Source organism: Lissotriton vulgaris, chromosome 4_1, assembly GCF_964263255.1.
Source record: "Lissotriton vulgaris chromosome 4_1, aLisVul1.2, whole genome shotgun sequence".
Classification (NCBI taxonomy): domain Eukaryota; kingdom Metazoa; phylum Chordata; class Amphibia; order Caudata; family Salamandridae; genus Lissotriton; species Lissotriton vulgaris.
In genome coordinates, this window is record NC_141691.1 from 1,984,254,353 (window position 1) to 1,984,398,531 (window position 144,179).

Here is a 144,179-nt window from a genome sequence, read left to right on the forward strand (position 1 = left end):
GGACGACAGATTGGGGGAGATAGGTGTTGAGGGCAGTGCTCTGAATCTCCTTTCTTCCTTCCTGCTTCAGAGTCAACAAAGAGTAAAACTGGGCAATTTCTTGTCTCCCTCTCAGGCGGTACAATGTGGGGTCCCACAGGGCTCAGCTTTGAGCCCTGTATTGTTCAATATATATGTGACCCCTCTCGCTAAAATTGTAAGATCTTTTGGATATCAAGTGCTTTCTTATGCCGATGATACCCAGATCATCGTCTCCACCTCCCAGCCTATACAAGACTCCGCCCCCAGATTTAGAGCATGTATGGAAGCTGTAGCAATATGGATGATACGTAACCATCTCAAATTGAACGGAGAGAAGACCGAAGTCTTGGTCTTTGGAGGGAGTCATAAGTTGTGGAACAAAGATTGGTGGCCTGACTCCCTTAGGGACTGCCCCCAGCCGGCACAATCTGCCAGGAACCTGTGCGTATTAATGGATCCAGCCCTCTCATTTGACCTACAGGTCAACAAAACAGTGGCCACATGCTGTACCATCATTCGGACACTAAAAAAGATCACCCCTTATCTGTCCTTGGAGGCAGGTAAACAGTCAACTGTAGCCCTGATATCTTCCAGGCTTGACTATTGTAATGCGCTCTATGGGGGCATTAATAAAAAATCGATTCAACGCCTTCAGGTGGCCCAGAATGCCGCTGCTAGGCTGGTTCTCAACCTGCCTAGGCGATCATCTGTCACTAGGGCCAGAAAAGAACTCCACTGGCTACCTATCCAAGCCAGGATTTCTTTTAAACTTCTATGTATGGCTCATATGGCAATATTTGGGTCAGGTTAGGAAGGGATTAAATCTTTAGTTAGCCCCTATATCCCCAGCAGATCCCTTCGCTCCTCCTCCAAAAACCTGCTTACTGTCCCTAGATTTAACAGGGCAAGATGGGGAGGAAGAGCCTTCTCCCTCTTAGCTCCCAGACTCTGGAATTCGCTTCCGCCTGAACTGTCTGATCAATCCTCTTTGCCGGTCTTTCGTAAACTCTTAAAGACATGGCTCTTCTCCCATGCCTATTAACCCGATCTTAAATTTTTTTATTTATTTTTTTCTGCTTTTTTGTTTTTTGTTTGTTATATGCGTCTTGATGCCCCTTGGGGTTAAGTTCTTGCGCATTATAAATAACCATTCATTCATTCATTCAGTAATCTGCTCTGCACTAAATTACCCTCTATTAACTTGTTTCTCTTTCTTTCTTTCTTTCTTTCTTTCTTTCTTTCTTTCTTTCTTTCTTTCTTTCTTTCTTTCTTTCTTTCTTTCTTTATTTCTTTGTTTCTTTCTTTCTTTCTTTCTTTCTTTCCATCCTTCTTTCTTCTCTTCCTTCTTACTTTTCTCTTTCATTCCTTTTTTCTTCCTCTCTCCTTCTATCTTTATCTCTTTTTCCTTCTTTTATTCTTGCCTTCTTTCATTCATATGTTCTTTCTTTTTCTCTTTCCTTCTTCTCTTTTCTTTCTTTCTCTTTTCTCTCTTTCTTTCCTTCTTAATTTATTTCTTTTTCTTTCACTTTCCCTTTCCTTCAATATGTATTTGCTTCTCTTTCATTGTTTCTTTGACTTTCGCATATTTCTCTTTTTTCACGCTCTTTTCTTTTTACTTTCTTTCTTCATCCGTGTTACTTATGATCTTTTTGCCTGTCTTTTTCTTTCTTTCTTCCTTTCTTTCTTTCTTTCTTTCTTTCTTTCTTTCTTTCTTTCTTTCTTTCTTTCTTTCTTTACCTGGACCTCATCCAGCACGGTCGCTCCCCCCATGCTCCCTGATCCCAGCTCCTGTTGACGATCTGGCCGGCTGGTGGTACTGCTTCGAGACTACAGAGCTGTAACTACTTATTTATGTAATTTTGCCTCGCGTTGTGTTTATTTATTTAAATCTGCCTTGCGCTGCATTTATTTATTTATTTCAGCCTCGCGCTGTGTCTGTGTAATTAATTCAGCCTCGCGCTGTGTCTGTGTAATTAATTCAGCCTTTAGCCCCCGGTGCCCTGTGACCCTCCATCTTGTTGTGTGACCCCCTGGCCCGCCCCTCCTCCCTGCTACCGCCTCCCAGCTGCTGACCCTCCCACCCACGAACAGAGTGCTCCCTACCTGCATTAAATTAAATAATTCTGCCTCGCGCTGCATTAATTTAATTATTTCAGCCTCGCGCTGTGTTTGCTTATTGAATTCTGCCTTTAGCCCCCGGTGCCCTGTGACCCTCCATCTTGTTGTGTGACCCCCTGGCCCGCCCCTCCTCCCTGCTACCGCCTCCCAGCTGCTGACCCTCCCACCCACGAACAGAGTGCTCCCTACCTGCATTAAATTAAATAATTCTGCCTCGCGCTGCATTAATTTAATTATTTCAGCCTCGCGCTGTGTTTGCTTATTGAATTCTGCCTTTAGCCCCCGGTGCCCTGTGACCCTCCATCTTGTTGTGTGACCCCCTGGCCCGCCCCTCCTCCCTGCTACCGCCTCCCAGCTGCTGACCCTCCCACCCACAAACAGAGTGCTCCCTACCTCCTCTGACGCGCTGTGATCACCTGGACCTCATCCAGCACGGTCGCTCCCCCCATGCTCCCTGATCCCAGCTCCTGTTGACGATCTGGCCGGCTGGTGGTACCGCTTCGAGACTACAGAGCTGTAACTACTTATTTATGTAATTTTGCCTCGCGTTGTGTTTATTTATTTAAATCTGCCTTGCGCTGCATTTATTTATTTATTTCAGCCTCGCGCTGTGTCTGTGTAATTAATTCAGCCTCGCGCTGTGTCTGTGTAATTAATTCAGCCTTTAGCCCCCGGTGCCCTGTGACCCTCCATCTTGTTGTGTGACCCCCTGGCCCGCCCCTCCTCCCTGCTACCGCCTCCCAGCTGCTGACCCTCCCACCCACGAACAGAGTGCTCCCTACCTGCATTAAATTAAATAATTCTGCCTCGCGCTGCATTAATTTAATTATTTCAGCCTCGCGCTGTGTTTGCTTATTGAATTCTGCCTTTAGCCCCCGGTGCCCTGTGACCCTCCATCTTGTTGTGTGACCCCCTGGCCCGCCCCTCCTCCCTGCTACCGCCTCCCAGCTGCTGACCCTCCCACCCACGAACAGAGTGCTCCCTACCTGCATTAAATTAAATAATTCTGCCTCGCGCTGCATTAATTTAATTATTTCAGCCTCGCGCTGTGTTTGCTTATTGAATTCTGCCTTTAGCCCCCGGTGCCCTGTGACCCTCCATCTTGTTGTGTGACCCCCTGGCCCGCCCCTCCTCCCTGCTACCGCCTCCCAGCTGCTGACCCTCCCACCCACGAACAGAGTGCTCCCTACCTGCATTAAATTAAATAATTCTGCCTCGCGCTGCATTAATTTAATTATTTCAGCCTCGCGCTGTGTTTGCTTATTGAATTCTGCCTTTAGCCCCCGGTGCCCTGTGACCCTCCATCTTGTTGTGTGACCCCCTGGCCCGCCCCTCCTCCCTGCTACCGCCTCCCAGCTGCTGACCCTCCCACCCACGAACAGAGTGCTCCCTACCTGCATTAAATTAAATAATTCTGCCTCGCGCTGCATTAATTTAATTATTTCAGCCTCGCGCTGTGTTTGCTTATTGAATTCTGCCTTTAGCCCCCGGTGCCCTGTGACCCTCCATCTTGTTGTGTGACCCCCTGGCCCGCCCCTCCTCCCTGCTACCGCCTCCCAGCTGCTGACCCTCCCACGCTCCTCCCCCTCCACCATCCATTTATGGCCAATGCCCCCACGTGCAGCGTCCACGCGCTTCGGCCACGCCGAAGGTGCGCCAAAGGTAAGCCCGTCTACGCCCGTCCGCGCCTGGACCGCGCCCAGCGCCACACCCCCTACCCCTCGCGCTGCCCAGCCATCCCGCATTTCCTACGATGCCGCCACCCTCCTAGCCCTTAACCCCGGCCGCGCCCCCACCTGCGTCCAAGCCGCTCCTGGACGCACCCATGGACCGTTCTCCTGCTTCTCCTGCAGATTCAGCGGCACCGACAACATCACCGCTTCGACCACAACACAGATCCCCGACCCCAACCACCTAAAATGCATCCTTCTCAACACCCGCTCGGTCCACAGGCACACCATTGACCTTTGGAACCTACTAGACACCACCTCTCCAGACGTCGCCTTCCTAACGGAAACATGGATGAACGCTTCCTCCGCCCCTGACATCGCCATCGCTATCCCTGATGACTATAAGATCACACGCAAGGACCGCACCGACCATACAGGAGGTGGAATCGCTATCGTCCATAAGAAATCAATCCGCATCTCAACCAGCTCTGACGCCAACCTCGCTAACTCCGAACACCTTCACTTCCAGATCCACATCGACCCCAAGACCACACTCAGAGGCACCCTCCTCTACAGACCACCAGGACCCCGCGCAAAATTCAGTGAAGACATCACGGACTTCATCACTCCACACGCGCTCCTCTCCAAAGAATACATCCTTCTGGGAGACCTCAACTTCCACCTTGAAAAGATCAACGACCGCAACACCGCCACCCTCTTGGACAACCTCGCCAACCTCGGACTTAAACAACTGGTCACCTCCCCTACCCACATCGCAGGTCACACTCTCGACCCTATCTTCACCTCCAGCAACCATGTCTCCTTCAGCCACACTACGGATCCCCTCTGGACTGACCACAGCTGCGTTCACTTCACCTACAACAAGCCGAAACCCATCACCCACCTCCAACCAACTCTACAAAGAAACTGGAACAAAATCACCACGGAGCAGATCTCCACTTCGCTCCTTCAAACCTCCCCAGCCCTCTCTTCTAACACCAACGAAGCCGCCTCCAACCTCACCCTTTGGTTATCCAAAACCGCCGACACCTTAGCACCACTGAAAAAACGTCAAAACAAACCTGGCAACAAGAAGGCCTCATGGTTCAACGACGACCTCAAGAAATCCAAGAAACTGTGCCGCTCCCTTGAAAAGGCCTGGAAAAAAGACCCATCCTCCAGCAACAAGGACGCCTTCAAAAACGCCACCCGCACTCACCACCAACTGATCCGAAAAGCCAAGAAAACAGCATTCAAGGATCGACTTGACAACAACGCCCACAACAGCAAGGAACTTTTCAACATCGTCAAGGAATTTTCCAATCCCTCGGCCAACTCCAACGACATCACACCCTCTCAAGCCCTCTGCGACTCCCTAGCCTCATTCTTCCACAACAAGATTGCAGACATCCACAACAGCTTTGACAACCAAGCCGGAAGCCAACCCACCCTACCATCAGCTGACCATCTTCCCCCCGTTAACACCCTTAACGCCTGGAACCTAATCTCCACTGAGGACACCATCCGCCTGATGAATTCCATCCACTCTGGATCCCCCACAGACCCATGCCCTCACCACATCTTCAACAAAGCAGACTCCGTCATAGCTCCGCACCTCCGAGACGTCATCAACTGCTCCTTCAACTCCGCTACCTTCCCAGAAGACTGGAAACACGCTGAACTCACCGCCCTTCTGAAAAAACCAACAGCAGACCTCACCGAACTCAAAAACTACCGCCCCATCTCGCTTCTTCCATTCCCGGCCAAAGTCATCGAGAAAGCTGTCAACAACCAGCTCGCCGCCTTCCTCGAAGCCAACAAATCCCTCGACCCCTCACAATCTGGCTTCCGAGCCAAACACAGCACTGAGACCGCCCTCATCGCAGCAACAGACGACATTCGAACTCTACTGGACAATGGAGACACAGTCGCCCTCATCCTCCTCGACCTCTCTGCAGCCTTCGACACTGTCTGCCACAAAACCCTTTTACAACGCCTCAGAAACATCGGAATCCAAGAAAAGGCACTGGAATGGATCACGTCGTTCCTCACCGGAAGAACACAGAGGGTCCGCCTCCCACCATTCAAATCCGAGGCCTCTGAAATCATCTGCGGCGTACCACAAGGATCCTCACTCAGTCCCACCCTCTTCAACGTATACATGAGCCCCCTCGCGGCCATCGCCCGCCAACACAACCTCAACATCATCTCTTACGCGGATGACACTCAACTGATCCTATCTCTCACCAAGGACCCCAGCACCGCCAAAACTAACCTACACGAAGGAATGAAAGAAGTCGCCGAATGGATGAAACAAAGCCGTCTGAAACTGAACTCAGACAAGACAGAAGTCCTCATCTTAGGTAAATCCCCCTCTGCATGGGACGACTCCTGGTGGCCGGAAGCCCTCGGAAATGCACCCATCCCGACAGACCACGCACGGAACCTTGGCGTCATCCTGGATTCTTCACTCTCAATGAACAGACAAGTCAGCGCCGTATCCTCCTCCTGTTTTAACATTCTTCGCATGCTCAGAAAAACATTTCGCTGGATCCCCGCCGAAACAAGGAAAACAGTCACCCACGCTCTAGTCACGAGCCGACTGGACTACGGAAACACCCTCTACGCAGGTACCACCGCTAAACTCCAGAAGAAACTACAACGAATCCAAAACGCCTCAGCCAGGCTCATATTAGACATCCCACGCAACGAACACATCTCTGGTCACCTTAAAGACCTCCACTGGCTACCCGTCAATAAGAGAATCACTTTCCGACTGCTAACCCACGCACACAAATCACTCTACGACATCGGACCAGAATGCCTCAACTCTCGACTGTCCTTCTACACCCCCTCCCGCCAACTTCGCTCTTCCAGCCAAGCCTACGCCACTGTACCTCGCATCAACAAGACCACCATGGGAGGCAGATCCTTCTCATACCTGGCTGCCAAAACATGGAACTCACTCCCCGCTTACCTTCGCCTCACCCAGAATCACCTAGCGTTCAGAAAGCAGCTTAAAACGTGGATATTTGACAAATAATCCTCCTCCCCTTCCTAAGCGCCTTGAAACCCTCTGGGTATGTAGTGCGCTATATAAATGTTTTGACTTGACTTGACTTGACTTTCTTTTTTCTTTCTTTCTTTCTTTCTTTCTTTCTCTCTTTCTTTCTCTTTCAAAGGCAGAAGGCTTGCAGACAATGTCAGATGGATTAGCTTTTTAAGTAGTTCCTTTCAATGCGTGGAAGTAATATGGTAATGGGTTTGTTTTTTGACACCAAAAAACGTTTTCGCTTTTCTTACCCTCTTTCTCACAGGCAAGGGACTGCTGTAACAATTATCTTTTTTAGGTCTGTTATTGAAGACCTTTTGATTTTACTAAAAGTATGCTTAACACAGTTCCTTACAGGGGTTTTCAGTCAGGCTTCATCCATTACTCTGTCACTTTTTTTTCCACCCACGCAAGAAAGCAATATATCATCCCACTTAAGCCATTGTTCGACTTCCCTATGAGTTATGGCATGCTGCCCTTTCACAAGGAGCACATCCACACACAAAGTAGTTTACCTTCAGTGCCAAGGAACGCTGAGGAAATGTGTGTTTTTTGAGACCCAAAACATGTTTTGTTCTTAGCCAATGTCTTTTTTTGCCTGGCACATTTCCAAACAATAAAGTTTTGTAAAAAGCAAAACAAAAATTGCCAAAAGACTGATAGCCAATGCCAGACCTATTGCCTTTGCTAATGCTTGTTTAAAATAGCATGAAGAAAGCTGGATAAGTAAAATAAATTACATAATCATTCAAATAGATGTTAAAGATCTTCCTCATCATTGTGCAGGTTTTGCATATTACTGGAGAAAAATCTTCACGTTTTATTACCAAGGAGCCGATTATTAAGCAAATAGAATGGAGGTTTGACGGTCAGGGCAAAGGATTAACTTACTCTGTTACCTTGACTGCACCTTTGCCTGCCAAATTATGACATACCTTCCAAGCCTGCGTTCATTTCTTAAAGCATCGCCAGTAAGTGCTGTCACGGCGGTTCCTGTCAATGCATTTTACAGTTTGACGCACAACTCCATGAAGCATGATGGAGCCCTCCAGCAAACTGTTTCTTTTTTTATTTCCCCCAAAAAAATCCTGAAGTGGTATTTCCTTTTTGAAAATAAAAAAAGACACTGCTCCTCTCGCCATAGGAGTGTTCTCCATGGCGAGGAGAGCATTTTAAAGTTTTTACCGCTCCTTACTGCTAAGGTTTTCATGGTGGTGGAGGGCCGTGAAAAGTGACCTTTAATTCTCTGCCTCAAAATTCGGTGGGTGTAATTAGAAGTCAATCTCTGACGCCCCTTACTCCGTCGGGGTAAGGGTGTTATTTACGCCAGAGATGGAGTGGTCTCTGTCCTGATTAAACCAAGAGTTCTCCAGAGTTTAGTATTGGGACAGAGTATCCTTACCACCAAGATATAAATCAGACCCTCAGTGTGGAAAAATCGAAATCTGATTTTACTTAGGCTTTGGTTAGAATGAGGGGAACTCCGTACAACTTTCTGCATTGTTCTTGCATTGAGCCTTGACCCTGGTTGAGTCCAGTCGCTCCCCACGCCGCGTAGCTCCACCTGAGTGCGCCCGTCCCGCTGCTGCTGTGAGCACCGTGTTTGAGGCTACCTGTCATCCCCGATATTGCTTAGTGTGCCGGGGTTTGCGCTGTAATTTCTGATATATTTCTCCGAATTTCTGCTGTTTTTCACTGTATCTGTTGTGTTCTTGCCCTTCTCTGTAGTATCCTTCGTTATTTTCCCCGCTCCCGCTGCCTTCGCCGCCCCTCTCCCGCTGCCGCCCCCTGCGGCACCGCCCCCATGCCTTTCTTTGCCCTCCTAGTTTCCCGCCGCTGCGTCCCCTGCGGCCCCGCCCCCCGAACCCATTGGCTGCCTCCCACCCGCCTCCCAGCTGCTCCTCCCTCCCTCCTCCCTACTGATGGCGGCCGGTATGTGGCCGTGCCGCTGGCACGCTGGAGGCGCGCCAGAGGATAGCCTGTGTGCACCCGTCCGTGCCTGGACCGCGCCCAGCACCAGAACTACTGGACCACGCATTATCCACACCGCCGGTGTGCGTTACAATTCCAACACCCTCTGCGCACTTAACACCGGCCGAGACCTCCGCTGCTTCCAGGCCGCCCCAAACGCACACACGGACCCTTCTCCTGCCACACCTGCAACTTCACCTGCGACAGAACCACCAAACCCCCAAGGACCAGACCCAACCACCTCCGCTGCATCCTCCTCAACACCCGCTCCGCACGCAAACACGCTGTCGAGCTCTGGGACCTGCTGGACAACACCGCCCCAGACGTTGCCGTCCTGACCGAGACCTGGTGGAATGACTCCACGGCACCTGACATCGCCATAGCCATCCCGGACGGCTACAAGATCACCCGCAGAGACCGCACCAACAGGATGGGAGGAGGAATAGCCATCATCCAGACCCTCCAGGTCCACACCTTCGCAGACGGCACCCTCAACACCGCCGACCACCTGCACTTCCGGATCCACACCGACCCCAACACCACCCTCAGAGGAACACTCGTCTACAGACCTCCCGGACTCAGGGCCCTTTTAAGCGACTCCATCGCCGACCTCGCCAGCACCCACGCACTCACCTCCACGGACTACATCCTCCTTGGGGGACCCGAACTTCCACCTCAAAAACAACAACAACGCCAACTCCACCGCCCTGATCGACAACCTCGCCAACCTCGGCCTCCGACAACTCGTCACCGAACTCACCCACGCCGCCGGCCACACGCTCGACCCCGTCTTCTCCACAGGCACCCACATCACCTTCAACCACACCACCGAACTCCACTGGACAGACCGCCGATGCATTCACTTCACCTTCACGAAACCAGCCAAGCACCACCGCACCCAACAGCTGCCCCGCTGCTGCTGGAGCAGTCACCGAGGACCAGCTGACCTCCACCCTCACCCAGAACCAACCCACCGATCCCACTGACACAGACGCCGCCGCCCATAATTTCAGACAGTGGATCGACGACTGCGCCAACATCTTCGCCCCGACCAAGAAACCTGCCGCCAACCACCCCAGCAAAAAAGCCACCTGGTTCACCGAAGAACTCCAGATCTCCAAACGAACATTCCGGAAGCTGGAGAAGAAATGGCTCCATGACCGCACACCAGACAGCCACACAGCCCACAAGGACGCCATTGTGGAGAAGCGTGGCTCAATGGTTAGAGCGGCAGACCCTGATGCAGAGGTCTGGCCTGGGGCCAGGGTTCAATTCCTGCCTCGGCGGCTCTTGGACTCAATTTCCTTGGACCTGATAGTGCTCGCCTCGGTGCCTAGTCTAATCATGGGTCCCACTCTGTGACTCTGGGCAATAGCTTGCTTAATCTCCACAATGGCCCCAGCAGTGCTATGGATGCCTGGCTTCACCTTGGGGGTGCCCAGGAGTGGACATTTCACAGGAAAGCCAGGATGGGTTCCACAGAGGTATGAATGCAGCGCTACGAGGCCTCCGGGTAGAAGTGCGCTATATAAATACTCTACATTTACATTTACATTTACATTTATTCGCAGACACCTCCACCTCATCAGAACAGCCAAGAGATCATCCTTCACAGCCCGACTGGACAACAACGCACACGACAGCAAAGAACTTTTCAACATAGTGAAGGAACTCTCCAACCCCAGCGCCAACACCAACGACATCCCACCCTCACAAGTTCTGTGCGACTCACTGGCCACCTTCTTCCATCACAAGATTGCAGAGATCCACAACAGCTTCAACTCCTTATCCGCCCGACCACAACAAACCACACCCCGAACACCACTTGCACCAACCAACTGACCTCCTGGTCCCACTTCAGCGACGAAGAGACACGCAAGGTCATGAACTCCATCCACTCAGGATCTCCGTCAAACCCTTGCCCACACCATGTTTTCAAAAAAACGGACGCAACCATCGCTCCCCAACTGCGGAAGATCATCAACATCTCCTTCGACACAGCAACATTTCCGGAAAGCTGGAAGCACGCAGAAATCAACGCCCTCCTCAAGAAGCCCAAAGCGGAACCCAAAGACCTCAAGAACTTCCAGCCCATCTCCCTGCTCCCCTTCCTGGCGAAAGTCATTGAGAAAATCACCAACCTACAGCTGACCCGCCACCTCGAGGACAACAACATCCTAGACCCTTCCCAGTCCGGATTCAGATGCAACCGCAGCACCGAGACTGCCCTCATCGCCGCCACAGACGACATCAGGTGCCAACTAGACAACGGTGAAATGTCAGCCCTCATCCTCCTGGACCTGTCAGCCGCCATCGACACGGTCTGCCACCGCACACTAAGAACACGCCACCAAGAAGCCGGTATCCAGAAGAAGGCCCTGGACCGGACCACGTCCTTCCTCTACGGCAGAACCCAGAGAGTCCACCTCCCGCACTCATCAGCGGCGTACCCCAGGGCTCATCCCTCAGCCCGACGCTGTTCAACTTCTACATGGCCCCCCTCGCACAAGGGGCCCGCCAGCATGACCTGAACATAATCTCCTACGCCGACGACACCCAGCTCATCCTCTCCCTCACCAAGGACCGGCACACCGCCAAAAACAACCTTGACGAGGGAACGAAGGCCGTCGCCAAATGGATGAGGAGCAGCCGCCTGAAACTGAACTCGGACAAGATGTAGGTCCTCATCCTAGGTCCCACCCCCTCTGCGTGGGACAACTCATGGTGTCCGACCACACAAGGAGCAGCTCCAACTCCCACAGACCACGCACCCAACCTAGTGTTCATCCTCGAATCCTCCCTCTCCATGTCGAAACAGGTCAACGCCATCTCCTCCTCTTGCTACAACACCCTCCACATGCTCCGCAGGATATACAAGTGGATCCCAATCGAAACAAGAAAAACAGTGACCCAAGCCCTCGTCAGCAACAGGCTGGACTACAGCAACTCACTCTACGCAGGAATTCCGGCCATACACCAGCGACGACTACAACGCATCCAGAACGCCTCAGCCCGACTGATCCTCAAAGTTCCCTGCCACAGCCACATCACCTCCCACCTCAGAGACCTGCACTGGCTCCCTGTCAACAAGAGGATCACATTCAAACTCCTCACCCACGCACACAAAGCTCTCCACAACACCGGACCAACCTACCTGAACAACAGACTCAACTTCTACACCCCGCCCACCTGCTCCGCTCCGCCAACCACGCCCTTGCCACCGTACCACGCATCTAACGAACAATCACCAGCAGCAGATCTTTTTCTTTCCTCGCTGCCAAGACCTGAAACACCCACCCATCTACGACAGACTGGCTCTTCGAGCAGTAGCAGCAACCTCCCCCCCCCCCCAACGCCTTGAGACCCTCACAGGTAAGTAGCGCGCTTTACAAGTTCATTGATTGATTGATTGATTGATTGATTGATTGATTGATTGATTGATTGATTGATTGATTGTGGCTTGTCTTAGCCTCAATGAGAGGCTTGCAGCCCAGCTACCTGTTGCAGGATGTATCTGGGTGGAAGACAAGATTGCACATGTGATTACTGGGTCTCTTGGTGTGTTGTACCTGTTCCTTGTGTGTGAGAGAAGCTTGCACTACAGCTGCCTGTGCTTAGTGTGGGTTAGGGGACACTGCACTGCACCTTAGCTGTGTGTAAGGAAAGCTCACACTGCAGCTACCTATGTTGTACCAGTTCTATGTAAGAGATTCTTGCTCTGCAGATGTCTGTGCAGACTCTGTACTTTGTGTGTAAAGGGTTCTTGCATTGCCAGTGCCTACGTTGTTGCTGTTCCCTGTGTGATGGGAAACGTGCACTGCAGCTGTCGGATTTGTACCTCTTGTCTGTGGGCAAGGGGTACTTGTGCCACAGCAGACTTTGTTATACCTGTCCACAGTGTGTAAGAGAAGCTTTCACTGCATGTTCCTTTGCTGTGCCTGTTATGTGTGTAATGGAAGTCTGCCCTGCAGCTGCCTATGCTGTGCCTGTTAGCTGTGTGTAATGGAAGCCTGCACACCAGTTGCCTATGCTGCGCCTGTTACCTGTGTAATGGAAGTCTGCCCTGCAGCTGCCTATGCTGTGCCTTTTACCTGTGTGTAATGGAAACCTGCACGCCAGCTTCCAATGCTGTGCCTGTTACCTGTGTGTAATAAAAGTCTGCCCTGTAGCTGCCTATGCTGTGCTTGTTACATGTGTGTAATGGAGATCTGCCCTGCATCTTCCTTTGCTGTGCCTGCTACCTATGTGTAATGGAAGTCTGCACTGCAGCTGCCTATGCTGCACCTGTTGCCTGTGTGTAATGAAAGTCTGCACTGCAGCTGCCTTGTAGTGTAGTTCCTATATTCCCAATAGGCTCTGCGCATTGGAATAATATATATTGTAGTTTAGACGTAGGACTAGGGTCTACTAGGTCTCTACCGAATATATTAAACTTAATAGTGAGTGCCAGCTAGCTCAGAGGTCACTAGAAACGTTCTCGAATAAACAAGAAGGGATTAGTTTCTGACAACCGCATATGTTATGTTATGTTATGTTAAGTGATTTTGTATAGCGCATGGCTACCCCAGAAACGGGGCGTCCCAGCGCTCGCGGACATGCATGATATGGCGGACACGTATAGAGAGAGTAGAGAGATGGAGGGTAAACGCTACTAGGGCTGATTAGATGGAAGAAAATAACCAGGTTTTGATTAATTTGCGGAAAAGCTGATGATTCGTAGTAGACCGTGCCTGTAATGGAATAGAATTCCAGAGTAATGGAGCCTTGTGCTTGAATGAGTGGCCTCCTGCTCTTCTCCTGCGAACCCTAGTGGTGCAGGAAAGATAGAGATCTGCAGACCAGAGAGCACGCATAGGGGTGTAGAAAGTGCAGAGTCCCTGCAGTATTTGGGGGCCATGTCCATAGAGAATTTTATGAGCTAAGCAGAGGGTTTTAAATTGGATTCTCTCTTTTACAGGCAGCCAATGCAACCGGGCTAGAGCCTGTGAGACAGAGCAGTATTTCGGCAGGGCAAGCAGAGTGCGAGCTGCCGCATTCTGAACCCTCTGCAGTCTTTTAATGACAGTCAGATTGGAGCCTAGCAGGAGGACGTTGCAATAGTCCAGATGTGAAAGGACAATGGATTGTACTATTATCTGCCGGGTGGAAGGCTCAAAGAATCCCAGGTTGGGCTTAAGGGAGCGTAAACGCCCATAGCAGGTACCTGCCACTCTTTTTGCATGGGAGTCCAGAGCTACAGCATTGTCCAACAAGACCCCTATATTTTTTACTTCCTGTTTCGGGGTCGGGGATAGGCCTAATGGAGGGGGCCACCAGTGCTCATCCCACTTCTGTGGATTCCGACCGATTATGAGCACCTCAGTTTTAGATGCATTGAGTTGAAGGCAATTCTCTGACAGCCAGCTGGCGATGGCCATTAGACCTTCACCAAACTTAGCTCAGTCTGACTCAGCTTTGTTGTTAAAGGTGAAAGTAAGCTGTGTGTCGTCAGCATATGATGTTAATTTAATTTTCCGTTCTCTGGCTAACATAGCCAAGGGACGGACATAGACATTAAACAGCGTAGGGCTGAGAGCTGACCCCTGAGGGACCCCACAGCTGAGGGGGAACCTGCTGGACGAGTACAGAGGGGCGTGCACCTGGAAGGAGCGGTCAGGTAGGAATGACGCAAACCAATCCAGGGCGACGCCCCCGATCTACCCAAGACGTTTGAGCAAAATCCTGTGGGAGACTGTGTCGAAGGTCGCACTCAGATCCAGAAGGATAAGGGCAGAAGTATTTCCCAGATCTTGTGCCACCCTCAGCTGTTCAGTGACTGCCAGGAGGGCCGACTCCGTGATGTGATTAGTTCTAAAGCCATTTTGGGATTCGGCCAGAATATCATTAGTCTCCAAGTACCTGGTCAGGGCAGCGTTCACGTGGGAGTCCGTCACCTTGGCCAGATACGGCAGTAGAGAGATAGGCCTGTAGCTGTCCGGCCGTGAGGGGTTCAAGGTGGGTTTTTTGAACAAGGGAACCACCTTGTCATGTTTCCCGGAGCTGGGAACCGTGGCTAATTTGAGAGATCGATTAATCAGCTCCCGTCCCTCCAGTAGAATGGAGTCATGATATAGTCTGAACGCCTCAGGTTTGACCGGGTCATCTGGTGACCCGGACTTCACTTCAGCGGCCAGAAGTTCTAGATCGACCTGAGAGAGTAGTGGAAAAGATAGGAGAGAGTGGGAGAGTACGGATGAATCTGTGGTTTCACAGGGGGGTGGGGCCGATACGTTAGAGTTTAAGGCGTTGTAGATGCCTTTGACTTTTTCTACAAAAAAGCAAGCTAGCTCTTCGCACTGTGCATTGGAGACTATTGCATTTTCAGTTGCCTCAGGAGTTTTGGACAACTCCTTTATCAGGGAAAAGATGGTTTTCGAGCGTTAGTGCTGGAATTAATCAGCTTAGTGTAATGAATGGCTTTAGCCTTTTTTATCTACTTATAATAGGCTTTGGTGGCAGATCTGTAGTTGGCTTTTGCTAGAGGGTCATATGAACGCCTCCACTTGCGTTCGAGGACTTTACAGTGTTTTTTTTCACTTGCGAGTGCCTCAGAGTACCATGAGTGGGCCTGTTCACGTTTGGGCCTTGACATTTTTTTGGGAATGAAGTGATCCAGTGAGTCAATAATCCATTCCCTATAGACTTCATCAGCCTCCTCCAGATTGCTAGGCCATTACGGACGTGAGGCTTTAAGTCTGGATTCAAATAGGGCACCGTCAAGTTTGTGCCAAGGACGTCTCCAAAGGGGGGGGGGGGGCTTAGAGGAAGGGGAGTGTAGACAGTAATGTCCTGGATGTTGGAAAAGACGGGATCCCGCAGGTGACCTGCTGAATGAGAGGGCCCCTTGACCAGCTGAGCTAGTTGGCAAGCCTCCAGGTCACCCAGGAAGTTCAGTATAGCCGGGGAGTCGAGACACTCAAGATGAAGGTTTAAGTCCCCCAGAACACTAATGTAGGCTGACTGAAGGATTAGGGTTGAGATAGTCAAGGCCAGGGATTCTTGAAAAGTGCTTGCTGGCCCAGGGGGGCGGTATATCAGAAGGCCTGTGAGAGTAAAAGTTTCAGAGATCCTGATCTTAAATAGAGCACTTTCGCAGTCAGCGATATTAGCAGGGGAAAGGGTACAGGAGAAACTTGATTTAGGGATTCCCGCCAGTCCCCCTCCCCTCCCATTAAGCCTATTCTGAACACGAATAGAATAGCCTGGGGGAAGGGCCAGTGCTGGAATAACCCCTGACTCATCAACTAACCAAGTCTCAGTTAGACATAAAACGTCAGGAGTTTGGTCCGCAAGAAGTTCAAAGACGTCTTCATAATGCTTGACCAAAGACCTGCAGTTTAGGCTGAAGATCTTCAGATTTTCAATTTTTTCTGATATGAGGGTTGGGACTGGGGGGGTTTTGGGGACCTCAGTGGCCTCAAAACCGCAATGCTTCCACCACAAACTTAGGGAGCCAGGGTGGCAAAGATGGGTTATGCAGACACCTTTGCCGCGGAAGGCGAGTAGCTCCTCTTGCATGTAAGGGGCCATTTACTATGCTTACCAACCAGTACTCTTGGCGTCTGGCGACGGCCCGGCGCGAACGGGCGCAGACGGGCTCGCCTTAGGCGACCCGCCACGTGCGTCCGCTGTGTGGGAGAATGTGGAGCTGACTAAATAGGCACCGTCCCCGCCTCTGGCGGCAGTGTGACACCCTCAAGGGACGTGCCAAAGTCGGAAACCGCCCTCCACAGCAAACGGTACTTGCCGCGGTGGAACGGGGCGCCGACCTGAAATTGAGCAGGTAAGAGCAAGAAGAATTTAAAATACAAACACGAGTCACAGTTTAAAATTACAGGCACATTTCTCAGGCAGCACCGCAAGCGCCTAGTGAATCAAGCGCGTCCGCATAAACATGACAACTTTGTTTCCCAAGAATAAGAAATCAAATCTCTAGAGTCGCGGAAACAATAGATAGCTATTTTACTCAGTCAATCGTGCATGCTTCGTTTCAACAGAGATGCAGAGAAATAGAGAGACGGGCGTTTTCAATAAAAGTATTTATTGAACAGTCTTCTTTCTGAAGCACCGCAAATGAACTTTTACAATCGTAATACTAGTTATAAAGTACAAGGCATATAATACACACAGTATTATAAAGTAGTACTGTAAAAGGATGATATGGTTTCTAAGCCATAAAAGTGCATAAAATGTATAAAATACATACAGTAATAAATAATGACTAAAAGTACTCAACTGGTGCTTCTAAAATATGCCTACCCCGGTGTACCTAACCTAAGTCTAGTACGAGGGAAGAAGTAAGTGAGGAGTAGTCTAAGTTTAGTAGTTCTCTGCCAGGAATCTATTCCAAGAATTCTCTAAGAGGTCTAATCAGCTCGGTACCTTGGTTTTAGAATGAAGGAGGTCTTGTATCTCTCAGAACTCGATTTCCCAGATACCCGCAAGGGTAAGCCGGAAACACTGGAGCTGGATTTCTAGGCAAGAGAAAAGACAGCATCTCAGTGCGTCAGCTGGAGGGTTGGCTTCCTTCGGCACTTGCTGCTGCAGGGCGTCGGGCAAGTAGATAGTCGATCTGCTCCAAAGCAATGTGTGTTTGACTGGTCAAATCTGGGCATATTTATACTTTGAAGATGCCAAGTTTGACGCATGTTTGGACTTAATATCGTCACTCAAAGGCTAAATTCTTGGAAAACGCCAGGAGTTCTTGGAGAACTTAATATTCAAGCAGGGGGAAGTTCCTAGCTGCTGAAGGCGTGTTTTTCCAAGAAATCGTTGTTAATTCTCAGAACCTAGTGGAAGTAGCCATGCCCTATTTGGGCTGTGTGGCTTAGACCAAATAGGGTAGTGATTTCTATGCCTATATCAGGATATGATAAAGTATACCTATATAAGGGCATGAATCGGGAAAATTACACTAGGGGCCTAGATTCGATTACAACAGCCTCTGCTGTGCCTGTTACCTGTGTGTAATGGAAGCCTGCCATGCAGCTGCCTATGCTGCGCCTGTTGCCTGTGTGTAATGCAAGTCTGCACTGCAGCTACCTATGCTGCGCCTGTTGCCTGTGTGTAATGGAAGGCTGCACTGCAGCTGCCTATGCTGCGGCAGTTGCGTGTGTTATGGAAGTCTGCCTTGTAGCTGCCTATGCTGTGCCTGTTACCTGTGTGTAATTAAAGCCTGCCATGTAGCTGCCTGTGCTGCGCCTGTTACCTGGTGCAATGGAAGTCAGCACTGCAGCTGCCTATGCTGCGCCTGTTACATGTGTAATGGAAGTCTGCCGTGTAGCTGCTTTTGCTGCCTGTTATATGTGTAATGGAAGTCTGCCCTGCCGCTTCCTGTGCTTTGCCTGTTGCCTGTGTGTAATGGAATTCTGCCCTGCAGCTGCCTATGCTCTGCCTGTTACATGTGTAATGGAGTCTGCACAGCATCTTCCTATGCTGTGTCTGTTACCTGTGTGTAATGAAGGTCTGCACTGCAGCTGCCTATGCACTGCCTATTACTAGCGTGTAATGGAAGTCTGCCCTGCAGCTGCTTATGCTGTGCTTTTTACCTGTGTGTAATGGAAGCCTGCCATGCAGCTGCCTGTTCTCTTTGTGTAGGAGACTCTGCAGCTGCATAGAAGGTGCCTGATCTTTTTGTGTTCAAGCTGCTTTCCTTGAAGTTGTATAGATTGTTGCTGCTCGTGGTGTGAACAAGAGAGGAACGCAAGGAATGTATTTTTAGCAGACTAGGAACCTGCCTTGCAAGTTGGGGTCATTGTGCCTGGAGCAAAAGCGTCTTGGTGCAATCTGTTTTCTACGTAATAAGTCACGTCCATTGCATCCAAAAGCAATCCCTGCGAGGGTATATAAGGCCCAGGCCCGGGCAGGCAGCACTTCTGGAAGCTAACAGGATCCTCTCAGCATGAAGGTGCTTCTCTTCTCCCTGCTGGCTGCAGCCCTCTGCGCGGGGATAGGTATGAGGTGTGTGTGAGAAGGGGTGAGAGGTCTGGTATGAGATGGTAGTGTGGGGTGTATGTGACTGGAAGGGGGAGAGGTGTGGTGTGGGGTGTATATGAGAAGAGGGGTTAATGGTGTGGTTGGAGATGTGAGACATGATAGGAGATGTGTTAGGAGATGTGAGAGAAGGGGTAAGTGAATCACGGTGGGACACGGGGTAGGAAGACAAGGGTAAGAGAGGGGTGGTGGCATATGGAGGTAGGATAAATATGTAAACAAGAATTGATCAATTCATTAGGTTTTGCCTATGTGATTAATAAGCTGTTTTTGTTGTAAGTTGTAGCTTGCCGAGTAGTTGTACAATATAAGTTACAGAAAGTCTGTTAAAGTGTTATGACTTGTTTTTGTACAAAAAGGCAATATATTGTGGTTTTACTAGTGGTAGAGTGTGGGTAAGTAATAATAAAATTATGAAAAATGAAAGAGGGAAATAATAGGATTAATTGATGTAATATCAATATTATGTGTTTAGAGGAGTTCTGACAACTTTTGGGCCCGGTGCCACTGCACCCGCTGCACCATTCAAATCATGACCCTAGAGCCTTCAGCGTAACTGCATTTGTGACTGCCTGTTTAGTAGTAAAATATAGCAATATTTGGTGTTTAGAGAAGTTATGACAACTTTTAGCCCAGGAGTAACTGCACCTGCTGCACCATTCAAATCGTGACCCTATTGGCTGTAAGGTAACTGCACTTGACACTGCCTGTTTATTAGTAAAATCTTGCAAAATGTGGGTTTTAGAGCTGTTCCTAGAGCGTTGGGCCCTGGTGTCGCTACACCTGCAGCACCATTGAAATCATGATTTTAGTGCCTGCTAGATAACTACATTTGTGACTGCCTGTTTAGTAGTGACATTTAGCAATACTCTGCATTTACTGGGGTCCCTAGAGCGTTAAGCCCCGGTGCCACTGCACCTGCTGCACCATTCAAATTTCATTTTAACTGAAAGATAACTGCACTTGTGTCTGCCAGCATAGTATTAAAATATAGGAATATTAGGTGCTTAGATAAGTTCTGACAATGTGTGCGCCCGGTAACACTGTACCTGCTGCACCATTCAAATCATGACCCTACTGCACGATAACTGCACTTGTGACTACCTGTTTAGTTGTACAGCTGGAGTGTTTGTTCCCGGTGCCACTACACCTGCTGCACTATTGAAATCATGACTGTAGCGCTTGCTAGATAACTGCACTTGTGAGTGACTTTTAATTGTAAAAAATAGTAATATTAGCTGTTTAGAGGAGGTATGACAACTTTTGGCTCCAGTGCCACTTCACCTACTGCATTATTTATTTAAATCAAGCTCCCTTGACCTGCAAGGTAACTGCATCGTGACTACCTATGTAGTAGTAAAATATAGCAAGTGTAGGTGTTTAGTTGGGTGACTAGAGCTTTTGGTCCTGGCGTCACTGCACCTGCTGCACCATTGAAACCATGACCCTGTTGTCTGCCCGGTAACTGCACTTGAGGCTGCCTGTTTAGTTTTCATTTTAGCAATAATCTGGGTTTAGTGGGGTTCCTATAGCTTTTGGCACTGGTGCCACTGCACCTGCTGCACCATTCAAGTCAAGTCTATTTTAACCGCAATGTGACTGCCTGTTTAATAGTCAAATATAGCAATGTTATGTGTTTAAAGGAATCCAAAAGGGGTGAGAGGTAACGTAGTAGGGAATGTTTATGGGAGGCGGGTGAGAGACGTATTGGGGTATGGGGGCAATGGTGAGAGGAAGGCTAAGGACGATTAGGTGGGAGAAGGGATGAGAGATTAGTTGTATGGTACTGAGGTATTGTGAGTGGAGGGGTAGAGAAAAACATGAGGGATGTGTGGAGGTATTGCGAGAGAGGAGATGAAAGAACCAAAGCTTGGTATGGAGGTATAGTGAGAGGAGGGCTGGGGGGTAGTGAGAGGCGGGCTGAGGAGGTATGGTGAGAGGAGGTATGAGGGATGTATAGTAAATGGAGGGCTGAGGGAGGTATAATGAGAGGCGGGCTAAGGGAGATACAGTGAGTTGATGGCTAAGGCAGGTACAGTGAAAGGAGGGCTGGGGAGGTATAGTGAACCGAGGGCTGAGAGAGGGATAGTGAATGGAGGGATGGGGCGTATGGTGAGAAGAGGGCTGAGGGAGGGATAGTGAATGGAGGGATGGAGGCGTATGGTGAGAAGAGGGCTGGAGGAGGGATAGTGACTGGAGGGATGGGAGCGTATGGTGAGAAGATGGTTGGTGGGGGGATGGGGTGAATAGTGAATAGTGAGAAGAGGACTGAGGGAGGGATAGTGACTGGAGGGATGGAGGCGTATGGTGAGAAGAGGGCTGAGAGAGGGATAGTGAATGGAGGGATGGGACGTATGGTGTGAAGAGGTCTGAGGGAGGGATAGTGACTGGAGGGCTGGGGGCGTATGGTGAGAAGAGGGCTGGAGGAGGGATAGTGACTGGAGGGATGGAGGCGTATGGTGAGAAGAGGGCTGGAGGAGGGATAGTGACTGGAGGGATGGAGGCGTATTGTGAGAAGAGGGCTGGAGGAGGGATAGTGACTGGAGGGATGGGGCGTATGGTGTGAAGAGGGCTGAGAGAGCGATAGTGAATGGAGGGATGGAGGCGTATGGTGAGAAAAGGGCTGAGGGAGGGACAGTGAATGGAGGTATGGGAGCGTATGGTGAGAAGATGGTTGATGGGGGGATGGGGTGAATAGTGAATAGTGAGAAGAGGACTGAGGGAGGGATAGTGACTGGAGGAATGGAGGCGTATGGTGTGAAGAGGTCTGAGGGAGGGATAGTGAATGGAGGGATGGAGGAGTATGGTGAGAAGAGGGCTGGAGGAGGGATAGTGACTGGAGGGATGGGGCGTATGGTGAGAAGAGGGCTGAGAGAGGGATAGTGAATGGAGGGATGGGGCGTATGGTGAGAAGAGGGCTGAGGGAGGGGTAGTGAATGGAAGGATGGGTGAGTATGGTGTGAAGAGGGCTGAGGGAGCGACAGTGAATGGAGGGAAGGGGCGTATGGTGAGAAGAGGGCTGAGGGAGGGATAGTGAATGGAGGGATGGAGGCGTATGGTGAGAAGAGGGCTGAGAGAGGGATAGTGAATGGAGGGATGGAGGCGTATGGTGAGAAGAGGGCTGAGAGAGGGATAGTGAATGGAGGGATGGGGCGTATGGTGAGAAGAGGGCTGAGAGAGGGATAGTGAATGGAGGGATGGGACGTATGGTTTGAAGAGGGCTGAGGGAGGGACAGTGAATGGAGGGATGGAGGCGTATGGTGAGAAGAGGGCTGAGGGAGGGATAGTGAATGGAGGGATGGAGGCGTATGGTGAGAAGAGGGCTGAGAGAGGGATAGTGAATGGAGGGATGGGGCGTATGGTGAGAAGAGGGCTGAGAGAGGGATAGTGAATGGAGGGATGGGACGTACGGTATGAAGAGGGCTGAGGGAGGGATAGTGAATGGAGGGATGGGACGTATGGTGAGAAGAGGGCTGAGAGAGGGATAGTGAATGGAGGGATGAAGGCGTATGGTATGAAGAGGGCTGAGGGAGGGACAGTGAATGGAGGGATGGGACGTATGGTATGAAGAGGGCTGATAGTGAATGGAGGGATGGAGGCGTATGGTGAGAAGAGGTCTGAGAGAGGGATAGTGAATGGAGGGATGGAGGCGTATGGTGAGAAGAGGGCTGGAGGAGGGATAGTGACTGGAGTGATGGGGCGTATGGTGTGAAGAGGGCTGAGAGAGCGATAGTGAATGGAGGGATGGGGCGTATGGTGAGAAGAGGGCTGAGGGAGGGATACTGAATGGAGGGATGGGACGTATGGTTTGAAGAGGGCTGAGGGAGGGACAGTGAATGGAGGGATGGGACGTATGGTATGAAGAGGGCTGAGGGAGGGATAGTGAATGGAGGGATGGGACGTATGGTATGAAGAGGGCTGAGGGAGGGATAGTGAATGGAGGGATAGAGGCGTATGGTGAGAAGAGGGCTGGAGGAGGGATAGTGAATGGAGGGATGGGACGTATGGTATGAAGAGGGCTGAGGGAGTATGGTGTGAAGAGGGCTGAGGTAGGGATAGTGAATGGAGGGATGGGATGAAGAGGGCTGAGGGAGGGATAGTGAATGGAGGGATGGGCCGTATGGTGAGAAGAGGGCTGAGAGAGAGATAGTGAATGGAGGGATGGGGCGTATGGTGAGAAGAGGGCTGAGAGAGGGATAGTGAATGGAGGGATGGAGGCGTATGGTGAGAAGAGGGCTGAGAGAGGGATAGTGAATGGAGGGATGGGGCGTATGGTGAGAAGAGGGCTGAGGGAGGGATAGTGAATGGAGGGATGGGACGTATGGTATGAAGAGGGCTGAGGGAGGGATAGTGAATGGAGGGATGGGACGTATGGTGAGAAGAGGGCTGAGAGAGGGATAGTGAATGGAGGGATGAAGGCGTATGGTATGAAGAGGGCTGAGGGAAGGACAGTGAATGGAGGGATGGGACGTATGGTCTGAAGAGGGCTGATAGTGAATGGAGGGATGGAGGCGTATGGTGAGAAGAGGTCTGAGAGAGGGATAGTGAATGGAGGGATGGAGGCGTATGGTGAGAAGAGGGCTGGAGGAGGGATAGTGACTGGAGGGATGGGGCGTATGGTGTGAAGAGGGCTAAGAGAGCGATAGTGAATGGAGGGATGGGGCATATGGTGAGAAGAGGGCTGAGGGAGGGATAGTGAATGGAGGGATGGGACGTATGGTTTGAAGAGGGCTGAGGGAGGGACAGTGAATGGAGGGATGGGACGTATGGTATGAAGAGGGCTGAGGGAGGGACAGTGAATGGAGGGATGGGACATATGGTTTGAAGAGGGCTGAGGGAGGGATAGCGAATGGAGGGATGGAGGCGTATGGTGAGAAGAGGGCTGGAGGAGGGATAGTGAATGGAGGGATGGGACGTATGGTATGAAGAGGGCTGAGGGAGTATGGTGTGAAGAGGGCTGAGGGAGAGATAGTGAATGGAGGGACGAGAAAAGAGCATGAAAGGATGCGAGAAGAGCTGGAGAGGGTAGGTGTAGTGTACTGAGGGATGCTGAGAGGAGGGATGAGAAGGTGGAGAGGTGAGAGTGGTGGTAGGAGAGTTTGGCGGGAGGAGGGCTGTGATATGTTTAAAGGCCCGGCGAGTGGAAGGAACATTGAACTATTTGCTTGGTTGCTCTAGTTTAGTGCCTTAGTTTCCATCACCACATTGAGTAACATTTAATAAAAGTGCAGGTTTCTGAACATAAACTTAGCGACATTCCAGACATTATCACAAGTGAACCCAGAGAAATCAATGTGCCATGCGCATTGTATGAGGGGCGGCAGAGCCACGTTATAGTCTATTAACCCGTGTACAAGAGGGTGCACGCCCCCCCCCCCTCGGTGATTCACCTCATGGCCTGACTCCCAATGGCGCGTGCAGCCAGGGCCTCCACACTCATCGTCACTTGGGGGCGCTCTCCAGTGATATTGTTACACTGAGGGGGGCATGCTGGCAGACATACTAGAGTGTGCATGGAATTACTCAAGCCACAACACCTCTTAGGCCTCCTGCATCCTCCACATTGAGTGATTGTATATGCAACGAGTGGCCAGCCACTCCTAGCAGTCCATGCCAGATTTCAAGATGACCCCTAGATATGTGATGTTTTCAGTGTATATAGCCTGAAAATTGGGCGTGCATCTGGACCTCTTGAACCACCCATTGACGCCCTGGTATATTGTAAAAGTCTGTGAAGGTAGCTATCAAACTATTATTTTGGCAATGTTCTGGGTTGCCTGAGTAAGAAAAGTAAAGTTTTGTGTCTGTTTTCCTGAATTTTGTTTTGTTCTTTCCAGTGCATTCCTTGACGTGCTACACATGCAAAGACGCGGGTAAGAACAAGGACTGTCTGACCCCCGCCAACTGCTCCGAAACCAACACCACCTGTCAAACAAAGGTTACCTATTTTCCGGGTAAGTACCGGCTCCTACTGAGATGTTGTTATTCGGGCTCCCGCGTGAATCGCTGCATGTCAGGTGCACCGCCGCCAGGTCCTGCAATCTGCGGGTGCCTGTAGTGGCCTTGCAGAGCAAATAAGTGTAGCATAAACACTTAATGTTCAGAAGAAGAATTCTTTATTTAAAATAAGTTGAGCAGGTAACGAAGGAAACATGCCGCTCAAGTGGAGCTCAACTGAAGATTGAAATCATAACATTCTTTTACAGTATACAGACTTACAATCATTACATATACTAGATTCTACACTTACATAGACAATATTCTTACACCACATTCCTTAAAGGAATGTGCCATTACTACACATCCCCTTCCTTAATATATTTTAATTGAAATAAGTACAAAGAAAAAAAAACAAAGAAAACAAAAACAATTAGAACCTTAGAAACTGACAAAATCCTCAAATTTCTTTGGAGTGACAACTCGTCTTCCACCCCTAGTGGATTTGTTTAGAATACCACCTTCTTGAACAACCATACTTTCCTTCAATGTAGACTCTTCCACTGGTAGTTGATCATGGGAGTCAATACAATGAAATTCACTCCTACTATGGTTGTCACCACCCTTATCACTAGAGGAAGAATCCATAGACCCATCACACAGTGAAGAGTGAGAATCTACTGGAACGTCCAAAGAAACCAGATCTTGCCTTTGGAACCCTAATGAAACTCCAGACTCATCCCCTTTCTCCAAATTTGGTAACACTTCTAACCACCAATAGTTTTTTTCCACTCCAGTAGTATTTTTCTTTGCAGCATAAGTACTCCCAGCTAATGCAATCCCACTCATGTGATGTATGGTACCATCATCCAATTCAACAGTATTCCTCATAACTCTGGTAATCACTCTGGGATCAGAAAACGTAGACTGTATCTTTCCAGACTTCCTACCTGACTTGACCCTAACACATTGTTCTACTTTGACATTCACCTCTTTGGTACCATGCTTAGCGTCGAAATATAGTTTATTCTTACACTGAGACTTAATGATGGCCTGTTTCACTTGATCAGAATCCCATTAGTACTTTTTACTCGTCCCAATCCATCCTGGATTTCACCTACAGTGAGGAAATCTTCCCCTCATCAAACAAAACGGACTTTCTCCAACCGTATCATGAACCGTTATTCTATATTGATATGCTGTAAATCTTTCTTCAATGCCAGTATTGACCATACATTTTTTCATTAAATCAGACCTAAACTGAACTCCATTATCTGTCAAAATGGAGGCTGGAAAGCCTTCCCTCAAAAAAACACTTATCCAAAAAATTAATCACAACCTGTGTATCCACAACCATGACCACTTCTACCTCAATCCAACAAGAACCAAAATGTACTTAGAAATACCATCTTGCCAAACTACTGGACCCATTATATCCAAAGCAATGTGTTCCCATGGTAAGCTTGGACAACCCAATGACGACATTGGTGGATTAAGTGTTTTTTGTGATTTATCCGAACTCTCCCAATGGATACAACCACGAACATGTCTTTCAATATCTAGGTCAACCCTAGGCCACCAATATAAAACTTTAATATTTCTCTTGGTGCGAGAAACACCTGGATGTCCTTCATGGCCTAGGCCACAATATTATCTCTCATGCCAAGTGGAGGTATAATTTTCCCAGCTCTACACACAAACTCACCATCAACACTTAACTCATCCCGAACCTCCCAAAAAGGCCTCGATTTGGAATCCAGTTTACTATCCTTGTTCCAACCATGAATGATTCTGTCTCTCACAAGCTGCAAAACATCATCCTTTTTGTTCTCTTCTTCCCAAACATTCTTAGACAAACCTGGGGTGTCCGTAAACACTACAGCAACACAAACATCATTCCAAGGATCAGGTTCAATCTCCTTAAGGGGCAACGAAAGCCTACTGAGGAAATCTGCAATAACGTTCTTAGCCCCAGGAACATATTGCACCTCGTAAACAAAATCTTGAATTCTCATAGACATTCTTGCAATTCTTGCTGAAGCTCTGGACAGACCCTCTGTTGTGAGCAATTTTGTCAATGGTTTATGGTCAGACCTTAATAGAAATTTCTTTTCTCATCTGAATTTTCTAAAGTGTTCCATGGCCCATACACACGCTAAGGTTTCGCGCTCTATGACTGAATACTTCTTTTCAGCTGGAGAGAGAGAGCGGGATGCAAACGCAATAACCACCTCATTACCTTTTTCCGTGATCTGAGACAACACACTTCGCAGACCTGTACCACTGGCGTCAGTTGTAACAATAGTGTCCGCCAGTGGATCAAATCCTTGCAGAGCAGGAGCGTGGTGAATGGCTTTCTTAATACATTCAAACAAGTTCTGACACACATCACTCCACACAAAAGGAGCTGTGTTCTTCATTAATAAACGCATCTCATATGTTTTTTGCAAAAAATTATTGACACATTTCGAATAAAATTCTGCCAAGCCCAAGAAGGAACACAATTCATCCTTTGACTTAGGAGAAGGAGCATTGAGTATAGCTTCCACCAAAGAACTCTTGGTTTTAATGCCACTGCCTCCAGTTTCATGGCCTAAGTACGTAACAGACCTTTCAGAAACTTTACATTTAGTACTTTCAGCTACCAAACCGTTGTTCTTGAGAATGGACAAAACTTCTCTTAATTAGGCATCGTGTTGGGCCTTGTTCTTCCCCATTATCAAGATATCATCTTGAAAAAACACGACCTCCCTAATGTGGCCAAATAGGTTAGACATGAGCCTCTGAAACATGGCAGCGGCCGATGCCAACCCAAAAGGCATATGTCTTAACCTGTAATACCCAAAAGGTGTACAAAACGATGTTAGTTGTCTGCTGTTTTTGTCCAGTAATACTTGATGATATGCAGCCGAAAGGTCCAGAGTAGAGAACCATTTAGCATTACGCATCAAGGCAAGCATTTCATCAATTCTGGGAAGGGGAAACTGGTCAACCAGAATGTTGTTGTTAAGGTACCTAAGGTCCTATTGGACTTGGCCCTCTTGGCATGGTCATCCCTGAACTTTTTGCCTTCCTCCAATATTCTCTCTGACCTGTTTTTGTTGGTTTAATGACTCTGGGCACTTTACCACTGCTGACCAGTGCTAAAGTGCATATGCTCTCCCAATGTAAAGTATAACTGTGATTGATTTCCATGATTGGTTCATCGGCTTTACTGTCAGTCCCCAGTAAAGTGCACCAGGAGTGCCAGGGCTTGTAAATGCCAATACTGCTAGTGGACCTGCAGCGCTGGTTGCGCTGCCATTGGATTTACAGGCCACGACCAATGGAGAAACCCATTCGGCTGCTTCTACTGGTTCAATTACCTTGTTAGCAAGCATTTTATTCAATTCTCCCTTGACTTCATACCTGATAATGAAAGGAATATTCCTTGCCTTATGAATTTTAGGACACACACCCTCCTTCAAGCGAATCTAATGGGTAAAACCTTTTAATTTCCAAATGCGATTCTCAAATACCTCTGGAAATTTCTGTAACACCCACTTCTTAGTGTCTACACTTTCACAAGCGGTCAATACTTGCTCTTTGCTATTCGGATTTAGGATGATGTTTAACGACTTCTGGTCCTTCCATCCTAAAACCGATGGCTCCTCCTTAGCTATGTACAGTTTCCCTATACATTGTCTTTCCTTAAAGCGGAAAACTAAGGTTCTAAATCCTAACATGTCTACGCTCTCACCAGTGTAACTTTCAGCAGCGACATCATTGGGTTCTAACCATTCTCCTATGCTGTTGACAAATTGATTTTTCCACACGTCTTGTGCGACAATAGTAAAAGGAGATCCAGAATCAGCCGCCAATTGGACTATGATTCCCCCCAACGAAACGTTACATAAAGGTTTACAGGAGGAGTTACCAGTAATATTTAGTACAACTTTCTTCTTTTGTACCAAGTTCACTTGAGTATCCGTGTCACTTGAGGACGATGAGGACATATCTTGGACAAAATCAACCTTCCCCTTTGAACTTTTCTTACCCTTGCGATTGCACACCCTAGAGAATTGACCTACCAAACCACATTCCATGCATTTTGCAGACTTAGCAGGGCACTTCTCATACGTTTCAAAATGTGAATAACTGCCACACCTGTAACAAATTACACTGCTGAACTTTTTCTGTACATCATTACCCTCCACTTTTTTCCTTTCAGGAAAACTCGTTTTCTTTTTATCATATTTAGTGTTCTTCTGGTTTTGATAACCAACTTTCTTTTCAACAACTTTCCCTACAATTTCTTCTGTACCTTTTTTTCCTTGGGAAAGAGTGACTTTGGCACACCTCTCAGAAAGTTCAGCTTTCTTCACCATGGCAATAATGTCCTTAAGACACTAATCACCCTCCGCTCATAATTTATCCTGTAAACTCTTATTTCTAGCATACATGACTACTTGGTCCCGAATTAGTTCTTCCTGCAACTGTGCAAACGTACACTTACTGGACAACTTCTTCAATGCTGAAACATACTCTTCTACGGATTCATGTTTCTCTTGTTTTCTGTGAAAGAAAGAATGCCTAGTAACCCCTATACATACTGAAGGAGAAAAATGGTCGTAAAGGTTTATCAAAGCTACCTTAAAAACATCTAAATCCCCATTCTTAACTTTCTTTCAGGAATAAATGTACCATTAACATCTTCCAAATTCGCTATATAATTCAAAAAATATTCTATCCAGTCTAACCATGAAACTACCGGTTCACCAGGAACCGACAAAAATTCCTTTGGTGAGTTTATTTGAAGCTTAGGTACACTATTATCCCTCGAAGTATTCGATCTTGAAGAATTTGCTTCAGTCGACATGTTTCCGTACTATATGCATAAGTCTCAGACTGTCTAGCAGTAAAATGAGCATATAGTCACACTAAAATCCCAAATGTGACACAAATAGTCAAGAAAATTATGGTGTGAGAAAACTTTTCCACTTCGAAAATTGAAAGAACCTCAAGCAATTGATGCTGCATGTATTATCTTCGAGAAATGATAAAAATATCTTTTAAATAAATACCATGTATGCACTGTGAAGTCTTTGTAGGAGAAAGAAAAACAAAAAGAAGGAACAGCTGCTTTTGTGAACGCCAAAGCACAAACGCGAACAGACTGCACTGTTGTCATGGAAACCCGACACTCGGACCCCCAAAATGGTCGCTGTGCGTGACCCTTGAGCGCGATGTCGTTTTGTTCTCCGTGACCTCTGTGCGCGATGACACGCAAGAATTCAAAATTTGCAAACATTCGTGACAAGAATTTTCAATTCTATTAAGGACTAGGAGGCGAGGATTATGCTTTCTCATTTCTTTAATGAAATGCTCAGCAGCCAATCAAAAACAAAACTACAAATCCCATGAACACTTGGGATGACCCCTTAGAGGAAACACTATATAAGGTCCAAATACTAGTCCTTCTTCCTCTTTCTTTGGGTAAGCAGATCCACATCAAAAAACAATCCCATGTAGAGTAACAGCAAAAGTTCCAAGCAAGCCGCCGAAATCCAAAGGATCTTGTAACAGAAGATTGAGGTATCCTGGATCCGGGCGCAAGGAGACAGGGGAGACTCTCGAGGCACAGCAACCACATCATTTCTGGTCTGAACCTGTAAAAGATACAGAGCCGTAATATCCCAATAATGGAGAAATTAAAGCAATACAGAGGGGGAAAAAACAAGGAAAAATATATATAACTGCAACAGTATGCAAATGATTATACAGTACATAAAATGCAACATAGTGATAATCAGGGTGGGATAATCCTCGCCTCCTAGTCCTTAATAGAATTGAAAATTCTTGTCACGAATGTTTGCAAATTTTGAATTCTATGTCAGGACAGGAGGCTCCGATTATGCTTGTTTAAAGCTCGTCCACCACAACAGATGCAACAGTAACAATTGGTTTATAGTAAAATTGCTTGAAAACAGAGTCTGAAGACCAGTCTGCAGCTTTCATGATGTCAAACAAAGTAGCACCCATGGAGTAAGCTTTTGAGGCCATTGCCCCTCTAGCAGAATGTGCACCAAACACAGAAACATCAATGCCCGCCTCAGACATGAGCCCGCGCACCCAACGAGCTAAAGTAGCCGGTGCAACAGGGCGGAAAGGCTTCTGTAAGGCGATCAACAACTGACCCTGCATGTCAGCGCGTAAAGAAGCGGTACTCACCTCGTAATCCTTCAAACACTGGACAACACAAAGATTAGGATGATCCGGAAAAGAAGGATACGTTATGGAGGAGGTGTTGGTTTTAGTCCTCCTAGAGAGAGTGAAAGTAACACCCTCAGGGGTGAAACAGCGACCCGCAAGATCTAAAGCACGAATATCCGAAACACGTTTGCAAGAAACTAGACACAGTAACATGGTCAGTTTTGCAGACAACTGTTTGCGAGATAACAAAAGATTAGTAGGCCAAGCCTCTAAAAATTTTAGAACAATCGAAACATTCCACAAAGACACATATTTCGGTGTGGGAGGTTTCGCGAGGCGAATACCTTTCAGGAGTTTGGAAAGTAAATGGTGTTCACCAACAGGCTTACCATCAACGTGGATATGGCCCGCCGAAATGGCAGAACGAAAACTATTAACGGTCCGATAAGCCAAACCAGAAGTGGCCAAAGAGGTCAAAAAATTAATGACTAGACTGATATCCGCTGAAACGGGATCAACCTCCCGTTGAACACACCAATCACTCCAGCGTTTCCAGGCTCCTCGATACCGCTTGTGGGTATTGGGAGACCAGGCGTTATTAATGAAGGTGGCAGCTTCGCTAGAAATGCCTGGGACCGACCAACGATCCCCGAGATTCGCCATGCCAGCAACTGGAGAGTGCCGGCGAGAATGAGGGGATGAGGATCTCCGAGGGGATCCAGCAACAGATTCCGCTTCAGGGGAAGAAGGAGGGGAGGTGCACAGCACATTTCCAAGAGAACCGGGAACCACGCTTGAGCTTTCCACAAGGGAGCAATCAGAATCAGCTCTGCTCGAAATCGTTTGGTGTAAGCAAGGACTCTGGGAAGCATCATGAACGGGGGAAATGCATAACAAAGAGTCGACGGCCACTGTTGGAGAAAAGCATCCGTGGGCAGAGCTAATGGGTCCGGTCTCCAGCTGTAAAACCGGGGAAGCTGTGTATTGAGGCGAGAGGCGAAAAGGTCTAGGTGACACTGGCCCCAAAGCCGAAGAATGGCGCGGAAGACTCGAGGGTGAAGTCTCCAGTCGCTGAAATCCCGAAGATGTCAGGAGTGCCAATCCGCAACCTGATTGTCGCGGCCCGGGAGGTACTCTGCAATAACCGTGATCTTCCGGTGGAGGCAAAAATGCCAAAAATCCTTGGCAATCTCCGCTAATATCTTGGACCGTGTCCCACCCAGTTTGTTGATATAGAGGACTGCCGACACATTGTCCATCCTGAGAAGAATGCAACAATTCGCCTGTAGGGGGGAGAAACACCGAATCGCAAAGGAACCCGCTAGGAGTTCCAGACAATTGATATGGAGAGACAACTCCTGGGGAGACCAACGACCCCCTGTCGAAACTGACCCGCAACGGGCTCCCCAACCCCATCGACTGACATCCGATTCGATCACCAGCTCCGGAGACGACCCGAACAGGGCTCGACCGTTCCAGGCCTCCATGTGGTCTAGCCACCACTGCATCTCCATCCGCACCTCCTCTGAGAGAGGAATTTGATCCGAGTATCGGAGGCCTTTCCGGAGATGCTGAATCTTCAGGCGTTGCATCGCCCGGTAATGTAGAGGACCCGGAAAAATTGCCTGAATGGAGGACGCTAGAAGACCTACCACACGTGCCAACGACCTCAATGACACAGTCTGTTTGGAAATAACAGACGTCAACTCTCTCCTGATGTAGCGGAGTTTCTGATTGGGCAAGAGAAGCTGACAAGTCAATGAATCTATCTGAAACCCCAGAAAATCGATAGACTGAGTGGGAACCAAAACCGATTTCGGAACATTGAGTAGAAAACCCAGAGACTGCAAGAGTGTGATGGACCACTCCAGATGTTGCAGAAGCTTGAGAGGGCAATCCGCCATAAAAAGAATGTCGTCCAGGTAAATAATCAATCGGACCCCCCTGGAACGAAGATGCTCTACAACTGGCCTCAGCAATTTCGTGAAGCACCATGGTGCTGACGAAAGGCCGAATGGGAGAACCCGATACTCGTACCACTGATTCAGCCATTGAAACTGTAGGAATCTGCGATGGGGCCTGTAGATCGGGATAGACAAATATGCATCTTTCAGGTCCAGACGGACCATCCAATCCCCTTCCCGTAGGAGATCCCGCAGAAGATGGATGCCCTCCATCTTGAAGTGCCTGTAGATCACCCAGCTGTTGAAGTCCTTCAGGTTGAGAACTAGGCGAGACCCGCCTCCTTTTTTCTCGACCAGAAAGACTGAACTGACAAAGCCCTGTGGATGGCGTTGGGTAGGAACAATCGCCCCCTTGCTGAGGAGCACCTCTATCTCCTCCGACAGACAAGTCTGAGAGTGACTGGAATAAAGCATAGGGGTCGGCAGACGGGTTTGATGTATTGGATGATAGAACTCTATCTTGAACCCTTGAACGGTTTCTAACACCCAAGCATCGTTGGAGATCATGCGCCAATTGTTCAGAAAATATTGCACTCTGCCCCCCAACATCACATCGCATGCTTGAATTAGGCTCACCTGTAGCTCCGGAATCTTGATATTGGCCTTGGTGGCCACCAGAACGTCCCTTGCCGTATTGTCCTTTTCCTTTACGGGAAGGATAGAAGTTGGCGCGGGTGGAGTAGCCAGAGTCGTATTGACCACCACGTTGCTGCGAGGCACCCCTCTGGGACTGTTGTTGAGATCCACGGCCGAACGATCGTCCCCGTTGTCGTCCGGCCTTGGTGAAAACCGGGCGCAAGGACGCCTGTGCTTTATCGATTCCGCTGAAGGCGGACACAAACGTAGTCAGCTCCTTTAAGAAGGGCTGCCCAAACAGAAGGCCCTGCGCTTCTGGACCGGCCTCAGAGGTTGCTAATTCTGCCAATTTCGGATCCAGTTTAAGGAGAATGGATCGACGTCGTTCTGCTGAAATGGCACAATTAACATTTCCAAACATGCAGACGGCTCTCTGAGCCCACTCGATGAGCTCATCAGGATTAACCGTCGCCGAAGCTTCCTTGGCCTTGAAACCCAGGTCTAGGATTTTGGAAAGGGGACCCAACATGTCCATCAATTTATCCTGGCAAGACCGCCAGGAACGGTCCAGGCCCTTCTTCGGATCCTTAGAGTACTTTTTAAGGTAGGTAACCATCATAGGGTCCACCTCCGGAGTCTCAGCAATATGGTCTGCAAGGTCCGGTCTCGGGCACTCAGAGCGAAGCCGAGCCCGGACAGGCGCTTCAAAGGGTTGGCGAACATGCGCCTCAAGATAAGCCGCCACCGCCGGAGCGGGCAACCACGACGTTGAATTTGGATGGACAATGTCCTCTGGTTCGAAATTGAGAAGGGGGGATGCTCAGGAGCGTCAACAAAATGCTCCTTGCGGAGACGCTTCTTAGGAGGGGAATCATGACCTGAAGAGGCTTGACCATGGTCGGACTCCTCCGTATAAAGAGACGCAGAAGATTTGGGCTTGTCTGAAGATAAAACCTTCGCCAGTCTCTGGAAATCTGATTTGTGAGGGTTACGAGGAGACTTTGCGGACTTTTGGGAAGGAGGCAACCAGCCCTGTTGAATCGCATATTCATTTAGATGACGTTTAAGGGGATTAATAGCCCTTACAAGTGCCTTGTTAACAGAAAGTTGAACACCTTTATCCAACTCCTCCACCAAGTCATACTCAAGAGAAGTATCCTCCTCCTCATCATAATAACAGTCTTCATCTGCGTCATAGAAATCAGCCATTGCACCAGAGTGCAGAAAGTCAATGCCCACAAGACTGTAACAAATATGGAGTATCAGAGATACCAGTAAAGGGGGAGTGACAACCCCAAAGCAGGCTTAAATGAGGCTGGAAACAACTAAACACTAAGCAAACAGAATAGAACGTGGAGGGAGACAAGCCTGCCAAATATAATTCACTCTAGGCAGAGCCTATGCACAGTAAAATCACAACCAGAACACTTTCCTGTGCTCCGGCGTCAAAACGGGGTCGAAAGTGCAGGGCTGTGGGCAAGAGCGCTGGGAAGCGTTCAGTCAGCGAACCGGCGTGAGGAAAAAGCCTGCAACCGGAAATAAACGCAGCGCGCATGCGCGACGCTGCTGCCACTGTCACAACCGGCTCGAGAGCGCTCGCGCTCCCCCAAGGAGCCGACGACCCCTGCTCCCGCTCCACCAAGCTACCGGGCACAAGCGGCCAGGCGCAGGGAGGCGAACACACGCTCCCAAGAAGACACGCCGCGAACAAGTGCTACAATAAATACCGGCACAAAAGTAGGAGCCGAAAGCACAACACACGCGAGCACAGCGCAACAGATGAAGCAATGCAGCGGAGCACAAAGTAAGCGCATGCAACAATGTAACAAACTTCTAAATGTAGCAGAAGCAGAAGTAAATGGAAAGAGACTTAACTGGCTGCGGAGCAGCAAAGAAAGAGGAAGAAGGACTAGTATTTGGACCTTATATAGTGTTTCCTCTAAGGGGTCATCCCAAGTGTTCATGGGATTTGAAGTTTTGTTTTTGATTGGCTGCTGAGCATTTCATTAAAGAAATGAGAAAGCATAATCGGAGCCTCCTGTCCTGACATAGAATTGATGACTGCGCCAGCGTCAGATGCGAACTGCTCAAGATGAAGACGTTCCAATGCGGGATTCAAAGGTAAGCATCAAACGCTCGCTCAAGCGATCGCTCACCAACCGCACCGCACTTTTTCAACGTACTTCACCCTTGTACGTGCAGACTTGGTATTAAGTCAATCATTTCGCAGCAATCTTCAGTGCTCTGATACATTCAGCAGTTAGTATGTTTTTCCGAGCAGAAATTGCATCCTATTTGAAGCGTACTTTGATCTTGCACCAGCACGTAGTACACAACCTCACGGTGGGGCAATGCGAATCACAGCTTACAACACTTCAAACTAGGTACTCACGGAACCGGTGCTGAGAAGTGGAAATGAAAATCCTTTGAAAAGCAACTCCCGTAGACTTCGTTGTCTTCGCTGTGGAGTTTATTCCGACTTCATGAAAATTGTTGTGGGCATCCTCGTTGCCAAAAATTGTAGTGGCCTTGCAGAGCAAATAAGTGTAGCATAAACACTTAATGTTCAGAAGAAGAATTCTTTATTTAAAATAGGTTGAGCAGGTAACTAAGGAAACATGCAGCTCAAGTGGAGCTCAACTGACGAATGAAATCTTAACATTCTTTTACAGTATACAGACTTACAATTATTACATATGCAAGATTCTACACTTACATAGACAATATTCTTACACCACATTCGTTAAAGGAATATGCCATTACTACAGTGCCAATTTAAACGTTTACGTAACAGCGCCTATCCAGTTTCCAAGCGCTCCTATTTGCAAATACATTGGGATTGATGCTCCTGAACGTGGCGCCCAGGATCACAACGTTTGGTCAAAGTAGAAAGATGCGATTACAATACGTGTATCTGTTAATGTTTTATGCCATGTCACTGCCCTGTAACTTTCTACTTCCAAACGTTAAAGTTCAATGTCTCTTTATTGCATTTTAAAGGAGGAAGGAAAAACTACAAGCGGGATTATCGGCTTTCCTGCCCCCATTCCAACCCGTACCAGGGTGTGGGATTCAGCCAGTTCTCAAGAGTCTGGTCTGAAAAAATTAATGCGTGGGCCAGTTTTATGGCAAGTTGGTCCGGCGTTTACTGTTGATTTCCCTGATGCTGCCACAAAGGGTGCCCGCCACAAACACAAATATGCAGTCTAATACTCTACCTCACAAAATAGCAGTACAACATGTCATTAAAAGTTCAAAACTGTTCTGATTTCCTCATGTGGGCCATTGTTTTTCACTATCTGGTTTGCTAACGGGGGCTGTTTTTACTTTGGAGCCCGGACCTATTTTGTTGCCTGAGTCCCACACTACCCCTGTCTTATCTGCTCTCCTATATCAACTACCCCTAGTAATCCGAATCCTGAGTCTTGGTTCCCACCCTCTCCACCAGGCGCGCCGCCCCAAAAACAGGGAAAGCACTACTCTAAGAGATCTCACACCAGTTTAGAAAGACAGCTTCATTTAATAATAATAATAATAATAATAGTAAATAATCTTTGTTCAGGAGTAATTTCAACCATAAAAGATACTATCAAACAGTAGAAAATCATAAAAGATACTATCAAACAATAGAAAATCATAAAAGATACTCTCAAACAATAGAAAATCATCATTACATATCCAGTTAAAAATTAAGATAAAACACAGCTCATGGTCTCAAGTGAATAAAAATAAGTAGGAAAAGACAGCTCAAAGGCACAAAAAGCCATTAAACAGTCAATCGGGTCTAGATAGTCTTGAGTTGATCTATAGGCAGCCTGCAAGATCAGTGCCCACACCCTTGAGGCGGAAGCCGGGGGTCGTTAGGCAGGCGTACTATTGCTGGACCATTGCTATTAATCGCTGCTAAATCATTTTTAAAATCGCCAACTGAAATTTTAAAATCGTCATTATATGCTGTGTGTTTTGTTTTATGATTTAATATAACATTGCACTTAACCTAAAGCCCCCTACCTCTGCCTGGACCGATACTTCTCCCTCGCACAGCAGACTACTTGCTGGGGCGAGAGAAGGCGGACGCCATCTTGGGGGAAGGCAGGGACAGCGCTCCAGTTGCTGGCTGATCCCCGCCCTCCCAGCTGGTTTAAAACCCATCCAGATTATCGCGCGGCACAGATCAGTGCCCACACCCCTGAGGCAGAAGCCGGGGGTCGTTAGGCAGGCGTACTATTGCTGGACCATTGCTGTTAATCGCTGCTAAATCATTTTTAAAATCGCCGACTGAAATTTTAAAATTGTCATTATATGCTGTGTGTTTTGTTTTATGATTTAATATAACATTGTACTTAACCTAAAGCCCCCTACCTCTGCCTGGACCGATACTTCTCCCTCGCACAGCAGACTACTTGCTGGGGCGAGAGAAGGCGGACGCCATCTTGGGGGAAGGCAGGGACAGCGCTCCAGTTGCTGGCTGATCCCCACCCTCCTCGATTCCCTCCATAAATGAATAACACCTTCCGACGGCGCAAAGGGTGGGCGCAGCGGGCGCGCCTAAGGCAAGCCCGTCTGCGCCCATCCGCGCTAAGACCGCGCCGAGCGCCATGCCCCCTGGTCTTTCTAGACCCTACCATGGAGGTAAGGCCATTACCTAGTCCAGCAATCATTTGAGGGATATAAGGAACAATTACCTTAAAGCATCAGGGGTTTTTTTAAGCTCATGCTGTCTCCATTTTAAAGCAGACTGTTTAATAAACTTACAATCCGCTCAATGCCCAAACTGTAAGTATAAACTGACACTTGCCTCAAGTATATACCACAGCCAAACCTATACAATGTACGTTAATTAACGCGTGGTCACTTATAAAACATAAAGAGGACATCCACGAACTCATTCTAAGCCGAGACCTAGATCTCCTTTTTATAACGGAAACATGGACAGACTTAGCATCCGGCCCTGATCTCCGAACAGGGGTCCCGGACGGATATTATGTGATCAGAAAGGACAGACCGCTGGGAAAAAGAGGTGGCGGTATTGCCATTGTATATAGAAATAACTTAGACACAAGGATAGACCAACTAACCTTGATTCAGTGGAAGCTCTCACTTTCTGCATCAGACTCTCCCCCATGCAATCTTTTAACGGCATTCTTATTTACCGCCCCCCCTCCCGACGAACCCGCTTTCTAGCATCCCTTAATACCCTGTTAGAACCCATAGCAGCCTATCCTGATTTTACAGTATTAGGTGATTTTAACTTCCACCTAGAAAATCCCACTGACAGAGACACCTCAACTCTAGTATCCGACCTTTCCGCAGCAGGCCTCAAACTACTGAATACCGCTCCCACCCATCAGGCTGGGCATACACTCGATGGCATTTTTTCCAACAATCCGTATATCACCCCTCCTTTAGTAAAGCCATTGACATGGACCGACCACTCCGCATTAATCTTCATTATTAACATAAGGGATGTCAAAAACATACACCCCAAAAACCCTGTCATACAATTCCGAGACTGGAAGAAGCTGGATGTCCAAACCTTACACTCCACCTTACTTGCCACTCAACCAGAGGACACTTCAGACCCCCACACGGCCTCAGAGAAGTATAAGGCTTGGCTAAACGATGCCTTTAATACACTGGCTCCTTTAAAAACTATACGATCAAACCGTAATACACCCTCTGCTCCTTGGTTTTCTGAAACCCTCAGATTAGAGAGGCAACGCTGTCGAAATTTAGAAAGACGCTGGCGTAAACTCTATAATAATAACGATAGAGATGCCTATAAAAAAGCGCTATCCATTTACAGATCAATGTTAAATACAGAAAAACAAAGATACTACACGGAGCAAATAGAAGCAGCTAAAAATTCCACTAAATTACTTTATCAAGTGGTTTCAAATCTGTCCACCCCACCTACCTGTACCACAATTGAACCATCTCAAAATCTTTGTAATGAACTGGCAGATTTTTTCAAACTTAAGGTCAACAACATATTTTCCACCTTTTCTACAAAGCCCACTTTAGAACCCACTAGTCATAATACAAATCTTTCCCTCACATCCACATATTTGTCAGAATTTGCTCCAATCACCACTACTCAGAGAATGGAAATTATAACAACTATCAAATCAGGATCACCACTTGATCCATGTCCACCTATGATTATTAAACCTGTGACCAACTTGATAGCCCCCATGCTGACTAATATCTGCAATGCCATGTTTCGCTCAGGTTCCTATCCTTCGGTTTGGAAGAAAGCAATTATCAAACCGTTATAAAAAAAATCAAGCTTAAACCCCTCTGATTCTAAAAACTATCGACCTATTGCATGCCTTCCTTTCCCCTCAAAAATATTTGAGAAAATCATAAATCATCAGTTGGCCAATTATATTGACCAGAACAATCTTCTTGATGACACCCAATTCGGGTTCAGGAAAGGCTATGGGACTGAAACTGCCCTTATAAAGGCAGCAGATGAGGTCAGAGTAATCATGGATCAAGGAGGTGCAGCAGTCTTGATATTATTGGACTTGTCTGCTGCTTTCGACACGGTCTATCACAACATCTTGATCGACCGTGTTGGAAGGATCGGCATTCAGGACAAGGCCAAATCACTGCTAACCTCCTTTCTTTCGGGCCGTGAGCAGTCAGTCAAACTGGGTGATTTCATCTCCCCTACCTTTACCTTGCCGTGTGGTGTGCCTCAGGGATCCTCACTAAGTTCGACACTATTCAACATCTATGTGTCGGACTTGGCGAGGGTCATTAAATCCTACGGTATAGGTTTAACATCTTATGCTGACGACACCCAGTTAGTATTGGCTGTTCATAACAATGGAAGAGCGGTTGCAGCTAACTTCCAAGACGGAATGATGGCCATCAGCTCATGGATGGACCACAATTGTTTAAAATTAAACTCAAACAAGACGGAGGTCATGATATTCGGTAGCCTGACCCCGTCTTGGTCCCCATCATGGTGGCCCTCTGACTTAGGCCTTCCCCCTACACCGGTGAATAAAGTCAGGAACCTAGGTGTTCTATTTGATAATAAACTTTCATTCGTAAGCCGCGGTAGTCTCGGCATCTTTTTACACTCTGAGGATGATTAAGAAATTATTGCCGTTTCTTCCACCCAGCGCAGGCAAAACTCTGATGTCAACTTTGGTTTTATCCAAGGTTGACTATTGTAACGGTCTACTATTAAATGCTCAAGCACAAGTTCTGAACAAGCTATAACTTGTCCAGAACTCTGCTGCCAGAATTTTAACTCATACCCCAAAATTCTCATCCATCTCTCCAATCATTCGGCACCTGCACTGGCTTCCGATCAGGAGCCCTACTAAATTTAAGGCCTTATGTATCACCTATAAGGCCAGGAACGGCACAGGCCCAGAGTTTTTAAAGCAAGCCTTCTCTGTCGATACGCCCAAAAGAGCGTTGCGCTCCTCCTCTGCTAACCTGCTACCAATTCCCCGCAATAAAAAAAGTGAATTGGGGGGATAGACGATTCAGTGTCGCGGCAGCTAGGCCGTGGAACACTCTCCCCCTCCACATAAAATCTTGCCCTTCCCTCATGATTTTCCGGAGACAATTAAAAACTTGGCTCTTTAACCAGTAAGTCCTGAGTCCACGCATCTGAACTGAACAGCGCCGAGACACCTTAGGGTATTTGTTGCCCTTAACAAATTGCAAAAATAAATAAATAAAATTGTCAATGCAACAAGTGTGAGTTCATTAGGCAACACCTGTAAATACAAAAGTGCTACTCTGGCTGGTACCTTCGCAAGAGTCTGGGATCTTGCTTTAAAAGTTTTAGACCAGAGAGCCCGAGGGCCAACTTCCAAAACATAAAAATTTGTAAAGGTGACAAACAGGTCCAGTCTGTCCATAAAATCAACAAACCCATCAATTAAAAAACTGCAAGCCCAGAGCTGTACATGCCATAAGTACTGTGTTGTCGGCATATAATAACACTGGCAACAATTTCTTGCCGATTATGGGGCAATCAAACAATAATTGCAAGAGGGCTGCTTCAAGCCCATTAATATAAATAGCGAATAAGAAAGGGGCTAAAATGCAGCCTTGGCGAACTCCCCTACAGCAGTTAGAATGTTCAGTAAGCCCCCACCCCCCGAAAGAATCTTACTGCCACTGTGGTATGAGCCTAAAGATTCATTACTAAGAGATACAATGATGGATTTGATGCCCAAAGAGGTCAACAAGTCCCACAGTTTCTTCCTGTTAACCCGATCCAAATACAGACGTGAGGTCAATAAAAGCTAAGAACAGGGTTCACGGTTGAGCAATAATGAATAAAACCAGAACAAAATTACAAACATTCAATAAGTAGAACCAGAGATATTGATTTTAGAAGTTTTAAGTGAAAATATTGCCAAAAGGCACTGTGCTCCAACAAGGGTCATCTGGTCGCAATGGTCTTGGACAAAGTCAAAAGTTCAGGCTGACTGAGATGAAGCGCGGGCCAGCTACAGGGACCAGATTGCGCCAGCTGAGCGAAAGTATTTTGGTCCAGGTTGCACTGACTTTGAAGACCCTTTCATTGGTGTGGCTGCAGAGTGCAGAGGGCAAAGCACTGATGTTGATCCACTCTTCGGCAGTGATCCGCTGGTGTTTGTCGCGCAAAAGCAGTGAAGTGTCGACTCCAATGAGTAGGTTGCTGCGATGTGGAGGTTAAGGTTAAGCTCAACGTCAGTGCTGTTGTCGACAGAGATGCAAGGACTCGACTTGAAGAGCATCGCGGAGCGGTGGTTCTGAAGGTGGAGGGGAATCTCCGAGCCATGCAAAGGTGGCAATGCACCAGTTCCGGTCCATGCAATAGGGTAGAGGCACCGGTTCCGATCCAGGCTGTAGCGAAGATGCATCGGTGTTGATCTTGCAATGGCGGCAATATGCCAGTTCTGTCTCCTCAGCGGCGAAGATTGGCATTGGTTCAGTTGAGCAAGCAACTTAGGCCCACTTTCAAGGGTCCAGGACTGGTGTGCCACCACTTGGCAGGGTAGACTCACAGATGGCAGAGTCAAGGTGCCGAAGCAGAATAGTTAGAAGTCTGTTATGTCCCAGAGACTTTAGATCAGAAGACTAGCCAACTAGCCCTTGGAGTCACTATGGGATCTGGGAGTCTAGTGATGCAGGTCCAGTCCTTCTCACCTAGACCAGAAGGGCAGGAGTCAAAGGTCAGCACAGTAAGAAAGCAGTTCTTCTAGAGCAGCAGTCCAGCAGAGTGGCAGTCCAGCAGCACAGCATTCTTTCTTCTTAGCAGAGTATCCACAGGTCCAGAAGTGCACTGAAGTGGTAGCGTCTGAGGTCCAGTTCTTATACATAGACAAGCTTTTGCTGTGGGGGAGACTTCAAAGAAGGGTCTTTAAAGTGCACAGAGGTCCTCCCTTCCTGCCCTGGCCAAACTCACTACAGGAGGGTATGCAGCCCTTTGTGTGGGGACAACTGTAAGAGTAAGGTTGTGCCCAGCTCCTACCTCACATCATCCCAGGATGGACTATCCAGTCACACCTAAGCTCCCATTGTGTGTGGCTGTAGAGGGGCATCCACAAAGACCATCGGTCACTCTCCCCATGTGTGTATCAGAGACCTGCTGTATGCAGACCGGGCTAAGAGAAGGAAAATGCCAGCTTTCTAAAAGTGCCATTTTCAAAATTGTAATGATAAATTTACAGGCCCTGGGTATATCATATCTGACTCTACAAGTGCACAGGGCCACTTGAATTCTACGGCAGAGGAGGACCAAATTATGCAGCAGGGTTGACTAAAGTATGCATCAAAAAAAGGAAAATTATCCAGAATAATGCGGCACATTTTGTCAGCGTTACGCCGTTACCTCATTATTTTGACATTTTTACACCTGGTAACAGTGTACGAGAAAGGAGTTCACCTTAATTAGTTCCAATTTAACACCCAAGCACAGCAATAAGCAACGGAAAGATGACCAGTCAACCTTTGCAAAAAACCTTCTGGTGCGCAGAAACCTGAGTCATCATATTTTTGTAACTTTTGATCCGTTCGAGCTACAAAACATTTTTTCGTTGGAAAAAAATCTGCAGATTATCTGGCAGATTATGGATTTTGTGGCAAATGTAGCAGGACCATCATCAGGCATCAATTATCGCAGAATCACAATATTCTACTAGCCCTGTCTGTAGGGCATTCGGGCAGTGCCGGAAGGTCTGGTCTGCAGGGCAATGTGTTGGACGGTTTATTGGCTGCTTGTAGGCCTGTTAAATGGTTTGTTGGGCCAGTTTTCACAGTTGAATGCCCTAATAACAAAGCAAACATTGGCTGCATCAGGCTCAAGCTCATGCTGCATTCCATACCTTCCGGGCTGAACAGTGGGAACCAAAGAAGCCCCGGTAAAAATGCTCAAACCTGCCCGGCCCCCTTCATCTCCTCGCACAATCTCTCTCTTTCCATCCATTCATTCTCTCTCCTTCTTTTTTGTTTCTCTAATCGCTTTCTCTCTACCTTTCTGCTCCCTCAACTCTCTCTCTTGAATCCTTCCTGTGCCTGAGCCAATTAACCTTGGGTAATGTGGAAAGAGACAGAGGCAGCATGAGCAGCCCCTGCCCTAAAAACTGGCATCCTCAGAGGAAATGCCCTGTGGAATAAAAGGCCTGTCCGGTCCTGCATACTGTAGAAAACACACACACAGCATATCTTTACTAGGTCAAGGCGAAATGTTAAATATGCCAGAGTCATTTTGGTAATTTTGCGTTACTCTTGTGACACACAATTCACAAAAATTACGCAATAAGACTTATTTGTGTAATTTAGAGTGAGTTGGGGCAAAATGCCTTCTATAAAAGCACTGCAACAGAGTGTGAGTGGCTGTTCTTCTCATGGTCTTTTACATTTAGCTCTATTTTCTTAGCTAAAAATGCTTCCTTGGGTTCATTTTAGTGCGTTGCGTTTTGCTCAACTAATTCCATATAATTTTGCATAATCGAACTACAGTACATTATGCAAATTATGAACATGACTTTGTACCGCTTCCTCTACTCTTCTCTCCCTCTGGAAAAAGCTAATCCGAGGACCCACCGAGCATGAGTTATTATTGCCTCTTGCTCATATTTCCTCTAGAGAGACTCTGGCCTTGTTGCATCTGTCATGTGCAGATATGAAAGTATCCACTGCCACTGAAGTCGAGTTTTAGGTGCCATCTGCCTGCCCCTCACATGCCCTCGTATGTGTGAAGCTCAATTGTGTGTCATTGCTAGACTGTAAATGTCAGGCCCACCTCACACTCCATTCAAGCTGGTGGAGTTTCTTGCTCTGAATAGCGTTGCATAGCATCAGAATGTACATTCTGGAAATGGCATGGGCCTTAGGAGTTTCTGGAACTGAGCAAGGAACGCTTTCCAGATTTGTGACCCAGGCTTTATTTCCATTTTGTTAAAGAGATCCCTCTGCACATCAGGGCTCCCTTCTCTGTTCTTGAATTCTGCAAGAAACTGAAGACATGGCTCTTTACCTAGACTTCAGACTATGCCAGCTCATTCCCCTTCTCATGTTGCACTTGACTACACTGCAGGGTGAGATGTGCACTCTGCAAATAGTCAGAACACAACAACAAAAATAACAGGTACACAACCACTTGCCCGCCTTCTTACATATATCCTTCTGCCATTTCTGAAATACCTTCCTTCTTTAATCCTGGCCCAAGTTCAGGGTTTCCCAAGATAAGCACCTAAGGAGAGGGAAACAAGGCAGACCCACTCAATCCCAGTCTTGTCCCAAACTTTGAGGGTGGCCAAATTATTGCAGACTTGGACATATTGGTGAGTATCTCCCTGGAAGGCAGCCAGGGGATTTTTCAAAGGGTTTGCCCTGCTTAAGTATGGTCCAGGGAGCACCAATGACTTTCTGTTTCCACAATGGACAATTTCAGTATGTAATGGAGATATGCCTCCTGCTAGTATAATTCCAAGATTGGCATGCCCAGGCCTCCTCTGGCCCGTGCTGCACTTCAAACGTTTACAGAAATCTCTTATTCTTACCTTCCTTGATAAAGGTGCTGCATATGTGCTGTAGTTGGGTTATATACTTCTGCGCAATCTATATGGGTATTGTTTGGAATCGGAAAAGGATTCAGGGTTGGATCCTAATCTTGACCATGGCTATATTCCCTAAGCACGAAAAGTTTTGTGCTGTTTTTGCAGGTCATTTTTGTTTGATTCGGTTGGATTTGAAAGTACTTTTCAGTGTGCCTTACATTCCAGGGTGGCAAGGTTTACAAGTTATTAAAAATGCCCCTCCGGAAATATCAGACCACAAGGGTACAGAGACCATCTCAAGATGTACAGGAGTAATAGCAGGTGGCAGGCTGGTAATCTCGCACAGTACAAACTCTAAAATAATTTTCCCATACAGTTTTGGAGAAGTGAGATTAAGTATTGTTTATGGAAAGTGCTTATTACTGTAACATTAAGGAGAGGTTTAGTTGAAGGTTAGTCTAGTTTATCTGTAGCTTATGTCGAATTCCAGTGATCATTGCCCCCCCCCCCGTTCCCCACCACCGAAAGCAGTGGCATCTGATAATTGGAGCATGTGCATATAACATAACGTAATAGAACTCATGATATAACTCCCAGTTTCTCATGGTACCCAAATGTGCCACTCACATCTAAATCCATCACCTCTTCCCTCTCAATAAACAACCTCTACTGTCTTGTACTCTGTCTACATCTCCACTTCTCAAAGCACGTTCCTAATCGCTAACCCCACCTCCACTTATTTCTTCTCCCAAACACATCAGCCATCATTCAAGATAGCCGTCAGGAGCAGCGAAGTGTCAAGCCACAACTCTCTCAAATACCTTTACCGTACTTCAAACTTTACTCCTTCCCCTCCATCACTCTATTCCTAAGACATATTCCCATTTATGCTAGACTCCAGCAATACCTTTTCTTCACTCCTACATCCTATACCCTTGGAGCATTCCTAATACATGTGTCTCTTCCATCTGACAATATCAACCAAAGTCACTGCTCCGCAAGCTGGATCAACTTGACATTCCTACCACTAGATCTTGCTCTCCACGTCTGCTGCATTACCAGCCGAAGCTGCATCCTGAGCAATGTCCAGCCAATCACCAGAATTATCAACCTCATCTTGCACATACAAGAAGCAGAAAAGAAAAACTCCCCTACCCTCACTGTCCAATACATCAAGCCTAAATCCAGGAGGCACCAATGACTTTGTATTTCCACAATGGACCATTTCAGTATGTAATGGAGATATGACTCCTAGTAGCAAAATTCACAAGATCTTGCATGAATTTATCGCTAAGCTCCAGGCATCGCTTGAAGTGTGAGGTGACTCGGATGCGCTGCTCCACATCTGGCTATTGTTAGAAACCACATTTGTGGAAATTACCAGTGCACATCTAGCCATGGATCCCCTGATGCTACTGCTGGAGAAGAGGATCCAGATATGAAATCTTAGTAGGAGGTGTCTGAATCCCTCCCATGAGCGGGTCGTAGCAGTACTAAGAAAGAAAGGCAACGTTCCATCAATGGACACTTGGGTGAGTAAAGTACCTGTAGCAGTTGTTGTAGATCACCATCTCAACGTATGCACCAGGCAAGAGTCTGTCCACAAAGACCTGTAAACAAATGATTAATTATCAGGAGATTGATAACACAGTTCTTACCTGTCCTCAGGGACTCTGTGCACTGTACCCATTAGCACATCAAGACCCTGCACACGTTGGCATGTAGTCATATAACACATTTTGTTAGAAATGGGGTTACCAATTCTACGGGGGTAGCATGGAGCAGAGCGGGCAGGCCAAACTCCTGAGGACATGTGAAGCATCCACGCAGTACCCATAGACAACACACCAGGCACACTACAAAAGAGACACAACACCGCTTCTGGTTGGAAAAAGATTCCGTTTTGTATTGTCTCCAACCTGCAAAGGTAAAACACAACAATAGCAGTAATCACAAGGGGGCGCCAACTGGTGCCAGAGCAAAGTATACCAGGGGGATTAATTACAAGGCAAAATGGGAGAAGTAAGAAAAAGGGTTAAGGAAATCGATTAGTGTCCAGCTGAAATAAAATGAACGTTATCACTTGGCATGAAACATTAGCTGTATAATGTGAGGTAAAGAAACATTAGGCATGACACAGCAGGGTCAAAGCTGCAGGGAAAATGTACGCCTTAATCCTCGGCAGTAGGCATTAGTGTAAAAGGAAACATTAGGCCTCAACACACAGCAGGAAATCCATAAATCAGGGACCATAAAACCTTTAGCAGGATATTCAGCCTACAATATACATTAGGCATGAAGGCACCTCATGCATGGCATCTGCATCTCCTGCAAAGGAACATTACGCGTACAACATTACATCAGGCCTAGGCCTCAATAGCAACCTGGAACCTCAGTGGAATCAATAACATAGGGTAACCACTAGCTACTTTCATAGGTCCCCTAGGGGCATCATCACATTTAACATGGGGCATGTAAGTGCACAAAAGAATGGTATAGCTCGCATCCACACTAGGCTCAACTAATCATGAGCAGTGGCGCAGTAACATAAGCAAACCCACGACAGGGAGCCTCACTATGAGCTCCACATCACCCTGTTAGCATGGATCCCTCAACAAAACCCTGGTCTGAGGACATCAAGGAAAACTGCCCCTGTGAGCGCGTGATCTAGTCGGCGCCACTGCGCAGTCCCAAAGGGGGAGGGAGGTCTCCAGATTCAATGTCCCCTCCCAACAGTGGCCCCTCAACACTCTGAGCCTCTTCTGTCACCAGGTACTTTAGGGGTCTCACACAAGGGTCACGGAAACAGTCTCCTCCTGAATAGCTTGGCCCTTCGTTGCACGTGCCTGCTGCCAGACGGAGCACCTGGAGAGTCCGCCTGGGGCTTGGGGGCTGGCACCGGCCAAATGCACCGACACGCTCCCCAACCCAACTCCGCCACACACCCCACTCACCAGGAACTTGGGGGGCGTATCCGGACTCCCGGCTGCCAGTTCCAGCACCCGGGGCTCTCCTTCACTCACTGGGAGCCCCACAGACAGAGGCGCCCCTCCGGCCTTCCCGGGAGGGCTTGAGCGGATTCTCTACTCGAGCAGGGTTCTCCTCCTCTCACTGGGAGCCCTGCCACCAACCGTGCCTCCCTCGACTTCACCCGGGCCCCTCTTCCTCACAGGGACCCGGGGCTTTCAAGGTTGACCTCCACGAGGCCTCTCCTGCTTCCGGGACTCGTCTCTGCCCAGGAGCCAATCAGGACGTGGCTTCTGATGGGCGCTGCGGCAGGCTGGGGGCGCTGCTGGTGACATCACCGGTGCCCCAGCCACGTGATGCCGCCCTTCCCGGCTTCCTAGGCCTGGGGGGGCCTACTCCAGATTCTGGCGGCCCTCTCCCTGCACTGGGGGCCGCTGCGACGATCTCCACGGCAGTGGGGGTCTCCCCAGATGAACGCCGGGCCGCAGTGGTGATAACGGCAGCTTACAGCAGGCGCAAGGCAGCGCCAACACTCCCTGGGCCGCGGCGGTGAGATCAAAAGCGCGCCAAAACGCGGCCAGACCGGCGCTGGTCAATTATAGCACCTCGGGGGCCACAACAGTCACAGGGGCAACAGCGCTTAGCTTAACACCACGTGGGGCACAAAGGCAGCCTTGTCCAGCTGCACAGCACTAGTCAGCACTCAGCGCTTCTTCTCAGCACCGCTCCTTGGGGGCACATCCTCCTCATACAGCCCTTCTAGATTACATCGCTTAGCAGGCAGCACTCAACCAGGACCAGGCAGCACTTCTACAGCACAGCGCAGGGGGACGGACAGTCCCAACAGCAAGCCCAGGGGTCCCAGTGTAACTCTTCTCACCTCCTAGGGGGGGTCCATGGCGCTCCTTCCCTTCTAGGTGCTTCTTTGCGCAGCGCTTGCTTGGCGCAGGGTCCCATCAGCTTCAGGGACCTAGGGGGACCCTCCCTCCTCAGGGGCCCTGGGGACAGAGCAGTAGGCACTACCGGGCCAGGTAAGCAGGTAGTGGGGGCATCGTGAAAACAGGGTGGTAGGCTTTCACCATCCCCACTGCAGCGTGGCCCTCCTCCCACACGGCAGCCTGAACTCCTGAAGTAAGGTTTTACAAGCCCTGGGGGCAGTAGGGCGGTCCTAGATGGGTTCAGGGTCCAGCACACAGGCCCAAGTGGTGGTATCCCCTGGCAGCAGGTCCCCTCACGTTCCTGTCCCAGCTCTGTCTCTCCCTCTGGTGGCACATCCCCCTTACTTATACCCTCCTCCCAGACAGTGCCAGAGCCTTCTAGAATTCTGTGGCAAACTGGTTTAAGCTGCCTCAGGGGGAGGAGTAGAGCACCCTGGGTGCCAGGCTTCCCTCCAAAAGCTAGGGGTGGCTGGGTACCTAACAACTCGACTGCTAACCTCCTGCAGTCAGGTGGCACAACGCACAGCCATGGCAGCAATTTCAAATGCAAAACACAAATGCAGCATTTCACCAGGGTACATGTTTACAATGGGGGGAAATAAATGTACACACCATTGCATTACATTTAACATTACACAGGGCTTCTCATACCTCACATGGCCTATTCAGTAACCTTCACCATGGGGGAGACATCCTACATTAGGGGGGAGAAAAGCGAAAATATTTGGGAAAAGGGGCCAAGTCCAACACATTTGAATTTCATTACTCTACCCTGTAGGCTAGTTATTTAATAATTTGGTTTATTCTATGGATGTTCTGGAGTGGGTGGGTTGTGGACGTCAACAGGTTGCAATGCTATGTATTGAGTCAACAAGACAATTGGTATGTAATTGATTCTACTAAAATATCAGACAAATGTCATTCGGAAAAAATCAACAACCAGCTAAAATGATAGAATGCGTGGTAGGCTTTGAATCCCTAATCTTGATAGAGTGCAACAAAACAGTTTATTGGAGAGTGCTCAGCGGCAGACACAAACCTGGGAACAGAGACATTTGTACCCTGTATATTTGAGATGTTTCAAATGCTGTTCATAGGCAATGATCCTGAGTTGGTTGGATGAGTGAGTGTTATTTATCACACTCAATAAAAGCCGACTCCCTGAGGTTGGGAACATAGTGCGTTTTAGGGGGTAATACGCAGATTTTGTTGCTTACTGCAACAAAATCTGCATGTCACTGTAAATATTGCATTGCATGCCCATGTTAAATTCTGGCAGGTGCAGGTTTGACCAGCTGAAATGTAATGAAAGGTGAGGTTTTTAATGCATCTAGTAATTACAGGTTACCATAAATATCCAACGCTGGATTTTGGCCTCTGCTCGAACAGGGGTTTGTAAAGTGTTAGAAAACTCTGACCAGCTCAGAAACAGGGCTTTATCCTTTTATGTTGAAGAAATACAAGTAATGTTTTCAGATATGTATCACAAATGTTTAGCAAAGGTGTGACCAATCTAGCGACACTATGGGCCATATGTATCATCAACCTGATTTGCGATTCCCAAATAGCGATTTTTGAGAAATCGCTATTTGAGAATCGCAAATAGGTATGTATGTACAAAATCATTTTTTTGCGATTTCTTAAAATTCCTTAATTGCGATTAGCAAATTGCTGATCGCAATTAAGGAATACTTTCCCAGTATTTGCCAGTGGCCCGGTGGCAGTGGGCTGACCGGTGAACGCTAGGAGGGCTTTGCCACCACTTCCCTGCATCTGGCCCCGCTGAATGCGAGCGGAGGCGCTACTACGCAGCGCACTGTGCTTTTAAACTGTTACTAACTATTTCAAAGTTATGCAGGTTTTAACTTGATTTCTATTCCTAGAGGTGAGCTGCCAGCTGGGGCTGATCGTGCTTGCGGTCTCGCAGCGGGCGCCATCTTCGGTTGGGCTGACTTCCCTATCCCAGCCCTGCCACTCCCCCGCCGCTCCGCCCCTATTTAGGAGCGTGATCCTCTCTCCCTTCGTGTTTGCCAGTGGCCCGGTGGCAGTGGGCTGACCGGTGAACGCTAGGAGAGCTTTGCCACCACTTCCCTGCATCTTGCCCCGCTGAATGCGGGCGGAGGCGCTACTACGCCACGCACTGTGTTTTTAAACTGTTACTAACTATTTCAAAGTTATGCAGGTTTTAACTTGATTTCTATTCCTAGAGGTTAGCTTCCGGCTGGGGCTGATCGTGCTTGCGGGCTCCCAGCGGCAGCCGGCGCCATCTTCGGTTGGGCTGAGTTCCCTATCCCAGCCCTGCCACTCCCCTGCCGCTCCGCCCCTATTTAGGAGCGCGGTCCTCTCTCCCTTCGTGTTTGCCAGTGGCCCGGTGGCAGTGGGCTGACCGGTGAACGCTAGGAGAGCTTTGCCACCACTTCCCTGCATCTCGCCCCGCTGAATGCGAGCGGAGGCGCTACTTCGCCGCGCACTGTGTTTTTAAACTGTTACTAACTATTTCAAAGTTATGCAGGTTTTAACTTGATTTCTATTCCTAGAGGTGAGCTGCCGGCTGGGGCTGATCGTGCTTGCGGGCTCCCAGCGGCAGCGGGCGCCATCTTCGGTTGGGCTGACTTCCCTATCCCAGCCCTGCCACTCCCCCGCCGCTCCGCCCCTATTTAAACGGGCAGTTTGTGTCAGCGCAGCGGACGAGCGCAGCGGGCGCGACGAAGGCGCGCCGGAGTTGCGCCTGAGTTAAGCCCGTCTGCGCCCGTCCACGGCTGGCCGGAGCTAGGGGCACGAGATGCTGCCCGTCTAATCACGTACTCGCCATCTCAGCTTTGCTCGTATTGGGCCCCAGGTACCATTGACCCCTCAGTAACTACTCACTTGATGTATCTTGGCCTGTTCACCCCCCCTTCCAACCTCCCCCCCGGGATCGTGTCACATCTAGCCTCGTTGCCTATTACGCCTCTCCTCACTCCCCTGTCACCATTTGTCCCCCTTGTTCCGGTATTTAACACCTCGGCCACACTCCTAAACACCAGGTCTGCGGTCAACCATCAGTACGAGCTATTTGATTACATTGACACTCATGAACCAGATCTCCTATTCCTAACAGAGACCTGGTTCAAGGCTGACTCCCTGCCCAATGTGCTAGCCGCATTGCCCCCTTCATATTCCGCCATTCGGGCGGACCGCCCAGAGGGCAAGCGGGGCAGAGGAGTGGCCCTAATAGCCCATACTGATCTCAGTTTTCAGATTCTCCCCTCCCCTCCTATCCCTGACGTAGACTACCTAGTAGCCCGTTCGACTTCCCACCAGGTACCCCTTACCTTTGTTCTAATTTACCGTCCTCCCCAACCCACTCCCTCCTTTCTCTCAAGCTTTTAGGCCCTCCTGGCTACCCTGGTGATCAACAACTCATCAGTACTAGTCCTAGGGGACCTCAACATTTGGCCTAATGACCCTGCTGAGAGTTCTCAATCCAAAGAGTTCACCGACCTCATGATCAGTCTGAACTTTTTATCGCTCATCCACACACATGGCCACACGCTAGACCAAATCTGGGCACTGAATGTCCCGTCCACATCCCCTATAATATCCCCTTGCTCCTGGTCAGATCATTCCATTATTACCTTTTCCCTTGCTCTAGCCCCTATGGCCAAACCCCAGCTCCCCAAGAACACCTGGGTCAGGAAATGGGGCAAAACTGACATGCCTTCCCTCTGCTCGACCCTGGCCAAAACCAGCCCTGACCTTTCAGGCCTTGCAGCTACTACCCAGCTGGCCGCTATTAACAACTGGCTGACCCTGGCGGGTGACGAGTTCGCTCCCCTGAGGCGGCTCACAGTCAAGGGGGCCCACGCAGCCAATCGGTGGTTTACCCAAGACCTAAAAGAAAAGAAATTAGCTGCAAGGAGAGCCGCACGAGCTTGGAGAAGAACCTATTGCCCCGCGCAAAAGACAATCTACTTGTCTGTTCTACAAATCTATAAAAAGGGCATTCTTGAGGCCAAAACAGAGTTCTATACGAGCAGGATAATGGCAGCAGAGTCCCACTCGAAGGAAATCTTCGCTACTGTCCATGAACTGGCATCATCCAGTAGAGCTACGGCCACTATCCCCCCTTCCCAGTCCCTCTGCAACTCGCTTAACGAGTTTTTCATTGACAAAGTTGCCAAAATCAAAATCAACATCCCCCGCCCTCCCCTACATTTGTCAATCCCTCCCCACCCTCTACGGCCCTTAAATTGACCACTATTCCGTAGTTAACCGATGACACACTCCCCCCCCACTGCTTCATCGGGTTAAATCGGGTTCCCCCCTGGATTTTGCCCCAGCCCACATCCTTAGCGAAATCTATCTAGCTTGCCCTACCCCGCCCCTGACTTTTCTTAACGATTCGCTCAGAAACGGCATTGTCCCCAGTCCACACAAATCAGCGGTTGTCATTCCAATCATAAAAAAACCTGACGCCGACCCATCCTCCCCCTCCAACTACCGCCCTATCTCCCTTCTGCCCTATTTAGCAAAAGTTCTCGAAACCCATGTCACGACCACCCTGAGCACTCACGTAGAGGCAAATCATTGCCTCTCCTCCTGCCATGCCGGCTTCCGCCCCCTGCCCTCCACGGAGAAGGTGGTGATTTCAGTGATGGACGAGCTGCGTGAAGGTATTGGCATCAACCTTCCGCAAGCCCTGATCCTCCTGGACCTGTCCACCGCTTTTGACACGGTGGACCACTCCATCCTCCTCAACCGTGTCAGGGCGGCGGGCATAGAGGGCTTGGCCTTCTCATGGCTCGAGTCCTTCCTAGCCGGGAGAGCTCAAGCGGTCCATCTGGCTGGCTTTACCGCGGCCTCCCGTAAGGTGGAGTGCGGGGTCCCTCAGGGCTCATCACTCTCCCCTCTTTTGTTTAATTTATACATTTACCCCCTTATTTTTATGTTACAGCATCTGGAGGTCACGGTGTTTAATTACGCCGATGACCTCCAGCTAATCTTCAACCTCTCCCACTCACCTTCATCCGCCCAGAATGTCCAGACAGTCATGACGTCCATTCAGGACTGGATGAACTGCATCCACCTCAAACTCAACCCGGACAAGACCGAGCTAGTCTTGACCGGAGGTGGTTGCAGTCCATGGTCCCCCTCCTTTTGGCCCCCGTCACTTGGTGTCCCTCCACTCCCTGTACCTAAAGTTAAAACCCTTGGGATCCTCCTGAACTCACAACTTTCTGTTCACTCACAAGTCGGTTCAGTGGTCTCTTCTTGTTTTTTTTTCCCTTAGAATAATTAGGAAAGTTTCCCGTTTCTTTTACCCCTCGGCTTTAAAAATCATCGTGCTGGCTATGGTACTCTCACGCATTGATTATGGCAACATAATCTATAATGGGGCTCCTGCCTATGCGATCCACCGCCTGCAGCTGGTACAGAACCAGGCTGCCCGCCTGATTCATGGCCTACCTAAATACCATCGGGCCACTCCACTGCTCAAAGCACTACACTGGCTTCCGGTGAGAGAGCACGCCCTTTTTAAACTTGGCTGCCTCACTTTTCAGGCTAGGTCGGGCACTGCCCCCGAGTTCATATGCTCAGCTATCAAGCCCTACCTTCCGGGTAGAGAACTTCGCTCCAATCATAGGGCTCTTTTAGCTACCCCCCGTTTTAAAAAACAGAAGGCTGGTGGAGCGAAATTCGCTGTTCTTGCTCCAGCCTTCTGGAACTCCCTTCCTGCTGCCCTCCGCACATCGCCTTCTTATCTACAGTTCCGAAAGGATCTCAAAACCATCCTATTTGTGCGAGCTTACACTGCCTAGCCTCTCCCAGCTGCTGCCGTCCACTGCATCACACATAGCGCCATGAAACCGCTTGGTAAAAGAGCGCTGAATAAATGTTTTTAAATTCAAATTCAAATTCATTTCCATGGGCCAGGAGGCCCATAGGAATGTATGGGAAGTCATTCTCAATTTGCGATTCGTAAAATTTGCGATTCCTTAAATGCAATTGCAAAATAAGGAAGCGCAAATTTTGCATACCATTTAGGAAACGTGCTTAAATCAATAGTAGTGATATGGTCCAATTCACAGTCATTTAAATTTAACTTAATTGTACAAATGCATGCATTTGTGAGGACAAAGTCTTGCCCCTGAGGTTTAAAGCATGGCTGTCATCTAAACCAATGCAGCCACCGCTGCATTGGGGGTGGGGGGGCACCCTTAGGGGTCCCCATTGGACCGTATACATCTGTTTTGCTATGAGAGGCTTACATCTCAGGTGGCCCTCAGTTTATGGGAGGGGGGGGCATTTTGAATTTGAAAGATGAGAGTCCAAATTGTAAAAAAGTGTACGTTTAATGGAGAACAGCACAGTATCAGCCTGAGAGCCAGGCAGCAAAATCTCCTCGGATATTACAATTCTAAAACATAACTTAGATAAACACAAACCAGGCATGAAACCAGAATTGAATACAAAGTAATTAAAGATAACTACACAGAATTTAACACACCTACCTCCTATACAGATAAAGGATAATGTGCAACCAAAGAAAAGGGGAAAAACAGGCAAAAACACAAAAGGAAAAGAAAAAGATAAAAAAAAGAACAATATATGAAAGAGCATTATGCATTATCAACCAGTTTCCAGGAAACCTGTCTGTAACAACCTCCAGGTTTGGCTCTTGATGCCACAATCCCATCCTGATCTTCTTTGCGATGATGGGCATGTGAATCTGCTCTATTACAACATTCACATTTGGCCACTCTCCTGACATTCCATACTTTACTATTATTATTATTATTATTATGTTTCTTATATAGTGCCAGAATCGACCCCCGAAGGGGTATCTCCGCGCTTGCCTTGGGAACCCGTCCTGGCTTTTTCCCTATGCGATAGCCCCTACAGGGCAACCCCAAGGTGAAAGCCAGGCATCCCGCCGCGGGGGGCCGTTGTGGAGATTAAGCAAGCTTAATGCCCAGAGTTGCAGAGTGAGAACCCATGATTAGGTCAGCCACCGAAGCGAGAATTATCGAGTCCATGGACATTTGAGCTCAAGACCCTGCCACGTCGGGAATTGAACCTTGGTCCTGGGTCTGACCTCTGCTTCAGGGTCTGCCTACTCTAACCAGTGAGCCACTACTAGCTTGAGTGACAACATTGTTATTGTTTACCTTGACAACCCATACAGCTCTACCAAACCTGGAATCATTCTTGGCTAAAACCCCAGGTCTGCGAATTCTGACCAAATCACCTACTTCAAATGCAGGATCTTTGACTTTCCACTTGGCATCATAAGCACGGTTAGCCCTCTCCTGTTTCTCTTCCACTCTTATTCTGTCTTCTTCTCTCCTCTCCTCTCCTCTCCTCTCCTCTCCTCTCCTCACCTCTCCGCTCCTCTCCTCTCCCCCTTGCCTCCTTTTTAACCATCATGGGCATAATTTTGAAACAGGATCACTCCCTTTAAGCAGTCTAAATGGACTAACGTCTGTGGTGATATGCAGAGTCATACCATACAACCATCATTTCTTTCGTAGTTTGTTTTTCTACTCTGCTTCAAAACTTTGGACCCACAAGATATTTTCTTTCAATGCATGGGTAAATCTTTCCTTGGTCCTGGGTCTGACCTCTGCTTCAGGGTCTGCCTACTCTAACCAGTGAGCCACTACTAGCTTGAGTGACAACATTGTTATTGTTTACCTTGACAACCCATACAGCTCTACCAAACCTGGAATCATTCTTGGCTAAAACCCCAGGTCTGCGAATTCTGACCAAATCACCTACTTCAAATGCAGGATCTTTGACTTTCCACTTGGCATCATAAGCACGGTTAGCCCTCTCCTGTTTCTCTTCCACTCTTATTCTGTCTTCTTCTCTCCTCTCCTCTCCTCTCCTCTCCTCTCCTCTCCTCTCCTCTTCTCTCCTCTCCTCTCCTCTCCTCACCTCTCCGCTCCTCTCCTCTCCCCCTTGCCTCCTTTTTAACCATCATGGGCATAATTTTGAAACAGGATCACTCCCTTTAAGCAGTCTAAATGGACTAACGTCTGTGGTGATATGCAGAGTCATACCATAAAACCATCATTTCTTTCGTAGTTTGTTTTTCTACTCTGCTTCAAAACTTTGGACCCACAAGATATTTTCTTTCAATGCATGGGTAAATCTTTCCACTGGACCATTACATTGAGGCTCGTACAAAGCAGTGGTGACATGACAAATATCACAGTAGCTAAGAAAACTCTGCATCTCAATAGGCTTCAACTGGACCCCGTTATCCGTGATAAGAACCTCTGCAAACCCTTCTCTAGCAAACAGTTTTTTGAAAAATTCGATCATCATAGCAGTGGTGACATGAAGCATGTTGGAACTGGCCCTTTCTGCAGTCACCCCCAAACATTTTGCCTTCCTCCTCCACATTTTGCTGAATTCGTTTTTGTTGGTTTTAGGATGAAGCTCAACCTCATGGTAATTTGCTCCCCCTATTAGCGAAATCGCTGATTTTTTTACTTTAATGCATTGCATTTAAGGAATCTCAATTTGAGATTCCTTAAATGCAATCGCAATTTAAGTAATCGCAATTTAGAGATTACTTAAATTGCGATTTTTTCATTTGGGATGATGCATCCCAAATGCAAAAATACCGGTCGCAAAGAGGCAATTTCTGAGAATCGTCCCGTTTGCGACCGGTTTTTCTTTTGATGCATGTGGCTGTTAATCTTTAAAAATGCATATCTCGACTACTACTGATTGGATTTTTGTCATTCTGGTCTTGTTTTAATCAGAGGAATATTCTTTATTTTTCTAAACTGGTGTAGAATCTTGTTGTGGTGTGTGCACTGTGTTATTGTAATTTAAGTGTTGTACAAATACTTTACACATTGCCTCTTAACTTAAGTTTGACTGCTCTGTGCCAAGCTTCCAGAGGGCAAGCAAAGATTAATTTAGGGTGTGTATCTGACTTACCCTAACTAGATGGGTGGTCCCTACTTGAACGGGGTACATACCTCTACCAAGTAGAGACCCTATTTCTAACAAGACACAAACTTTACTTCAGGCCATTTAGAGTGATAGTCAACTAGAACCATGGCAAACCTACAACTTGAGGTAAAGAATTGAAAGGTCCGGAAATATCAAACCCAACCTCTGCCACGGAAACTCCGGCCAACTCACTGGATGTAACGGTGCAGCAGCCAATGTTTTACATTATTTCACTATTGGCATATACCTCACACTCCCAAACAACTCTGTCTACTAACCTACCAAACCTAGCATGAGACAAGGATTGAATACAAAAGTAATTAAAGAGAACTACACAGAATATAACCGGCCCCTCTCGTCTTGTATTACATTGACCAGGGGGAAGTGAGGTTCCTTGTTACAAGCATGACTTTGTTGCTTCAGAGCTCCCTTAAACTTGGAGTGCAGGCCTGACAGCTTCCTTGTCAGATGTTCCAAATGCTGATGTGCATTTTACATGAGGGATTACCGATCTGACTCAGTGGTAAACATGAATAGCTGCCTAGGTGTGCTTGAAGTGCAATGATGGAAGGTAACTATGATGCAGCGTAGCTCATCATTTACAGCTGCTGCTCCTGAACATCCTCTTTCTATTTGCTTGCAGGGTGGATCTCAATTGACAAGAATTGTAGCTCATCATGTGTTGAAGGTAATGAGGCTATAATTGGATTCGGTACTACCACCACCTGCTGCAAAGACAACTTCTGCAACATCAGCAGAGCGACCAGCGTGAAGATGAGCTACCTGCTTCTGGCCACTTGCATGGGCTTCGTTGGTCTTTTATTGAGAGACAAGCTATAGGCCAAGGAAAGAAAGGTGAGATATGCTTGTATGTCGGAATAGAGATAATACACATGTGGAGTTAAGAATATGAAATCTATATTGCCTAGGTGTTGTTACTGTCACAATATTGTGGCAGTGGATATTCTGGTTACAATATTCAACTAGACAACATATATACAGATGTGTGTGTGTGTGTGTGTGTGTGTGAGTGTGTGTGTGTGTGTGTGTGTGTGTAGATATATTTATATATTCACTGAAAATAACAGGGGCATTATAGTTAGTTGGACATTTTACTCGTACAAAACCAAAGAATTCCCCCCGTTATAGTTCGTTCAGCCAACTATAACTCGCGCCCCGCAATGCGCTGCTGATGACGTCACATATTACATCACTCATGACATGGTCAGTGACATCACTGATGACATCTCAATTAATTCCCAAATTTAAAATGCTCCAAAGTGCGCGTTTGCAGAATCACAGTCAATTTTTTTATTTTAGGGGTTTTTTGTTAGAAGGAGGGCTGTGTGGGCCCCCTTCTTTCCCCTTTTTGAGCCCTGGGGTATCCCCCAGGGCCTGATTTCTTTTTTTTTATAAAAAAAAATTAACGGGGAAGGGGGCCGCATGGGCCCCCCTCCTGTGGCCAATTCCAGCCCTGGGAACCCCATCCCCCAGGGCCTGGCCATCCTTTTTTCTTTTTTTTTGCAGGGGGGCTGCGTGGCCCCCCTCCTTAGACCCCATCCCCTGGGGCCGGCCTTCTCATATTTTATTTTATTTTTTACAATAATTTTTTATATTGGGGTAGGGGGCCGCGTGGTCCCCCTACAGAGCCACTCATGGCCCAGTGACCCCATCCCCCGAGGCCTGGCCTCTCTTTGGGGACTGTCCCCAATTCCCCCACGGTCCCTGCCGGCTCCCCGCATCCTGCGGGGGCCGGATTTGCTTTTCCACACGGGGAGCTGCTGACATGCAGATCCCCTTGTGGATAAGCAATCTGGTTTGGTTTTTTTCAAAAAACCAAACCAGAGTTTGCAATGACAGGGCGTGAACCGTGAGGATCCCGCCCTGTCATTGCAAACAGCAGTGTCCCGGAGGTGGGCACCCCGGGACATTGCAGGAGCTGAACCTGGGGGTGGAGGTCCCCAGGGCCATCACTGGCTCCAGTAGGGGGGCCGCACGGCCCCCCTCCCAATATGAGCAAAGCCCGAGGGAGGTGGTGGTCCCTGGGGTTCGGGGGTCTATAACGGACCCCAAATTTGCATAATTAGTGCCCCAGGGAGGTGGCGGTCCCCGGGGCGTGTGGGGAGATTAAGCCCCCCACACAGGTAGTTTAAAAAATAAAAAACAAGCCCCAGGAGGTGGCGATCGCCGGGACTGTGGGGGGGCATGTGCCCCTGCAAATATTTTAGAAAAGCCCTGGGTGTGGCGGTCCCCAGGGCTTGGGGGGCCTTGGAGGCCCCCCACCTATTTAAAACAAAAGCCTTGTGGGGTGGCGGTCCCCAGTACTGCAGGCGGGCTGTGAGTCCCCCCGCAAATATGTTAAAGCCCCGGGGGGGTGGAGGTCCCCAGAGGCTATGGGGCCCCTTTGGGACCCCATTACAATAAAAACATTGCCCCCGGGACTTGGCCCACCCAGGGGCTAAATAATATCAAAGCGTGGGAGCCCGCACTTCGTTTTTTTAAATATTTGCAGCCCCATTCGCGCACCCAGCGAGATTTCAGCCGAATTTGTTTAAAAAAATGCTTTTTTGGGCCCTGGGGGTCCATGTGTGACCCCCTGAGCAGGCCTAGGGGGTCAGGGTGTTTCTACCCTGCCCACTTTTCTTCTTTTGCACCTTAGTTTTTCTCTTTTCTTTTACCTCGGTTCTACCGAGGCACAAGATGGCTGCCAACACTTTCTGGTTTGAAGTGTTGACAGCCAATTAGAGTGAGCCTCTATATATCGAAACTGTTATTTTTTGATTTTCTCAGCAACTACTGAACGGATTTACACCATTTCAGAAAAAGAGTTCTTTCTGTGGCAATGGCTACCTTCATGCCCAATTTGGTGTAATTCCGTTCAGCAGTTCAAGCTGTAACCGTGTCTAAAGTTTGCTATGGAAAATGCATTTTTTTACCTCTTTTTTTTAAATTTCTCAGGAACTACTGAATGGCTTTACACTATTTAACAAAAAGAGTTCTTTCTGAACCAAGGGCTACCATTTTGCAAAATGTGGTGTAATTCGGTTCAGCAGTTCGGGCTGTAGCGGTGTCTAAAGTTTCCTAGGAATTGATATGGAGAAAACACGTTTTGGGACCTTCCTTTTTTCTCGCCCCCCACATTCCTAACACCCCGAAACTTTGAAGATAGGAGCTGACCGGAGCAGGCCATACGTTTTGAAAATTTCTTGAAGATTCGTCAACCGGCGCCAAAGTTATTGGGAAAAGAAAAACACTTTTCCTATGGATAATAGGTCCTAACTATAACAACCTACTGGCGACCGCCAGTAGGTAATAAATATAGTAAATTTACACTTGTGTATACTTATTTTCACAATATTCTTGACTACAAAATTTCCCAGTTATGTGTTTATGTGTATATTGTAAAGGTGCATATATGTGAAGTTAAAAATAGTGAATCTCGTTTAACCATTATATACCAACGTTCATGATAATGTGCCACTCAATATTCCGATTACAGTATTTTAGAGGATGCTATGTTTAGCATCAAAGTATATATAAGTATATAAGCAAAGTTAAGAATGTAAATTCATGATTCAATTATCACCTTATGTACTTGTTTTAGCGATATTGTGATAGCTGATATTCTGGTTACAATAGTCAGCTGTAAAAAAAAAACACATAGATATATATTATGTCGCTGTAACGCGTTTTGGCATTGCTGCCTTGGTCACACCCCAAAACCAAATTTCCTTTCGACAGAAAATACCAGGATTCATCGGGATGCTTGATTGATTTATTTGCAAACAAATGCCTCTACCAACGTGTATCGCCTTTCGGCTTGTTCACGGAATGGCTTGAGTGACAATGCTTTGGTTACATACACATGCAGCAGTTAACAGTGAGAAAGGACCAAAACAGCATAAAAGGTCAAGGCAAAAAGCTTCAAGTCGCATCATTTTGAAATGTCTTACACATACGATATTGATCTTGTGCCTACTGAACATACAATAAATGTTATTGCTTGTTATCAAATAAGTTAAGATGATTCATCATTTCAGTATTTTGGCTACAAAGTGGGAATGGCAAACAGTTATTAGCAATAAATTCTATATTCAATTAAGCCAATATTAGCCCATATTTCTCGCCCAACTCATAAATCAACGTCTTGGCCTATTTGACAAAACAATCCAGCCCCAATGGGCATTATGGTCTAAGAACCAACATCATTTGTGGAAAATGCATTTATACATATATCTCCTAATTCATTGACAGTCAATATCCTATACCTGATGTTCATACAGAGGCCTTTCCACCATGCGTGTGTACTTTGCTGGCCTAATAATTCAAATCATTTCAGACACTGTTAGCCCATATTTTTTGCCTACTTATTAAATCAACATCTTGACCTATTGACAAAACAATCCAGCCCCAGTGGGCATTGTGCTCTAAAAACAACATCATTTATGAAAAATGCATTTATGTATATATCACAATTCATTAACAGTCAACATCCTATACATGATGTTCATAGAAAAAGCCTCGCTTCCATGCTTGCATACTTTACTCACCTGATAATATACTGATGAAACTTTTCTTAGCTTGGCTGAGCTTGTGATCTCACTGCTATAATTGTGATGTTCAGTTCACTATTCCTTATATCTCAATGGTGCTTTCTACCTGTGTACACACACAGAACAGACAAAGGAAAACAGAAAGAAAAATATACATGAAACTGTACATATGATTTTTTTTTTAAACGCCACATTGCAAATTATATACGAACAAAGGATTTATACAAAAAAGGTAAAAATTATTTGACAGATTCCATTAAATTTAAAAACTTGAGAAAACCTATACAGAATTCCCCTATCATTCTACAGATGGCAGTAACTATTAACTTAACTGTTATTGTTCAACGCGTGTGTACAATTTACATATGTTACCACTATTTAAAATAAATTCTTTCTACTTTAAATGTACAGCAAATTCTTCACTGGAATTCAGACATATGGGCGTCAGAGTTTCAAAATCAGTTATATATTTAGACTCAAGGATTCTCAATTGGGGTTCTCTATCACCTCCCCTTTCCTGCGGTTTGATTGCATCTAGAACCACAAAGGTCAGTAGTTTCTCATTCTGTCCATGTAATTCCTTGAAGTGACGTGCCACAGGGTAGTGTTAGTCATTTCGCCTTATAGCTTGTTGATGCTCCAGCACCCTCTTTTCCGCTCTGTGTATGGTTCTCCCTATATATTATTTGCCACAGGGACGGATGAGGTAATAAATGCAAAACTCTGTATTACAATCAAAGCTCTCTTTGATCATAAATTCTCTCCCACTGTTTGGGACCTTGATTTTAGTGCAAATAGTACTGTTAACACAAGCCTTATATTGCATGCAACATGTGAAGACCCCAGCTCTTCCCATTGGTCCCCTCACTCCCTGTGAAGTTACAAGGTTATGGCTTAGATCATCCTTTAAGAATCTACTTTTTCTAAATGTGATTTGGGGAGACGCATGTACGTATTTGGTTTTGGAATATTGTGGAGCACCGGGTCCATCCAGGACCACCGCGAGTGCAAGCCCCGAACTTCCGGACTGTGACCTCAATTCACAGAACTAACCTAAGACAAAATCCCAAACTTACTGCCATTTTGGTATTCACAGAAGGCACTTGCTCATTTTGGTATTCACAGAAGGCACTTACTCATTTCGGTATTCAAAGAAGTTAGGAGTCCTAACTTTAGGACTCCTAAATGCCTTCTGTGAATACCGAAAGTCTTAAAGTTGGGATTTTTCTCAGTTTAGGAGTTCTAAAGTTAGGAGTCCTAACTTTACTACTCCTACACTGAGAAAAATCCTAACTTTAAGACTATCGGTATTCACAGAAGGCATTTAGGAGTCCTAAAGTTAGGAGTCCTAACTTCACTACTTCTAAACTGAGAAAAATCCTAACTTTAAGACTTTGGGTATTCACAGAAGGCATTTAGGAGTCCTAAAGTTAGGACTCCTAATTTCTGTGAATACCGAAATTAGGATGACATCATCCAGTGAGTGTGAGTATTTTCTAAACGCTTATGAGTGTGTGCTAAAAATAGACACCACTGTTTCTACAAAAGCTAAAATGGTCTACTTTCTGTACTACTAATGAGCAATACTATTTCTGAGAAATATTATGTGAGTGGCTGTGTTGATGTGTGTATCTGTGTGAGAGTGGCTGTGTGAGTGGGTATGTGAGTGGCTGTATGGATGCATAAGTAGGTGTGTGAGTAGATGTGTGGGTGAGTGAGGTCTGTATGAGTGACTATGTTGGTGAGTGAATGGGTGTGTCAGTGGCTGTATGGGTGAGTGGCTTTGTGAGTGGCTGTATGGATGAGTGGCTGTTTGAGTGGGTGTTTGCTTAAGGGAGCTGGTGCATGAGTGAAATAATAATAGTGTCTGTGTGAATGGATGCATGGGGGAGTAATGGAAGTGTAAGTGCTTGTATGGTTGTGTAAATGGGTATGTAAGTGGTTGTTGGGTATGTGAGTGAGTGTGTGAGTGCTTGTATGGGTAAGTGAATTGCTGTGTTAAGAGGCTGCATCGGTGAGTGAGTAGGTGTGTGAGTAACTGTATAGGTGAATAATGTGTGAGTAGCTGTGTGGGTGAGTGTGTGGTTGTGTGAGTGGCTGTATGAGTAAATGACTGGTTTTATGAGTAGTTGTGTGAGTGGCTGTATGAGTGAGAGGGTGTGTGTGGCTCTATCGATGAGTGAGGGTTTGTGTGAGTACTTATATGGGTCTATGAATGAGTATGTGAGTGGTTCTGTGGGGGTTGTGAATGAGTGTATGAAAGGTTGTATATGGGTGTGGGTTTGTGAGTGGTTCTGTGGATGATGTCATCATTGATGTCATTTGAGATGTCCTCAGTGATGTCACTGACCATGTCATGAGTGATGTAATATGTAAGGTCATAAGCAGTGTATTAGGGGGCGTAAGTTATAGTTAGGTCAGCTAACTATAACTGCTGAATTTCCCTGGTTTTGTATGAGTGAAATATGTGCCTAACTACAACGTCCCTGTAACCTTTAGTTTTCAGTGAAAATATATACCAGTAGGTACTATAGTTAGGACCTAGTTTCCATAGGAAGAGCGCATTTTCATTAGCCAATAACGTTGATGTTTTTTGATGAATCCTCATAAAATTTTCAAAACTAGTTGACCACTCACTTCGTCTGCTGCCTTAAATATTTCAGGGTGATCCGTCAAGCAGGGGCCAAGAAAAAGAGAGTCCCAAAACACTTCTTCCCCATGGTACAGTCCGAACTGCTGGATGGAATTACGCCAAATTTGCCAGGAAGATAGCTGTCGGTCATGAAAGCACCCTTGTTGGTGTAAATCCATTCAGTAGTTGCAGATTTAGTTAAAGGTTTTTCAGTTATATATAGGGACGCAGAGGGTGCTCAACCCCTCCCGAGATCCCGTGCTGAGATCTGATTGGCTGACAACACTTCAAATCAGGCAGTGTTGGCAGCCATACTGTGACTCGTTTGGACCGAGTCACAGCGAAAAATGTAAAAAAAAAAGGGGTGGGGTAAAAACACCCTGATCCCCTAGGGCCAAAAATAATTTTATGTTTTTATTTTCGGCAGGTGTCACGCTGGAGCCCCGAATCCTGCCCAAAAAAAGAAGCCAAGAACACTACACTGGTCTACCACACTTCATTTCGAATTAGTCTCCAGTTGGGCCAGGTCTCTGGTGCATTGGATACATAAAGGAGGGGGGCTCCTGAGCCCCCCCTCCTGGAGTTTATTTTGTTCCAGAGACCACCACCTCCCCAGGCCTTATTTTTAATAAAAATGAGGGGTTTGCCTGGTTGGCAATCCCCGTGCCCTGGGTACTACCACCTTCTCAGGGCACAATGTGAAGATAATGTGGGGGCCCACGTGGAGTCCCTGCAGCCCTGGGGACCTCACCCTCCCCGGGGATTGAATTAATTTAGTACAGGGGGCCCTTGGGGAAGCCCGGCGGACCAACACCTTCCCGGGCTGTGTAGTCCAATGGAGGGAGGCTGCGAGGTACCCTCCTAGAGCCATAGGGAACCGCCAACCCACTTGGCTGGCTCCTGCTATTTCCTAGGGTGCCCACCCCCAGGACAAAGGTGTTTGCTTTGGCATGGCGGGAGCTTCACTGCTCCCACCACGCCTTAACAAACTGTGCTCACTTTCAGCAAGCGAGAGCAATTGTTTTGATAGAGAGGGAGCTGCATGTTAGCAGCTTCATCTCTGTCAAAGCAATGCCGGCTACAGCAGGAGGCAGGGAGCTAACAGAGACTGCAGGGACTGCAGGGGCCTTGAGTCTATCCCCTACAGAGTGGGTGCCTTGGGTGGGACCAGTGCAAAACAACAGTTGATGGACAGAATGCAGAACAATGTCATACATTCACCCCAGTACAGAGGTACAGAGATCTGGGCCTAAATCCATCGTTTTTTTGCACTCTACACCACTCCAGTTCAGACATGGCCATATGCAAATCAGCCTTGACCCTGTGCCTCATGGGAACAGTCCAGTCCGAACTGCCAAGCCATGTCTTTCCTGGACCGGAATCAAGCATCCTAGGACTGGTTTATGGCTATCAGCCGTCTTCAGCCAGGATAGCTTGACTCCAGTGGTGTGGAGAGCATGGGACTCACGTCTGAGCATACCCATCCCACTCAGGGTGACAAATGCAAAACAACAGTTGATGGACAGAATTCAGAACAATGTCATACATTCACCCCAGTACAGAGATCTGGGCCTAAATCCATCGTTTTTTTGCACTCCACACCACCCCAGTTCAGACATGGCCATATGCAAATCAGCCTTGACCCTTTGCCTCATGGGAACAGTCCAGCCCGAACTGCCAAGCCATGTCAAGCTATCCTGGTTGAAGACGGCGGATAGCCAGAAACCGGTCCTAAAATGCTTGATTCCGGTCCAGGAAAGACATGGCTTGGCAGTTCGGGCTGGACTGTTCCCATGAGGCACAGGGTCAGACTGATTTGCATATGGCCATGTCTGGACTGGAGTGGCTGAGTGAGCTAAAGAATGGTGATGGATTAAACCCAGATCAGTTGACTGGGGGTGAGTGTTTGATTTGCTCAAACGCTCCGTCCTTCATCCCCTTCGCTTTGGGTGGGACCAGGGCACCCACAAGTAAGGGCAGGGACCAGGAATGGGGTCCCCATGGCTGAAATTGGCCACGGAGTGAGGCAACTTGGCCCCCCGTCCTTAAGGTTACTTTTGTTTTTAAAAGTTGAGTCCCCACAACAAATTTAGCCCAGGGAGGGGGGGGGTGTTCTCCCCCCCTCCTTTGAGTTAAAATATATTTTTTTCCAAAAATACCATGCCACAGGGATGGGAACCACGCAGCCCCCTTCTCGAATAAATCAAAAAAATTAAGACTGGCAAGTCGCGGTAGGCCACACACCCTTTCTCCACCACTCTGGAAACGCACCTCCTGGTACACTGCAGGTTGGGGGATAAAGTCCTGTTGGATACCTGAGGGTCCCTGGGGGCCAACAAGCCCTCCGTTTACCTCCAGTAAGTACGGGGTACAGTTGCTGAGAGGTTTTCGGAGGCCACAGGCCCTTTCTCCACCGCTGTGCAAGCATGCCTCCCGGTGCACTGCTGGTTAGGGGATTAAGTTCTCTTTGCTGTAGAGTGTCCTTACGGAACAACAAGCCCTCTTGTTACCCCCCATACATCCCACACAGTGGAATTGCGCAGAGGTCTTCGGTGTCCACGGCCTCTTTCTCCACCACTCTGCAAATGTACCTCCTTTACATACTGCTGGTTGGGGGATGAAGACCTCGATGATGCTGAGGGTTCTTGAGGGCCCGAAGCCCTCCTGTTATCTCTAGTAAGTCTGACAGCAGGATTTCTGAGAGCTGGTCGGAGGCTCCACCCCCTTTCTCCACCACTCTGCAAACTAGACTACTAGTTAAAAAAAAACATTAAAAAATCACATAAAAAAACAAAGGTTACAGGGACGTTATAGTTAGGTAATAGATTTTTAAAAACCTTAGATATTCACTTAAAAAAAACAAAGCTTACACGGCTGTTATAGATTGTAGGAGAGTAGGGTCTGCTATCCTATGGTCACCCCAAATCTTTGCTTTTTGCTTCACTGGTTTCCGACTTAATGTGGCTGTGGGCCTGCTAATCAGACCCACAGCCTGCTGTTCTCTCTCTAAATTAATGCCAATGCACTCTAGGTACATTACCAATTGGAACTGGTTCACCTTATAGGCCCCTGTAACAGTGTACCTTAGGTACCCAGGGCATAGGTGTATCCAAGGCCTACCAGGGGCTGCAGCATGTATTGTGCCACCCCTGGCCTGGTCTAGCTATTTGACACAACTGGCTGATCACTCAGGTGGGGTAAGTTGATGTAACCACCTGTTACTTAGATATAGTATATCTATATCTAACATATATGGACACGTGGTAACCTATAAGTCACTCTTATGGCAGGCCTCGACAATCCTGGAGGCAGAGTGCTTGGCTTCATGTGAGATGGTGCTCTGGCATGAGCTGAGCCTGTCTGCAACTTTTGGAACAACGTCCTTTAGCTGTTTCATGATATTGCCATACCATATACTCTTAAGTGCATTATGAACCTCGCGGTTAAATGCTATCTTTGGTTTGGCTTTATCAAAACATGTTGAGTAAGGTGTCATACGACTTGGAATACTACCTCCTCGCCAATTCTGGCGACGGGGGCAACATTCCACCCTTCTAGAGGGAGACGACATGTACCTAACCTGAAACCCGGGTAAAGTTAAACATGAGCCTCAGCATCACAAAATGGATGCTGCCACCACAGACACAAGTCTGACCTCCTGCTGCTGGGAGTCCTTCCAGCTTGGGAGGCCTGGACAAAGGGTTTCCAGTCAGGGGAGGTGCTTGCACCACCCCAGACAGGATTTTGTGTAGTGGGTTAGGGAGGGCTGAATAAAATAAGACATGCCTGGGGCACACAAGGTGTCCCAGTGCATATGCCAGTTCAAACCGGAGCTGGGGCTTTCCAGCCCCAGTCCTGGCGCAAAACTGGACAAAGGAAAGGGGGTGTAACCACCCCCCTTCCTGGTCCCACCAAGAGGAGGGACCTAGCAGGTGATCCGGCCCCTAGATTTGGCTTAAAAGTTGGAGCTGTGTCCTAAGACTTCAGATCATCCTGAACTCGACTTGAAAATAAGAAGAATACTGGACTTCGACGTTCTACTGCACAGAAAACTGAAGAGCATCTCCCTTGTGGCCAAGGAGTGACCACCCTGTGAATACAGGCACCATCCAGCAACTCGATGTCTGCTTTGCTGCTGCCTCCCGCCGGAGCCTGAGCCCAGAGCCCAACAAGACCTGGATTCCCAGACATCTCAGAGCCCGATCCACAGTCCCTGAAAAGAAGAGACCCGTGGAGGCACCGAGAGACGTGGGACCGGCCATCTTGGAAGATCCACAAGAAGCTGACGGCGCAGCACCCGAGGCATTCTCAATGCAGTGCTTTGGGATTTGAGAAGCCCCACTACCGAGAAGCATCTGCACCGAAAAACAGCCCTCCAGCATCTCCACGATCTGCGTGGGGCCCTTGTGCCTTTTGCCACTCGACGCGTCATCCCGGTCACTGGTCCGTTGGCTAGTGGCCATCTTTGCGACGAAATCTACAATCTGCACTGCTGGTCTGGTTGCTCCAGACTGGCCCTCGCTCCTGTAAAAAGGAGCAGCCCCTCTGACCTTGCAGGTCCGAGTAACAAGCTTTCTTCAACTCCTGCGAGGCTTGCATTAGCCAAGGCCTGTTTGCTTCAATCAAGTCGCCGACACCGCCATCAGCTAGACCCTGCGTGGGACAGCTCGTGATCGACTCCTGGACGTCCTCGACCTCTTCGTGTCCACGTGGCTGCAGAGACAAGCTACACTTCTTCACCTGTTTGCACCCAACAACGCCTGGTTCCTTCCTGGTTCCTCGCCGGTCACTGGCTAGTGACTTTGAACATTGTCCCCTCTGCTTTCAGGTCTTCCCCTCTTCAGATACACCCTTGGATCCACCAGAACTCTCCTCGACGACCCGCCTGCAGCATCTTCATCTCCAGGCTCATAGAACAGTACGACGAAACCCGACACACTTTGAGACATATGCACCCGCTTCCTGTGGGTGAGGTAACTCTGGCACTCCGGTGCTCCTGTGTAGAAATACACCTCTAGTGTCTAAGTTCCAAGTTGCTAGGTTCTAGGTCTCCTGGAAAGTTCCCTTTTCTTTAACCTTGTGACTTTTATGCACCCATTGAAATCAATAGGCGCCCGCGTGTAACTTTCAGCACTGCACACACATTCCGTGGGCCTCCTGGTCACTAACTTTTGTTGGCTCCTTCCAGTCCCAGCGATTCTCAAGGCCCTAGGCCTTCTTCCTTTCAGATACAAGGTTCTTATACCACTATTTTAGTATATGGTTTGAGTGGCCACCAGGGCCTATCCATATTGTGCAACTTTGGTATATTTAAACACTGTTTTGTTTTAACGCATTTGCTTCTGTGCTTATAAAGAGTATAAGGGATACTTGCAGTAAATAAATATATATATATTTTCAATATATATCTGTGTGGTGTCCTTTCATTTGGTGTTCAAGGAGAGTGTATATGGTAAAACAGCTTGCTTCACATGCCTTTACAGAGTTTAGCCTAAGACTGCTTTTCCACGCTACCCCTAGGATAGCTGGTCTATAAGGTTGACTTACAACCAATCATCATAAGGGTTGTTTGGACTGATACAAGGTGGTCACTAGAACTAGTGAACATCATATACCAGGCCAACTTCTCACATTGGTGGCAGTGGTGGGATTTGAGCTTGCTGTTGTTTTACCATTGCAATCTTTGAAAATATCATTTGAAAGATCATACAGGTACCTTTAGGTACATATAAAACTTGACTAGTATACTTAAGTTCTACTGAACTTAGTTGTTGTAGAGCAAAGGGATTAGCACACCCTGACTACAACTAACTAGAGAAGGTATAGTAGGTAAACACTAGTGTAGGTAGATTGCAACACATCCACCCACACTAGAGCAATGTCTGGAACAGAGGGGTCCACTGGACCTGTCCCTGTTGAGAGTAACCCTACAAAGGCACCATCCAAATTTGCTATGTTAAACTTTAAAGAGTTGAGGCAGCTGTGTATCTTGAGAGGTCTCAAGCCGGGTCAGAACCCTAGAACAGCCCACCTCAGAGAGCTTTTAGACCAGTCTGAACCTCTAAAAACCTCTAAGCCAGACCCCACAGGGAATGGAGAAGGGGGCTCTCCCACTGAAGATGATAACACTGATGCCCCTGTCCCTAATGTCCAGGATCCTGATGAAGTTCAGAATGAGAATCAGCCTGAGAATGAGTGTGAGGATGAGGAGGAGGAAGAAGAGGAGGACAGTGAGTCTGATGATGGTAGAAGTAGTCAGGTGCCAGCCAGGAGGCCTAGCCAGACTAACTTAAGCCTATTTGGGACTGATAATGGGTCCAACCCACTCAGACCCCCAGGTGGAGTCTAGGAGGAGAAGGAATCACTCAAGTGACTCTGACACCTCCCATGCTTCTAGAGGTTCTCATGGTTACTCAAGCAGGAGGATGACAACCCCTCAGAAGAGGGAACATGAGGCCAAAATGAGAGAGGCTGAGCTTAGGATCCAGAAGCAAGAATTAGAAGTTGCCCTGGCCCAAGAGAAACTTGCTAGAGCAAGACAGCCTAGAGAGAGTGGATTAGGATCCACTGGTGGCAGCATTATCCCTAAGGATAAAGACAGGTCCTATGACAATAGACACCTGAGTACGATTGTGCCCCCCTACAGAGCTGGGGATGACATCCACAATTGGATAACTGCACTTGAGAGGGCCTGCAGAGTACAGCAGATCCCTCAGGAGCAGTGGGCAGCAATCTTGTGGCTCTCCTTTGAAGGTAGAGGCAGAGACAAGCTCCTCGCAGTTAGTGATGAGGATGCTAGAAACTACCTGGTCCTGAAGAGTGCTATGATTGATGGGTTAGGCTTAACCACTGAACAGTACAGGTTGATGTTCAGAGAGACCCAGAAAACACAGACTCAGGACTGGTCTGAATTTGTTGAGTGTGCCACTAAGTCTCTGGAGGGCTGGTTGCTGGGAAGTAAGGTTACAGACTATACAGGATTGTACAATTTACTTGTGAGAGAACAAATCTTAAATAATTGTCAGAACCAGCAGTTGCATCAAAATCTGATTGACTCAGATCTGACCTCACCCCAAGAATTGGGAAAGAAGGCAGACAAATGGGTTAGAACCAGGTTTAAGCAACAGAACCAGAACCAGAACCAAGGTGGTGATCGAAAGAAGGCAGACCAGAAGGGTGGGGAGCAGAAAGCTAAAGACAAGAAGTCTTCAACAGGGCCCCAAACTAAAAAGGAGGGTGGGTCCCAAACTTCCAAGAAGAAGAAGAAAGAAGGACAGAAGAAACCCTGGTGTAATACTTGTAAGAACACCTCTCACTGGACAAGTGAGTGTAAAAAGGGTGGAGCCCCCAACACTGCAGCCCTAATGCATCTGCACCCACTAGTACAGTCAGCAGTGTTGGTCCACAAACAAAGGGGGTAGTGGGTATCACCTTGGGAACTGAGGGAGAATCTGGCCTAGTCAGAACCCCTACACAGGCTGTTCTGATTTGTGAAGGGGACATGGATTTGTCCACCACTGTAAGCCCCAGTAATCTGGCCAAGTACAGACTGACACCTTTAATAAATGAAAAAGTGGCTCAAGCATACAGGGACACATGTGCCAGTGTCACTATAGTACAGTAACCAAAACTGGGTCTGGGCTCACGGGCAATAAGGACAAGCCTCACTAACTACAAAAAAACAAAACGAGCACCAATATTGCCAAGTAATTACTATAAGGGCCTGAAACCGTTTTTGTACAGCATTAGGAGGGTTGTTCTAAAACACAAAATTACTCAAAAATCGAATTGATTTCCTATGCTGTTGTTTGTGTAATTATTGTTGTAAATACTTTTTGTAAAAACTGATATAAATTGATTCGATTTGTGGTATAATGTGTATGTATGGTTGAATGATTGTATTGAATGTAAGAAGTGTTGTCGTGAATAAATGTGGAGTGAAGTAAGCAATGTTTATAAATATGTGAATTTGTTCTAAACATGTATTGACAAAATATGAGATTAAAATAATGGATTTACTCTGGACTAAAAGATTTGTCTCAAGACTTACTGTTTAGATCAGTAGGTTGCGTGGTCACTTTCAGGCCCTTATAGTAATTAGTGTCACTATGGTGACACCTAACTTTGTGGACCCTGGACAGTACATACCAGGCGACAATTACATGGTAACCAATGCTAGCAATGCCACTACTACACATAGTGTGGCAATTGTTAATTTCTCCTGGGGAGGGGTAACTGGCCTAAAAAGAGTTGTGGTTAGTGCAGACCTCCCAGTTGAATGTTTGTTGGGCAATGACCTTGCGAGCGCCCTATGGTCAGAAGTAGAGTACAGGACTCATGCAGAGATGTTAGGTCACAGGTCACAGGCCAAAAAGTGCCTCACTGAATCTCAGGTCTTGGATCCTGGAACAATGGACCAAGCACCTACCAAGAGGAAGAACAGGAGGGTTAAGGCAGTGCCTTCCCACCTGCCTGCAAGTGTAGATCAGCCTTCCCAGGAAGATGATCTTAAGACCACTAAAGGAACTGTCCCTGAAGAACTTGAGCCTGATCAGGTTGAGTTTCTGGGGACAGGCGGACCTTCTAGGGCAGACCTGGGGCAGGCTCAGTTAACCTGTCCTTCTCTTGAACCCCTCAGACAGCAAGCTGCTGCTGAGGCTGCTGGGAATGCTCAAGGTACCCATAAAGTGTATTGGGATGATGGGCTCCTTTATTCAGAGGGTAGAGTCCCCAAACCTGGTACAACCAGGAGGTTGGTTATACCTCTGCAATTTAGGGGCTTCCTTCTAACCTTGGCCCATGATATTCCTTTAGCAGGACACCTAGGCCAGAACAACACTTGGGACAGACTTGTCCCTCAGACTTGTCCCTCACTTTCACTGGCCTCACATGTCTGAAGATACCAAGGAGTTTTGTCGCTCCTGTGTCACCTGCCAAGCCAGTGGCAAATCAGGTGGCACAACAAAGGCCCCCCTTATACCACTACCTGTGGTGGGGGTTCCCTTTGAAAGAGTGGGGATTGATATTGTAGGTCCAATGGATCCCCCTACAGCATCTGGGCACAGATTTATACTGGTGGTAGTGGACCATGCCACCAGGTATCCAGAGGCAATTCCCGTTAGGACCACCACAGCTCCTGTGGTGGCCAGGGCCTTACTTGGAGTTTTCTCCAGAGTGGGGTTTCCTAAGGAGGTAGTATCTGATAGAGGTTACAACTTCATGTCAGGATACTTAACAGCTATGTGGAAGGAATGTGGTGTCAACTACAAGTTCACCACCCCTTATCATCCACAATGTAATGGGCTTGTTGAGAGATTCAACAAGACCCTAAAGGGTATGATCAAAGTATTACCTGAAAAGCTCAGGCGGAGATGGGACATCCTTCTACCCTGCCTTCTGTTTACTTATAGAGAGGTCCCACAAAAGGGGGTTGGCTTCAGCCCCTTTGAATTGTTGTTTGGGCACCCTGTAAGAGGACCCCTATGTTTGGTGAAGGAAGGATGGGAATTGCCTCTCAAAAAGCCTAAACAAGACATAGTGGACTATGTACTTGGTCTCCGCTCCAGAATGGCTGAGTATGTGGAGAAGGCATCCAAAAACCTTGAGGCAAGCCAGGAACTTCAAAAAGCTTGGCACGACCAAAAGGCTGTCTTGACTGAGTACCAGCCAGGACAGAAGGTATAGGTGTTGGAGCCAGTGGCCCCAGCAGCACTCCAAGACAAATGGTCTGGACCCCATATAATTGTTGAAAAGAAGGGAGAGGTTACCTACTTGGTGGACCTAGGAACCTCCCGGGAGCCCCCACAGGGTGCTCCATGTCAACAGACTGAAGGCATATGTTGACAGGGAAGACATGGGCTTGCTCATGGCTACAGATGAGGGGCAGGGGGAAGAGAGTGACCCTCTCCCAGACATGTTGACTCAGAACCCTGAAGATGGTTCAGTTGATTGTGTGGCCTTAGATGACAGCCTCACTGAACATCAGCAAAATGACTGCAGACAAGTTTTACAGTCATATAGACATATGTTTTCCTTGACACCCAGTCAGACTAACTGGTGTACCCATGAGGTGGACACTGGTGACAGTCTTCCTGTGAAAAACAAGATTTACAGGCAACCTGATCATGTCAGGGTCTGTATAAAGACTGAGATGCAAAAGATGTTGGAGTTAGGTGTCATTGAACCCCCAGAGAGGCCCTGGGCTAGCCCAGTGGTTCTGGTCCCCAAACCTCATACCAAAGATGGAAATAGAGAAATGAGGTTCTGTGTGGATTACATAGGACTCAATGCTGTCACCAGGACAGATGCACACCCTATTCCAAGGGCAGATGAGCTCATAGACGAATTGGCTTCTGCCAAATATTTGAGCACATTTGATTTGACAGCTGGCTATTGGCAAATCAGGTTTGCTGAGGAATCCAAAGCCAAAACTGCATTTTTGACCCCAGGAGGTCATTACCAATTTGTGGTGATGCCCTTTGGTTTGAAGAATGCACCTGCCACCTACCAAAAGCTTGGTGAATCAAGTCCTTGCTGGGTTGGATGACTTTTGCGCAGCTTATCTGGATGATATTGCTGTCTTCAGCTCCACCTGGGAGGATCACCTGGTCCACCTGAAGGAAGTGCTAGAGGCTCCGCAAAAGGCAGGCCTCACTACCAAGGCCACTAAGTGCCAGATAGGGCAGAGTAAGGTTGTGCACTTGGGCCATCTTGTAGGTGGAGGCCAAGTTCAACCACTGGAGAGTAAGATCCAGACCATCAAGGACTAGTCCCCTCCAACTACCCAGACTCAGGTCAGAGCTTTCTTAGGCCTGACTGGGTACTACAGGAAGTTTGTTAAGAACTATGGGTCCTTTGTGACTCCTCTTAATGATCTGACATCCAAGAAGATGCCAGAAAACTGTCAAAAGGCATTTGATGACCTGAAGAAGGCCATGTGCTCAGCGCCTATCCTGAAGAGTCCTGACTACTCCAAAGAGTTTATTGTCCAAACAGATGCTTCTGAGTTGGGGGTGGGAGCTGTGCTTTCACAACTTAATGTAGATGGCCAAGACCAGCCCATTGCTTTTATTAGCAGAAGGCTGACCCCCAGAGAGAAATGTTAGTCAGCTATTGAGAAGGAGGCCTTTGCTGTGGTGTGGGCCCTGAAGAAGTTGAGACCATACTTATTTAGCACTCACTTCAAGATTCAGACCGATCATAAGCCCCTCTTATGGCTTAATCAGATGAAGGGTGAAAACCCCAAACTACTCAGGTGGTCCATTTCCCTACAAGGGATGGACTTTACAGTGGAGCACCGCCCAGGGACTGACCATGGTAATGCAGATGGTCTCTCCAGGTACTTCCACTTAGAACATGAAGACACAACTGGTCAAGGTTAGTCTAATGTCCCTGCGTTTGGGGGGGGAGGGGGGTTGTGTACGAGAGTAGGGTCTTCTATCCTATGGTCACCCCAAATTTTTTGCTTCACTGGTTTCTGACTTAATGTGGCTGTGGGCCTGCTAATCAGACCCACAGCCTGCTGTTCTCTCTCTAAATTAATGCCAATGCAATCTATATGCATTACCAATTGGAACTGGTTCACCTTATAGGACCCTGTAACAGTGTACCTTAGGTACCCAGGGCATAGGTGTATCCAAGGCCTACCTGGGGCTGCAGCATGTATTGTGCCACCCCTGGCCTTGCCTAGCTATTTGACCCAACTTGCTGATCACCCAGCTGGGGTAAGTTGGTGTAACCACCTCTTACTTAGATATAGTATAACTATATCTAACATATATGGACACATGGTAACCTATAAGTCACTCCTATGGCAGGCCTCGACAATCCTGGAGGCAGAGTGCTTGGTTTCATGTGAGATGGTGCTCTGGCATGAGTTGAGCCTATCTGCACGTTTCGGAACAACGTTCTTTAGCTGTTTCATGATATTGCCATACCATATACTCTTAAGTGCATTATGAACCTCGCGGTTAAATGCTATCTTTGGTTTGGCTTTATCAAAACATGTCGAGTAAGGTGTCATACAACTTGGAATCCTACCCCCTCACCAAGTCTGGCGACGGGGGTAGCATTCCACCGTTCTAGAGGGAGACGACATGTACCTAACCTGAAACCCGGGTAAAGTTAAACATGAGCCTCAGCATCACAAAATGGATGCTGCCACCACAGACACAAGTCTGACCTCCTGCTGCTGGGAGTCCTTCCAGCTTGGGAGGCCTGGACAAAGGGTTTCCTGTCAGGGGAGGTACTTGCACCCCCCCAGACAGGATTTTGTGTAGTGGGTTAGGGAGGGCTGAATAGAATGAGACATGCCGGGGGCACACAGGGTGTCCCTGTGCATATGCCAGTTCAAACCGGAGCTGGGGCTTTCCAGCCCCAGTCCTGGCGTGAAACTGGACAAAAGAGAGGGGGTTTAACCACCCCCCTGCCTGGTCCCACCAGGAGGAAGGACCTAGCAGGTGATCCGGCCCCCTAGATTTAGCTTAAAAGTAGGAGCTGTGTCCTAAGACTTTAGATCATCCTGAACTCGACTTGAAAATAAGAAGAATACCGGACTTCGACGTTCTGCTGCACAGAAGACTGAAGAGCATCTCCCTTGTGGCCAAGGAGTGACCACCCTGTGAATACAGGCACCATCCAGCAACTCGACGTCTGCTTTGCTGCTGCCTCCCGCCGGAGCCCGAGCCCAGAGCCCAACAAGACCTGGTTTCCCAGACATCTCAGAGCCCGATCCACGGTCCCTGAAAAGAAGAGACCCGTGGAGGCACCGAGAGACGTGGGACCGGCCATCTTGGAAGATCCATGAGAAGCTGACTGCGCAGCACCCGAAGGCATCCTCAATGCTGTGCTTTGGTGTAGCGTTCTAATCTAGGACCCTGATCGATACTGTGACCTTATGCCCCTATTCGGCTATAAATCCATTTATTCCCTATATTGGCATAACCGTTCAAGTGCAATATTCAGAAACTCGTCTCTGGCCTCACACGAACAGAGCCACATTTCAGAATCGCTTTCTCTGCCACTTCCTTTGCAACCAATTAGTGCAATGACATAGCAGAAGTTACTATCTAAGATTCTTAGATTAACACTCCGAGTTCTTCAACAAGATAAAAACTCAGCAACCTGGGAAAGCCCCGCTTGCTATGTTTTGATTAGTAAGAGAACTCTAATGAGCACTGATAGACGATCACTTCCTAGTGACATCTTTATTGACGTCTTATGTCCAAAAACTTACGTCAAACAAGGCACCTTTCAGGTATAAATATTACCAACGTTGCCTTAAGCAAACGCTGCTAGCTGCCTCAATGCCATCGCTGCTGACGAAGCTGCTGTTATGCTGATGATACCATAGCTGCCATCGCTACTGCTATCGCTGCTAACTAGCAAACGATGGTGTGGTGAACTTAGGAGCTGAACAGCCGTCCCCTGCAAGAGCCCAGCAGATGCAAGCTGCCCGCGGACACTGCCCCTCCTCCTCCTCCTCAACGCGCTGAGAGAGACGCTGTCTTTTCTCCTGCAGAGAAATCCAGCTCCGGCGTTTCCGGCCTACCCTTGCGGGTGACTGGGATATCGACCCCCTGAAGGAGATAACAGACCTCCATCATTCTATTCCAGAGGTATGGTGTTGACTCAACCCTTAGAGAAGAATTCTTGAAGCAAACCTTGGCAAAACCAACTTAACTTAAAGCTACTTACTTACTCCCCTCCCGAGTATTAGGCTTAGGTCAGGTACACTGGGGTAGGCGTAGTTAGAAGCACCAGTTGAGTATTTTAGCCTAATGTATATATGAATGTATATATGTTTTATTCATTTTAAACCATTGTATGGCTAAGAAACCATATTAATGCTTTTACAGTATTATTTCGTAATACTCATCTTACTGTACGTACTTTTTATAATAACAAGTCTTGCAATTGTGGCAATTAATTTCTCTTGTACGAGAAGAAAGACTGTTCAATAAATGTTACCCTTTATTGAAAATGCCCGTCTCTCTATTCTCTACATATTGTGAAAGTAAACTGCACAACCACTGACTGAGTAAAATAACTGTCGATTGTTTCACACGACCCTAGAGATTGACTCTTGATCTGAGGAGCAAAGTTGCCATGTTGCACGGTTGTTGGAAAACTGAATCCCTTCTTGGCTGTGCCAGGGAAACTGATCACTTCCTATTCAGTCAAGAAAGTTTCCAGTGACCTCTGAGCTAGATGGTAACAAACCCAATTAAGTTTAGCATAGTCAGTGGAGGCCTGGAAGATCCGCACTTCTACGTCGATACTACTGTTTATGTTATTCCAATGCGCAGGGCCTATTGGGAAAATAGGAACTACACTACTTTCGGAACAACGTTCTTTAGCTGTTCATGATATTGCTATACCATATACTCTTAAGTGCATTATGAACCTCGCGGTTAAATGCTATCTTTGGTTTGGCTTTATCAAAACATGTCGAGTAAGGTGTCATACAACTTGGAATACTACCCCCTCACCAAGTCTGGCGACGGGGGTAGCATTCCACCATTCTAGAGGGAGACGACATGTACCTAACCTGAAACCCGGGTAAAGTTAAACATGAGCCTCAGCATCACAAAATGGATGCTGCCACCACAGACACAAGTCTGACCTCCTGCTGCTGGGAGTCCTTCCAGCTTGGGAGGCCTGGACAAAGGGTTTCCTGTCAGGGGAGGTACTTGCACCACCCCAGACAGGATTTTGTGTAGTGGGTTAGGGAGGGCTGAATAAAATAAGACATGCCAGGGGCACACAGGGTGTCCCTTTGCATATGCCAGTTCAAACCGGGGCTGGGGCTTTCCAGCCCCAGTCCTGGCATGAAACTGGACAAAAGAAAGGGGGTGTAACCACCCCCTTCCTGGTCCGACCCAGAGGAAGGACCTAGCAGGTGATCCGGCCCCTAGATTTAGCTTAAAAGTAGGAGCTGTGTCCTAAGACTTTAGATCATCCTGAACTCGACTTGAAAATAAGAAGAATACTGGACTTGGACGTTCTGCTGCACAGAAGACTGAAGAGCATCTCCCTTGTGGCCAAGGAGTGACCACCCTGTGAATACAGTCACCATCCAGCAACTCGACGTCTGCTTTGCTGCTGCCTCCCGCCGGAGCCCGAGCCCAGAGCCCAACAAGACCTGGTATCCCAGACATCTCAGAGCCCGATCCACAATCCCTGAAAAGAAGAGACCCGTGGAGGCACCGAGAGACGTGGGACCGGCCATCTTGGAAGATCCATGAGAAGCTGACTGCGCAGCACCCGAGGCATCCTCAATGCTGTGCTTTGGGGTTTAAGAAGCCCCACTACCGAGCAGCACCTGCACCGAAAAGCAGCCCTCCAGCATCTCCACTATCTGCGTGGGGCCCTTGTGCATTTTGCCACTCGATGCGTCATCCCGGTCACTGGTCCGTTGGCTAGTGGCCATCTTGGCGAAGAAATCTACAATCAGCACTGCTGGTCTGGTTGCTCCAGACTGGCCCTCACTCCTGTAAAAAGGAGCAGCCCCTCTGACCTTGCTGATCCGAGTAACAAGCTTTCTACAACTCCTGCTTGGCTTGCATTAGCCAAGGCCGGTTTGCTTCAATCAAGTCGCTGACACCGCCATCAGCTAAAGCCTGCGTGGGACAGCTCGTGATCGACTCCTGGACGTCCTCGACCTCTTAGTGTCCACGTGGCTGCAGAGACAAGCTACACGTCTTCCCCTGTTTGCACTGGACAACGCCTGGTTCCTTCCTGGTTCCTCGCCGGTCACTGGCTAGTGACTTTGAACATTGTTCTCTCTGCTTTCAGGTCTTCCCCATTTCAGATACACCATTGGATCCACCGGAACTCTCCTCGACGACCCGCCTGCAGCATCTTCATCTCCAGGCTCCATAGAACAGTACGACGAAACCCGACACACTTTGAGACATATGCACCCGCTTCCTGTGGGTGAGGTAACTCTGGCACTCCGGTGCTCCTGTGTAGAAATACACCTCTAGTGTCTAAGTTCCAAGTTGCTAGGTTCTAGGTCATCCGGAAAGTTCCCTTTTCTTTAACCTGGTGACTTTTACGCACCAATTGAAATCAATAGGCGCCCGCGTGTAACTTTCAGCACTGCATACGCATTCAGTGGGCCTCCTGGTCACTAACGTTTGTTAGCTCTTTGCAGTCCCAGCGATTCTCAAGGCCCTAGGCCTTCTTCCTTTCAGATACGTGGTTCTTATACCACTATTTTAGTATATGGTTTGAGTGGCCACCAGGGCCTATCCATATTGTGCAACTTTGGTATATTTAAACACTGTTTTGTTTTAACGCATTTGCTTCTGTGCTCATAAAGAGTATAGGGGATACTTGTAGTAAATAAATATATATATATATATATTTTCAATATATATCTGTGTGGTGTCCTTTCATTTGGTATTCAAGGAGAGTGTATATGGTAAAACAGCTTGCTTCACATGCCTTAACAGAGTTTAGCCTAAGACTGCTTTGTCCACGCTACCCCTAGGATAGCTGGTCTAAAAGGTTGACTTACAACCAATCATCATAAGGGTTGTTTGGACTGATACAAGGTGGTCACTAGAACTAGTGAACATCATATACCAGGCCAACTTCTCACATATATAGCAAATAGAATTTTTTAAAAACCTTAGAAATTCAATAAAAAAAACAAAGGTTACAGGGACTGTATTGTTAGGCTCAGATTACACTCATACAAAACCAGTGAAATTCAGCCGTTGTAGTTACAGAAGTTAACCGTAACTTCTGCCCCAGCAAGGCACTGCTTATGACTTCACATATTACATCAGTCATGACATGGTCAGGGACATCACTGATGATATCACTGATGACAATTCAAATAATATCACTGATGACATCATTCACAGAACCACTCCTACCGCAAACAACCTCTTGTATGCCCATTCACACACCCGCACAACTACTCACATACCCATTCACAGACCTATATCATTACTCACATACCCACTCACTTCTCCATTGAGCTACTCACACACTCACTCACTAACTCACTCACTCACTTGTATAGCCACTCACACAACCATTTATAAACCCATACAGCCAGGCATAGAACCAGTCACTCATCCATACAGACAATCACATAACCAAACACCCATACAGTTACTCAGATACCCACTTATTTACCTACAAAGTCACTCATACACCCACTCACTCACCCAATCAATCTTTCAACACAGCCACTCACTCACCTATGCAAGCCCTCACACACTCACTCACACACCCACACAACCAGTTACATACATGCTCATTCACACATCCATAAAAGCACTCACACATCCACATACTAACCCACACAGCCATTCATGCAGACACTCTCTCCAATACAGCCACTCACTCACCAAGTCACTTATTCAAACACCCAATCAAACAGCCACTAACTCACCCATACAGTCATTTGCACACTGTTTCACTCACTCATACAGCCATTGAGACACCCACTCACTCACCCATACAGTTACTACAAACCCACTTACCCCATAGAGCCACTAACACTGGCACTCACCCACCCATACATCCACTCACACACCCATATGCACAAAGATACATAGAGTCACACAGCCACTCACATAATATATATTAGAAGTAGTACCACTCATCAGTAGTACACCTAGTATACTACTACAACTTTTGTAGTACCTAAGGATATATGTTTAACAAACATAAATTCTTACAAAATACTTAGTCACTGGATGATGTCATCAGTGATATAATCAGCAATTTCATTAGAGATATCATCAGTAACATCACTGATCAATCCATGATCTATTTATCACCTGTATATACTTACCTTGGTGATAATGTTTTAGTTGATATTCTGGGTGAAATAGTTTGGCGGATTATATGAAATATAGGATATTCTGGTAGAATACAATGAAATAGGAGTGCTATCCAATGGGTCATGTTCGCAACAGGTTTGTTTCTCATTGTTAACTGCAAACTTGGTTATGCCAATGCCCGAATATCGCACATTCTGGGCATGGGCTGGCAGTGGTAGGGCATGAGTAGTTGGTCTGTAGTCCTATTCAGGAATATTGAACCAATATTGCAGGTGAGTATCATGTTGGAGCAAATGTCTTAATGATTTATTGGTCCCCTGGGACGAGTTGTTGTGCTAGTGCTGTGCAACAAGGAGAGGGCATGTAGGTGGATTTCGGCTCTCTATAAAAAGGTAAATTACTATATCTTCAAGAAATACCACATCAAAGAGTAACACCTGGATGCTGTTCCACCCTTTAAGTGTTTCTTTTCTGAGTCTTTCTCCCCAAGCCTCTCTCCCATCTGCAGCCCTGCCATTCCCTTTACTGGTCAATCTACCCTGTAAGCATCAACCCTCACCAATATCCTGTACACAGTAAACCCCTTGATGTATCCACTCTCTGCCCTAGCCTCCCTTTTCTTTACACTACGCATTATAATCCACTTACAGTGTGCATCGCTCCATTGCTTTTTAGCCTGGTCCATGCAATATGGTCTACATTCATGCATGCAAACAGCAAATAAGTTTGGTTAACTTTTCAGTGGAGGTTGTGGGGTCCACCATGTAAACTTTGTTTACCATTACGTGGATCCATTTAAGAATTTGCACTCAGTAGTTTATGTGACTAGAGTGATTATTAGAAATTAATAAAGTTTTGCTGTCTAAATTATCTTATTCTATTCTCTCTACAGTGGACAAAGAACACTTTTAAAGAAGCTCACATTAGTACAAGTAGTATTGAAAATGGACTGCACCTGAATGAAAATTGTACAGCTGTGATTTGTGCATTATTAAATAAAAGTTTTACCGATCTCTGTGCCTGATACTTTATTGTCTCAATCAATATATAACCATTACATCTAAGTTTTTACATCGTGGGATGTTACACTGCAGGACCGTACTTGGAGGATAGAATTTCAGAACCTTTACATTGTGGCACATTCGTTCCCAGATAAAAGTGTTTTTTTATGTTTTTAAATGACTTAACCTTAAGTGTGTGTGTGTGTACATGGTTAAAATGAAGTTACAGTTACGTAAGGTAATAATATTTTATGTAATGATGTCCGGCCATTGCTCGCGGGGACAGAGGGGTCGGGGCCTGGGGCTCTTGCTGTTGTTCCAATGCTTTCTTGGCGTGAGAGCAGTGGGTCCAGGAGGCCAGCCCCCTCATACTTGATGGCTGTGGCAGTTGTCAGGAGGATCTGGTATGACCATTTCCACCATGCTGAAGGCAGTGCTGTCTGGTGAGAGCCTTGACCCAGACACAGTCTCCAGGCTAGAACCCATGGGCTGGTGATGTGTTTGCTTCAGGGACAGCCTGCAGCACCTGGTGATAAAGATAACGTAATATCTCTGTAACCCTTTTACAGGGCTGCAAGAGCAAATCATTCGATACTGACCGAGGAACAATCATTCAGACATCTCTTGCTTTCCTTAGTCTCATTGCAACTTATGAAAAACAAGCTACCTTCAAAATAATATCTGCTGAAAGCAATTGTAAACACAGAAGGGCAGGTCGGACTTGTTTGAATTTACCAGCCTTCAACAGGGAGAATATAGGCTTTCCTAGGCACATCTTAATATCTGGAGAACATGATAAAATGCATATTGTCCTGCAGAGGCACCTGGTCGCAATAAATGAACGTCCTACTAGCCCGGTTGAGATGCCAGCAACTGGGCTCTCAAATGGTAAGCAGATAGCAGTCATAATTACAGGTTACAAGGGTAAGATAGGGCTCTATACATTGAGTCGATTCCCAAAGGGCATACTCTTCCACAGAGGTCTTCTCTAGTGCTACTTGTTTCCTCTCTAATGACCTCCATTTCAGAAAATTATCTTTGACCCAAATCCAGCCTGCCTTAACTGCCCCCCACCCATGGGCGTCCGCAGGGGGGGGGGCAAGAGGGGGCGCTTGCCCCCCCCCCCTGGATCCAGGCCGGGTTCTAGAGGATGGGACCACATACCTGGGCCGACTTTCCTGCTGGGGCGACACCTGAAAGGCTGCTACAGTACAGCCCGTGTGTGAGTCTCAGAAGGTCACAGAGGCAGCCGTTCCATTGTCATGGGCAGTATGACAATGGGCCGGCAGAGGAGACACAGCATGGAGCATCTCCCCCCATCCCAGGCCTCAGGAGATAACGTTGAGTTATTGGGGAGCTGCTGATGCTTTCAAGCAGCACAATTAGCAGGGGCCGTGGCCCGTGAGCTTTAGTCCCTCACAGCAGGCCACAACGATCAGATAAAAAGCTAAGGGGCGTGGGTGGGGGCGTCCTTTAGGGAGCGGGGTTAGTGCCAACATTCTTAGTTTAAAAACTGTGAAGTGACAGACCGGATTGAAATTGAAAGTTTCATTCTCATGAATTTGTGCAATGGGGAGAGTGCTTTATACAGCAAAGAGTGGAAATACTCCGAAAAAACCCACTAAGGACTGTAATAACTACATTTAAAGAACAATATGACTAAAAATGGAAAAAATTAAAATTCGATTTTGACAATGTTGTAGTGGAAAAATGTAACTAACCCTCCATGTTGAGGCTAAGGGAGACGTAAGAGCAGAGGAGAGATAAAAGAGAGAGACAGAGCCAAAAGGAAAAATAAGAGACGGAGTGGGGAGTAGAGACAAACGGAGAGGGGGAGAGGAAAGAGGGAGAAATGATTGACGAGAGAAGATAGGGAAAGAGGCGAGGGGGGGGTCATTATTAATGAGGCAGGGAGACAGAGGGCGACAGAGGGAAGGGGGCAACAGAGGGAAGGGGGCGACATAGGGAGGGAGACAGACAGACAGGGAGACAGATAGAGGGAGATACAGGGTGGGAGACAGACAGAGACAGACAGAGGAAGAGAGACCGAGAGAGAGGGAGACCGAGAGAGAGAGAGACCGCGAGAGAGGGAGACCGCGAGAGAGGGAGACAGAGAGGGAGGGAGACAGAGAGGGAGGGAGACAGAGAGAGGGAGACAGAGGGAGGGAGACAGAGGGACGGAGACTGAGGGACGGAGACTGAGGAAGGGAGACTGCGGGACGGAGACTGAGGGAGGGAGACAGAGACAGACAGAGGGAGACAGAGAGAGAGGGAGACAGAGAGAGAGGGAGACAGATAGAGCGGGAGACAGAGGGAGAGAGACAGAGGGCCACAGACAGAGGGAGGGGAGCGATAGAGGGAGGGAGACAGACCGGGAGAGAGACAGACAGAGGGAGGGAGACAGACAAAGGGAGGGAGACAGAGAGAGGGAGACAGGGAGGGAGGGACACGCAAGGGAGGGAGACAGGGAGGGAGGGACACACAAGGGAGGGAGACAGAGAGGGAGGGATACAGAGAGGGCGGGATACAGAGAGGGAGGGAGACAGAGGGAGGGAGACAGATGGGAGGGAGACAGAGGGAGGGAGATAGAGGGAGGCAGAGGAAGGGAGGCAGAGGAAGGGACACAGACAGAGGGACACAGACAGAGGGCCACAGACAGAGGGCCACAGACAGAGGGCCACAGACAGAGGGCGAGAGACAGAGGGAGGGAGACAAAGGGAGGGAGACAAAGGGAGGGAGACAAAGGGAGGGAGACAGAGAGAGAGAGACAAGGAGACAGACAGAGGGAGACAGACAGAGGGAGACAGACAGAGGGAGACACACAGAGGGAGACAGGCAGAGGGAGACAGACAGAGGGAGGGAGACAGAGGGAAGGAGACAGACAGAGGGCGACAGACAGACAGAGGGCGACAGACAGACACATGGCGACAGACAGACAGAGGGCGACAGACAGACAGAGGGTGACAGACAGACAGACAGAGGATGACAGACAGACAGAGGGTGACAGAGGGCGGGAGACAAAGGGAGTGAGACTGTGAGAGGGAGGGAGGGAGACAGAGGGAGGGAGACAGAGGAAGGGAGACAGAGGAAGGGAGACAGAGGGAGGGCGACAGACAGAGGGAGGGAGACAGACAGAGGGAGGGCAACAGACAGAGGGAGGGCGACAGACAGACAGAGGGAGGGTGACAGACAGACAGAGGGAGGGCGACAGACAGACAGAGGGAGGGCGACAGACAGACAGAGGGAGGTCAACAGACAGACAGACGGAGGGAGACAGACAGACAGAGGGAGGTCGACAGACAGACAGAGGGAGGGAAACAGACAGAGGGAGGGCGACAGACAGACAGAGGGAGGGAGACAGACAGACAGAAGGAGGGAGAGAGAGGGAGGGAGAGAAAGAGAGGGGTAGAGAGGGAGGGAGGGAGAAAGAGGTAGGGAGGGAGGGAGAGAGACGGAGGGAGACAGAGAGAGGGATGGAGAGAGAGGGATGGAGAGAGGGAGGGAGAGAGGGAGGGAGAGAGAGGCAGAGGGAGAGAGACGGAGGGAGAGAGAGAGGGAGGGAGAGAGAGAGAGACAGAGGGAGAGAGACGGAGGGAGGGAGAGAGAGGGAGGGAGAGGGAGAGAGAGAGAGGGAGAGAGAGGGAGGGATGGAGAGAGAGGGATGGAGAGACAGAGAGAGAGAGAGAGAGAGAGGGAGAGGGAGAAAGAGGGAAAAAGAGGGAGAGAGAGGAGAGAGAGGGAGAGGGAGGGAGAGGGAGGGAGAGAGAGATAGACAGAGTGAGTGAGACAGAGGGAGACAGAGAGAGGGAAAGGGAGGGAGAGAGAGAGATAGAAAGAGGGAGGGAGACAGAGAGAGAGGGAAGGAGACAGAGAGAGAGGGAGGGAGACAGAGAGACAGACAGACAGAGAGAGAGAGAGAAAGAAAGAAAGATGTGTGTATGCCGGGTCTGGTGGCTCAGCGGACGAAGGCATCTGCTGCAGGGACCTGTGTTCAACCTCATTGTCATAGTTTTTTTGTTGCTCTAGGCCCCATCCTCCTCAGTCACTGACACCGCCCACACCAGTGCGGCCCTCGGCCACAAACCACACTGTAAATTTGGCCCCTGAGAGAAAGTTTGTGAGTACCCATGCTCTAGAACCGCATCAACCTGATTTAGAATGTTTTTGTTTTTTTCCGGTCATTTTTTGTTTTTCCCTCTGTTTTATTACTTGCCAGGTTGTCTCATGTGACGCCTCACAAGATTTTTCTCTTCCCCTACGCATTTCTTTGTTTATTTAGGCTCTTTGTCTTATTAGATTTTTTTAAATGTATTTAATACTTGTGCTCAATCATGTCGGAGGATGGTGATGAAGTTAAAATGTTGCCCCCCCCCGAAAACATTTCTGCGGATGCCCATGCCCCCACCACCCCTTGGGTTAGTTTATAGCTCAACCCTCCCTAAACTCTGCAGCAACTCTTTGATGTATTTGAGCCAGAGGATACGGAGGGCATGGTTAAAGTAGAGGCAGTCTAAAAAAAAGAACTCCTTGTTCAGCTGAATTCCACCTTTAGATCAAATGTCTACCTAGTGTAAGTGAGGGTGAACAGCTATTGTGTGTGAAAGGGAACTTACCCACAATTCTTCATGCACTAGAAAGGAGAGAATACATTACAGAACACAAAGAAGGCGTAATGAGAATTTGTTTTCGATCACCTTTAAAGGATTGTGCTTAGTATATCCCCAAATGTCACACCCATATGAGGCTTTGGAAACACATTTGGGCAAATAAACTTGCACACATGCCCTAAAAGAACTCCTTTTTAGGCTAGAGGTAAACTTCCATATGAACGCAATAGTTCTTATCAAATCCAGTCCGAGACCCAACATTAAAAGTGTTTGCTTTTGTTGTACTGGGTCCTACATCCATCACATGAGATTTGAATTAATACTTAGATCATGCTCATCCATGCAGCCCACAAAGGCACCAAAAGAGTTTGCAAACCCATTGCAATTGTTTCCATTTTTCTAGTTTATTATATAGCACAAACTCGTCCCAAAAGTATCGGAGCGCTTAACATGAGCATCAGTTGCATTGCAGATTGACACATTCATTTTGTTAGGCACGGGGAGAGTAAGTGATTTGCCCAGAATCGCAGGATGTGGAGCGTCCCTGCCAAGCATCAAACCCGTGGTTGATCACTATAGTCGTTAGGCCACATCATCTCCCCTCCGTATGAAGCTGGAAGAGCAGCGAAGGGACTCTGCTTGGGCAACCACTAAGACCTGTTTGAGCTTATTAATGAATAAGGTAAATAGAAAGGGGGCTTAAATACAACCCTGTCTGGTCCCCCTCCCGGTCGCCATTGTGTCAATCAATCAGTCTGCTTTGGGTATCTTCAGGAGGGCGCTGAGCTCGGTATGTTTCCAGCTCTCCGGGAAGGTGGCGGATGCGAAGGAGCTGTTAATGATGTCCCGGAGTTGGGGTGCGATGATGGAGTCGGCTTTGTTGAAGATGTGGTGTGGACAGGGGTCGGTTGGGGAGCCGGAGTGGATGGTGTTCATCGTGCGGGTGGTGTCTTCGGTGCTGACCGGGGTTCAGGTGCAGACGGTGGTGGTGGGGGGCGCTGGTTTGGTGGTTGGGTGCGTGGTCTGTGCGCCGAAGCTGTTGTGTATGTCGGCGATCTTGCGGTGAAAGAACGAGGCAAGTGAGTCGCAGAGGTCTTGCGAGGGTGTGATGTCGTTGTTGCAGGTGCTGGGGTTGGAGAGCTCTTTAGCGATGCTGAAGAGTTCCTTGCTGTTGTGGGTGTTGTTGTCCAGACGTTCTTTGAATGTTGTCCTTTTGGTGGTGCGGATCAGCTGGTGGTGTTTGCGGGTGGCGTTCTTGAGGGCTGTTATGTTCTCTGTTGTCTGGTCATGGCCCCAGGCTTTCTCGAGGGTGCGGCAGGTTTTCTTGGAGTTTTTGAGGTCGTTGGTGAACCATGAGGCTTTCTTGCTGCCGGGTCTGCTGGGAGGGTTCTTCAGTGGCGCAAGGTCATCGGGCAGTTGGTGAGCCACTGTGTGAGGTTGCGGGATGCTTTATTGGGGTCCCTCGTGTTGGTGGGAGGGTTCTGGCTGAGGGTGGTGGAGAGTTGGTCGGCGGTGATCTTGCTCCAGCTTTTGCGGGGTGGTGGTGGGTCGCGGTTCTCCTGAAGTTGAAGTGGACGCAGCTGTGATCTGTCCAATGTAGTCCAGTGGAGTGGCTGAAGGAGATATGCTTGCTGGAGGAGAAGATGGGGTCTAGCGTGTGGCCGGCGTAGTGGGTGGGGGTGTTCACCAGTTGCTTGAGTCCGAGGTTGGCGAGGTTGTCCAGCAGGGCGGCGGTGTTGCTGTCATTGTTGTTCTCCATGTGGAAGTTGAGGTTCCATAGGAGGATGTAGTCTGAGGAGGTTAGGGCGTGCTGGCTGGCGAAGTCTGCGATGGCTTCGCTGAATTGTGTGAGTGGTCCCGGGGGTCTGTAGATGAGAGTGCCTCTGAGGGTGGTCTTGGGGTTGGTGTGTATCTGAAAGTGAAGGGGCTCGGCGGCGGTGAGGGTGTCGTCAAAGTTGGTCGTGATTCGGATGGTGTTTCTGCGGACGATGGCGATGCCTCCTCCGGTTTGGTTGATGCGGTCCCTCCGGGTGATCTTGTAGCCATCCAGGATGGCAATGGCGATGTCGGGGGCTGAGGAGGCGTTCATCCATGTTTCTGTGAGGAAGGCTATGTCTGGTGATGTTGTGTCGAGGAGGTTCCAGAGTTCGACGACGTGTCTGTGGACGGAGCGGGTGTTGAGCAGGATGCACTTGAGGTGAGTGTTGCTGGTGCCTGGATTGGCGGGAGCGGTGCAGGTTCAGAGGCAGGTGAATTTGCAGGCTTGGTAGGTGAAGGGTCCGTGGGTGCGTTTCGGGATGGCTCTGTAGCAGGCAGGGTTCCGGCCGGCGTTGAGTGCTTGGAGGGTGGTGGCGTCGTAAGTCCGTCGTGTGGGCTGGCATCGTCGGGGGCCAGGGGTCCTGGCGCTGGGCGCAGTCGAGGCGCGGACGGGTGCAGACGGGCTTGCCTTTGGTGCACCTTCGGCGCGCCCGCTGCGCGCATCCGCTGCATGGCCGCTTCGTGGTCTGCATAAGAGTGTTGACGGGAAGGAGGAGCAGCTGGGTGGCGGGAGCGCAGCGGCGAATGGGGTGTCAGGGGTGTCAGGGGGGCAGGGCTGCAGGGAGGCCGCGGCGAGAAAGTGCGGCGAAGGGGGCAGCAGGAGACCGGGGTGAGCAGGCGGCAGCGGCGTGGGGGCGACCTAACCTGAAGGCAGAGTAAAGATCCCTCAGAAAATAAACAATTTTCCAATCAGTGCCCTTAGCTAGCATAATCCTCCATAATTTGTTTTGGTTTACCTTGGTCGAAAGCTGAGGTACGATCCATGAGGGATCATGAGCCTAATGTTCCATCTGATGTAGCAGCAATTTTCTTCTGTGTTATGTCTACTGCTAGACTGGCGATTGCCTGGATCTAAAATCAGAAGGATGCTCCAGATCCTCTGTCCTAGTGGCTGGACTTTGTGCTCCTTTGGTAGCTTGACTTGACTGGCATTCATAATCACTCAGGCGTTACAAGCCAAGAAAGACTTGGGCCGGGTTTGGTTGACCTCATACCTGGTTACTCATTAGATTAGATAAGTGGACTGTTTTATATTGCTAGTGATCTTTCTTATTTTTGTTTCTGGTGAATTCTATATTTAAAATGTAACCTACGCATGCAAGCTGATGCCAACTCGGTGATAAATTGTGTGGTTAGTTTTTCATCCAATATTTTTCTCACTGTTTGTATTTGTACTATCAATTTGCTATATCTTTTGGATTCAAAATATTTTTACAAATAAATTAAATGGCTGCTAGTGAGCACTGGCGGCTGGCAGGGATCTAGGGTGGTGGGGGTGTCTAAAGACCGGATTGAAATTGGAAGTTTCATTCTAATGAAATTCCATCCGTTTGTGCATTGGGGAGAGTGCTGTATACAGCTAAGAGTGAAGAAATACTAAGGACTGAAATAACTACATTTAAAGAACAATATTGCTAGAAATTGAAAAGATGAAAATTCGATTTTGACAACGTTGCAGGGAAAAATTTAATTCACCTTCTATGCTGAGACAAAGGGCGAGGTAAGAGCAGAGGAGAGATAGAGAGAGACAGAGCCAAAAGGAAATAAGAGTCGGAGTGGGGAGTAGAGACAAAGGTAGAGGAGGAGAGGAAAGAGGGAAAATGATTGACGAGAGAAGAGAGGAAAAGAGACAAGAGTGGAGGGAAATAATTATAGATAAGCACAACGAGAGAGGGGCAAATGAGAGAGGGAACCAGCCAAGTAAAATATGAAGTGCGAACAGACTAAGTGGAGAGCAGGTTAGAGCAAGAGATTGGTAAAGATTAGGGTAGAGACTAAAGTGGAGAGAAGGGCGATGGCAAAGGGAGAAAAGGAATAGTGAATGACAAAGAGAAGGATGGATGCATAAGAGGATTATTAGAAGTTTCCTGGTCAGAAAAAATGAGGAAAGGATGAATCAAGGCCTCACACAATCTTCTTAGTTCTGACTTTCAGCTGCCTACAGCTTGATTTAGAGGTTGGTGAAGAAAGGGCTACTATGGCACTATCACTTCAAGAAAAGGACAGTATGGTAAAAGAAATGCCACATGTGGAGTCTCTACGGTATCCAACAACTGCTCCAGAAATAGGTGGATTTTCCTTTGCCACTTAACAATAAACTTTCTTTTGGTCTAATGTCTACTAAAGGTAAAACAAGGTCTCTCCACTTTCCTAACCTTTAGAAGCTGCAGAACTGAAAGCACACACAGGGACAGGAATCTATTTAACCTCTTCGCTGCTGATGACGAGCTGAGATCGTCATCAGCCACGGTAGTCGTGTGCTGATGACGAGCTGAGCTCGTCATGTAAAACGGCTCTTTGAATTTTGCCGCACACAGTGGGAAAAGCCGCCGCAGCGATGCGGTTAATGTCTACAGAGAATGGTCTTCTGCAAATGACAAGGTTGATAAAGCAGGTAGTTACTGACAGCAGCAACTCAGTAATTTTGGCACAATGAAACATAACATTAGGTGTAGGACCGAAACAAGTTAAACGCCAGAGGGAAATGAGGGCGACTGTCATGAGAATACATAACTGAAGAAAGAGAGAATTTTTTTGACAGGAAAAAGAACTGACGTAAATCTCAAAGAGGCAATAGGAATTGAGAGAGTGGGGAATAAGGACATGGAAGGTACAAATAGAACGAAGAATAGAGTGTATGTGGGAGACAGGAGTGAGAAAGAGGGGTAAATTATAGACTAAGAGAGGGAGGGAAATATCGCAGGGGTAATTGAAATGGGGAAAATCAGGGTAACTACGGTGACAGAGAGAGAGAGAGAGAGGAAAAGGTGAATGGATAATGAAAGAGATGGAATAATGGGATGGAGTATGATAGAGGAGGTGTTTGAAGAATGAGAAAAAGTCAGAGGGAGGGAGACAGAATGAAAAGTCGGTATATATGATATATGGTCAGACATACAGAAACTTTGAAAATATAATAGATGTGGTGTAACTCCGTTGACAGCGTCATGACCTTACAGCTGCGGGCCGTAATTCCGTCTGCGGCACCTATTTATGAACACTGGGCATGCCGCAGCTCAGTGCGGTGCTACGCCGTTCATTTTCTGGGCGCAAAGATGCTCCCTGCAGCACTTCTCTTTTCTCTTGGGGCATGCCACCACAGTAGGCAGTTTCTTTAAGACAAGGGGAACCCAACGGATAGCTAAGAGCCATGGGTATAACTTTGTTATAGAGAGACAGTGGAACTTAGCTTATTCAACATATACACAATATGTAGTATAGGAACTCAATGGAAGCTATACAATTCAGGTTGTCCTGGCCCAGCCGGGGCAGGAGTTTATTACCAACAAACAATGTCAGATACACAATACAATTTTTCAAGACACAAGCCTGTGCCGTACTGACAAGAAAGGAGGAAATAGATATAGGGTGAAGAAAAGGGTGATTTTCAGGCAAGGAAAGAGAGCAAAGACAGGGCACTGCATAAAATGCAAAGATTACTGGCAGTGTCGCCTGGAGTGGAATGTACACGAAATTTTTAACAATATTTCAAGTGTCAACCCACTCTTGGGTGTCGACGTTTCGATCCCTAAAAGCTCTAGTAGATGCACGGGATACACTCTGTAACCGGCATCGTCCGAGCACCCCTGGGAGAGGCGGCTGGCATATTATGACCTACGCCCGATATCCCCGATATCCACATTGCTGAAGCCCAGGGCGAAGCAAGCCTGGAAACGTTAACTTCAAAGGAGTCGAAAATACTTTCACAAAGTACCATTGATGTTTCTTTACATTTTGAATCCGACGCTAGCACGTGACTTATAAGTGCAGCCACCCACAGACTGACGTTTGAAGTTTTAACAAGATCACATTGATGCAACCATTTAACTCCATTGAATCTTATGTGTAAGCTCAACCATATGGCTTTGCTCATTCAGGCATGTTTTGCTACTTAAATAAGTCCTGATGATGATCCCGTGCATCTACTAGAGGGACAAAGCCATGCTACTGCTCTGAGACTAAATTGTGGATAACAGGAGCGAGGTGTGAAGTCAGGATCTTGGAAAAGATTTTGACATTGGCATTAATTAGGGATATTGGAAGATAAGAGCCTCTGTCGGTAATTGGCTTCCTCTTCTTAGGGAATACAACAATATTAGTTATGCTCCATGAACTAGGAGCCTTGCCCCCACTAGTAATATCCATACTCAACTTAGTAAAGACAGTTACAAGTACATCACTAAAAGTTTAATAAAATTCAAGTGGAATGATGTCCTAGCCAACTGCTTTGCCTGAGGGCAGTGATTTTATAGCATCCTTAACCTCAAGTTGTTCTATATCTTTTTGTAACTCTATTGAGTCAAAAGAGTCAAGTTGGGGCAAATGACTCTCCTACAAATACTCAAGAAAAGTGTATTTATAGAATGACACAGACTCAGAATATAAATTAGCGTAAAATAATCTAAACTACTCCAAAATATCCTGCGGCTGAGTGAAGGACAGACCACCATCCCCTTTGATTGATTTGATATTAGACCGAGCCTTCTGATCAGCAATTTGTATTGCCAGCATGCACCCCAACCGTTCTCCATATTCGTACTGTAGAGTTTTATACTTATGGTAATGAGTAGCGATTTTAACCATTAACCCTCTATTGATTTTAGACCAAACTTTTGAAAGTCTGAGGTATATTGACTGCGCCATTGGATCACTTGCACCGATTGCCCTAGCATGTTAGTGTACCAGGTCTAAATAATCAAGACGATCCAATTCTGGCGTCACAGTTGCCCGCTTATTTTGTGCTAGAACAAACTGAAGAGTCGCCCCCCCTAATACAATCTTTCATACAGTCCCAGACAATTGAGATATTAGCAGTGCCCAGATTATTATTTATTATTTATATACTCCTTCAGTACCCCTCTAATATGAACCACAGATTCAGGATTGCTAAGTAGATGTCTGTGAGATGGGGAAGCCCAAGATTGCTTTTTGACACTGAGTTGTTTCTGTAAAATTAACATTACTGGGTTGTGATCGGATGCAGAAGCTTAATAAGAAGCCGGTGGCAGCAATCAAATTGAATGGCATTACATCTGCCCTCTTTACAGTTCAACGGGGGACAAGGCAGGGTTGCCCATTGTTCCCCTTGCTGTTTGCTCTTTACATTGCGCCATTTATAAGGCATCTGCAACAGAATGGAAGGATTCCCCCAGTGTGCCTCAATGGTGTGGAACTTAAGGTTACTGCGTCTGCAGACGACATTGCAGTCTTTACTGCTAACCCTGGTGAAGCCAAAGTCAACATTAGGTAACAGGCTGAGTTATTTGGCTCTTTTTCCGGCTATAAGCTGAACATAGCCTAGACCCAGACAATTTTACATTTTCAATCTGAAAACCTGCCTCTTGCATTAGGGTTACACAAAACTACCTACCTTGGTGTTTGTCTTAGCAGTGAGGATGATGACATTGTGTCTCTGAATACGAGCCGCTACTCAAGACAATCGTGGCTAAATTACATACTTAAGTAGAGCTACAATGGTTCTGTCGGGGAGACAACAATTACATTGCTGATAAAGACGAATCTTGTTGTGATTACTTTATAAAACTCTCTGCGTAACTAATATGCCAGAGAGTACAAGTGGGCTAAATCACAGCGCGTAACAACATGAATATTGGAACACAACAATACAACAGGAAACTCCAATTTGCTTGCTAAAATTTATTATTTGTTTTTTTCGAGTTTTCACAAACCATTTCTAAAAACACATTTTTCAAGGGCTGTCAAAGTGAGGCGCAATTGTGAAGTGACCAGTGTTTTAAAGTGACACGGGTGCTTCGTGCTGGTATTGTTTCTAACTTCATGTGCTTCTGACTTCATGGTGTTTTGGGAATGCAAGCACCCCTCCAGCCATGTGTGCTTCATTGGGGCTAATCTCCCTGGACCATTATGGTGTCTCTACGCTTATATGGGGAGTTTTGAGATGAGTTTCCTGTTCGAGTGTTTGTCTGGCAGCCACATGCCACCCCACCTGTGACCTGTCAATCAGTAACCCCAGGCCTAGATCTCAGAGCCTGCCTGACTACAAACTTCTGAGTCGGGGTTGATGGAGAGTTTCTGCTGGGTGAATTTGCTGATAGTGATACGATTTCTCTCTTGTATGCAAGTGTATCATTGCGCATATTGACATCAATTTTATCAATATTAACAATATGTATATTGACACATAAAAAGTACTACTTGCCAGTCTCCACTTGACCAGGAATTCACTCTGTCAGCAGACAGTCGCCAGGCCACCAACATTATAATGGGGACATCTTAAGCAGCTCTGCCCATACCTGCCACCATGATGACAGTAGAGTTCTGGTAGCCAACAGAATAGACCGATGGCATAGTGGTTTCCCAGTCTGTTGCTCCTACATCTAAATACAATTATACATACAAAGGGTAAACCCAAAGGTACTGGGACCTGGGTAGTAGGTAGTACAATGTAGCGTGGTCCCAGTACTGCTAGGACTGACTAGATAGTTGTACAATCTAATACAATTTCACAACAAAAAGTAGCAATAAGTCAAAAGAAATTAGAAGGGCAATTGTTGTTTAATCACAATGCCACATAAGGGAATTATGTTGTGCACTTATCCAATGAAATTCAAAACACAATGGTGCCCAAAAGTACAGGGAGCAAGGGGGAAGGGGCTGGTGAACTTGGTGAGGATGTGTAATAGTGAAGGAACATGGAAAATCAGTGACAATAAGACAGTGGCAATTTTAAAAGAAACTTAGGCTTGATTAGGTAAGCCCAAAAATACACAAGTTATGCATCAATTCAGTTCGCATACCCTATTGTTAAACACAATTGATTTAGTCTCTGTTGTTTTGTAGGGCTGGCGTGGTGCAGACGGAATGTCAACGTTTCGACCCCAAAATTATGTCGTAGGTTAATTGACACCTTACAGCGGGGTCTTCATCAGGACTGTGATAGGGGGAGGGCACCATTCAAGGTCCCACACTGAGACCACCAGTATGCGTTGGAGGCCAAACGGCTCCACGATAGAGAGTGAGACAGCAAAACATGAAACGCTGATTAATCATGCATGTCCCTTTCCAAAATGCATTCAACCATTCGAGTAGTTCCTGCCAAATGAATTACAGCTAGGTAGGGGTTCAGTAGACAGTAGATTACATCTGAACAGTTTCAGATAACTGCAAAAGTGCACATAGCAGCATGTCGATCTTCGGTGAACAAAACGTTTCACTAGTCAAGCGGTGCCTTTTCGCTACTACGCTGAAAGCCGGCGCATCAATGCATCGGACATCCCGAGGTGGACAGTATTACAAGAACTAAGACAGTCCCCTATTTTCATCTTGTCTGACTGTGTGTTGAGCGAGGTTTAAAAATCTGTACTTAAAAAGGGCCTCTCTTTTGTCCCTTCAAGACCAACAGACTTTGTAAAAATGAAATTAGAGACTCTGGAGTTCTGTCGCAAAATCCACCTTAAAACATTTTTTACTGACAAATTTCCCTCGAATAATCTTGAGGTCACAGGGTTCCGGAAAAAAGCTGTGTTTTGCCCTCCATCTAATAAAATACCGAAAGAGGTTGTAACTTTCAGAGGACGGTTTTGTCAGCTATTACTGAGATGGAAAAACGTAGACAATATGTCATTTACAACTCTCAAAGGCTCAGAAGGAAGCCATCGCTTGTTTGAAAAGCGATACATCTATAGTTATCAAACAAGGGGACAAATATGGCTCAGTAGTGCTTTGGGGCACTGCAGAATATACGGCTGAAGTCTTGAGAAAACTGGATGATGCAAGTTCCTATAAAAAAATTACAAAAAATCCAACTTGTGAACTCCAGGGGCAACTGTTTGAGATTTAAAAAAAATAGTTTCAAACAAGGCTTTCTGGGACCAAAGGAATATGCTTTTCTCCAAAATAAATGTCCAAGGGTGCCTGTTTTTACGTCCTCCCTAAAGTCCATAAAAATTAGAAAAGTCCACCAGGGAGACCAACAGTCTCTAGCTGCTAATCTTTATTCGAGCCCATTTTGAAGTACATACAGCACTTCTTGAAACCATTTGTTAACAAAGTCCTGGCCCATCTACAAGATACTACAGCTTTCATCAATTGGATTTCAGCAGTTGAGTTTGATGAATCCCGTGACATCATGGCCACCCTTGATGTAGCGTCTTTGTACACTCAGATCCCTCAGGATGTGGCAATAGAGGTGCTGGCGAAAATTTTGGACACATGAACCAATAGAACAAAGGGTCCCAACGAGTTTTATTATCCAAACGGCTAAATTTGCCCTTCAACAAAACTCAGCTTGGGCAGTGACTTTTTCTTCCAAGTAAAGGGAGTAGCCATGGGCTGTCCATTTGCGCCAGAACTAGCCGTATTCTATATGGGGCTCTATGAAGAAAAACAATAACAATCCATTCCAAGAGTGCATCTCTAATTGGATGCAGTATATAGACAATGTTTTTCTAGTGTGGTCTGGAACCCAAGTGCAGCTAAATGACTTTTATGGATGGTTAAACACCAGGTCAGAGGACATTAAATTCAGCCTTAACTCCTCCCGGCATTGTATTACTTTCCTGGATGTGGAAGTGTATCCCTCTGAAGGGAAACTGGCTACTACTTTATTTAGAAAACCAACGGACAGAAATACGGCCTTGCACTTCAACAGCAACCACCCCAGGAGCCTTAAACAAAATCTGCCCTTTGGGCAGTTCTTAAGAATTCGATGCAACTGTTCATTTAAGGACGAGTATTGGCTGCATGCCAACAGGTTAGTGATTCGGCTAATGGAAAGAGGCTACCCTAAAAAACTTCTAAAACATGCCATGAAAAGTGCATGGTGGATACCACGCAAGACACTCCTTGAGTTACGCCACATATGGACAGACTTGTGTGTGTGTCCACGTTCTGCCCTAATTCCAATCAATTGAAAAAAATGATCAATCAAAATTGGCATTTATTGAAAGATCTTGATATAGCGTTGGCACAGGCTCCGCTTTTCGCATTCAAAAAAGAACAAAGCATTGTGAATCACATCGTTCGGGCTGATTTACCTAAACCACCTAAGTCCACTCTGAGAGGTTATATTTGGACAGGCTCCAGTGATTGGCCATCATAAATGCAGATCTTGTACCTGTTGAGATCAAACGTTGGAAGGATCATTGTTCTCCCATGAGAGTGTCCATCGGAAACGTGAAACATTCACCAATTGCAAATCTAAATGCGTGGTATATGGAATCCTATGCCCGTGCCCCAAATTGTATGTGGGAAAAACAAGTTAAGAAATCCGCCAGAGAGTGACGCAGCACAAATCGAGGATTAAGAGAAATATCGAAAACGCCTCGCTAGTCAACCATTGGTAGGATAAGCAACACGTATTAGGTGATCTTAAATGGACCGTGATATCAAAAATTGAAGCTTATCCACGGGGTGGTGACATTTAGTCACGTCTGTCCCAATGTGAGGCGATGCTTATATTGAAATTCAAAACAGGAGTGGACGGGCTTAATGAGATTTCTGAACTATTCAAACTGTGAATGTACAGGGGCGTAATGTGAACTCAGCTTTACCGGGCCATTCTTCAGCTGTGTCTGTATTGAACTGCCTTTGATGTAAATTTCTCCTGTCGCTCTAAATCAACCTCCGTTCAATTTACACACTGTGTGAATTGTTGGATCTAGTAGCCCCGTTTGAAGTGTTGTTCATGTCATGGGCATTGTCCACATAGCAGGCATATGTACCCGGCTGGTAAGGTGATATATTCTGTTCTTGGCAATTAACAGTGTGATTCACGGGCATGGGTAGCCAGCCTTTGACGGACTGCACTATACATACGATGTGAATCATCTTGAATTTGGATATATTCGCATTGGTATTACTGCTGCCCATAGGAGTGATGGTTTGCGGTCCACTTAAGTGCGGTATTTTGTTACATAAACAGAGAGGCACCTTGAACCGCGGCTAATAAAAGACTGGGGGCCTCATTTATGAGGCCGTGCGTCACTTTTACGCCGCTGGTGCGTCACTTTTTGTGACGCACCAGCAGCGTAAAAAATGTGCCTTATTGCACCATATTTACAAAGTGACGCATCTAGGTAGATGCGTCACTTTTTAAACCCCTGCGTCACATTATACCTGCGCCAGGTATAATGTATGCAAGGGGGGAGTATTGACGGAAGGAAGGGTCGTAAAAGTGACGCAGTGAAATCTATGAGATTTCACTGCGTCACTTTTAGGACGCTGTTGCGTCAAAATCTTGCGCCTGCCTCACAGCAGGCGTAAGACTGACGCAGGCCCTTTCACATGGGGCTTGCCCCATGTGAAAGGGCTCATTGCTGGAGTTGCGTCACTTTTGTGACACACTCCAGCAATGCGTCACTTTTGCGCTTACAGATACGTCAGAAATACTGCCGTATCTGTAACTCCTTGCGACATGCTGGGTCATACATTAAATATGACGCATCAGGAATGTCGCAAGGAGTGCGCACTGAGAAGTGACACATCGCTGCTTTCACGCAGCGATGCGTCATTTCTCATAAATGAGGCCCCGGGTTTACACAATATCTGCCCATTTCGCAGACCGATTTCTTTCCCCTTAAGTTTTGACACTCCAGAAAGTCTGTGCCACTGACTGACTTACGGCTTCGTTAATAGTAACATCGTGGTGAATGGGCGCTCCTACAAATGAGCATATAAGATTTAAGGCTGTGCAATAACGTTTTTCGTGAAGGGATTAAAACATCTGTTCCCATGATGCAACCTTATCCGCAATCCTTTGCGGGATGCGGTGCTGCGAGAAAGTTCGACTTTGAATTGCTTACGCCAAACAAAGAGGCGACTTTCTCACTTTTACGAGGTGAGTGTCGGCTAAGTGCTGTTGTGGGCGTGTGTCAAGCGTTAGGACGAGTGTTACGTCTGAGGCTTTAATGATCGGTCATTCGATCAGGGCCGGCCCTAGGCATGTGCAAACTGTGCACCTGCACAGGGCCGCCAAACCCCAGGGGCCGCCACGTCTCCAGTCGATGAAGGGGGCCCCTCAGCTGAGCTCTCCGGTAGAGAGCTGTGTCTCTCTCTCTAAAGCAGCTGCTGCTGCCTGCAGCCTGCTCCTCTCCTCGCACTGCTGACCTTTGACTGAAGAGAAACAAAGTATCAACTTCCAATGTTTCTCTTCAGTCAAAGCCACGAGCCAGGCCCGGAAAGAGGAGGGGGTGGGGGCCCTGAGATAGTGCATTCTCCTCAGGGCACTACTCCTTTGAGAAGGGAGGAGGCCAGGGCTGTGAGGGGTGGGGGGGGGGGGGTGGTTAAGGGTTTGGGGGCCTGCATGGGCTGGGGACCTCTTAATGTGATTGTGGCACCCTTAAAAAACTGCTTCCCTGCCACCCCCTACAAGTTATCTAAAGACACAATTACAATGTTGATGCTGCCTCTGTGTTTCCACATCAGCATTTTAAAAGCATGCTCACCTTTTCTGGGTGATTTCAGCCAGCTCGACTACGCATGTCTAACATTGCGAAAGTGAAAGCGATTTGCACACCCCTCTTGAGTGGGCCTCGGTAAATGTGGAGAGGTGGAGGAGAGCTGGCGACGACGCAGTGTTCTGCTGTGTGCCTTGTGCACAGGTTGGCCCATGGTGAATTATAATTATTAGAAAGAACGCTCCAGATGCAGAAGCACTTCCTCAGCCACCAAGTTTGGGACAAGGAACGAGACAGTGAGTAAGTTTATCTGATCTCTGTTCAGACAGCCTGTAGGTTCTTTCTCCAACATACGTGCCAGTGTAATATAGTTTGTAATCACTCTGACATTTTTAGGAACTTTTATACATAATAGAAACTGTGTTTTCCGACAAGTCATGGTTCTTTTAAACAAAATACAATTTTAATTGCTTGCTTTATCGTAGTCCGTTTCACGCTCACCCTGACATCTGTTTAAGTCCTCCGAGTCATTTGTTATTCTCTCGGTGTACCAAGTCAACCTTCCCTCTGAGTTCGGTAAGCTGAGTTACAGTGACAATCGTTATGTACAGCACATAGAGGTGTCAAAATAGCATTTGTACAAACATTAATTTTATTGTGAGAGAAAAGCAGCCTCATTAAAACATGAATGCATGTGAGGCTGATGTGCTCTCTGCCCACCCTTGTTTGGCCGATATATTGTTGGTAGTTCTTAGTATTTAGTGTGTATCCTTGGCTTGGGATGGTGGCACTTTCCTAGTATGGCCAGAGTACATATGGATACTGGATGGAAACTGCAAACTGATAGTAGAGCACCTGCCATGCATTTACTAAAAATAAAAAGCTTGTCTATTAGGTCAAAATTATTTTGTTTGAAGAAAGTGATCAGCTTACGTTTTGGAGTCCAGGCGGAGGGGGAGAAGGGTGCAAGGCAGAGGGGAGAAGGGCGCAAGGCAGAGAGGAGAAGGGCGCAAGGCAGAGAGGAGAAGGGCGCAAGGCAGAGAGGAGAAGGGTGCACGGCAGAGAGGAGAAGGGTGCAAGGCAGAGGGGAGAAAGGTGGAAGGCAGAGAGGAGAAGGGTGCAAGGTAGAGAAGGGTGCAAAGTAGAGAAGGGAGCAAGGCGGCGGGCAGAAGGGTGCAACGCAGAGGGGAGAAGGGTGCAAGGCAGAGAGTAGAAAGGGTGCACGGTAGAGAAGGGTGCAAGGCAGAGGGGAGAAGGTTGCAAGGCAGAGGGTAGAAGGTTGCAAGGCAGAGAGGAGAAGGGTGCAAGGCAGAGAAGAGAAGGGTGCAAGGCAGAGGGGAGTAGGATGCAAGGCAGAGAGGAGAAGGGTGCAAGGCGGAGGGGAGAAGGGTGCAAGGCAGAGGGGAGAAGGGTGCAAGGCAGAGAGGAGAAGGGTGCAAGGTAGAGGGGAGAAGGTGCAAGGCAGAGGGGAGAAGGGTGCAAGGCAGAGAGGAGAAGGGTGCAAGGCAGAGGGGAGACGGGTGCAAGGAAGAGGGGAGAATGGTGCAACGGGGAGGGGGAGAAGGGTGCAAGGCGGAGGGGAGAAGGGTGCAAGGTGGAGGGGAGAAGGGTGCAAGGTGGAGGGGAGAAGGGTGCAAGGCAGAGAAGAGAAGGGTGCAAGGCAGAGAGGAGAAGGGTGCAAGGCAGAGAGGAGAAGGGTGCAAGGCAGAGGGGAGAAGGGCGCAAGGCAGAGAGGAGAAGGGCGCAAGGCAGAGAGGAGAAGGGTGCAAGGCGGAGGGGAGAAGGGAGAAGGGTGCAAGGCAGAGAGGAGAATGGTGCAAGGTGGAGAGGAGAAGGGTGCAAGGAAGAGGGGAGAATGGTGCAACGGGGCGGGGGAGAAGGGTGCAAGGCGGAGGGGAGAAGGGTGAAAGGTGGAGAGGAGAAGGGTGCCACGGGGAGGGGAGAAGGGTGCAAGGCAGAGAGGAGAAGGGTGCAAGGCAGAGAGGAGAAGGGTGCACGGTAGAGAAGGCTGCAAGGCAGAGAGGAGAAGGGTGCAAGGCAGAGGGGAGAAGGGTGCAAGGCAGAGGGGAGAAGTGTGCAAGGCAGAGAGGAGAAGTGTGCAAGGCAGAGGGGAGAAGGGTGCAAGGCAGAGGGGAGAAGGGTGCAAGGCAGAGGGGAGAAGGGTGCAAGGCAGAGAGGAGAAGGGTGCAAGGCAGAGGGGAGAAGGGTGCAAGGCAGAGGGGAGAATGGTGCAAGGTAGAAAAGGGTGCAAGGCGGAGGTGGAGAAGGGTGCAAGGGGGAGGGGGAGAAGGGTGCAAGGGGGAGGACGAGAAGGGTGCTGCAAGGCAGAGGGGAGAAGGGTGCTAGGCAGAGGGGAGAAGGGTGCAAGACAGAGAGGAGAAGGGTGCAAGGCAGAGGGGAGAAGGGTGCAAGGCAGAGGGGAAAATGGTGCAAGGTAGAAAAGGGTGCAGGGCGGAGGTGGAGAAGGGTGCAAGGGGGAGGGGGAGAAGGGTGCAAGGGGGAGGGCGAGAAGGGTGCTGCAAGGCAGAGGGGAGAAGGGTGCAAGGGGGATGGAGATGAAGTTAAAAATGTGCCCCCCCGGAAACATTTCTGCGGATGCCCATGGAACACACACTACTTTGTGAGAGTGGAGAGAGTGGAGAGAGAGAGAGTGGAGAGAGAGTGTGGAGAGCGAGAGTAGAGAGAGAGAGTGGAGAGAGAGTGAGGGTGGAGAGAGAGGGTGGAGAGAGAGAGTGGAGAGAGAGTGGAGAAAGAGTGGAGTGAGGCAGTGGAGAGAGAGTATAGAGAGAGTGGAGAGAGAGAGAGTAGCGAGAGAGTAGAGAGAGAGAGTCAGTGGAGAGAGAGTGGAGAGAGAGTAGAGAGAGTGGAGAGAAAGACAGTGGAGAGAGAGTAGAGAGAGAGTGGAGAGAGAGAGTGGAGAGAGAGAGTGGAGAGAGAGTAGAGAGAGAGAGTGGAGGGAGAGAGGGTGGAGAGAGAGAGTGGAGAGAGAGCGTGGAGAGAGAGTAGAGAGAGAGAGTGGAGAGAGAGTAGAGAGAGAGAGAGTGGAGCGAGAGTGGAGCTAGACAGTGGAGAGAGAGAGAGTGGAGAGAGCATGGAGACAGTGGAGAGAGTGAGCAAGAGAGTGGAGAGAGAGAGAGTGGAGGGAGACAGTGGAGAGAGAGTGGAGAGAGAGTGGAGAGAAAGACAGTGGAGAGAGAGTGGAGAGAGAGTAGAGAGAGAGAGAGTGGAGGGAGAGAGAGTGGAGGGAGAGAGAGTGGAGAGAGAGAGTGGAGAGAGAGTAGAGAGAGAGAGTGGAGAAAGAGTAGAGAGAGAGTCGAGAGAAAGTGGAGCTAGACAGTGGAGAGAGAGAGAGAAAGTGGTGAGAGAGACAGTGAAGAGAGAGAGAGTGGAGAGAGAGAGAGAGAGAGAGTGAGAGAGTGGAGGGAGTGGAGCTAGACAGTGGAGAGAGAGAGAAAGTGGAGAGAGAGACAGTGGAGAGAGAGAGTGGAGAGTGGAGAGAGAGAGTGGAGAGAGAGAGTGGGGAAAGAGAGTGGAGAGAGAGGGAGAGAGTGGAGAGAGAGAGAGAGGAGAGAGAGAGAGAGTGGAGAGAGAGAGAGGAGAGAGAGAGAGGAGATAGAGAGTGGAGAGACAGTGGAGAGAGAGTGGAGGGAGACAGTGGAGGAGACAGTGGAGAGACAGATAGAAGAGAGAGAGAGTGGAGAGAGAGAGTGGAGAGAGAGAGAAGAGAGAGAGGAGAGAGAGTGCATAGAGAGTGGAGAGAGAGTGGAGGGAGAGTGGAGGGAGACAGTGGAGGAGACAGTGCAGAGAGAGAGTGTGGAGAGAGTGGAGAGAGAGTGGAGAGGGAGTGGAGAGAGAGTAGAAAGAGGGTGGAGAGAGTAGATAGAGGGTGGAAAGAGAGTGAGACAGAGAGTGAGAGAGAAAGTGAGAGAGTGGAGTGAGAGAGTGGAGAGAGAGAGGGAGAGAGAGAGCGGAGAGAAAGAGAGAGTGGAGAGAAAGTAGAGAGAGAGAGTGAAGGGAGAGAGGGTGGGGAGAGTGGAGAGAGAGAGTGGGGGGAGAGTGGGGGGAGAGTGGAGAGAGAGTAGAGAGAGTGGAGGGAGACAGTGGAGGGAGATAGTGGAGAGAGAGTGGAAAGAGAGTAGAGAGAGAGAAAGTGGAGAGAGAGACAGTGGAGGGAGAGTGGAGAGACAGTGGAGATGGAGTGGACAGAGTTGAGAGAGAGAATGGAGAGAGAGAGTTGAGAGAGAGAGAGACTGACTGACTGACTCAGAGACTGAATACTGACTGACTGAGAGACTGACTGGCTAGGAAACTGACAGAGAGAGAGAGCAAGATTGGCTGACTAAGAGAGTGACTGACTGACTAACAGAGAGAGAGAGACTGATTGAGAGTGAGACTGACTGGCAGAGAGAGAGACTGACTGAGGTAGAGAGATACTGACTGACTGAGGTAGAGAGATACTGACTGACAGAGAGAGAGACAGAGAGAGAGGCAGAGACTGACTGACTGAGAGAAATAGACTGATTGACTGCGAGAGAGACTGACTGACTGAGAGAGACTGACTGACTGAGAGAGACTGACAGAGAGAGAGAGAGACTGATTGAGAGGGGGACTGACAGGGAGAGAGAGAGAGAGACTGACTGAGGTAGAGAGAGAATGACTGACTGAGAGAGACTGACTGACTGGGAGAGAGAGAGACTGACTGGGAGAGAGCGAGACTGGCTGAGAGAGAGACTAAGAGAGAGAGAGTGAGACTGGGAGACTTACTGGCTGAGAGAGAGACTGTCAGAGAGAGATAGACTGACAGAGAGAGAGACTGACAGAGAGACTGACTGAGAGAGAGACTGACTGACAGAGAGAACAGAAACTAAAGAGGGCCCATGGAGCTTTGTTTACTTTTCTGTTGTCTCCATTTCTTTCTCTTTCCATAACACCTCAAGCAGTAAATAAGAGGCCGTCGAAAGTCCAAGGTTAGACACGCCTGTGATGTCACTGGGTGTGAAAGGGAGTGACATGTCGCTTTTGTCACCCATAACATTTTGGCGAATCGATGTCCGTGAGGGTCCGGACCCCCTCTTCCGGGGCCCCCACCTACGCTCCCTGCACAGGGCCACCATGAGCCTAGAGCCGGCCCTGATTCGATGTTGGTAAAATAAGGATTGGCATCTACCTCATAAAAGAAACGAGTGGGCCTCCTTACGGGGTGTACCTGTATTTGCATTTACTTTTGTCTATGATTATCAGCTGGGGTCCGCCAAGAGATGTTGGTCATTAATGTTTCTGCAACAGTGCGTCTAACGCTTTGAATTAGGCTTTTGAATTGGGCGGGTTCACCATGTTTTATACTAGAGGACTCCACGTTGGAAACTCCTTTGACCTCAGTCTCTTTTATTGTTACAGATTTTTGCCACTAGTCTGGGAATTTTGTGAGTTGCCCTTCAAACAACTTTATGCCACATTTTGAAGACCTAACTGGTAGGTCTATTCAGTTTTGGAGTAGTCACCACATGGCTGATGCACAACGGTCTGTTTAATAGAGACTCAATCTGCTTACATCTTAGATTTGGATCTCATCGAAATTCAGTTGGAATTTACCTCAAGATTTACGCTGAAGCCGCAAGGATTATGGATCACACCATAATGCAATTGTTGGCTTGCACCCTCTGACGTAGATATGACGGGTGGTAGATTCATGAGTTAGCCTTATGAATTTCTTTTGATTTTTTTGATTTGCAGACACACTAAAGAATGACTAACAAGTAGAAACGTTTCTTACTGATGAGTAAGGTAAGCAATTATTGCACCTGCTGTGTGCGGACATGCCGCCGTTGTTGTACATTCATTGATCAAAGTAGTAAGAGTATGTGTTTCTTTTTCTTTTTTAGATTGTGATGGTCCTGAGGAGAACCCTGCTATTCAAAAGGGTTTGAAACGCGTTGACCTAACACATTGTTTAGTCAAACATATAGATTTAAAACTAAATTGTTGTTTGTAATGCACTTTATCCTTTGGGAATCTTGCTTATTGTTTTGGTGCAGTGTTTTTACTCAATAGGGGAGTGAAGGCTATTGTTGTTTGGCTACTTGCATTGTGTTCCCCTTTGGGTTTTGCCTTTCTAAAAAACTGTGAATAAATTTGGCTTAACCCTCTGGTGAACTTGGTGAGTGTGTGGAGTTGGTTATGTGTCAGAAATGAATGTTGAACGGTGGTTAGAGAAAATAGAGTGGTTGTGGTGTCTTTTGATAAGTGGTGTAATTGTGAAGTAATGTTTTTTGTATTTGATGTAGCTGTTTCATTGACCATATATTTGTATGTGTATTTATTCATCAAGGGGAAGAGCAACCAAACCATGGTGTTGGTTGCTCTTCTACTTCCTGGATTTTTGGAGCTTGGGGACCTTTTCTTGGATGTACCTTCTGCAAGTGCAGCACAGTCCTTTTAACGCCCCCATGCCCCAGATGAGGCTGTGAGGGTGTCCCCCACATAGGGGGGTTCAAAGCATTACTTGTCATTACCGGGCACTCATTGGCCCGGGGTCTTGGTGCCAACCTTGGCGCACTTTCTTCCCCCACTGTGGAGGGGCAGGACGCCCCTCCCCTCATTGTTTGCAGCAATAGCGTCTTAGACTGGTCATTTCCAGGTTCCCAGAGGCTATTATTGCGCCAATCCCTGATGCCCCCTTTGGGGGCTGCCTCTGCCACTGTGCTGTCAGGTCATGGAGGCAATTAGTTTGGAATGCATGTAAAGAAGGGGTAGTGAGGGACCGTGGCGCACTCACAAAACATAAACATAAAGCCTGCAGCAACTCTTTTAGAGAGTTGTCAGACAATGTTTTTTCAGTGGACAGCTGACTGTGATGACAAATAAATAACAGAAAGAATAAGACCCGGCAGCTTACCACCTAGAGGCCAAGGACAACCCCTAACCAGGTTCTGTGCATCAAATATGCAACTGGTTCCCAGCATGCCGCTAAAATCTGCCTCATGTTTTATGTATTTCCAAACTCAGTACAGAGTCACATCAGTAAATCACTATTCTCCTCTGTCTTAAAGTTGCTTTTGATGAACTGAGGGGCACTGAGCATGCAGCATGGCAAAGAGAGTGAAAGTAGCAGCACAGGCATTAATTTGCTAGAAAACAGTGAAAACTGCTGTACGGCATAAAGGGGCGATCATTTAAGTGCTTAAGTGCTGACCCATTCATAATGTATGGTAGCAGGGATGGCTTTAGGGTAGTGCGACTGGTGCGCCCGCACTGGGCACTGACCTGTTGAGGGGGGTGCTGTGGCCTCAGGGGGGGTGGTGTTTAGCAATATCTTATGATAGGAGAGATGAGGGGCACTTTTGCAGGTGGTGGGGAGAGAAGCCGAGGAGGCAGGCATTGGATGGGGGCGCCAAAAGTGCTTGTCACACTGGGCACCGCCAGCACTAAAGTCAGCCCCGAATGGTAGAACACTCTGGGCTTCTACGTGTTGGCGCAACTAGACCTTATGTTTTTGGCTCCATTCACCACTATGGTGCCATTTCGCCTGATGCAAAGCAGGGGCTGAAAACAGGAAAGCCCTAAGGAATCATGTCTCTCTGTCAAAGATAGTGAGTACGTACAAACCTGTGTAGCATTGCATTTTTAGAGTCTGTCTGTACCTGCTGCGTCAATCAGTCGGCAGAGACTAAGCAGCAATACATTCATGTATTCCTGAATGCTTTGCAAAAGTTAAAAGAAAATATTATAAAGAGCTTGCTGATGGGAGGGGCGCTGCCACCACGCTCTAACACAAAAGCCACTACTGACTCTACGCCACTCCATTATATGCCACTTCACTTTATGCCAATCAACTCCAAGCCAATCCACTCTGTGCCACTCTGCTCACTGCTACTTCACTACAACACCTATGTCGTTCTACTCTACAGCACTCTGACTCCACTCTACCCCACTCTATGCTACTCCACTCTGTGCCACTCTACTCCACGCCACTCCATTCTTCGCCACTCTACTCTACACCACTCCACTCTACTCCAGTCTACTCTAGGCTACTCCACTCCTCTTGATGCAACTCTACTCTGCTCCACTCCTGGGAGATTGTCATGGTGCTCAGCAAGTGTGAATCTTGCCAAGCCAGGGGCCTACAGTGATTACTCAAATAGCCAGGTCTACAGTTTCTTGAAGAATTCAAGAAGTAAGGGGGAGGCTCGAATATGTAGTGGGAGGTCATTCCATGCTTTAGGAGCAATGTACGAGAAGGCTCACAGCCGGATCTAGCTTTCTGAATGTGCAGGATGTGTACAAATAGGAGTGTGGCTGAGTAGAGGTGTATGGAATGTTTGTGAAAGGGAATGTGATTATTGGTCAAGTCTAATTTGCATATGGGGTGTGGCCAAGCTGCGGGACAAGATGGCCACGTGGCTTTGAAGCTATGTCCGACTTCTCCAGCATGATCCGTCTGTCTCACTCAATTGAGATCGCCAGGGCGATGTGACTAACTGAGCTGAATCCCCTCTTGATGGTGCCGCTGTGAAACCGTTTTAGCTCCCTGAGTCCGCCCGCAACTCAGTGAAAATCGTTCCGGTAATCTGAGGGGAGGGGCCTGTTCCTTCCTTCGATGCGGCCTGTTGGAGCTCCCGGGCTGCTGGCATCTGGATCACTCACACGGCGCCCGGTGAAGTCCATCCTGGCATTGCTGATATTGGTGGTGGCAGCAATGAGTGCGATTCTTGTTGGGCCTCTCTCGCCCCTCTAGACCCGCTTTTGCGGTCGCTGCGCGCTCCCTCTATTAGCTCCTGTGGGAGACGCACTTGCCCTTGTCGACGCTCCCGGTGGCCTCTGGGGAGACAAGGTTCTCAGGCAAGCCAGTGAGGCAGCCATACGACTGCACAGTGGGTCTGTGGGGGGTGGGTGGACTCCTGCTCACGCTGCGAATCGCCGGTGGCGCAGTTGCATAATCAGTGGCCTCTACTCTCCAACCTCATTGATGTGGAATGGAGGTGCTGGCACAATTACACGCTGCCGAGGAGACAAAGAACTGGGCGGCAGCTGGCCACTTCACAGGGAGGGGTCACCTCCAAACGGACCAGATGATGCCAATGATGCTACTGGAACATTGCTCTTTCCCTGCATGCTTAATTAGACCACTTCATCAAGCCTAAAGCACCACACAGACTGGGGGAACATCTCAATTGTTGGCCAGTTGCTCAAAGTGCACCCCGTGCAGAGAGGTCTCCCCCCAATATCTGCCTATAAAACACACAGAAACGCCCCTGGCGCCTACTGCAAACGAGCTGAGGACGGGATGGGCACCTGAGTACTTACACAACAGTATTCTACTCACTATACGGCCGCTGCGATGCCCATGCTGCATTAACTTGGCGCTGCTGCATTACGTCATATTGCCACATTTGGCTAGCTACCGTCATTAAAGGCTGGCTCGCCACTCTGTCAAGTTCACACAGGTATGGGAAAGAAAGATCCCAAGCAAAGAGTATTAACATTCTCCATCACCACCGAGAGAGCACAAGACCACAGCGCCATCGTGGCGGAGGGTGGCCAGTACTCGGCCACTCCACCCCCTCTCATCTCGATTTGTTGACGGAACTCAGAGCCGGGTTTAAGTCACTGGATAGTAGATTTGATACACTGTAAGAATGGCTTGACTCACTAGGGGCTAAATTAGACGTCCATGACCGTAGGCTGGATACAGCAGAAGGCCAAATTTCTGACCTTGAAGACGGAGCTGCGCAGTCAACGAAACGTCTGGAGCGAATGGACAAAATTTGAAAAGACATTGCAATTATAAACCAAGATTTAGAAGTGCGCCGCTTCCGTAACAATCTCAGCATTATTGGGGTCCCAGAGCTGACAAACACAGGATGAATGGACACATTTGTTAAAACGTTGCTCAGTGACCTTTTCGGAAAAGAGGCCTTTCCCCCTGGATTTGTTGTGGAACGCGCTCATCGCTCCCTAGGCCCCTGCCCCAATCCTGGCTGTCCACCTCGGTCTATCATAGCACGCATCATGAACTTTTGAGATAGGGACACGGCATTATGTCTGGCCAGAGAGCGTGGAGAACTTACCTGGCAGTGCTCCACTGTGTCTTTATTCCCGGACTTCAAACTTATGCTCCAAGAAGCTCACCAAAAGTACTCTGGTGTTAAGGCAGCGCTGCGGAATTTAGGCCTCCGGTATGGCATGCTGTACCCTGCACGCCTACGAGTTGACATCAATGGGTGGTCCCGCATATTTGACAATCCCACAAAGGCCCAAGCTTTTTGCAATACCTACAAAAACTCTGACGGCTTTGTTGCGAGTGTGGACCTTTCTCTAATGAATAATCCTCATGGCTATTCCTTTTTTCGCTTCTGATTTTTCTTTGCATATAGCGGTCCTATGCCTCATCTAACCTAAATAATAATAATAATTGAGATAGTATAAGTTATGTGCTTTTATATTATTCTATTATGCTGAGCACCGTTGGAGTGTTGCCTCCCCCTTAGGTGCTTAGCACACTGTTGTATTCACAGTTCACAATGCATCGTTCTGAGACTGGGTATTTACATATGAGATGTTAACAGGATGCATTAGGTTATCGGTTAGTAGGGTTGGTACCTTGCGAATTGGGACGCGAAGTTCGAAAGGGGGTGGAGGGAGGGGATATTTTTCGACTGTTAGATGCTATTTGTTTGCCAGCTCCATGCATGATCATCAGTGGTTGCTCGCCACTCATCACACTTTCATCATACTGCTCTATGGCACAGATGTCTACTACTAGTCCCCGGTCATACTGGATGTGAGACACATCATTTGATACGGAGGAACAGTAACATGGATTGTTCACTCATATCCTTTATTGAAAATTGATTTATTCACTTAATTCCTGATTTATAGTTTGTTTGTGACTATTTCACGCAGTAGCAAAAAGTTTAGAACAGAGGCCCTGAAGAAAGACATGGGATCTCTTTCCCTGTCGGCTGAAACATGTCGACCCATTTGCAGTTATTTGTTGAAACTGCTTCCTTGCACTGTTCTTATTTTTAGTTAGGGGAAGAGTTAATATTCTTCTAACGAACACCCCGGCCAGAACATCTGCCAAGCCCGCACTGAGGACGCTGCATTGGCTCCCTATCAGGGAAAGGGTAACTTTCAAGGCCCTCTGTCTGGCCCACAAGGTACTTCACAACACTGGCCCCCCAATCCTAAATAACTGGATCAAACCCTACAGACCCACGAGAGCGCTTCGTTCCGAATATGGAAACTTCATCACGATCCCTAAGGTGAAGAAAGCCCGTATAGGTGGCCGTCGTTTTTCAGTCAACACGGGGAAAAAATGGAACGCTCTCCCCCTGAGCCTCAGAGCAGAACCAAACCTCCTGCGGTTCAGGAAAGCTCTCAAAACCCTACTCTTCCCCTGAGCCATTATCTCTCCTAACTTTCTCCCCCTGTGAGTAAGAGGTTCAGCGCTGGGATACCTTCTGGGTGACTACGCGCTCTAGAAAAACCTAAAATAATAAAATAAATAATTAAAATTCTACTTTTTGGCTCTTTACCCTATTTTAAGTCACCACTTCTTCTTTTGTTATTGCACTGCACATTTTCCCATCTACATTCAGTTCTCAAGGTCAGGAAGTGATTGTGGGCTTGACCCAACTTTTTGGGCATGGAGAGAGTCTCAATGATCAAGAGACATACCATCCCATTCTGGATGACCAAGTGAGAAAATTGATCATTACAATACTTTGATGGGAATCCATTGTTTGTTTATGAGTCTCACCAACAATCACTTTAGGTTCTGGTTTCTGTTTACTGTTGTTCTCTTGTTCAGAAAGACTATATAGGATTGTGAGTTCTGACTCACTTTGGAAGGAGTCTCAGTCTTTTGAGCTCATTTGAGCCTTTCGCTAACCCCTCCGGGTTTTCTTGTTATAAATATTGGTTGTTAGGGGATACTAACCTGGGCAGGTCTAACACTCTACTGCCCTTAAGTTAGTGGACCACTCCAATCCGTCTCTCATTACTTAGAATGTACGGGGACTCAACAATCCCAAAAAAGGTAAACACGTATTGCATTATCTGCAAAGGCAGAATGTTGATATAGCCTTTCTGCAGGCGACACACCTACTCAGGTATGACACCACACAGTTTGCAGCCTGTTGGGGTGCACACCATTTCTTTTCCAATTACAGCATGTATGCCCGGGGCTTAGCGATTTTTAATTCACAAGAGACTCCCTTTCTCCTTGATTCGCAGCCACAACGATAGAGAAGGCCAGTTCACAATAGTAGTGGGCAGAATCATGGGCCACATTGTGACTTTGGTGTGCGTTTACACTCCTATCACCGAATGCCCTGAATTTTTTCCAGAACTAGACGCCACACTTCTACGCTTGGGCACTGACAGTTTGCTACTGGGGGGGATTTCAACTTGCTTCTTAACCCCACATTAGACAGCTCCTCCGAGGCGGCAGACACCAAACCCTGTGCGCATCGGGTGCTGTTAGACACCTGCAAAACATTTTAACTCTTGGATATTTGGAGAGCCCACAACCCGACAAATCCAGGATTCACACACTATTCAGCCCAACATGACACCTGGACCAGGCTAGACTTCTGACTACTCACCCCGAGCTCAATCATGTGGTACAAAGTGATGCAGCGCTACTCCGGAAATAATTTCTAATACCATAACACCTTTCCCTGAAGTACAAAATCATACATATACTCGACAGTGGGGCCCATGACACCGCGAGTCACTCACAAAACACTTCCATCCTACTTCATGGATTGGTGAAATTCAAAGAAGAGCTGCTGAATTATAGTGGAGTGTCTAAACTAAAACTGGATATTTATACTATTTACACCTGCAGTTTAAATGAGCTTACCTACCATAGTTTTCATTTAATAAAACATTTTATTTAGACGCGCCACCACTAAGGTTGACGGATCTGCTAGTAAAAAATTAGGCGAAGGAAAACTCAAGACCAGCTTAATTCTCCATTTATCTAATTTTTATTAAGAGCAAATCCAGCATGCCTAAAGAGTTATTCACTTTATTTATTTTCTTTATTCAAAAACAACAATTAAAAGAATAAGAATTTATTTCGGACAATTAATTTCTTTATTTTCAGAAATTCAGGAATAGACATTTTATTTTAACTTAGAAATGCAAGTATTAGTAAAAAACAGATAGTTCCCTAATTAATTTTCTCCTACTTCCCTAACTTCCCTGACTAATAATCTCACCTAAGGTTCAGATCTAATTCAGAAGAAATAGAAAATTATTCAAAGTCTTACATCCCAAGGAAATCAGCATTCCGACAGCATCTCTCGAGGAAATCGAAAAGAAGTTTTTTCTTCAGTAAAATCAGCACCTTTTATACCTTTTTCACTTGCTCTATCTATCTAAAAAAAGTAACTTTCAACTTAAATTCAAGTTCTGAATGGACAATTTGGGGTGGATGAGCATCATCTCGTCATTATAATATTATTTTTCCTTCCGTCCGCTAGTTTCTAATGGGCCCATTGTTTTGGACAAAGTCCGGCCTAGTCCTGTTCTCCATTTGTAACTTTACAAGATTCTCCCACGTTCTGAACCATTGTGCTCATCCTCTTGGCAGCCATCTATACTTCCAGGCCACATCGTCCTTGAACTGCATTTACTCCAGGCACAAGCAGCTCGCATTCAAACTCGAACTTGGGCTTGCGCATGCTCAGTTCATATTCTAATCACAGTTCAACAAGTCAGCCATCTTTTCACTAGGCCTCACAGGCCAGAATGGGAACTATCATAGAAACAAATACAAATGAACATTAATTTAAGAATGTTAGCCTTTCTGTTTACCTTCCCCCTTTCTAAGGTTTTCCTTATTAGTAGTTACCTAGCAAAATAGCCACATTTCAGCATAATATACTCACTTATCCTCATGTTTTGTAACAAAATACGTAAACAAAAGCACATTTATGCCGCATTCCATTATCTCAAAGCTGCTTATTATTTTAAGACATGACAGAATCACAAAATTAGTTAAATATGATTGCAACATAAGCATAATTAGTTTCCCACGTATGTCTGTGTAGGTGCAAATTTTATTCTAAGTTGGTTAGTTTCACATGTCATTCAATTAGTTCAAATTATGATTATGGAAGTGTGATTTTACAAGGGGTACACACAATTTTGTTTCTCCACCTTGCTCCATCAACTCCCCTCTTTGGTGATTTATCACCAAATGTCTCCCAAATTTTTCCCAAACATTTTACAAAACATGTTTCAAATTCTTCAGATTAGTATGGATTTATACTCTAGTATCTTTTTCTCTGGTCTCTTTAAATACTTTTTCTCGGAACTCCTCCATTTCTATATCACCTTTTTCTCTTTCTCTTGGATCATCTTCTTTAATGACTTTCTAACATTTCTTCTCTTTCTGTATATGCAACATAATCTCATCATTAAAACTACTAATACTATTACTGTGACTGGAATTAGTATTTTACCTATAATCGAACTACCTATTTCTTGAAACCAATGTTTAACTGCTGTAAAACATCTTCCAAGTCGCTCAAGAATACCATCAACCTCCAGTGGTTCAATTTCTCAATGCAACTCTGTTATATTTGTAATGTACTTTTCAATGTTTTGACTTTTATCTGGAATGTAGGTGCAGCAATACTGTACCTTCAAAATTCCACGAACTACTCCTACTTTTGCTAATATTATATCAAGAGCAAGACGATTTTGCATTATCATAGTCCTCATAGCAATCATTTCAGTGTTTACCATTTAGAATCCACCTGCTGTGTCTGTTGACAAACGATCTACTATTGTTGACAATCTTCGAATTCGATTTGCATTGAAAGATATTCCCACTGCTGGTATCAGTGCTCCAAAAACATCACCTATTATTTCTATAACACTCTCCATTTTCTACGACTTAAAGGTTTACCTATTTCATGTATGCCATTAGTACCTCTATCTACATGAAAGATTTTAGGAAAGACCAAACCCACGTAGCAAGTCCCATACCAGTGGTCAGGTAATCTATAATAAGCCTTGTTTTCACAAATGAAGTAATTACCAGGAAAAAATGGATCATTTCCCCCTTTAAATCCCCAACCCCATACAATTCTATAAGTGTCTTTACATTGACTTGCTCCCACAAAATAATTGTCATACACAGTGTTGTCTCTCCTAATACAAAATTTCCATAACAATGGAGTGTCTATATTTATTGCTACATTCACATTTCTTTCATTAAGATTCTCATCATTAAATGTCCAATATTTTGATTTCTCATGCTTTACCTTTTCTTTTTGCTTATAAGCAATTCGCCTTTCCTCAACCATATCTAAAAATGTATTTTCTTCCACTCTCATTTTACATGTCAGATTATTTTTAAACACATAATCATGGCTCAATTCATCTATTTCTAAAAAATATTCTCCCATAACTGTGGCAGGCTTTTTCTTATTCAGTACATTATCAATTTTCAATTTTGCAAAAACTTCATCTGAATTAGAATAATGGCATTCCAGTTTACCTGTTCGATAAAACTGACTTGCAATCACACTACATGTAACTCCATATGTAAGTGGAAGGTGATGATATGTCACCCCCTCAGAAACAGATGCGGGTAACTTTACACACACATAACAGTCGCTAGCATCCATTGTCCTAACATACTCAGATAACAGTCTTGAAAATGTATTTTTCGAGAAATCACTGATAGAACTATCTTGATGTAATTCTGGCCTATATACATGCTGCTTGTTAGACTTTGATTCCACATTTTGTTCACCTGAACTCACATTATGTTTTAACTTCACTAGGTTATCTCGGAAAGGAATACCAATAGCTAAAATTACCCATATCAAACAGGAGTGACACCATTTTCTAAAAATAGAATATTTCGTTTTATGCTCGTTATTAACCTTTTTTTTTACACAGAAAATTTTTCCAACAGATTTTCTTCGACCTTGTGTCACCTATAATCTTTTTCTTTTCACTTACAATGTCCTCCCTTTTTATCAGGATTTCAGGTTTTACCTTTACCTTATTTCTTTGGTCAATTGCCACTTTCTTTGTGATTCAATCCTTTACTCACATTTCCCATTTATCTTTGGGCAATTCAAATTTTCCTACTGCTGTTTACCTCTTCAATTGGAAGTAGAACAATATATGTCCATTCAGGTGATTTGTATTTCTGATTTGGTCTTCTCACTCTTTTTGGCCTTTGGACAACTTCTATTTTCTTTCCCAATGTCTCTCTTTGACTGGGTATTTCATTAACCTGCTCCTCTTGTTTTCTTTCTTTGTTAACCAGTTTGAATCTCAGTCCATCGTTTCCCTTAGGCCAATTATCTCCTTTACAAAATGTTTTTTGTCTTAGGCTCCGTGGTGTTATGTTCCACTCTCCAAGCCCTTTTTCTCGGACTCTTTCTCAATGGAATTTCATCTGCACTGTCATCAGTCTCACTTTCAGTGTCTTCGACAGTTTCATTTATGATGAACTTCACAACATCTTTCTCTTTCTCAGAGATAGTTTTCTTTTTTATCAGTTTGTTCACTCTGTTAGGAACATCTCCATAGCTGGTACTTGGAATCTCATCCTTATCGTGAGTTTTTCCTTCTTTTCCAGTTTCAGGATCTTCGTTCCTGCTTCCAGAGTTTTCAGACTGTTCTTCAGAATTTTCTTGCTCACCAGTTTTATTTTCACTTTGCTCAGTGTCCTTACTGGTGTCACTCTTTACCAATTCTCGATCTGCAGATTGATCTTCAGAATTCGGTACTTCAAAAATTTCTCCTTCTCCTTCAGACGCAGAACTAGTATCTGATACTTCCAGATATCGACGTTCCTGTCGATCTTCAGTATCTGGACTTCTCTCTGGTTCACCTTCAGAGTCAGAATCAGTTGTGCTTTCACCTTCTTCGTTTAGATATTCAGGTTCAGGCACACGGATTGTATGGCTTGCATGCACCCATCTTTTTACTCCGGCACATTTAACTGCAGTGGTACTAACCAAAATGCCTACGAGGTACCAAGCAGTTTCTTCTGCGGTGTACTTTTATGTGTAGCCAGTCTCCAGGAACTAGATCATGAGCTGGATTTTTCTCTTTCGTGTTTGATTCAGTTCCCACCTGATGGAACACAGAAGTCACCACGTCAGACAGGTTTTTGCAGTAATCCAGTATGATGACATCATTATTTGTTAACAATGTCAACTGGCACAAATGCTTGTCTCATCACCCTGCCCATTAAGATCTCATGTGGACTCAGTCCAGTTTTCCTGTCAGGTATGCTTCTTAAGGTCATCAAAAAAAGTGGCAAGGCATCGGGCCACTTTAGTCCTGTTGCTAAGCACATTTTTGCAATCCTGTTCTTAATTGTTCCATTTGCTTGCTCAACCACTCCTGGAGCCTCAGGGGTCTGTAAGCACAATACAGTCTCTGACGAATGTTCAGTGCTTCACATACCATTTGCATGAGTTAATTTTGAAAATGTGGGCCGCGAACAGTTTCGATCGTCACTGGGAAACCGAATCTAGGGATGATTTCACGTAGAAGTAACTTTGCAACAGTTAGCCCATCATTCCTCCTTGTGGGGAAAGCCTCTACCCATCGGGAGAATACACAGATGCTCACCAAAACATATGTGAGTCTGTTACATGGCAGAAGCTCAATAAAATCCAATTGCATTTGTGTAAATGAACCTCCCTCCCATCCTATGGTTCCCAAACGCACAATTGTTCTTCTGTTCGGATTGAACTGTTGGCACACTGGCACAAACTCTCAGCTATCACCCTGAACTTGGAATTGTACCACGTCTGTCTGAATAAACGAAGCATGGCATCTCTCCTAATATGAGCTTGATCATGGTACATTCGAGCCATATTTGAGATCATGCTATCGGGCATTACTGGTCTTTCATCTTTGTAAACCCGGATTTCATCTTCCTCTCTTTGTCTGCATCCTGCTTTTAAACAAACATTTTTCTCTTCCTCATCAGCTTCTTCCTGCATTTGCCTCACTTCCTGCCAAGTTTCAACTACAGTTGTTAGCATTAAAGGACTTGAAACATGCTCTGTTTCCCTGTCCCGATTGATAGATGCAAGATTTTTAGCACAGTATTTGACAATTGAGTCTACATACCTGTTACCTCGGGTGAGGTAGTCATCCCCCTTTTTGTGAGCTGCACTTTTCACATTAGTGATCTTATCAGGCAACTGGATCACATCTATCAACATTCTCACAAACTCTGCATTCAGTATTGGCGATCCAGCAGAGGTCATGTAACCTCTTTGGGACCACAGTTGTCCGTAATCATGGACAACTCCAAAACCATACTAACTACTCGGACTCAAGCAGATGGTGTCCACCCCCACACACCTCGCCGGACACACACTCGACGCCGTCTTCTCATCCAGCAAAGACATCGCCTTCACCCACGCCACCGGACTCCACTGGACGGACCACAGCTGCGTACACTTCACCTTCAAAAGAACCACGATCCACCACCACCAGCAACAGGTTGCCCGTAGAAGCTGGAACAAGATCACAGCCGACCAGCTCGCCGCTTCCTTGAGCCAGCACCCTCCCGCCAACTCAGCGAACCCCAGCCAGGCCGCCGACAACCTCACGAAGTGGATCAGCAACTGCGCGGACGAACTCGCCCCACTGAGGACCCCACCCAGCAGACCCGGCAGCAAGAAGGCCCCATGGTTCACCGACGAACTCAAGAGCTCTAAGAAGAACTGCCGAGCCCTCGAGAAAGCCTGGAGAAGGGAACCAACACCAGACAACATGACCACCCTCAAGCTCGCCACCCGGAAACACCACCAACTGATCCGCGCCACCAAGAAAACTGCATTCAAGGACCGGCTGGACAACAACGCACACAACAGCAAGGAACTCTTCAACATCGTGAAAGAGCTCTCCAACCCCAACGCCGGAAACAACGACACCCCATCGCAAGAACTCTGCAACTCCCTCGCCTCCTACTTCCACAACAAGATCGCGGACATACACAACAGCTTCAGCACCCAACCGACGAACGCCACGACCGTCACGACCGAACCAACGCCCCCCACCACCACCCTCCGCGCCTGGACCCCGATCAGCACCGAGGACACTGTCCGCATGATGAACTCCATCCACTCCGGATCTCCGACCGACCCCTGCCCTCACCACATCTTCAACAAGGCCGACGCTGTCATCGCACCCCACCTGCGGAACATCATCAACACCTCCTTCACCACCGCCACCTTCCCTGAGAGCTGGAAGCACGCCGAACTCAGCGCTCTACTCAAGAAACCAACAGCGGACCCCACCGAACTCAAGAACTACCGCCCCATCTCGCTGCTCCCGTTTTCGGCCAAAGTCATCGAGAAGACCGTCAACAAGCAGCTAGCCGCCTTCCTCGAGACGAATGGATCCCTCGACCCCTCACAGTCTGGCTTCCGGGCCAACCACAGCACCAAGACCGCCCTCATCGCTGCCACCGATGACATTCGAGCCCTGATGGACAACGGAGAAACAGCGGCCCTCATCCTCCTTGACCTCTCCGCGGCCTTCGACACCGTATGCCACCGCACCCTAGTGCAGCGCCTCAACATCGTCGGAATCCAGGAGAAGGCACTGGAATGGATCATCTCCTTCCTCGACGGAAGGACACAGAGAGTCCGCCTACCACCGTACAAGTCAGAGGCCACCGAAGTCATCTGCGGAGTACCCCAAGGATCCTCGCTGAGCCCAACCCTCTTCAACGTCTACGTGAGCCCCCTCGCGGCCATCGCACACCAACACAACCTGAACATCATCTCCTACGCCAACGACACCCAGCTGATCCTCTCCCTGACCAACGACCCCACCGCCGCCAGAGCCAACCTTCACGAAGGGATGAAAGAGGTAGCCGAGTGGATGTCGACCAACCGCCTGAAGCTGAACTCGGACAAGACAGAAGTCCTCATCCTGGGAACCTCGCCCTCCGCCTGGGATGACTCCTGGTGGCCCCCCGCCCTGGGCACCGCACCCAAACCGACAGAACAAGCACGCAACCTGGGCTTCATCCTGGACTCCTCCCTCTCCATGACCAAACAAGTCAACGCCGTCTCCTCGTCATGCTTCAACATCCTGCGCATGCTACGTAAGATCTTCCGGTGGATCCCCACCGAGACCAGGAAGACGGTCACCCAGGCCCTCGTCACCAGCCGACTGGACTACGGTAACGCCCTCTACGCCGGAACCACCGCCAAGCTCCAGAAGAGACTCCAACGGATCCAGAACGCCTCAGCCAGACTCATCCTTGACGTCCCACGACACAGCCACATCTCCGGACACCTGAGAGACCTGCACTGGCTCCCGGTCAACAAGAGAATCACCTTCCGTCTCCTCACCCACGCACACAAAGCCCTGCACGATCAAGGCCCGAGCTACCTCAACAACCGCATCAACTTCTACGCTCCCAAACGTCACCTCCGATCAGCCAGTCACGCCCTCGCCGCCGTCCCACGCATCCGAAGAGCGATGACAGGAGGAAGGTCCTTCTCCTACCTGGCCGCAAAGACCTGGAACTCCCTCCCGACCGACCTGCGCCTGACCCAAGACCACCTCGCCTTCAGGAAGAAGCTCAAGACCTGGCTGTTCGAGCAGTAGCAGCACTCCCCCCCCCCTAGCGCCTTGAGACCCACCGGGTAAGTAGAGCGCTCTATAAATGTCTATGATTGATTGATTGATTGATTGAACTAACAGTCACTATGGTAACCTTGATCTCTTTTCCCAATTCAAATGCTCGAATCAAAGCAATCAATTCCACTATTTGAGCAGAACGAATTCCTTTCAGGCAAGATGCTTCCAATTTACTGCCACTGTACAGACAGCGTATGCTGCACTCAGAACACCCTCATCTGTTCTCAGACACGAACCATCAACAAACATCACCTAGTCGGATTCAGGCAATGGCTCATCTCTGATGTCTGGTCTTGGTTTGGTACAGTATTCAAGAACATCTAGGCATTTGTGTTCAACCTCATTTCTCACTTCAGTTTCCATAGTATCAGGCAATAATGTGGAAGGATTCAAATTCATACATCTAGAGATTGTCACATTTTCTGCTCCCAGAATAGTTTTTTCGTATTTCGTCATCCTATTGTTGGTCAGGTACTGTGTTTTCGTCCTAGTGAGGGGAATCTCCAAAGAATGAGGTACATACACCCTCACAGGAAATCCCATCACTATTCCTTCACTTTGTTCTAGACTAACGCTTGTAGCTGCTACTGCTTTCAGACAACCTGGCAATGCTTTTGCAACTGGGTCTAAAACAGCTGAGAAATACGCAATTGGCTTTCTCAGTTTTCCATGTCTCTGAATCAGTATTGACAATGCACATCCTTCTCGTTCACTGCAGTACAATTCGAACTCTTTTTTATAGTCAGGCATCCCTAAAGCAGGTGCTTCACATAAGCTCGTTTTCAGTTGTTCAAATGCTTCCATTTCAGTGTTAGTTAGAGCTATAGGGTCTCTGATATCTGCTCAGGTTAATCTCTGCAATGGCTTGGCAATCAGTGAGAATCCACTAATCCACTGTCTACAGTAACCCACCATTCCCAGAAACATCCTCACTTGTCTTTTGGTTTTCGGTGGCTGCATTCCTTGTATCATTTTAATCCTTTCTGCAGTGACTTGTCTGATTCCTTTGGCAATCTTATGACCTAAGTATTGCACTTCCTTCTGACAAAATTGTAATTTTGACGGAGACACTTTATGTCCCTCTTCGGCCAAATGATTCAAAAATGCAATGGTATCTGTTACACATGCATCTTTTGTCTTCGATGCCACTAGGAGATCATTGATATATTGAACCAATACAGACTCTCCAGGCATGCTCAAACTTTCTAATGATTTCTTTAGCAACTGATTAAAAATCGACGGACTTTCAGTATACCCTTGAGGAATTCGGCACCAAGCCAAAATACGATCTCAATATCTGAACGCAAAAATTGGCTGGCTTTCTGGGTGCAATGGAACTGTAAAGAGCGCATTACACAGATCAATCACAGTGTACCATTCTGCATCATGGGGAATTTGATATAGAATCACTGCTGGATTTGGTACAATCGGACAACATGGGACAAATATTTTATTTAACCTTTCTCAAATCCTGTACAATTCTAAATGTTCCATTTGGCTTTTTCAATCCCATTATCGGTGAATTACAAGGACTACTCTCTATTTCTCTCAATATTCCTTGCTCAATCATTTTGTTTACCACTGGAGTTATTCCTTCAATTATTTCTGCCATCATTTTATACTGAGGAATGTTCGGGTAACTCACACCTTCTTTTATAGTGACTTTTATAGGATCTACTTCTTTCATCAACCCAATATCTTCTCCTGTGAAATCCCACACCTTTTCTGTCACTACCTTTTTCAATTCATCCGGTTTCTTCTCTCAATCAAACACGGGAAACTATTTATTTTGTTCTGCCTTAATCATAAGCATGGTCATTTTGTACAGACTATCTTCACCTGGGGTTTGCAATTCTATGCCATCCGGTGAACAGCCACAAATCGGTGCATGTCTTTAAAATTTTCACTTCAACTGGTTGTGTTAAAGACATTTTAATCTGTCTATTAGCTACACCTACAACTTGGATGTGGTCTCCCGAGAGAGGAAGATTTTGGACTTCCACTGACCTAACAGTAGAACAGGTAGCACCAGTGTCCACAAGGATAGTTATTTCTACATCATTCACTTTTCCGTTTACAAATGGACCAGACTGATCTACCTCAAGAGTGGCTCCAAGCACACACTCTTCTCCCTCTCTCAGGCACTGTCAGAAACTTTCATCCAACTCACTTCCGCCCTTTTCTTGCAACCAATACTGGGGACTCACATTCACTCTAGGTGATCTGTTTACCTGCTCGACTCCGCTGAATCCTGTCTCTGCACTGTATCTCTGTTGATTTACACTGTGTGGAAGTGGCAGTTGTGGCACCTGACTTTGCTGATTAACTATCTGCTGCTGTTGTGGTTGCTGTTAAATTACCTCAGGCTGTACCTGTGGATTCAATTATGTATTTTCGGGATTAACTCTTGGTGGATACTTACATTCTTTTCTCCAATGCCCTATTCTGCCGCAATAAGGACAGGGGAACTTTTTCTTCAGCTCTTCGATTTTTCCTACTAATTTAGTTTTGTTGTAATTTCCTTTAAATTTTCCCTGACTTGCATCAGTATTTTTATTTTCCAATTGTGCCACTTGGTGTTCTGCTACCTTTACTTGTGCCCACATAGTTTTCTCTTTTAATTTATTTTGTTTGGCATCAATTTCTTCACTACAATATTTGGCTTTTCTAAAAACATCATCCACAGATCCTGACTGCCATCCTATCATATTATGCCTGATCATGTCTCCGATTTCTGACCTTAATCCATATACGAATCGATATATAAAATGACTCATGTCTTTTTCACTCAACTCTTTATATCCACTGTATTGTTTAAATACCAACAACAATCTTTCATAAAATGATTTACGGATTCTTTTGGTTCCTGCGTAGTTCTGTCTATTTTAACCCAATCTATTTCATTTGGCGGAATTGTATTCTTCAAAAACAATATCACTTGTTCGTATTTTCTCATTAATTCAGGTGACAGGGCACCTGTTACTTTGTCTTGAGGATACTCTTCTCGCGGCTAATTTACAGATATTTTACATTCAGTCCACAAGTCTGCTGGCACTACTATGCCAATCTAATCCATCCAGATCAACCCACAGTACTTTTGAAACCTTTACAAATCGATCTACCTGTCGATACCATTCTACTGGCTTTTCTCTCAATCTGGGGAAATCATGGAACATGCACATATCCTCCTCCTGGTATTTCTCTCATAGGAAACTCATTTGCGACTGTCTCCTTTTCTCTAACTGGGAATGCTAATGTGGATTTATCACTTGTCTCTTCTTTCCTCTGCCCATTTCACTCTCCATTTATTCACATCTCCCCATCTCCGTAACAATACAATTAATTCTTTTATTTGGGTCAACCTTCCAGCAGGATTCATGTTTTCAATGTCTTTTTCTGAAAAATCTACTCTATAGGATTTCTGTAATGTTTTATTCTTTGCAAATTCTATTACAAATTCATTTGCCAGTCCTTCTAATTGATCATGTACAGATTTCGCTTTCCATGTTATACTTTTACACATGAACATAAGTTCATCATCTTGGTACGTTTTTAATCTATCTGTTCCAATTGTTCCAATAATTAATTCTTCCATATCGACTTTTAAACTCTCTACATCCAATACTTTGGGCTCATGCTCTTTTAATTTCAAAGTTTTAATCCAATCACTTAATTCCTGGTCAGATGGTCCAACAGGGGTTTGCGTTGAATCTATTTTTTCTATACCCTTTTCAGGTGTAGCAGAGTCAGATTCTGCTCCAATAGCATATTTATAAGGTAAACTCTGATTGAAAGTCAATTCAGGCGGATTTACATTATTTGTTCGTCTAATTTCTGACAAATCTGGGTAAATATTTTTTTACCTTTTGCAAGCTCTGTTGTAAAGGGATTGTCAAACTTGGTTCTTTTATTCACTGGTTTTCAAACACTGGAATCACTGGTCCTATCGTTGCTGGAACTGTTACTGCTTCCATATTTTTCGTAAATTCTTGCATCTTTTCTGTCAATGCATTTGTAGTCCATATATATTCAGCAGTACTGACTTGTTCTTCAACTCATTTTTCTACCCTATTTACGCCTTCTTGTTCGTTAATTTGCTTGGGGTTACCAATAAGTCTTGGTTCTGTCATTGAAGTACTCGGATTATATCTCACTTCTACTCTTTCTGGTATATCTCTAAAATTAGAAAATTGTCTTGGGGTTTCATTAATCCTTTCATCTACGGATGGAGCATTAGGTGTAGTCCATAAAGAACCTGGTTGATACGGTGGCGGTCTCCTATTTAATATTTCTTCTTGTATAGCTTCTTCTGATTCACTTTCACCATAAGCTTCGTTCCCTGTTTCGACATTTTTCTTCTTTTGTGTACATTTCCACCCTCCGTATTCTTCCACCAATCAGACTGGATACATGCCATCTATTTAATATTTCTTCTAGCACAGCATCCTCTGATTTAGTGTCACCATAACCTTCTCTCCCTGTTTCCACATTTTTCTCTTTTCTGTGCATTTCCGCCCTTCATAATCATTCACTAATCTGACTGGATACATGCCATCACACATGTCAGCATTTCTCCATCTGCGCATTCTACTCTCATGTGTCTCTCCCCATAGATTATGAAATCTACCTCTTGGTCTGATATGTCCTTTCAATCTTTCGCTTTCTAATTCATGCATCTCATCCTCCCATTCAGCTAAAGCCTCAAGCTGAGTCGGTCTAGGTCTTGGGTCAAGATTCATCATCTTTTCTCTCAAATTTCTCAGAACTGCCACATCAAAAGATCCTCCTTCCGGAAAAGCTAACACACCATAATTTCTGGTATACCTTACCCAATTCTCCAGCCAAACACACTTATGGTAACCATATTTTGACAACATATAGGAAGCAGGCATTTTTGGCGGAGGAAGTAATTTTCCCTCTCTTGTGACTATCGCCTTGTCCTTCATAAACACATTTTTCAATTTCATTTTTCCATGAAGGTTTCTTCTTTTCCTTTTTGTAATAGTAATCAATTTCTCTGTCAATTCCCTGTTTTTTAAAAGATCACGCACTTCCTTATTGCTGTTCCGAACACCAACCTATCACAGCGCAGTTTACACTAGCGTACCAATTAGAACAAGATATGTTTCTTTAGTGCTTAACCAATAGTTTCCCTGCTTTTCGTGATGCACCAATCAGCTCTTACTCTCTCTTGGTCACGAGGACCAATCCCAGCGTGGCACTTTTGATGTCACCAGTGCTCCGGCTTTTGCACCGCCGACTGACCCATCCTTTACAAGGTTTATTGAGAAACCGTATTTACAAGATATTCAACTGAATCGGTTAATAACTTACACAAAACAACTCCATTCGTCTGTTTCGCTAAATAAAGTGATAGAAAATTTCAACCATACAAGTATTCTGTATTTCCAGTAGACAGCGCTTACCTCTTCTCTACTATAGAATTTTACACTTGCCAATAAAGTAGCACCACATCCTCTACTTTACCCTTCTCTCAAGCTCGGGTTAGGCTCTATTACTCTCTCAGCAGTAAGTTTTAAATCAGGATACACAATGATCCCTGTACTTGAAGGCTAGGATTTTATAGTCTGTCCTCGCTATGCAGTTATCCTTTCACACGTAAAGTCCCTAAACTTGTGATGTGCGACGAAACCGCTTGTGATATACGACGATACCACCACAGTATACGACGATACTACTTTTTGAAACAGACTATGCAATGTGCGACTTCATTGCCACACTTCCTCTGCCTGCAGATAGAGTGACCAGCTTCACGCAATACTCGGAAGCCTTTTCAGGACTACATATAATATGATACGAACTCAACAGATGTTAGTCATAAATCTGTACATCAAAACCCTTATATAGCACTTTATACATAATCCTTGCTAATTCTATAGCAACCAATGCTTTGCTACCAAGCTTAAAACTTATGCAGTGCTACTCCGGAAATAATTTCTAATACCATAACACCTTTCCCTGAAGTACAAAATCATACATATACTCGACAGTGGGACCCATGACACCGCGGGTCACTCACAAAACACTTCCATCCTACTTCATGGATCGGTGAAATTCAAAGAAGAGCTGCTGTATCATAGTGGAGTGTCTAAACTAAAACTGGATATTTATACTATTTACACCTGCAGTTTAAATGAGCTAGCCATAGTTTTAATTTAATAAAACATTTCAATTAGACACGCCTCCACTATGGTTGACGGATCTGCTAGTAAAAAATTCGGCGTAGGAAACTCAAGACCACCTTAATTCTCCACTTATCTAATTTTTATTAAGAGCAAATTCAGCATGTCTAAAGAGTTATTCACTTTATTTAATTTCTTTATTCAAAAACAACAATTAAAAGAATAAGAATTTATTTCGGACAATTAATGTAATTTATTTTCAGAAATTCACGAATAGACATTTTATTTTAATTTAGAAATGCAAGTATTAGCAAAAGACAGATAGTTCCCAAATTCATTTTCTCCTGCTTCCCTAACTTCCCTGACTAATAACCTCACCTAGGCTTCAGATCTCATTCAGAAGAAATAGAAAATTCATACATCCCAAGAAAATCAGCATTCCGACAGCATCTCTCGAGGAAATCGAAAAGAAGTTTTTTCTTCAGTAAAATCATCACTTTTTATACCTTTTTCACTCGCTCTATCTATCTAAAAAAAGTAACTTTCAACTTAAATTCAAGTTCTGATTGGACAATTTGGGGTGGATGAGCATCATCTCGTCATTATAATATTATTTTTCCTTCCGTCCGCTAGTCTCTAATGGGTCCATTGTTTTTTGGACAAAGTCCGGCCTAGTCCTGTTCTCCATTTGTAACTTCACAAGATTCTCTCACGGTCTAAACCATTGTGCTCATCATCTTGGCAGCCATCTATACTTCCAGGCCACATCGTCCTTGAACTGCATTTACTCCAGGCACAAGCAGCTCGCATTCAAACTCGAACTTGGGCTTGCGCATGCTCAGTTCATATTCTATTCGCAGTTCAACAAGTCAGCCATCGTTCCACCAGGTCTCACAGGCCAGAATGGGAACTATCATAGAAACAAACACAAATGAACGTTAATTTAAGAATTTTAGCCTTTCTGTTTACCTCCCCCCTTTCTAATATTTTCCCTATTAGTAGTTACCTAGCAAAATAGCCACACTTAAGCATAATCAACTCACTTATCCTCATGTTTTGCCACAAAATACGCAAACAAAAGCACATTTATGCCGCATTCCATTATCTCAAAGCTGCTTATTAATTTAAGACATGACAGAATCACAAAATTAGTTAATTATGATTGCAACATAAGCATAATTAGTTTCCCACGTATGTCTGTGTAGGTGCAAATTTTATTCTAAGTTGGTTAGTTTCACACAACATTCAATTAGTTCAAATTATGATTATGGAAGTGTGATTTTACAAGGGGTACACAAAATTTTGTTTCTCCACCTTGCTCCATCAAAAGCAATTATGATACTCCCCCGGTCTTGCTTGGACTCTGTTTTCCCAGACCAGAGTGGCATGAGCGTCAGTGGAGATTCCCCAGCAGTGCGTTGAACGATGATTTCTTTGACTCAGAAATTAGAGAGGCAATTGAGGATTATTTCTAGTTAAATACGGGGTCAGTGGGCAGGGCACATGGGCGATGCTTTGGGGGGCCTTAAAGGCCTAAATCAGGGGTATTGCCATATCAAAACATGATGGGATGTCAAAAGATCTGAGAATATCGAACAGCAGCTGACGGCATTGGATACCTCTATGCTTCTCTCACCAGATGCTGCTGAGGGAAGAAAACGTTGTCTGGCATTGTTGGTGGAATTTCAAGATGCTGCCGATACGGAAGCCCATTTCCTGAGCAAATATGCGATAGCTCGTAGGTATGGCAAAGGCGAGAGGACAGGGCGCACATTAGCACAATTGTTGAGACCTTCATATTCCAAATCATATATCACCAAACTATGGGCTGATTTTGGGGCATATCTTAACAGATACATTGGACATACGGGATGCATTCCTAGCATATTCTGAACAATTGTATACTTACAAACTAGTGCACAATTCCTCGGAGCATGATGATTATTCCGCTGAGATTGCACTGGTATACTGGAAAAATACATGCAGGACTTCCTTGCCGAGCCATTTTCTACAGACGAAATAATTAGTGCGATTGAACGTCTCTACGGCGCCCAGCCTCAATGGCTTCACAGATGACTTTTATAAAAGATACAAGGATATATAAGCCCCGAAGCTCCTAAAGGTTTACCACAAATTCTTAGAACGGAATCAGTTGCCTCCCACTCTCAGAGAAGCAGTGCTTGTTTTATACCTAAACTTGGCAAGGATTCCCTTCTGTGGGGGTCTAACAGACCTTTGTCACTATTAAACTTAGATTATAAAATACTAGCAGCTCGTCCCGACGTTGTCCGGGTATGAATTGCTGCCGGCCAGTAGTATATTGTTTTGTAGGATTTCGTTTTGACAGCATTTCTTATCTGTGACAGGCCTGTGAAACGCTCCGATTCACAGTGCACTGCTGATGCACTTAAGAGTGCGCGTTCAGTAGTGTGTGAACTCGAGTTTCCCTACTTTATTTTTCCTTGCAATATTATATAGCACGAAATCAACAACATGGCATGAGCACAATTTACATTAAAGAAGAACACATTAATTTGTGGTAGGCACGGGGAGACAAAGCGATTTGCCTGGAATCACAGGATGTTGAGCTGATGCCAAGATTCGAACGTAGCTCCCCAGCTCTAAAGTTCGCAATTCTAGAACTTGTGGCGGGAGGTGTGTCTAAAAGTGTATGTTGGTGCTGGCCATCAATTAGAGACCTGTGCATTTTTCAAAGGGGTGGTAAAAAAATATGAGTATGTTGCTGGAGATGTGGGCCGCCGTGCTACCAATGTACTTACCGGAGGAGGGTAAACACCCATTATTCTGCAACTTTCTTTCCGCATACCATCACTCCGCATACTTTCATTACGAAAGTACCATGACTCCGCATTGCAATTATAGCGCATGGCATTACATTTTATATGCCGTCTTTCCGGAGGAGGAGCAAGCTGAGAGCGAGGAGTGAGGAGCGAGGAGTGAGGAGTAAGCTGAGACCGTGGACCCCGCGGACCGTAGCAGACTGCAGCAGAGGAAGAAGCCAGGGGGCTAGCTGACACGGCTGGGCAATCAACGTAGCCAGCAGCCTGCTTGCTAAACCGCCACAGCGCTACCGAGGCAAGGCAAACACTGGGTGCTAGCAGATGCCGCGGCCGGAAAACCCACAGCAAACAGAGCTGCAGCCTGTTGCAGAGGACGCTGAGAGCCGCCGGGGGTGCTGACGGAGGAGCTCCGCACTTGCTCCCATTTTTCCAAAACACTTCCTCCAAGCCTCGTGCCCCATACCCCCGTGCCTCATTAGTTCTGGGCGGGGCGCTGCGGTGTTGTGTTGCGGAGCCGGGCCGATGGGCCGACGGGCAATGTGGGCTGCGGCAAGCTAACTAACAAGCAGTGATTAATAAAGGAGTCACTGAGCGGGATCCAGCGAGCCGTGCTGCAGAGCTGCATTGAGGCTGGGCAGGGTGAGTACCTGCCTAGTGGGGGTTTAGGAGTGCTGGGCGCAGTGTGCCTCCTACGCCTCCCCCACACGCCACACACCACAGCAAAAGAGGAGAGGGGATGCAGCGGTGAGCTGAGGAGACAAGTGGCAGAAGAGCGCTGGGAGACCGCAGAGAGCCCACTAAGGGCCAGGAGCACAAGGAGCCGGGAGCCAGGAGATGGGTCCCAGATCACCAGAGAGCCAGAGCACCCAGAGCTCTGAGTGCCAGAGAAAGTCTGAGGGAGCATGCGTACCGAGCCAAGGAAGGTCGCCTGGGGAAACGTGGTAAGGAGAGGCAAGCATCGTAATTCTCGTTATCTTGGGGAGCACACACACGACTTGTACGTCTGGCCGCACCCTTTCCCACCCCCCCCCCACCCCGACAGCTGGCTGGGCTGCCCGCACAGCCACGTACAGCCAAGTACTTTCTACATCTGTATACATCTGTCTACACCAGTCTACTCCGTTTGCACCCCCGCCGACCATGACAAGTTCCGCCTTAGCCCACGCTCGTCCCCGTTGAAGACAGTTATTAATTAGCACAACCAGATCCTCAAGACAGGGCCTAAAGGAACTAAAGTAGTGCAAGATCTCGACCAGGGAAATGAGATCGGGGAAAATGCGTCAACCTGCGGAAAGTAAAAAATCCCCCCAAAAAAGAGAAAGCCAATCTTGGAAGCCAAAAAGCCACCGGAAACAGGGCCAGAATTAAATTCCAAGGAGAGGTTGGTATCGGCACCAACCCCCGAGTTAACATCAGACTCCAGACGGAAACCTGGACTCCTAAAATTCTTTTACCTTAAGGACCCAATGGTGACGATTTACGCACCAACTGAGGTGGCCTCTAAACTACCTAGCCCCATCGTGCCATTAAACATGCCAAGCACCAACCCAGAGTGTCTAACCCCTCCTTTGTGTTCGGGCCCCTCACTCCAAGGCAAACTGGCGCTGGCAACCGCACAGGTGCACCATCCTAATACTCCCGCAGCTGCAAATGAAATCAAGGGAGGCAGAGCCGTAAGGATACCCCAGAAATTCACCCCGCAAAGGACATCAGGGAGCGCCAGAGTAAAAGTGCGTCATTTGCAGAGCTAGCCGAAGTCAGCGACCATGCAAAAACAACTGAGGACGCCCAGGAGGTAAATATAGGTCACAAAAATCCACCCAACATTTCAGGGCAAGAAGGGGACGCATGGATAAAACCCCTCTTCCTATCAAACGATTCCCAACTTGAGGAACTTACCGAGAGGATTACAAAGTACATCGACTCACAATGGAGAGTACCACGAGCAGAACCCTGTTTTGGCGATCAACAACTGAGTCCGGGCATGCTGGTCTCAACACCTCGCGGCCCGAGTCAAAAAGAGTCGAGCAAAAAGCATGCATTGACGACATCATGTTTATGCAAGCAAACCAACCACACCCCCGCCATTCGGCGCCAATCACAATTTCATCGGGGAGCACGTCGAACCTAGAACCCAAGGACCTGAGCAAAATCGAAAAAGACGAGCCCTCCACGCCATGGACCCAATCTCTGTTAAGCACACTAGAGCAAGCAATAAGGGTGCTGAACTACCAATCCAATAAAATGGAAGTCCAGATCGACCTTATCACTCTAGTGGCTGGGCACATCTCAGGTATAAACGGAAAACTGGACTCCCTATCAAAGCTTTTATCAACTCAAGGGAAATTAGAGCCCAACACAACCGGGAGTTATCAAAAACGAAACTGCGGATGTGGAAGTATTATTGAAAAGCTAGCAAGCCTCCCGGCCATCTTGATGGACATCTTAGGGGAGGTAAAACAATCACGCGGTCACAGTCAGGCGGTAGAAACTAAGCCCACTCCGGAGAAACCACAAACACCCAAGCAAAAGCCTATTAATGGCCCCACAAGAAGCAAACAAACAACGGACCGAGATCACCCATCAAAGGAATGCGGTCCAGGTAAAACAGATTCAGACACTGAAGAAATACAACCTACCCACCAATCCATTACAGAGGATAAACCAACAAAGAGTGAAAGGAAAAGGGCAAGGAAGGCCATGCTCAAGTACAAGAAACGACCAAACGTAGATCCGTACAAAATCTTCCCCATATTTAAAACAAACACCCATCACGAACACCAGGGGCGTAGCTAGAGCTTTTGGGGCCCGGGGCTATCCCTCAGATTGCCGCCCCTGGGGGAAAGGGGTGCTGGGGAAAAAGGATGGCGAGCACGTGAAAGAGGTCAGAGAGACACATAGTATCGCCGCTAATAGTTCTTCATCATACGCGCTGTTGGGCTCTCATATAACCATTGATCAGTGAAATCTCAGGCTGCGCAACTCCTTTAAACGTATCAGCCACTCATGGATTTCAGCAGAGCAGCTCCTAAAACTGACTTTGCAATGGATCACTGATGGGCACTATAATCAGCTTTATAAATTTCAAGACAAAAGCATGGATCAATATCTCACTAATGCTCAAAGTGTGAACGAAAATATATACAACTCCCGTCTACTATTGTTCCATCCACATTTTCTTTTAACAGATTTTACTATTCTAGCTTGTTTTATGTTGCTAAAGTGATCATGTTTTAATTTAACTGATGAAAAAACAGTATAGGTGAGACGCACACCTGTTTAACACGTTATTTTAACCAATGTGCTCTCGTGCATTATACTCAATTGTTTTAGACTCTGTCGGTGTGCTGGCATCTCGGCGATCTGCCCATTTTGCGCTGCAACATAGTAAGAACACAAAGGGGACCAATTTCTGGTACCCATTGCCGCGACAACCTATTATTAATGAATTCAATGAATCAAATTCGTACTCAATCCTTTGTTATTTCTCAATTTTATCCAATATATTTCATCTAGTTTGTTCTTCAATCCATTGTACTCATCTCCATGTTTACTCTTTCACTCTTAACTTTTCCAAAATAAACGCAGGAAATTCACTGTTTCCACATGCCATTGATTTTATTGGAAACCCAATGCATTTCGGGTACAACCCTTCTTCAGGGGTTTCTACAATACAAAAAGAACACAACTTATTTAATAGCCATGTTCCAGAAAGTTCAAAGCCATAAAAATTCAACTTTACATTCTCAGACAAACCATTGTTACATGAAAGTGCACTTGTGTCACCTGTACCTCAATTGTGAATATCCCTTCTCCCTGTCTCGACGTTAGGACTTCAAAACCCCTCTTTTATCTAAACATCCTGTCATCTATGCATGTTGCCTCCTCCCACACTTTTCTTGAGCCCTATTTATACTATCACGTTACACCAAACAGAATAAAACTATGCCATGCACTTACCCCAGCATGTGAAACGTTTCTCTTTTAAACTTTCATTTTCACGTTAGGGAACTGTTTTTCCTTTTCCCACTCCTCTCGTGAACAAAGAAGCAAACCATCAACCAGCCCATGCTAGCACTTGTTCATTTTAAATCGGTTCCCTTCACCTGTGTTATCACGTGGTGTAAAGCTCACTCGAAACTCAGCACTGGATTGCTAGCATACCGTAATCCACATTGTTATTGTGCTCAATTAACCAGAATGCATCTGCTAGTATTACAGAATGATTTCAACAAGTACATTTCCCTCGAAAATAAACCTGTGTCATCTAGTGCAATAACAAAGTAAAAAAAAATAATCTAGCCCGTTCCCGTATCTTATGCTTTGAATCAAATAAATGTTCGTGAATCATTTTGTCCATTAACTCTGACCGGGAAACAGTTATCCTGCGTCCAAAATACTCATGCTCGTCAAAATGACTCATTGTACTCTCAGGTCTTCATTTCGGGTGCTGTCTCTCCAAATCAGCGGGGTCAAGGGAAGGTTTCTTCAAAATTGAGAAATAACAAAGGATTGAGTATGAATTTGATTCATTGAATTCATTAATAATAGGTTGTCGCGGCAATGGGTACCGGAAATTGGTCCCCTTTGTGTTCTTACTATGTTGCAGCGCAAAATGGGCAGAGCGCCGAGTGCCAGCACACCGACAGAGTCTAAAACAATTGAGTATAATGCACGAGAGCACATTGGTTGAAATAACGTGTTAAACAGGTGTGCGTCTCACCTATACTGTTTTTTCATGAATTGAACTCTGCCCTAACGGAGAGACAGCACCCGAAATGAAGGCCTGAGAGTACAATGAGTCATTTTGACGAGCATGAGTATTTTGGACGCAGGATAACTGTTTCCCGGTAAGAGTTAATGGACAAACTGATTCACGAACATTTATTTGATTCAAAGCATAAGATACGGGAACGGGCTAGATTATTTTTTTTTACTTTGTTATTGCACTAGATGACACAGGTTTATTTTCGAGGGAAATGTACTTGTTGAAATCATTCTGTAATACTAGCAGATGCATTCTGGTTAATTGAGCACAATAACAATGTGGATTACGGTATGCTAGCAATCCAGTGCTGAGTTTCGAGTGAGCTTTACACCACGTGATAACACAGGTGAAGGGAACCGATTTAAAATGAACAAGTGCTAGCATGGGCTGGTTGATGGTTTGCTTCTTTGTTCACGAGAGGAGTGGGAAAAGGAAAAACAGTTCCCTAACGTGAAAATGAAAGTTTAAAAGAGAAACGTTTCACATGCTGGGGTAAGTGCATGGCATAGTTTTATTCTGTTTGGTGTAACGTGATAGTATAAATAGGGCTCAAGAAAAGTGTGGGAGGAGGCAACATGCATAGATGACAGGATGTTTAGATAAAAGAGGGGTTTTGAAGTCCTAACGTCGAGACAGGGAGAAGGGATATTCACAATTGAGGTACAGTTGACACAAGTGCACTTTCATGTAACAATGGTTTGTCTGAGAATGTAAAGTTGAATTTTTATGGCTTTGAGCTTTCTGGAACATGGCTATTAAATATGTTGTGTTCTTTTTGTATTGTAGAAACCCCTGAAGAAGGGTTGTACCCGAAATGCATTGGGTTTCCAATAAAATCAATGGCATGTGGAAACAGTGAATTTCCTGCGTTTATTTTGGAAAAGTTAAGAGTGAAAGAGTAAACATGGAGATGAGTACAATGGATTGAAGAACAAACTAGATGAAATATATTGGATAAAATTGAGAAATAACAAAGGATTGATTACGAATTTGATTCATTGAATTCATTAATAATAGGTTGTCGCGGCAATGGGTACCGGAAATTGGTCCTCTTTGTGTTCTTAATTTAACTGACCCATCTTAACTGTATCACTATCAGTCCAAATTTCAACTATGTATATATTACATGGTTAACACAGATGTACAAAAATAAATCACAATCCACAATCATCATTATGTCCACCTATTTATTTTTTATTTTATTTTTATTTACAGAGTTTTTTATAGCGCGAACTTGATCTTGAAGGATATCAGAGCGCTTTACAATTTCGGGCTCAGCCGTTTCCTTATAGTGGAGTGAATAGGGAGTCGTTCGTAGAGTGTGCATCCTCACAGGTCATTCGCTAGCATTCATACAGTGCTTAGTGTCTGCGCACAGGCCGTGGACTTCAACCCGCTATCGGCCACAGTACGGACCGGCATGGACTGCCTATTTCCACATCACCACAGTTGCCTATAGTGCAGTGCAAAGTTAATTCTCGGGCAGGCATGTCATTCAGTGCATAGGGCCTACTCACTGACCTTCAGCTGCAGGCCAGGCTCCGCCACAGCTCGGAAAGGCGTGGACTGCCAGTATGTCTGCTCTGCCTGTTCCCACATCACCACAGAGAAGCAGGCGCCCAGAGTGCATAGTGCGGTGCAAAGTTAATTCTCAGGCAGTCATTCAGTGCATAATGCCTACTCACTAACCTTCAGCTGCAGGTCAGGCTCCGCCTCGGCTCGGAAAGGCGTCTACTGCCAGTATGTCTGCTCTGCCTGTTCCAACATCACCACAGAGAAGCAGGCGCCTATAGTGCATAGTGGAGTGCAAAGTTAATTCTCAGGCACTCATTCAGTGCATAGTGCCTACTCACTGACCTTCAGCTTCAGACCAGCCTCGGCCACGGCTCGGAAAGGCGTGGACTGCCAGTATGTCTGCTCTGCCTGTTCCCACATCACCACAGAGAAGTGGGCGCCTACAGTGCATAGTGGAGTGCAAAGTTAATTTTTAGGGAGTCATTCAGTGCATAGTGCATACTCACTGACCTTCAGCTGCAGGCCAGGCTCCGCCACTGCTCGGAAAGGCGTGGACTGCCAGTATGTCTGCTCTGCCTGTTCCCACCTCACCACAGAGAAGCAGGCGCCCAGAGTGCATAGTGCAGTGCAAAGTTAATTCTCAGGCACTCATTCAGTGCATAATGCCTACTCACTGACCTCACTCACCTATATTACATAACATGCATTACAAAAAAAGTCTGACCTATTTGCTTCTTAGAATATGTTCATTCATAATTGCAGATCCAAAGCATGCTCTTAACTCTGAGCAGGTCAATGATATTGTGTTCAATAAAAAAAGAAAGCCTAAAGGGAACAGCATATTAAGATACATCGAGTGTCACTAACTGGGAGCAAGTCTAACATCTCGGAGCACAGTGTTATCTGAAAGACCCCAACTGCGTGTACACTTGTACAATGCTGAAATTCTACACCTAATAGCCAAGGGGGGGAAATCATTTTAAATACGAAAATCAAAAATTTTGATTCTTACAAGTAGTTGGTTTCAAGTTGTGGCTAAAACTTACGGACAGTTTACAAACTGGTTATATGCTGAGTTGAAGCAGTCCACTGATGCAAGAAACACTAATTCTTGCTCTTGGGGTAAATGTGTTTTTTGTATTCTATCTCTCAGAAATTGTACATGGTATATCCTCGCTTTTGCACTGCAGAGCAAGTGTGCAGAACTCTTCAGAAAGTCACTAATAATCTAATTCAATTTGATTGCTAACAACACAGGATGAGATAATGCCACTGTGTTTACAAAATCATCACCAGTGGCTCCGCACACTTGGCAACAGCAAACACGTGGTAAGTAAAGGGCTTCCACGTTGCTCCTTTCTAATAAAACAGTGAGGCACTTTGAGCACCTGCACTCTTTCTTACCTTTGCAAGTCAGCTGCTGGGCCATGCTACCCGCGCTTGGCACTGCCATTAAGCCGACCTTTGTGGCCTACCTCTGGCTGATGCTGGCAGTGGCTCTCCTAATGGCGCAACTTCTACATCGTAGCGTCAGCACTGTCCACTTCACCGCCCGGTACTGTCTTGCTGTAATCTACTAAAGAGATCAGTACACTGGAAGGAAAAGTTCAGCTACTGCAGAATACAAAGCACAAGTTTAAATTTAGGTCATAGAGCAAAGTAGCAGCGATGTATATGGAAGGGATTAGTGCAGTGGTTCCCAAATTGATGTGCATTTGTTTGTGGCGCCCCTGGATTGTTTTAACAGCGCACAGGGGCGTCCTAGCGCAGATCGGGAACCACTGGCTTCGAGTCAACAGCTTGTGGTGGCCTGCTGTGTTGAGGTGTCATGTCAGTCACTGGATGCATTCATGCACGTCACTACGTGTGTTGGTGCACGAAGCGCGCTAAACAACAGGACACTTTACAAGTCTGCCATGGGCGGGCTCTGCATGATAAATGTTTGCAGGGCCGTCATTGGTAGCGCTTTCGCACGCTACCAGATTGACGGCCCCGGACCAAAACGTGAAGGGACACTTTTAAAATAGGCTCAGGTGGTGCGTGCACTCCAGTAGCATTTCCACACACTGGCCAATTAAAGCTTAGTTATGCTGCGCAACGCACTTTGGCTGCCAATGATGATTTAGTGCTGGTGTTGTGTTGATTTCGATATTGCTAAGGCACCATCTGTTTCTTGATCTGGCAGCGCTGGGACGCCCCTTTGCTGGGGCAGCTGTTGCACTTAAAAATCTAATAACATAACATAACCGTCCGGTCACCCCCAAAATAGTGCCCCTTGGGGCGGACCACCCCCTTAGTCCCCCCATAGCTATGCCACAGACGAAAACAAAACCATTCCTTTGAATGGGTCGACAGCGGGCGAGGATACTTCTGCAGACCCACTTGATACATTAAATCCATCGAATACCTCAAGGGGCGAAGGCCCCAGGACAGGAGTCAATCCCAGCCCATCTCCACCTATAGGTGACACAGTCAAATGGACACAAGTTTGAACCAGCAATCACAAGTGCAAGTGCTGGGAAGTGAAAAAATTAAGCCAACACAAGCAGGCGAATATGGAATTTGTGAGCAACACGACTCGACATCAGCCCTGGTAAAAAACTGTTTGGGCACAAAATACAGCCACAAAGAGAGCACTAACCCTGCTACAAAATTTTTTATTGAGCAACAACCGTCCGTAACATCTGAAAGAAACGTATACAAATCTTGTGGTCCAGCAGTAGCATTCGAAACCAAATCTGTGCCAACCCTCATGCGAATCACTGTCCTGGATAAGGATCGCAAATGTTCGCTATTGCAAAGGGAGCAAAGTACGGCCCAAGCGAAATTAACAAATATAGCCCCAACCCAGAAAAATAAAACCACAATCGAGGCAGTACCGAAAGGGCAAGAAGAACAATCAACCTACCCCGGTTGCGACAGGATTCAATCTCACAACTTGTCTTCTCGTAAAGCAGGATCAATACATAATGAGCTAAGCAAAAATTCAGATCCATAAGACCTAAAATTAACATTTATCCCTGAATATCCAACAAGGGGGACGCAGGACATTCTGAACGAGGCAATTTGTTAAAACTGTTTAACGAAGCATCGGACCTAAAAGAAATTACTTCCCAGGACCTTTACTCTGTCGAATTCCAACAAAACATAAACAATGCGGCCATAGAAGAAACAGTTACAACTTGGGCTTCGAAGGACCTGGTAGAAAGGATATACCGTGCAAGACCTCAGTTTGAAGCATGGGGAATATCCATAATTCGACACACGCGTCCGAGGTACCCATATCCCTTACAATTTAATACATGTGACAAAATAAAGGGGAAAGAGAGTATAAGTCAACACATTTCTTGTCTACGTGGCGCCCGGGCCTCCATGCCAGAGCCCACAATCGCAAGTTGCAATTTACAAACAACTGGTCTCAATCACGCAGACAGAATGGACTGGTCTTGGATACCTAACGTCCTGAGCAAGAAAGCTACCTAACCCAGACTTAAACCCCTCCACAACACTGCGGAACGAGACGCCCCCCCACAAAGAAATTCACAGTTTCAATCTGCTCGTGGAACGTGCACGGTTTCCGAGAAATGGCCCATGATTATGAAACCCAAGCCTTCTTTCTACGCCAAGATATAATTTTGATCCAGGAGTCATGGAAATTACAATCGACTCCAATTCTAGGCTTCAAAGAACATCAAATATATGCAGAAAACTTCTCCAAGCATGGCCATCCCCGCCGAGGACTATCGACATACGTAACCTATAAATATAACTGGGCATCCGTGGAGATAGATGTGGGCCTGAAGTGGGTCCAAGTGACCAGAATCATCGAACACCCATCACCGGGGATAGAACCGTGGAAAAGGATAATACTTAACGTGTATATCCATCCGGACAGGAAGTCACAAAAAGAAAAACATGTGATCCTGCTGTCACTCATTAAGGTTATGCAAAGGATCTATTCGCAATACCCATTGGTTATTTCCAAGGACTTCAACAACACCCTTATTGACCAAAACAAGTCGAAGGTGAAGATGAAAGCAAACAGTGGCGGAAAAAAGTTAGTATCCAGCCTAAATAATTACGGCCTGTCAATCCTGAATGGCAACACAAAAGGGGATAGGCCGGCTGCCGTCACATATCTGAGCGGCAGGGTACACTCTGTAATTGACTACTCTATAGTAAGTGACAAATTAATCTCCAGCATCGAATCATTTGGTATAGAACATCGAGTAGAAAGCGACCATTTCCCCCAAATAATAAGTCTGAAAATTGCACCAGGCAACAACGACATCACTACTGCAACACTCATCAAAGTTCAACCTGAGAAAACTAAAATGGCGTGGAGAGGGGCTGGGCAAAATCACAAACTTAGTTAAAGCACATATGGCTAACTTAGTAACACAATAGGAGGAGGACCGAGTTCCCAACTGGGAGCAAATGATTCAGGTCCTACAGCAAAAGTTCCCAGTAAGGCCAGGGAACCACAGACATTATTACAACAAGAAGGAGCCATGGTTCAGCATGGCTCCTTCAAGAGCTAAAAAAAGAAAGGTTGCCAAGGAGGTTCGGGCCCTCGCAAGCCAAAAAAACGTTGGGGTCAGCGGCAAACAAATCCAATCTGAGGAGAGTCAGGAGCACCTACAGGAAGGCATTGAGGGCCGCAAAACACCAATATAAAGAAACCATCTGGAACAAACTGCTAATTGCAGGAAAACATCCGAACAGTCGGGACTTCTGGGGCATCATAAATGAGCTCAACCAAGGGGCAAAACTCCAACAAGAAGTTGGGGTTGGTGCAGAAACCTGGATCAGATACGTGCAAACTCTATATAGCAATACAGATCCAAGCTACGCTAAAGGCCCAGGGGTGGCCAAGGACAACACGGAGGAACCAAAAGGAATACTGAGAATTTGAGCAGGAAAAACATCAGGAGGGGCCAACAGAGCCAGACAACCTAACCTCCAAAAATGAACTGAGGACGATAATCTCAAGACTAAAGTCAGAGGGCGCAGCAGGACCAAACAGGTTGCCAAACGCAATCTTTAAGCACGACCCAGATCTGTGGTCAGAGACCTTAACGACTCTGTTTAACCGAATATATAAACAAGCAGAGTTACCCGCCTCCTGGAAAGGCAGTATCATCCACCCAATATTCAAGCATGGCGATCACCGCAATCCCACAAATTTCAGACTGATATTGTTAATAGACGTAGAGGCCAAACTCTATGTCTCCTGCATCCTATTAGAACTACAAGCCTGGATAACAGAAACTAAGATTATGCCAACATTTCAAACATGATTCAGGCAAGGAATGGGTACAATGACTAACCTAACTTGCCTGGCTATCCTAACAGACCAAGCGGTAGCAAAGGGCACCCGCCTGTATGCCTGCTTCATAGACATCAAGTCATCCTTTGATCGGGTGCCTATGGAGAAAATTGCAGAGCTGGGGGTTGCCACACCAACTTCTAATAGCTATCAAAGACCTACATTATCACACCTGGGCAAAAGTGAAACTGGGAAACAGAGGCTGTACTACCAGGAGCATCCAAACGCACCAAGGCCTAAAACAAGGATGCGTATTAGCCCCCACTCTCTTTAATCTTTTCCTTTCCGACCTCACAAGCGCGATTGAATCAGCAGACAGTCACCCACCACATCTAGTAAATAACCCAATACACTACCTACAATATGCCGACGACATTGTACTGTTGAGTAAAACCCTAATCGGCTTACAAAGAGCTATCAATAAATTAACATCGTACTTAGAACGGGAAAGCTTGGACCTAAACAAAGAAAAAACCAAAGTGGTCCGTTTAGTTGACCCGCAAAAATTAAAGTACAAATGGATGGCCCAAGGGA

At 46.8% G+C, this 144,179-nt stretch overlaps 1 protein-coding gene across 1 annotated transcript; it reads left to right on the forward strand.

Moving 5' to 3' along the window:
• The first annotated feature begins 18,676 nt into the window (after window positions 1-18,676).
• LOC147724785 (lymphocyte antigen 6E-like) lies at window positions 18,677-84,414 on the forward strand. The gene is made up of 4 exons (XM_086967067.1): window positions 18,677-18,824; window positions 24,702-24,818; window positions 59,057-59,268; window positions 84,295-84,414. Exons 1-3 carry the CDS (start codon window positions 18,773-18,775, stop codon window positions 59,251-59,253), a joined length of 366 nt encoding a protein of 121 aa, XP_086823193.1. The 5' UTR covers window positions 18,677-18,772; the 3' UTR covers window positions 59,254-59,268; window positions 84,295-84,414.
• Window positions 84,415-144,179: the final 59,765 nt, after the last annotated feature.

What these genes read in the sequence shown, in the direction of transcription:
- LOC147724785 (XM_086967067.1), top strand. Translation starts at nt 18,773, where the DNA reads ATGAAGGTGCTTCTCTTCTCCCTGCTGGCTGCAGCCCTCTGCGCGGGG. An exon ending in AGCCCTCTGCGCGGGGATAG is followed by an intron (nt 18,825 to 24,701) that starts GTATGAGGTGTG and finishes TGTTCTTTCCAG; the next exon opens with TGCATTCCTTGACGTGCTAC. An exon ending in AAAGGTTACCTATTTTCCGG is followed by an intron (nt 24,819 to 59,056) that starts GTAAGTACCGGC and finishes ATTTGCTTGCAG; the next exon opens with GGTGGATCTCAATTGACAAG.